The 144,179-nt window shown below is 39.1% G+C and overlaps 7 protein-coding genes and 1 long non-coding RNA gene across 15 annotated transcripts; 3 read left to right on the top strand and 5 right to left on the bottom strand.

Moving 5' to 3' along the window:
* The first annotated feature begins 37,823 nt into the window (after positions 1 to 37,823).
* LOC133528287 (uncharacterized) lies at positions 37,824 to 45,490 on the top strand. 2 transcript variants are annotated; one of them, XR_009800974.1, is made up of 6 exons: positions 37,824 to 38,849; positions 39,271 to 39,386; positions 39,741 to 39,870; positions 40,088 to 40,178; positions 40,651 to 40,853; positions 42,314 to 45,490. It is a non-coding gene; the product is annotated as an uncharacterized LOC133528287 (long non-coding RNA). The 2 variants fall into 2 exon arrangements; XR_009800973.1 differs by having other exon boundaries at positions 37,826 to 39,386.
* A 2,489-nt stretch (positions 45,491 to 47,979) lies between these two features.
* LOC133528137 (JNK1/MAPK8-associated membrane protein) lies at positions 47,980 to 53,077 on the bottom strand. Its single transcript, XM_061865379.1, has 4 exons — positions 52,414 to 53,077; positions 51,531 to 51,740; positions 50,213 to 50,382; positions 47,980 to 49,665 (listed from the first exon to the last, which is right to left on the bottom strand). Exons 1-4 carry the CDS (start codon positions 52,644 to 52,646, stop codon positions 49,385 to 49,387), a joined length of 894 nt encoding a protein of 297 aa, XP_061721363.1. The 5' UTR covers positions 52,647 to 53,077; the 3' UTR covers positions 47,980 to 49,384.
* Positions 53,078 to 53,274: 197 nt separating this feature from the next.
* On the bottom strand, positions 53,275 to 55,810 carry LOC133528135 (UDP-glucosyltransferase 2-like). Its single transcript, XM_061865378.1, has 4 exons — positions 54,691 to 55,810; positions 54,386 to 54,608; positions 53,843 to 54,062; positions 53,275 to 53,706 (listed from the first exon to the last, which is right to left on the bottom strand). The coding sequence occupies exons 1-4, from the start codon at positions 55,516 to 55,518 to the stop codon at positions 53,406 to 53,408; spliced, it is 1,572 nt and encodes a 523-aa protein (XP_061721362.1). The 5' UTR covers positions 55,519 to 55,810; the 3' UTR covers positions 53,275 to 53,405.
* Positions 55,811 to 56,344: 534 nt separating this feature from the next.
* Positions 56,345 to 60,693, bottom strand: LOC133528134 (cyclin-dependent kinase 20-like). 2 transcript variants are annotated; one of them, XM_061865376.1, is made up of 7 exons: positions 60,395 to 60,693; positions 59,622 to 59,810; positions 58,530 to 58,651; positions 57,888 to 58,002; positions 57,583 to 57,645; positions 56,809 to 57,036; positions 56,345 to 56,485 (listed from the first exon to the last, which is right to left on the bottom strand). In XM_061865376.1, exons 1-7 carry the CDS (start codon positions 60,590 to 60,592, stop codon positions 56,390 to 56,392), a joined length of 1,011 nt encoding a protein of 336 aa, XP_061721360.1. In that variant the 5' UTR covers positions 60,593 to 60,693; the 3' UTR covers positions 56,345 to 56,389. The 2 variants fall into 2 exon arrangements, with proteins under 2 accessions (XP_061721360.1, XP_061721361.1); XM_061865377.1 differs by lacking the exon at positions 57,583 to 57,645 and having other exon boundaries at positions 60,395 to 60,689.
* Positions 60,694 to 67,191: 6,498 nt separating this feature from the next.
* Positions 67,192 to 79,083, bottom strand: LOC133528099 (transcriptional adapter 2B). 4 transcript variants are annotated; one of them, XM_061865318.1, is made up of 10 exons: positions 78,742 to 79,083; positions 78,571 to 78,630; positions 78,344 to 78,485; positions 77,852 to 78,069; positions 76,880 to 76,952; positions 74,860 to 75,013; positions 73,694 to 73,967; positions 69,734 to 69,807; positions 69,046 to 69,178; positions 67,192 to 68,624 (listed from the first exon to the last, which is right to left on the bottom strand). In XM_061865318.1, exons 1-10 carry the CDS (start codon positions 78,850 to 78,852, stop codon positions 68,487 to 68,489), a joined length of 1,377 nt encoding a protein of 458 aa, XP_061721302.1. In that variant the 5' UTR covers positions 78,853 to 79,083; the 3' UTR covers positions 67,192 to 68,486. The 4 variants fall into 4 exon arrangements, with proteins under 4 accessions (XP_061721302.1, XP_061721303.1, XP_061721304.1 ...); XM_061865319.1 differs by having other exon boundaries at positions 73,760 to 73,967; positions 78,742 to 79,082; XM_061865320.1 differs by having other exon boundaries at positions 68,494 to 68,624; positions 69,734 to 69,802.
* Positions 79,084 to 79,411: 328 nt separating this feature from the next.
* On the top strand, positions 79,412 to 91,570 carry LOC133528084 (WD repeat-containing protein 37). The gene is made up of 9 exons (XM_061865299.1): positions 79,412 to 79,955; positions 81,596 to 81,712; positions 82,520 to 82,711; positions 83,167 to 83,339; positions 83,883 to 84,114; positions 84,568 to 84,706; positions 84,797 to 84,866; positions 84,997 to 85,173; positions 88,178 to 91,570. Exons 1-9 carry the CDS (start codon positions 79,775 to 79,777, stop codon positions 88,301 to 88,303), a joined length of 1,407 nt encoding a protein of 468 aa, XP_061721283.1. The 5' UTR covers positions 79,412 to 79,774; the 3' UTR covers positions 88,304 to 91,570.
* Positions 91,571 to 91,620: 50 nt separating this feature from the next.
* Positions 91,621 to 94,030, bottom strand: LOC133528083 (uncharacterized). 2 transcript variants are annotated; one of them, XM_061865296.1, is made up of 2 exons: positions 93,434 to 94,030; positions 91,621 to 92,660 (listed from the first exon to the last, which is right to left on the bottom strand). In XM_061865296.1, exon 2 carries the CDS (start codon positions 92,631 to 92,633, stop codon positions 91,860 to 91,862), a length of 774 nt encoding a protein of 257 aa, XP_061721280.1. In that variant the 5' UTR covers positions 92,634 to 92,660; positions 93,434 to 94,030; the 3' UTR covers positions 91,621 to 91,859. The 2 variants fall into 2 exon arrangements, with proteins under 2 accessions (XP_061721280.1, XP_061721281.1); XM_061865297.1 differs by having other exon boundaries at positions 93,659 to 94,030.
* Positions 94,031 to 94,275: 245 nt separating this feature from the next.
* LOC133528537 (probable ATP-dependent RNA helicase spindle-E) lies at positions 94,276 to 142,314 on the top strand. Of its 2 annotated transcripts, XM_061865936.1 has the most exons (27): positions 94,281 to 94,801; positions 94,973 to 95,167; positions 95,383 to 95,604; positions 97,411 to 97,486; positions 98,339 to 98,631; positions 98,902 to 99,119; positions 99,207 to 99,382; positions 99,662 to 99,825; positions 100,097 to 100,264; positions 100,991 to 101,153; positions 101,717 to 101,844; positions 102,544 to 104,268; positions 107,701 to 107,811; positions 115,966 to 116,084; positions 116,753 to 116,825; positions 117,890 to 117,981; positions 119,871 to 119,994; positions 124,219 to 124,422; positions 125,132 to 125,347; positions 127,552 to 127,677; positions 128,128 to 128,300; positions 128,744 to 128,863; positions 137,428 to 137,550; positions 137,945 to 138,092; positions 139,449 to 139,570; positions 139,939 to 140,163; positions 140,901 to 142,314. In XM_061865936.1, exons 1-27 carry the CDS (start codon positions 94,589 to 94,591, stop codon positions 141,037 to 141,039), a joined length of 5,856 nt encoding a protein of 1,951 aa, XP_061721920.1. In that variant the 5' UTR covers positions 94,281 to 94,588; the 3' UTR covers positions 141,040 to 142,314. The 2 variants fall into 2 exon arrangements, with proteins under 2 accessions (XP_061721919.1, XP_061721920.1); XM_061865935.1 differs by lacking the exons at positions 137,945 to 138,092; positions 139,449 to 139,570; positions 139,939 to 140,163; positions 140,901 to 142,314 and having other exon boundaries at positions 94,276 to 94,801; positions 125,132 to 125,879; positions 137,428 to 137,545.
* The last annotated feature ends 1,865 nt before the right edge of the window (positions 142,315 to 144,179 follow it).

The following is a 144,179-nucleotide window of genomic DNA, read 5'->3' as shown; positions in this document are numbered from 1 at the left end:
TGATTCGGACGGTCTAGAATTGGTGAGTCGAATTGTGCGACTGCGTGTACCAGACATCCCCAAGATAACCCTCAGACCGCAGCGACGTGATTTGTTTGTTGGCTTTGCTAGCGGGACGCACCGTATCGCGCCTGAACTCCCCGCTACTCTGTGCCCTCACACAGTTGAATGCTCTCTTGGTGTCAGCACCCGAGTGCGACATGTTTGCGTGGCGATGGGCGGCTGTGAGAAATGAATGCCTGAGATTCTGTGAGATGATGGATGGGAGGCCTACATCTGTGAAAGGGTAATTAATAATAGTAATTTGTAATTGTATTCTTTGTCATTATTTGTTTGTACCTGATTGTTATTTGTAATAATCAGCGATAATAATTTATTTTGTACCTGTTTGTTATATCTTAATTTTAAGATTCATGGCGCATTGGATACGTCTGTCTTTATTTTATTTATTTGAAAATATATTTCTATGACTTTTCATAGAAATATATTTTCAAAAAATAAAATAAAATAAGAATAATATCAAGGTTGTATCCAAATAATAGGTATCTAAACCTTTATAATTTGCTGAATCCGAATCAGCCTCTGGTATACCGAACGGACGGAAATTAACTTAGCTTCCGCTATTAATAATAAAATTATATCAGCTAGACGGCGAAGAACTAACCAATAACGATGGTGCCCTGTTTGTGTGTGCTTGTTGTTGTGTTGTGTAGTTGTACATTTGTGAATTAATCTCATTAATATAGGGTTTTATATTTTTAGTTGAGGCAATACAGTATGTATTTTTGATATAACCGCAAACTTAAACTAGACGTAGGTTTTAGTGCTATAAAACAATTCTGAATGAATTTTCAGTTTAATTAGTCGTAACTACTACAGCATAATTATTATTTTTACCCTCATGGTGCGACTCTGTCCGTCCGTCTGTTCGTCTGTCACATTGCTAAACATTAGTGAAGTACTTAAGCTATCGATTTGAAATATGGAATACTAATGAATAATGAACATCGCTCACCCAGCAGACATATTGGAAGTGTAATATTTTTATTTTGTTTATATTAATTATGGAAAATGCCCAATATAAAGAGGCAAAATTTCAGTCTAGTTACAGTTACAAGTGGGGTATCATTTGAAAGAGCTCAAATTGAACATTACAAAACAATTTTTTTTAATAGAGAAAAAAAATTGACCTATGAAGCAAAATGTGAAAAAAAATACTATTCCCCCCTCCTTATATCCGAAGTTTACGAACGAAATATTATGAAATTGTTACATAATAATAACATTATCATAAAGATTACAGGAAAAATAAAATCAAATAACAATTTTTTTAATTAATTAAAAACATTTCATAATTTAATTTAATTTGATTAATTAAATATATATGAAATTACACTAAAGATACCTTCTTTCAAATAAAACAAAAATTATTGAAATCGATTCACGTGATGAAGAATTATCCCTGAAAAATCAGCATACATACAGATAGCACAAATTAGTTAGCCAATTTGCCCATAGATTATGCTATGCTGCCACAATTATGCTAATAGTATACTTATGGTCAAAAGTCTTTCGTGATTATAGTTACATGAGAAAATTAAAGTTTGTACGGGACTCTCGGTGCGCGAGGTAAACGAACTTGCACTTGACCGGTTTTTATTTTATTTCGAGCGGCAATGTATTTCGTACATCATGGTCATATTTTTCATTTTTCATGGTCACTTGTGCTTGTGACAGTTATCTTCAAAGTCGAAATATTAGTTCTATACGTCTAATTTTTTCAAAATTTCGTCAAACGTTTACTTAACACTTGCACAGGCTGGGCTATCAAAATCACTGCCAACTTATCTTGGTCTGACTCTGAGTTAGTGTTGGTTAAGACTCGAGTCTCTTGAGTCCTCTGCTTTGAAACTTGACTCAGTTTTTCAGACTCTAAGTCTAAACTAGAATTATTTTCAACTTGTTAGAGACTGGAGTCTTTTGTAGAGACTTGAGTCCTTTTCAGAGATCTTTAAATTTTTATGTCTGCAAAATTTCGAAATGCATTGTCTTTAAGTAATATTTGTATCGCATAATTTCTTTACTTTTATTTAGGTAAAGCCTATAAAATTGTTGACGTAGTCTTTATGCGGAAGCGTTTATGTAAAATGACCCTATCAGGTACCTTTCACTTATAAGGGGATGAACCCAAAATTATTTTTATTTCTACGTCTTCGCGCGTATAGTAATAAAGCAAGCAACTGCCGTCGTTCCAAGAAACTAATTGTAAGTAAGACTTCAGACACGAAACTAAGACTTCGTTACATATTTTTAAATTATGGCCATATTGCGACTGTGGTGGGTTTAGCTACTTAGGTACTCTTTGTACCATAAAATTACTAAGCCTATTTTGAACATGTTTGAAGAATAATATAAGCATCAATAAAATGTATCGCCATGTCCTAGATGGATAAATACCATAAAAGCAATAAAAACAAGCGACATAAGAAAAACATGTTTCTGACCCCGAATTAGGGTACCTATCAGATCAGCGATCATAAGTTATGAGGGACGAAATCAAAACATAGACAGAATATTCAACGTATAAAATATAAATGTATAAAGGTCGGAGCATAGAGGACGGAACAAATTAGAGTACAGTCACCTGCAATAATATGATAAATAACGAATAAATATCAAACACGATCTTATTTGTAGCGCAATAAGAACGCGTCACATACGTCCCACTTTGCCGCTTGAAATAAGGACAAGGCTTGCTTGTACTTTTATACGAATAACCTATCAAGGTGTCCTTATGGCAAGCGACAAAGTAGGACGTTTTGCCGGCCGCGGTTATATATTTTTGCGGCCTTCGTTGTGTAACATATTATTGCAGGTGACTGTACCAATAAATTTCAATGCTGTGAAAGCTTACAAAACGAATTTATATGCTCGGCGTGTTTATACCTTATTCGATTTTGTGTTTGGCCGAAAATTTTACTAGGTGAATGAAGCCATCATTTCATTATTTACATCGCTAATCCCTTGATTACAACCAAATATCACCGTATTAGCGGTACCTAGTACATATGTCTTATCCTTAGGCCTAAGATACACTTGTGAGTTTTACTTACCTACGTAGGGACACAGCAGAGCTGATGTATATACTACAGAATGAGAGATAAATATCAATACGACATTGTTACAAATAGTTTTGCGCCTACTTACGTAAGTAAAACTTACAAGTGTATCTTACTACACAATAGGCGCCGAGCATTAGTAATGTTGTACTCTTCCAGCAATCTTGTATGAAAACTGTTACTCTGGTCACTTTTTATCTGTGAGCTGGGTCATGTTTCGTCTTAGCACATACTTATTCTTGGATGTTAAATTGAAAGGACCAAGCTCTCACTTTTAATTTCATTTCAGTTACCTATAGACATCTCATCATTACAATAAACAGGATCAATAGACACCATAAAAAAGTCACCGAGCATTGATGCCATAACGTGTGTATTTTCATATAACCGCAAACTTAAACTAGACGTAGGTTTCAGTCCTAGAAAACGGTTCTGAAAGGTTTTTTTAATTTTGTCTTAACTACCAGAGCATAATTAATTATTGAAATTTTTTCGAGCGGCAATATTTCTTACATCACGGTCACATGCGACGTTTTGAGTTAAAATAAAGTAGTGATACATTGCTTGCTGATTTAATTTATATGGATGGAAAAATAAAAGTCGTTTGTGTTTTATAAAACCTATGAAAGTGTTTTCTTTAAAGCCTAAACTGGTCATGAGGTCGTATCAAAAATACACGCTGTAGAGGTCGATCCTGAACTGAACACGGGCCCAAATCAAAGTGAAATGACATCGACCTGGTATTCCCAGGAGACTAGCAAAAGAAATATTCCATTACCTGCCATTTAAATGAAATGTTGCAAAAGTAAATCAATACAGCTACAGCGGCAGACCGCGTTAGCTACGTATAATAGGTATGTCGGTAAATGAAATGACTTATCGGAAAACTGTTTGCCGAGCTCTTCAAACCAAATCTCACTTCGGTGGGTAAATATAACCTGAAACGGGTTCGAATTAATATTTGTATATACGAGTAAAGCGCGCCTAGTTTTGACATCGTGATGTTTATGCTTATAAATGTGTGTCTCTGTTCGATCTCATCGCTTGCCTTATTTTCAAACGGCACTTTTCATACAACTCGTCGAAAAAAAGGAATGCTTCCGAATATTTTGACGCATCGCCACTCGGCCCGATTCGAAAAATGATTAAGACACGTTTAAGATCTTGGAAACATGTCAAAATTGACGATTAGTTCGATTCCGCTGTGATCCCAATAAGATCTATCTACGATATTTCTAACTTCAGTGACATTGGTTGCCCGAATCGAGCTGTTTCTGCCAATTATACGACATTTAAACGATATCTAAATGAGAACTTATCTAAACCAAAACGTATCGTTATCGTATCTCATTCTTCGAATCGGGCCGACTGCATCATATTCATAATTTAATAAGGGAATAACCGATAATGTTTTCATCATTATACACTACTTCTGGGCACATGCACCTATGCTTCCTCTCCTGCACGATACGAACTAAAACTAAAACTAAGGACCTTCCCCGCTCCGGCTTAAAGGGGGTTGGGGATCTCATAGATACTTTTCAATTTCTACGTCGATGTATACAGGTTCTCTCAAGTTCATGATTTTTTCCTAGCGAATTATAATAGCCGATTATGATTAATGTTTATTTATGTAAGTCTGTAGACTGTAGTGCGACACAACGAGGAAATGCCGCCAGCATCCTTGGTACAATGCCTCAGGGACCTATTTTAGATTTAAGCTAGTTATAGTCATACCTCTGTCTATATTTATTATGTAAATAAGGATTTCATCTCCCAAAAAATAAATATGTCATTATTTATTTTTATGGAAAATTATTCGAGTGTTTTTAGTTTGCCAAAAGTAGTGGTGAAGCCTGTCTAAGCTAACTTTGCACCGACTTGAAGAGAACCAAGTGAGAGAGTGTCATTATAAACGTCATATTGTCATACAAGTTTGTCATTAATGATGACATAAACACACTTTATCATTTCAAATGCAATTAGTTTTTTGGTCTGACCCTAGCTATGAAATCATAGGCGCACTCGTACAAATACCGATTGACATGGGCATCGCCAAGAGGGAGCAGGGGGGGCAGCTGCCCCTAGAGATAATAAAATTTCTAATATACTGACACCCCCCCCCCCCCCATATCACATTAACTAACACATATGAGTGTAAGAATAAGGATCAAAGTCAAATAGCGTTCTAAAAGTTTTACTTATGTGTCGAAAGATGGCAGTAAATTTACTGTGCCTACAAAGTTTTCTTTGGCAATCCACCTCTTTTTCAAATTCTCTTTCTTAACAACTAACTAACCGAATAGACCTACGTATAATAACTAAGCTAACAACATCATTTGATTAGAAGACATTCATTACCGAAACAGCGAACAAAGGGCAAACATTCATGCCCAAGTCAGGCCATGTCCTGGAAACCCAAAAATCATATTGACTCTACGAATATAAACATTCATACGCTCTTTCGGCGTCGGAGACTAGGGCATCCCTGACGCCAGAATGCAGAAAATGTGTTCTGTTTTATTAGAGAGCCCAATAAATTCGGAACGTGAGCGGATCGGGTAGGGTGACCATTATACAGTAGGTACGTTTGCAGTCGTTCCAAAGTGAGGTGTGTTTACCAAATAAAAGTGCAAAATTAAGTAAAAGTACATATTCTTTACTTTTAGCACCATTAAATAAAAATAAATTAATTTCAGAAACGAAAATTTATTTCAGAAAATTTGCATACGTAGGTAATTGGCCACGTGTTTCGTCCTCTTCCTTCAGAACAACAGTAATCGGCACAAGATTCGTCAAGAATAAGTAGATTGTTAACCAAGGGATGAAATGCACCCATTACTGTCGAGGTAGTTTCGTCAATAGTTCGAGACTGAAATTGTGCCTTTCAACCGAGTTAACACTCTACTTTCATTTCAAATACGAGGAAAGTAAAATACATGTGCATTTAAAAAACACGACTAAGTATTAACAATTTAGGAAAAATATCATTATTTATGAAATGGGGAGTTAATTATCAGAATGGAAATTGTACAACAAACTCATACCAACAAACCAAAGTTTTAATTGCTTATAGAAAAAAGAAAAAAACGTACTTATATAAAGTACAGTGCTCTAGAACAGAAACGTATCATTTTCTGCACACTTTTTGGAACAACAACGACTCACTTTAAAAGTATGAGAAATGAAAGATTTACATTATATTTAACTCAACCAAACAATTGAAAACTATGACATATGATTGTCATTTCGAACATAGATCGTCCGAAATAATATTTGCGTTTAGTAGCAAATGTATAGTCATACTAAACACTAAGCAATGTGTTAACAGGCCCTAAGGCATGTGTACACGCTCGTACACGTGAACAAACAATATTTCCATTTCCACTCATCTGTTTGAGCCAGCTCAGCACTGACAAAATAAAATTAACAAATGAAAAGAATTTCCTACCGATGATTTATTACCCAGACACGTGTAAAGAACTTCACGTGTTTCTATAAGAAAAGCGTAAAGGCTTTTGAAGGGCCGGTAAATACACATACGAGTAATAATATGATGCCTCTGAGATTGCGTGGGTACATACGACTACGGAATTATAAATCCTAATTTTTCGACACTCTAGATTTTGTTTATATGCCCTGTATCAGCAAAATTAATATCGCCGCAAACTTGCTTATTTTTGTATCTCTTTTAACAGTATAAAATAAACGTAAATTTTCTCGCATAAGTAAAAACAAATAAATTCAAACCCGAAACAACGTAACTAATGGTGACCCCACTGGCTACAGATCACGTCGCCGTGTTAGCGAAGAATATGTGAAAAAAGAATCTTTTACAGGTTATGCTCATTATTTGGTTTATTCGGAAACAAAGCTTATTTTATCAATAGACTTCATAAAGGAGGGAGATCTGAATTTAAGTCCCTTAAATACGTCATATAAATTTGAAATTTTAAAAATACTAACAATAAAGAAAATTTAGTGTAGAGGCGTATTGTCAAAGTAAATTTTGCAGTCAACTAAATTTACTGCCATCTTTCGACACAGGACTAAAACTCTTAGAACGATATAAGGCTATTTGACCCATGTTTTTCCATTGATATGTGTTAAATATCAAACGCTGTCGCCATTTTAATTTTAAAAAAAATCTTGATTTTTGAGGCACGTTTATATATCTTTGCTAACAATTTCCAACCATTCACAAAAGCTTAGCCTTTAACTTACATAATAAGGTCACTGATGTTGGAAAAGTCACGATACATTTTTACAAAGCCTTTTGAAGTTAAATGGGTTCCCGCCAAACGCCAGGAGAGATGTCATGCTTAGGCAACTGAAATAATTTGTTACAGCCCTATAAGAATAGGCACCAAATGGAAATCATTTTACAAATTAAATTGCTTTGACGGTTAGTTGGAAAAAGGTATCCCATCAAAAACATAAATGTGAAATGAGAGCCAAGTTCAATATTAAATTAAGAATTAAAATAATGCGTCGTTGTTGTCTCCGCCTACAAAAGGATTGAGTTCTATACGGGTGCCAAGTTCTGCGTAGAAAAATTCTTCTTAAATAAATTTATTTATTTATTTATTTAGATATTGCATGAATTTACAAAAAAGAGTACAAATGGCGGATTTAATGCCTTGAGGCATTTTCTACCAGTCAACCATTGGGCTAAACAGAAACAGTTAGTTTGGTCTAGGATTGTAAACAGTTGATATGAAAATAGACACAAGTCGAGACTACTATGCTACTAAACTTACACAAATATATATTTTAAATATACCTTCATATATACAAATTCAATATATATATATGAACATATATATATAATAATTATGTACCTAGTCTGAGATATCACGCAGACATTTAGTCGCGAATGTTTTCAAATACGTGCTGACGCAACTTGCTTTTGAATGTAAGCTTGCTCTGAGCTTGTCTGATAGGCAGAGGGAGAGCATTCCACAGACGAATTGCTTGGCAGATGAATGAGTTGGACAAGAATCCAGTCCGATGATGATGGAGGACAGCTAGCTTTAAATTTATATAACAATTTCTTGTTTCTTTATTCTACCACAATGTTTTGTACTTAATAGGAAATATATATTGAATCTTAAATTTAAACAGATAATTATTTACACAACACATTTATTTAACATATGACGTTATTTAATTTCAAGATTTGACTTGGCTAGTTTTTACCAACAAACCAAATTTTAGAAAAGTTAAATAGATAAATATAATATAGACTGTAGGTACGTAAAACCTAGCCAAATCAAATCTTGAAATTGAATCGTTGGTTTCAAGTTGTGCAGGGATCAAAAGTACCTCGAAATGGTTCGTGTAATATTACACACGGCTGCTGCGTCGCCAGTTCCTATTTCTTTGAACTTGGCTGGACACGCTGCCGCGTGTCTAGATTGGAACCAGCAATTTTTGCGCGACTTTATCCTCAAGGGATATACCTGCGTTCGTACCTGCCTATAGCCGGACTTTTATTTATGAATACATTTTACAACTTACTTGTACCTACTACATAAATAATTGTCACAGCAGTCTTTTAAATTTATTTAATGTATGTATAATAAATTAACATCTGCAAAATTCAGCACCAAAACAACAATCACTATGTTTATATTCTTATGAATCTTCATAATATTTAATTTCATTATTTTTGACGCATCTTCCTTGCAACACAATATAGGTAACACAAACATTTCTTGTTGCACAAATAACACGCAATAATTCTGCAACTTTCTTGTGTATTGTAACTACGTTAACTTTTCATCCACTTGCACAATACTATTAAAAATTCTCGTTGCACATCCTATTCTGATAACAGGTTAGCATCAACTTTGAGAGAATTTTCCAAAGCTCCAAGATTTCGTCCCGTCAAAGAACTAAAACTGTCAACAGCTAACTTGATTTTGCAAGCGCATCGCCTTGTACATCCACTTTAATTCTGACCTCCGACAACTTACAGCTGTCATGTCTCAGTTTCATGATATTCTAGAAAGGAGCTAACAGTCTAGCACAAAATGTTTAACGAATTGCTTAACCTGGAATAGATCTGCTAGAGACATGTTTTCTCGAGACATATTTTGCAATTTCATTTCCCCGAGGACGCCGTCTCGGTTTATGCGACACCTTATTCTTTACGAAGCTTAATATTTCTGCTGTAATCTTGACTCCTGTCCGACATGCAATAGATTAGATTATACTTTAAAATGTTGTTGCAAACTGTGCAGTGAAATATTGGCAAGATTATGTCACAGCTTTGTTGGAGTGGATCTGGATATTTGATAATGCTACGTTGTGTCACCAACGTAGGTACATGAGTTTCGTTTTTGTACAACTACAGATTCAATCCTATTTTATTTTTGCACGGAATATAAAACTACTTTTTAATGCAAATATATACAAGGTAATTAATAAGTAGATTCCTATGGTAGATAATAATAATAACTATGTAGTTTAACCCTTTTATGAGAACGTATTTTTATGATACCTACTCATTTTAGACGCTGTTTCCATTTTTTTTTCTCTTTGAAACGCAAATAAATGAGACTTTGACTCACGGTTTTTCTTGTAAACAAATATGAATGATAGTATGAATATTTTCATACAAAGTATTTTCATTGCTCTTGAATGTTTTGTGAGTTGCGACATTATTGGAAAATATTTTTCGAAGATAAGTAATCATAATCATCACATGTATGAAATAACCATTATAATTAAAATCATCATCTTTGGATAGTATAAAAGATTAATGGTGTAACATCGGTAGATAGTATAAAAGATTAATCGTGTAACAAGATACGGTTTCTTTGTTCGATTGCATAAGCTAAAATGGGCTTTTTTGATATTTGTTGGAATACAGACACGAACAAACACTAGTTAATTTTATTACAGTAAAATGTGACATTTTTATTATTCAAAATTCACTTATTATTCATTCTGTCCTTTTTATATCTGTATCCTTTTTTGTCTGTAGAGATTAATTTCATTTTAATTATTTTATCTGAGAAAATTGTGACATTGTTATTATTCCTAAGTCTATATTTCACTATTGTACATATAATTCATTAATTCAATTCAATTTTATTTATTGCAATTCGTCTTTCCAATTATTGTATCTTTAAAGTGATTAATGCATGTTAGACACTAAGTAATATAATTCCAATTAGCACGTAAGGTTTAGCTGTTAGTGCTGTCTGATTGAAATAAATAAATAAAATGAAAAAGTAGTATATTCCTACGACCGACCACACAGAATCAATACATTTGCAAAAAGACACTTCAAAAAAACCAGTAGCATAATGACGAGACCGTCTATAAACTTCACTGTGGGATTATTCCTCTCCACGTCGAATGCAGCGATATGTGCGCTGCAGCACTCGCTATAGCTTCCGTACGCTAGGCTAGTTCAAAAGAATAATTTTAGGGTGTATTTTTTGCTGCGGCCAGTGGCCGAGCTCGCGTTTTATTGCACACTATTCCGGCGAATAAACGCGCCTGGGGGGTTTAATGGACTGTGGGGGGCGGCCCCCGGACCCAGACCTACGAGTATTCAATATTTTTGCGTGTGAATTGCTTCCAGCGTTGGGTAACCACTAATCAGTGAGGTATACATCGCGATAACATGCCGCGCTGGCGGCTCGGTATCATATATCAGAGCTTCTGTTCAGTGGATATCTAAAGTCCATGCAATGCTATTCACGTATCTCGTAAGAGGTTTCAGGGAGATGAGGCAGTGAACGTAGTTTGGCGTGAATTTATATTTAGAATTAATGTTTTTCTTTGATTCTTATTTTGAATGTGATCGCGTACTGATAAAAAAAGATTTTTCTAAGGGATAGTTTAAGTAGGTATAAGAATATACTTCCTTCAATTATCACAAAAGTAACAAGAGGTACTTAACCAATTTTGTAGCGAAATATGTTTTAGGTATAATTGTAGAAAATACTAAGTAATATGAGACTCGCTAGGGACCTCATACTATTGTCACTGTGACAAGATAAAAAATGGTACTGGTACAGGAAATTCCTAGGCCGTACACCAGTGTTCAAAACAAATATACAGGGTGATTCATGAGACGTGAGCAGGACTAAGCCTACACAATCAGTAAAAATTAATGAATCGTTCACCATCATATTTAAGTAAAACAATCACGCTTTTTATCTGTTATTTAACTTTTTGTTAAGGACAAATTTGATTATCTACAATCATGGACACCCTACAACACTTAATTAACAAAGATAATACCTCTTTAACCGTTATGACAGCACTTTGATTATGAAGAAAATAAAATGTCACACTTGAGTGAGATACGATTTTATAAAAGTAACCACACTCTTCGATGACATTCAATTTGTCACTTATTATGGATAAAACAAAGAGGGAGACCATAAATATCGTAAATAAAATAAAACTCTTTTTTTTTTAACAGTAAAAATTAAATTAACGTTAATCTCACAAATACTGGTACGAAACAGTTGCTGATAATTTACTGAATATGCAGGCTTGATCCTGCTCACGTCTCCTGAATCATCCTGTATAGTAATCTTTACCTTTGTAGCGCAGTAACAATGGATTGTTTATTCCATGCAACTTTATATACAGCTTCTGATTTCCTATTTTTATGTGACTTTCATTACTTTTTGGAACTCTTTTCGCCTATATGAGAGTACGAACCAAAAAGTGTGACCTAAAACCGTGCGCCATATTTCGTGCCAGCGAAGTAAATTCCCGGCAATTTAATTTCGCTTTAAAACAGTTGCGTCAATTTTCGATTGTTTTTTCGGACTAAAATGCTCGCTCGACCGGGTGCGCTGTCACACACACACACTCGGCAACTCGGTTTGCACTCGCTTTTTGGACTACATAAAGGCATTTTCCTATTTCGTTTAGCACTTTTGTGCAATACAAAGTGGCAATAACTTAGCTTCTCTTATTTCAGATGAATTATATTTTAGGAATGTGAAAGGTTCGGCCACACCGCTGCTCAAAAACGGTGACGGTACGGAATCGCAGTGACTCGCCATAAGGGTCACGATGTTATCGCATGTCCTCCACACCGCAGCAGTGGTGTAAATATCACTACTTTACTTGGAGGACATGCGATAAAATCGTGAACTTTACGGCACGTCACTTCGCTTCCGCACCGTCAGCGTATTTTGATCAACGGTGTGGGTGGAATTTAATAAAATCGTAATGCTTACATCACCACACTCCGACTCCGTACCGTCACCGTATTTTGAGCGGCGATGTGACTTATTTGAAATACCTACTTTTATTTAAAATACCTTTTGAAGAAAATTCTGTATTTTATTTGAAATCGTTTTTGCGACCTACTTTATATTTTCAAAATACAAAGTACTATTTACAATTTCTTCCGACGTTACATTCCTTGCAACCCTCTCATTCATTTAACATTGAATTTATCTAGTAACGCCGCAGATGACCACAAGCGTAGCGAGTGGCTAAAAATGTGGAATCTTGAGCGTTGTGAGGGTTTCAAGGCACGAGAGATGAACTAACTTTTCTGCCCCTGGCCGCGTAGCCAACGTGCAAATCTATTACTGTCGTACGAATGTGGAAGAGTGATAGAAAGAGATGACTACGATACGCTAGGGAGCGTTAATGATTTGCACGTTGGCTACGCGGCCTGGTGAAACACAAACGAGACGTATACGGGCTGTAAAATTTTACAAGTCTAAATGAATGCTTTTAAAAATTTAGTGTAAATAACCATCGCTTAAAAGTCAATTCAAATGATTAACATGGGAATTAAGGTTAACTCAAAATTTGTACTTTAGAGGACGGATTGATACACTGTTTTTAAAGAATAAAAAGAGCCTTTCCAACCCGAAAATTCCGAGTGATACTTTTTAATTCAAATTAGGTATTCACTATTCAGAGTACCTATTATCGCGAAGTATTTGTATTTTAAAAAAGTATTTTGAAAATACATATATTATATTTAGTATTTTAAATAATAAAAAATTTAAAAACTATTTTATCATTATTTGAAATATTATATCAAGGAACTATTTGTATTTTGTATTTAAATACTTTTCATAAACTATTTCTCACATCTCTGGCCGAACCTTTATGTTAGGTGTGGTTAAATAATTTACCTGCATCTTCTGAACAAAGTAAACTGATAAAAGAAACTATAGACATTGAGTCTAGATACTTTAAAGTTTCATGGTTTCTTGGAGTGGTATAAAAGCAATTTCAACTTGATAATTATGAAACTTGGGCAAATGAAAATCTTTAAGAGTGAAAAGCTTCCTCGGTGCAGCGTTCTCGGCTCGGCATATAGTAATTATTCTGCTAGTGATTAATTCATCTATCCAGTCCGTGGCTGGGTTTGAACGCAGTAATTTCACGGCGTTACCGAGTCAAATTAAAACAGTGAGAATTTAATTAAATGTGTAAATGGGCCCTTGTAAAAATCGCGGCGGAGTGAGCTTGAAGGTTATTGCAAATGCTCAAAGAAGGAACGCTAGTCTTATTTTAAACTAGTCCAGTGTAAGTGCGGTCTCCGGTTACGCATTAATTGTTACGGGTCTAAAGATTACAGTTACACTGGATCTCCTACAGTTCGGCTCATCTGCGCTTGGCAAGCAATGAGAATAAGCGACTGGGCTCAAGTGTGCACTGCATCCGACTCCATTCGTTATGGCGAATTTCGACCACTTACTTCCACAACGTCATATATTTACCTCCGAGTATGTACCTTGTTTCGTTAACAATTAGGTTACTTTTGCAAAAAATGTATAGAATGAGTTACGATTTTAGGAGAGTAAATAGGCAATATTATATTTAGATTTAGGTGGGAACGAGCCGTATTAAATTCTTTTGTTGGCCGGTAAAAGGATTTATAATCGAGGCAGGATTACATAAGCCTCCTTTTCACACAGCCAAATAAAAAGAGTATAATGTTTTGACGAGAAAATAAATATGTTCTATCCTCCTCCCGCATACATTTTTTTTGTAAGTACGTCCTCATATACCTATTCTGAACTTTTATAGCGTAACTAAGAGTTCTAAAAAAACAACTGCTTCTGGGTCTCACAGGAGGATATTCGTCAGCAATGCCGGACCCTAAATCCTTCACTTTCTAAAGTTATATGATGGTAAGCCACCACAGTAGCCTATTTGCGCTTGGAAATTTATGGATGTCAGATGCGCGTCCAACCCAAGTCGGCAAAGATTGATGTGGAAGCGTCGTGATAAGTTTAAGGGTCACGGGACGATCGGCTTCTCAGAAAGGCTTGTTGCCTTGAGCGGCTGTTGGACAGGGGACAGGGGTTAAAAGAGCTTGAATTGAAGTGCGACTTTGTAACTTGTTGATCACAGCTTGACCTGAGGCGGCGTTGCTACGTCGAAATCCATAGATAAATATGTATATCATTTACATTGACAGTTATCATAATTTGTGAATCTTATTACTACGAGATATTGGGCCTGATTCGATTTTTTTGCTAAAGATACGATTAGGATTAGATATGACTGTTAAATGTAGTAATGTTTAGTCTTTATAATTGCCCAATTTTATAGTTTGTGTCGCTGATCGATCGGCTACCTCACGCTATTAACATTTTTCTACAGTCTCTTATAAGGTACTCGTAATAAATGAGTATCTCATGCCTTGAGCATAAGTATCAAAATGCGTTTATTTTAATTTAATGTACCTCCTAGTTTTAGTGTCGTTTAAAAAAATACTTGCTGTGCCCTAACAGGGTTCATGTGTGAACTTACCCTAATGTAATGACATGATTAAATGCAATAAATGAATTATGTATTGAGTTGTCAAGTGCAGTGGACTAATGAGTGAACAATGTCCGTATCAAACGTGACGTCTCTTCAAACAAAAACGTCATTTTTGACGTATCTTAAAGTTCGAATCGGGCCGAAAGTCAACAGACATTTAACATATTCACTGGCAGCGCGAGCTACACGCTACGAGCGAAGCCGATAATACGGGTTTTCCCATAATTAGCGTAACGCGACTGCAAACAGAGAACCCGCTGCTCCATACAAACGTAGTCCCCATTTTCCTCTCTGGATCATTATGGAAAATATTTTTACATAATTTGTTGTACATTTACCATAGCTATGCCCCTAAGTTTGACTTTTTTCGATTTTTTTATTATTATAAAAATTAGGAGCTAAAAACAGATTTCATACAAAATTTTAAATGCTTCTAACTTTTACAATAATTAAAAAATCGAGAAAGATCAAACATAGCTGTGGAATAATGGAACATGTAAGAGAAAATTTGGAGTGTTTTCGATATTTCACCGACACCTGTATAATTTCTACCGATTTACGCTTTAAAAGTTGAATGTCCAATTCGTCCTTTACGTTTTCTATGTATTTAATGAAAGCTACTGCAATTGGTTTCAATATTATTAACCAATTAAAACTGTGTTCTATACCATTCCATTACTGGTGCATGTTCCATTATAGGGGTGTTTACTATAGATATGCAACAAATTTTGTCAAAATATTTACAAAAATATTAATATCCAGAGAAGAAAATGAGGACTACGTTTGTATGAATAGGTGATTTCGCGCGGGTCCTCAACTTTCGTCTTAATATAACTTTGCGCTTTGCAGCGACATTATTCGTAGACTTCGTAGGCATGAATAGATTCAAGTAAAAATGCCTAGTTTAATACAGTATGTTCAGTATTTCTCGATATTTGCTGGAATTCTTTGCCAACGTTTCATATAAATTATTTAGCAGCCCGAGATACTTAATATCTTAAATATATATTTATTTGTGACGAAAGTTAAACTCCAGTGATCAAATCATTGTCTCAAGTCTTAAACATCACCTGTTACAGGTGTCATACAAAGGACACCTATGATTTTTTATTTATTCGAAAACTGACGAATTAATAAAATGTGAATGATAAGGTTATAAAATTATAATATAAAAGTAAGTTTAAATGATTTTTAATGAATTTTACTGTGATAGATATTGTTCCTACTTCAGTTTTTAAAGTAACTTTTACGCAGCAGCTTACGTGAGTGAATAACTCGCGAACGCGAAGCGGCGCGGTGCGGCGCGGGTGAATCAGTCCTTTGATATCTATGGAAGTGTCCTACGTGGGCGATCTCGTTGCGAATGCGAATACCGTGGGCCGCCGCGCCGCGCCGCGCCGCGCCGCTTCGCGTCCGCGAGTTATTCGCTCAAGTAACCGCTGTGTGTTAGAGTTTAATGCACTCGTAAAAAGCAAAGTTTACCAACAAAAACCGAGAAGTGCCCACCGAAAACCAAACTTATCCTAATCGTATTGTAGAAAACCTGAATATTTTCAAAAAGGGTATACGAGGCGGAGCTAACCGGCACAACCGATTTCCACTTACTACAAATTTGTTAAGATAACGTTTAAAACAAACTTGCCTTTCGGTTGAAAATCTTATCCACTTTCCCTTTGCACTTTCTTTGTTACGATTTCTTTCAACCTTCTTACTCCCATATATTTATACATTTTAGCTATTATACGTCTTATAAATGAGAAAGATCACGCATAGGCAGTTACCCACTCTCGGTATAAAAGCAACAAAAGAATTATAACGATCCTCTGACGCTTTTATAATTCTTATATCACAACTTACTCAGACTAGTATCTCTATAGTATTTTCCCATGCAATAGGCAGGTAAAACGAGATGTAAAAGTGTATATACTTTACGAATGAATTCCATTACATTACATTATATTATTATTACAGAAAATTCCATTACATTATATTATTATTAGGTACAGAAAATCGCAGCCAAATAACACTAGACCCTACTCATAGTGTTGTGTTCCTGCCGGTGAGTAAGGTTGCCAGAGCTCAACGAGGGGGGCGGGTTTAGGGTCGGCAACGCGCATGTAACTCCTCTGGAGTTGCAGGCGTACATAGGCTACGGAGACTGCTTACCGTCAGGCGGGCTGTATGCTTGTTTGCCACTGACGTAGTATAAAAAAAAATCATAGCGTGGGTATGCTGTGTGTACATCTAATACGAGCTGTTTACTGAATCCTCTGAAATACATAACCTCTGAAGTACTTGGATAAATTCTACGTTACGTTGAGAAGAGTCTTTTCGATTCAACTTCACGTTCTAGCCAAGTAACTATACAACATTGCTTTGTTACCTACTGTTAATTAAAATTCATAAAAAATGTAATCGATGATTTGAACTGAAGGTTGACTGGTAGAGAATGCCTTATGGCATTAAAATCACCTTTTGCATAGTGTGTTTTCTATCATTAAAATGCCCGATAGTTTCCAAATTCCCTATAACAACGGCAGTAATGAACTATTATTGCGGGAAAACAGGTCGACCATTTTTGCGAGTAAAATCATCAAAGAGAGGTACAAAATAAAAATCGATGTCCGTCCCGAGCGCACTATCGGCTAACAACTACATCTCCACTACGAGTACTCCAATCGACAAGGCTTTGGGTTGAGTCCAGTGTTTAACTCGAAACAATTTACGGTTCAAGACGGCTGTTGCCTATAGGAAAATATTACTAAACCAATTTTATTGGCCAGATGTTCATCACATTTACGGTTTAGTTATTTATCGAGTAGGTATACAGCATGTAATTTTAATACAAGCGCAAATTGAAACGAGGCGTAGTTTCAGTGCCATGAACCAATTTTAATAGTAAATTGTTAACCAAGGGATGAAAGGTACTCATTTTTGCCAAGGTAGTTCGGCGCTCGAACACAGTGAAATGATGCCTTTTGTCCGAGTTAAACACTCTACTTTTCATTTCGAATACGAGGAAAGTAAAATACATGTTTTGTTTTTAAACATCACTAAGTATAATTTTTTATAAAATTTCATGAGGGTACTTTCAATTATCCATTAAGGTAAAATAGTCTTTATTTATGGATTTATAACTCCCCATGTTAAATGTCAGAATGGAACTTGTATAACAAATCCATTTAAAACCAAATTTCAATAGCTTATCGTCAAAAAAGGGAAATAATCTTACTTTGATAATAAAATACTCTAGTGCAGACACTAGTGCAGAAACGTATCCCTTTCTGCACACTTTTTAGAACGACAATGACACTCTTTAAGAGCGTAAGTAATGAAAAAGCTTTTTTTAATTAAGCCTTATCTAAAAGAGTGCAAAAGTTGTATAGGAGGTATGGTAAAAAATATTTCTAATAAGTTCAAAGCTTGCTTAAAACTTAACTCTTATTGAGCTCGGTTAAATGAATGAATGAATGAATATTTTTATTACATGTAACACATGGACACATATTTTCATTAGTAGAACTTACAAACTAAGGGGTTAGTAGGTACAACAAACACTAATTTAAAATAAAACAACACTGATGGGGGAATGCAATCCCTCACAGTGCGACAAGTAGGGACAGTCGACCCTATCCGCTATCATTCGTAGGATGCTGTTGGGACTGCCACGCACCCGGCGCACCAGGGATGCTGCGCGTGAACGCATGGTAGTATAAAAACAGTCCACGCGCGCCGTCACGAACATCCCTGATGCGCTACAGAAACGGGGCAGCCCCATCAGCACCCGGAACGCATTGTTGTACTGGACCCTAAGGGCCCCGTATGCCCGTTGCGTATACTGTGCCCACAAATTGCAAGTGTAGAGGGAAGTGCAAAATGCCCTAAATAGTGTGACTTTAACCTCTTTTGAGCACCTTGCAAATCTGCAAAACTTCTTATAAATAGGTTTTTATCTTTTTATGGAGTGAGCACTCAATACTTACTTATTTATCTATGCTACCACAGAACATGTGGTCGTATCAAAAAAACACGCTGCATAACTAAAAAATTTTAGCGATGGAGATTATTTAACTTCATTATTTAGATTCAGGAAAATCAATTAGGCAATAAGTACCTAAATAGCTGAAATAGGACTCAAAACATTTGATAGAGTAATAGTTTCTTACGGTAAAAGCAATAAACAACTCCAGGCAATTGAAACCTAACACTGTACGCTGTAGGTACAGAAAGCCATGTCAACAACGACTTTGGCCATGGCGTTTGTACGAATATAAAACCGCAATTATCTTTTTAAACTGTTCTTACCAACTTAAGAAGAATTCTCGAAAAACATATTGCAGCAATTTAAAAAAGATTGGTAAATCAAAACCCTCGGAACGTTTCAGCAGTTACCATAACAGCATTTCAGCGTTTAGCGTTAAACGGATAAACGGTTTCTACCTAGCTATTCTATTACGACCTCGGTTAGTGTTTTGTTATAAATTGACATGAGAGGAGGGGCTGAAAACGTTCGATGATTTTGACACGCATGTCAGCACTCTCGTCGATTGGAGTACACAACCACTACAACACACAGTTTCGTACGTGTGACCCAGTTCAGGTTTTACTCACAAAATTGCATGCATTTTTGACTATCGATTGGAGTTTGACGAACTCCAGGAGGACTGCCAATTGCAAGGTTCCAGTCAAAGCAATTAACAAGCAAAATGGGTTTTTGCAAATCGAAATTAATTGACCAACAAAAGAGAATTCATACTGCGTTTCTTTTATGGAAATAATGAACAAATTGCCTCTTCGCGCACTGGCAAAATGACTGTGCATTAAAACAACTAATTAAAGACCATAGTACTAAGTTAATTTGTTGATTGTTAATCAATAATATTATATTATGTACCCATATATTTAGATAGTCGAGTAAGTACAGATGTAGTGCATAGTTATTTTCCATCATATTTTCGCGGAAACTTACGAACGTGTCTTGCTATTTCAATCAGTCTCGATACAAAAAGTACTGAGGTTGACCGAAGTAGCATGACAAATACGAACGTTTCCAAGAAAACAATTAGGTATGCGCTACATCTGTACACAGATCTATAGTTTTATTTAAATTTAACAGAGGAAGCACTAGTACCTATTCAGTAAAATCATATAATTTTGTAAGTACAATGTGCCTTTTACCCATTTTACTTTCTCAAATCGTTTCCTCAAAAAACAAGTTTTTGAATCAGATATTTTTTGCACGAATATTTCGTTTTAATGTTTAAATACAACACCTTTAACGGAGTGAATTTACGAACTTATTCTTTTTTTAACATCAGTGTTAAAACAATAGTAAGAATCTTTGCTACATTTTACTTTAAACGTCAAAATCACTTTGAAATTCCAAGAATTCGGTAGGAAAACTTGCCGAAGTTGCTCAAAGTTTGCAATTGGCAACTTAACCGGGGCGTAGCGTTTGAGATACAAAGTTCAATCGGGTGAATTTACCCGGTCACCAATACAAGATTTGTATCAGATTAAACCGTAGACAAAGAGAGGCATTGGAGTTTAAAATATATCAACTTGATCTGATTACTCGCAGTGCTCTTGCTCAAACATTTTCTAATGTCACTTACGGTTGTTATACATATGAAGGCGTTAGTTACTGTGGTTGACTACCGTGTGGATGAAGATTTTGAGTTAATGTGCGGACCTTTTTAGAAGCTTTTATTAAACTTACCCTGTTAGTATATATGTTATTTTTAACCGACTTCAAGATTTTATAATTTTTAAGAAAAAAAAACCGACTTCAATGAGGGAGACCGGTGAAAGAAAAAATATTATATTATATTAAAAAATGTCTTGAAAATCTAATTTACTTAACAAACAAAGCGAAGAGGATAAATTGCCAACTATGCGTCGTTGAAGAGTTCTGTTCTGATCATCATCAGCAGTCCCACTTCATCAAATGTCACTTTTTTAAATGTAATGCTTGATTTGTAAAAGAAAATACAAAAATCACTATATGACGCCTTTCACATTTGAGGAGTTATTCCGATTCCTCATAGATTCTACCATCAGATCTCGAGCTTGACAAAAATGTATCTTGAAAACCTTATTTGCCTAACAAACATAAAGAGGATGACAAGTCGCCCCGCGGGAGCTATGCGTCGTTGAAGAGTTCCATTCTGATCAGCATCAGCAGTTCCACTTCATCAAAGTCACTTTTTTAAATGGAAATGTTTGAATTGTTGATGAAAATACAAAAATCACTATATGTATGCCTTTCACATTTGAAGAGTTCCCTCGATTCCTCATAGATTCTACCATCAGATCTCGCTCTTGGCAAAAAATTGTCTACAAAACCTAATTTGCCTAACAAACATAAGGAAGACGACAAATCGCCAAGCGGGAACTATGCGTCGTTGAAGAGTTCCATTCTGATCAGCATCAGCAGTTCCACTTCACCAAATGTCACTTTTTAATGAAAATACAATACCAGCCACACATATACTTACCCTTATTAACCTTACCTAAACTAATTATAGTCTCAAACTAATAAGCAAATTGCAAGAAAACCACCTCGCAACTAACTCGCCAACCGTCGAAGTGCTAAGGTAACAAGGATTTTTTCCGAAGTTTTCTGAAGTTCTCTGAGCTACTTTTTATATAACTTTTCCGGAAAATTACGCTATATTAGAGGTACAAGGCGTGAAAGTATGTTTTTTGTGGGTTAACTCGTTCGCATAACTGCGAAGCGAAATCCACGTGTATAATCTTTGAAGACAGTTATCTTTTCCCCGGCCAGAATACTCTGACTGAATGTCCTTGATGTTTTAATTGATATGAGACATGAATATTGAACATTTTGTATTATAGGATAAGTACGGAAATTTATAGGAGTTTTTGTTAATGATGTCAAAATGCACAACGTATTCAATTTTTTTAAAGAACCGCTTTAACGTCTAATGATCGATGCCTTTGGTTCATGGTCAAAAAATTCAAAAATCAAGTAATGTTTATGTTGCCAGAGTTCAACGAGGATGCGGAGTGTTAGGGTCGGCGCCGCTCATGTAACTCCTCTGGAGGTTGCAGACGTACATAGGCTACGGAGACTGCTTACCATCAGGCGGGTCGTATGCCTGTTTGGCACCGATGTATTAGGAAAAAAGCGGCCAAGTGCGAGTCGGACTCGCCCATGAAGGGTTCCGTACCATTTATGACGTATTAAAAAAACTACTTACTAGATCTGGTTCAAACCAATTTTCGTTGGAAGTTTGCATGGTAATGTATATCATATATTTTTTTTAGATTTTTCATTCCGTTATTTTAAAAGTTACAGGGGGGGGGGGACACACTTTTTTTCACTTTGGAAGTGTCTCTCGCGCAAACTATTCAGTTTAGAAAAAAATGATATTAGAAACCTAAATATCATTTTTGAAGACCTATCCTTAGATACCCCACACGTATGGGTTTGATGAAAAAATAATTTTTTTTTTTTTAATTTTTATGACGTATTAAAAAAAACTACTTACTAGATCTCGTTCGAACCAATTTTCGGTGGAAGTTTGCATGGCAATGTTTATCATATATTTTTTTTAGATTTTTCATTCTGTTATTTTAGAAGTTACGGGGGGGGGACACACTTTTTACCACTTTGGAAGTGTCTCTCGCGCAAACTATTCAGTTTAGAAAAAAATGATATTAGAAACCTCAATATCATTTTTAAAGACCTATCCATAGATACCCCACACGTATGGGTTTGATGAAAAAAGATTTTTTGAGTTTCAGTTCTAAGTATGGGGAACCCCCAAAATTTATTGTTTTTTTTTCTATTTTTGTGTAAACATCATAATGCGGTTCATAGAATACATCTACTTACCAAGTTTGAACAGTATAGCTTTTATAGTTTCGGAAAAAAGTGGCTGTGACAGAATCGGACAGACAGACGGACATGACGAATCTATAAGGGTTCCGTTTTTTGCCATTTGGCTACGGAACCCTAAAAAACAGTCAACGTGCCAGGAGGTGGAGACCGAGGGGGGAAGCTACCATATTACATACAATGCAATATGTCCCTTCGGAAATACAATCCCCATGATCCATCGGCTGGCGACGTTCTTGTTTGTTGTGTTGTTCATTTTTGTATATAAACAACACAACACACATATCACAGATATCTCGATAACTATTGTTTTATTTAGGTCGTATCAAATTTGGAAGAATAAGTAGAGCGCAATTGCACATTGTATTTTATTTTCCCATAGTTTTGGCTGTGAACCAATTTTTCTACATCGCAATATACCGCAGGCAACGCAGCGGTTATTACTTCGAATGAATTTCCTTGCACTCAAAACAAAAACTTTACTAAGACGGGAACAAAAGGAAACCAAATATTTTCGCCACTGACATAAATGTACTACGGTACTAGACACGCTATCGGGAACAAATTATGTCCGCCATTTTCGGCGTTTGACGTCTGTCACTTAGCTAAAGAGTAAGCGAATAAGCCAGAGGTGAAACTGTTATGACAACTGTTCATTTTCTGCCTAAATACGCACTGTATAAAATAATCTAGTATTGATTTTTTTTACATACGTGACACTGACGACATTAAAATTTATAAAAATAGTCATAAAACTCTTTCTATTTGACTCTCGTCCTCATAGTAATTTTGATCAAATCGTGCTTAAAGCATAGTATACTCTTTAAAGGTAAGAAAAACACTACAAAAAAATTACGATATAAAGAGTAATATATCATTATTGTGTATATTTTTTGCAAACAATAAGGCAGGTAATCATTAATACCTACGTCTTACATCTGCGAAATGAAATCTATGCGCCAAAGAAAATGACGTACTACCGATACCGCGAGTGTTTAAAGTGGCGTTCCGAAATTATCAAAATGAGCTTATAACAAGAGTTTTTTCGGAGTGGATTGTTATTATTTATATTGCTTTTATTATGTTTCTTGATACTATTAGAATATATTTTCATAACACACAAAGGCATTTTAATTTTAATTTTATTTTTTTATTTTTGTTACATGCGTGGCATCTCGCCAGTAGTCGGAGACGTACTAATCGCAATGAAGTGCCGGCACTTCATTGAGGTGCGAAATCGTTTTGATAGAGATGCCGACTCTAGTACTATACCTCAATGATTTTCGCATTGACAATGAAAAAGAACTGTGTTAAATGTTTAACAAAGTAAACCTTTTTTTTTCAATTATCAGTATTGACAGCGTGCGAAGTGCATGATGCATGATGGGGGTAAATAAAGCGATCGCAGCGCATAAGTTGGTAAAAAAATGCACTACGTTTTTTATAATTACTTTTCATTTTATAGTTTATTATAGTTTGATATATCGTAATTTTTAATAACGTAATAAAAGGCATAAGTACTACTATATTGGCTAATCAACCACATACATAATGTTATGCCGACAAGGTTTACGATGACAAACCGCACACGATAGACGTGGCATTCAATTCAAAAGGTTATCTGAGGGCCTATGGTCAGAGGGCCTACCGCGAACACCGAAGTTCACAAATCTCTGCCTCTTTTACTTACAGAAAGTGTGTTAGTCTGTGCTTTTACTCCAACTAAGGCGTAATTAGAGTGACAGAGAAAGATGCCCGCAATTTGCGAACTTCGGTGGTAGGCCCTCTGACCATGGGCGAAATAAAGTTTATGAAAAATCAATTCACGCTGTGAACGGCATAAGCACATTAACAAATCCCTGATAGAAAAGCAGACAGGCACTTGTTTTACGGTTTCCAATATTCTCGTATTCCGAATCGTAAAGTTTCGGGACAATATTGCACATATTGCAACTGTTAACAGTAGCAATTTTGTTTACTCTTCGCACATAGAAATATAACAAAGTAGTAAAATCACTTCGCGTGCCAATAAGTATTGTTCTGTAGACGATTCAAATCGCCTTGCAATGCGCTAAAATATACAAATTTAGTCATAACGCACAATGCGGTCGATTGCATGCTCGTAGGGGCCTTATCAGATAAAAAAAATCATCGATTATCTCCAAAGGAGTTCTGGAGTTAATTAAATTCCCGGTTCCTTTAAGAAAGTTACTTAATTTAAGCTTAAGAATACACCCTTAAATTAACAGACTGTTAAAAAAACATAACTTTTTGAGCGCTTTGTTGTTCAAGTAGTGTCGCTTGAGGCTGTACCTGCGAGTTCCATCCAGATATGTCTGTACCTTTCACCCAGCACCTGACGTTTGCGTTGTTTCACCTACATTTTATTTTAAAATTACGTTGCTCCGCCACCATCGCCGCCCTTCGCTGACTATACAGAAATGTTACTACAACCGCTTACCGACACTTGCTTATTCTGCGTCGGAAAGTCTCCATAATGGCGAAATTTTGCACATGAAAAAAATCGGGTATTTCTCATATTGAATGGGAATATGTTTTTCATCACACTTGCTCGAAAAAGAAATTATTTCATGCAGGTATACTGAAGGAAAAAAAGGCATGTATTGTTCCCGGGGGAGTAATGGATGCCTAACTTGGCAAAATATGACAATATGGCTGACGAATGTTTGAAATGTCGCCGTATTTCAGAATTATTTCGCTTAATATTTAATTTTTTCTTCGCAAGTGTGATGAAAAACATTGTGTGTAACTCCGGGGGTACGAATATTGCAAACTCGGGTCTTTTATTCCCTCCAGCCTACGGCTCTCGGGAATGACCTCGTTGCTGTATGATTTAAAAAGCACTGTCTGAAACGAGTAACTAGTAAGCGGTGGGAATGAGTCTACTGTCGGTAGTTTTCCGCTTTGCGATTTTTGCTTTCAATGCAGCCAGCTTTATGCAACGTTTTCAGCAGAGTAGCGAGATATTCCTCGTGATAAATAACTTCGATATTTTACTTGGTAGCTATAATCGTGCTCTGCGGTTTCGAGGGCGATTGCATAGGAAAAGGGTACCTACTTAATTTTATTATTTTAAATATATAAATTATAACTGATACTAATCTATTTGCTGAATATTTAAAGTTATGTTTAAAGTCCGACCTTTGCTATGGGCCTCCACAAAACTCACTAATATCGCACGCGGTATATCATACATTGCGGCATTTGATCGATCTGTCGAATTAGTTGCAAACTCAGTAGGCGGCAATGTATCGCAAATCGCATGCAATTATCACCGAGGTTTGTAGAGGCCCTAACCCTACCTCTACCCAATTCAATATGTACTGATTATACTTATGATCGAAACTACTTGTATTTAATATAGTTAGCTATATTACCCGTACCCCTAGTGTAAATTTAGTCGATAGCGAAACGTGACGTACGCGTTTTTTTAAGTCTCGTTTTGTATGGGTTTTTGAACAGCGCGCCAAGCGGGACGTTTTGGAAAGTCAAAAATCTCATACAAAATGACACTTAACGCAAACGCGTACGTCACGTTTCGCTGTCGAAAATATTTACACTAGGGGTACTGTTTTAAAAAGTTAAAGTAAAACTGATATACTTATAGGTACATTACATTAAATTTTTGACGAAGCCTGTGGCGGATTATCACATATACTTATATATTTTTCGTTATAGCTTAGTTGACATCTGAGTACCTACAACTTGTAACTATCATACACCAAGTTATGGCAAAATTACTCTGAATCGAAGTAAGGAAAAACCTTGTATTTTCCACGTTTACCAAGGGACGCCGTTGCCAGTAAGGCCACATTTAAAAAAATTAATCCCGGAGAAGGAGGGGGCGGAATAAATAGTCCATCCATTGTTCGGCCGCTCCATGTAACAGGCATAGACAACGGTCTGAGGATGCAAAATAAAAAGAAACCCAGCCGTTTATAGGCAGGGTTGCTAGGCATCCGGACTTTGCTGACTTGTCAAGAATTTTTGAACCTTTTTTAGAGATGTAATAGGTAAATAAATATAAAAAAATAGTCCATCCATTGTTCGGCCCTCCATGTAACGGGCGTAGACATCAGTCTGAGGATGCAAAATAAAAATAACCCTAGCCGTTTATAGGCAGGGTTGTCAGGCGTCGGAACTTTACTGGCTTGTCGGGAATTTTGGAACCTTTTTCAGTGATGTAATAGGTAAATGAATATAAATAGTCCATCGATTGTTCGGCCGCTCCATGTAACAGACATAGACAACGGTCTGAGGATGCAAAATAAAAAGAAACCCAGCCGTTTATAGATAGGGTTGTCAGGCGTCGAAACTTTACTGACTTGTCGGAAATTTTCGAACCTTGACAAATTTTTAGAGATTCTCACACTGTTTTGACCTAGTCCTAGTGATTCTTAACTTCTAAGGCTTGTACTTTTTGTATATTTAAAACACTTAAATAAAACATCAATTTATACTTTCAACGTCTGTCATCAAAGTCTGCCTGCCAGTACCTAATAGTTACCTACTTGTTTTACAAGGAGACAAAGTTGAACGCTTTATGTCATAAACACAAACATCATTCAAACGCCAAAATCCCAGGTGCAAGGGAGCTAATGTAAAACTTACTCGAAAGTGTGAAGGTTACTTTGACAGTGGTCTCCACAACACCTATAGTTGTCCTTGGCGCTGTGGGCACGACTCGTTACGACGCCTTTAGGTGTTCTTGGCGTTCAAAAGGTTGACCGCAAGTGCTATTGATACCCGAGTAAGCAAAAGATTCCAAAATTGTTCATAAAGTGGAATCTTGAGCCTTGCGAGGGTTTAAAGGCACGGGAGTTAAACAAAATTCGCCACCAAGTGAAATACAAAATTTTCCCCACACTAAGGCGAGGAAAATACTAACTAAAACATAAAAAAACTCAAAGCAAATCCAAATGAGCGTTTTGAAATATTTATCAATATCATTCAAAACATCATTTAAAAGTCCATTCTACCAGCCAACATAAGGAAACAACTTCAAAATTGCATCAAATTACGTTGCTTAATGTTTTGAATATAGTGTGGTGAAAAATAAATTAGTACCAATGAAAAACCGCAACACGGCGACGATGGCCAAATAAAATATTGTCAAGGTTATAGTTGGTAACCCTGTTTATAGGCGGTCTCATTATTAAGCGCTTTCTCGTCGCCCCGCGAAAATGCCGCTGACGTTTCATACCCATTCTCCGCTTATTTGTTTGCTTATCTTTTAAATGTATCTATTCAATTTAAACCTCAATGGTTTTCATTTCGGTTGGACGCTGTGGCAGCATTTCTTTTACACTCATTAGGTGCCCATTTTGTTTTTATAAGTTATAAGTAAATTTGAATAAGCGCCTACCATGCAATCTTAGTAATACCTAACAGTGCCGCCTCGTTAATAAGAAATAGTACATTACTCTAAAGTCCGGAAAATAGGGTTTTGACGGCCCAGTGTGTGAAAAGCCGAGCGAGAGAGGCTTAGCAACACAAAGCCGGCATTTTACCAGCCAAAGTTATTTCTTTTCTTTATATAAAATAGGTATAGGTGAAGCGCTGGTGGCCTAGCGGTAAGAGCGTGCGACTTGCAATCCGGAGGTCGCGGGTTCAAACCCCGGCTCGTACCAATGAGTTTTTCGGAACTTATGTACGAAATATCATTTGATATTTACCAGTCGCTTTTCGGTGAAGGAAAACATCGTGAGGAAACCGGACTAATCCCAACAAGGCCTAGTTTATCCTCTGGGTTGGAAGGTCTGATGGCAGTCGCTTTCGTAAAAACTAGTGCCTACGCCAAATCTTGGGATTAGTTGTCAAGCGGACCCCAGGCTCCCATGAGCCGTGGCAAATGCCGGGACAACGCGAGGAAGAAGAAGAGAAGAGATATAAAATAGGTATAGTTAACCTATAAAACAAATAACCTGGTTTAATGTACGCCGCGGCCACAATGTACGAAAATCCATTTCGGAGGCATCTTGCTTAACACATTTATAGTGCCAGTGCGAGTTGCGCGCTATGAGCGTAACCGATAACACGTGAATCGTATACATAGGGAAAAACGCCTATGAACAGATAACCCGCCTAGCGGGTCACTAGCAGTGAAATATGTTACGCGTCCTAAGCAGCCTATTTTTACGAACATGTGACAATATTTCTACGGATGCTAAAGAATGTTTTACCTACAACTCATTTTTCGAGGAGAACTATTAACGATACCCGAATAAATAAGAAGTTTAAAATCAAAAGGGACGGGAGGTGATTTTAGCAAATTAGGTCTCATTTAGACGGGGCGCGCGAACTCGTTTGCGATTTTTGTTACATTGCGGACTATTGACGTTACATCCAATTCAGCCGACCAATCATATACCGCAATGTAAATAAACTCGTATTGCGAGTTGCGCCGCCGTCTAAATGAGCCATTAATTCCTACACGAATGAAGTCGCGGGCTAACTACGAAGACTAGTTTTTAAATATTTCGCGAATCCCAAGTAATTTAAATAGCCACATACATTCCGCGAGATGTAATCTACATCTACACGAGCACCAACATTTCTGAACACTGCAATAACGAATGTTTTGTCTGTGGCCAGAGCCATAGACGTCCGGCCTTTGTAGCGCACCTGTTATTAAAAACTTGTGCTAGCCACGCGGCATTCGAACTATCAAAATCTCAACTTGATTTTACATTTATTGCAGTGTCTTTCTGTGTGGTCTTGTACCTATGCATTAACCTTTTGGACGCCAATGACGGATATATCAGCAACGCCAAAGACCGATTAATCGGTCACAGACCACAGAGCAACATAGACCTCCCTACGTGCATTTTTTTTTCCATAAATGGCTTTTACTCCTCGCTAATTTTAGCAAAGTGGATTCTGCCAATGTCGAGGTGTGGACCGAACATTCTCTGCTCATATAAGTCTACGTGCATTTGCATAAAGTTCTAATTCTGTTTTGACACTTCAGTGACGTGGCATCCGAATGACAGCTTTTGTGTTTGACACGGCGTCGAAAAGGTTAACTACGCATCGCTAAATATAACTACATAGCTATTTATATTTTTTGTCGAAATCTAAATACCAATCGTCGTTAGTCTCTTGTAACCTCCCCTACCCAACACCCCAAATCTACCCCATCTATTAAACCCCGGACCTAATAAAATACTGTACCTAATCGTTAACAATCCCACCTTTAAAATTACCCCTAAAATTTACCCCAACAATAATTTTACCTTAACAATTATTTGGCCAAGTGAACGTCTAGTTAAAGGTTAGGACCCCTTGAAGCGAACCGCGGAACCCTAGATTCTTTAATGAGTAACAACTAAATCTTGGACTCTGATTCTACCTGATTAAGTATTACCTAGACGTTAAGACTCGGAAATTTACTATACTAAATAATTTATTATGTTGAGAGGAAATAATCGATAGGATATTATGTTAAAATTCAACCTTCAGCAAAATACCGTAAGATTAAGTTATTCCAAACCATTTCTATATTAAATATGACACCTTATAAGTAGAATGAAAATATATAACAATCGACAAGGTATGAGCAGTGTCGCGATAAAGGATATGGGCTCCGCCCCCACGCGCAAGGTCGTAGACGACGGGTGTAGCCTTAAGTTACAGAAACTATCAATGATTTTTGATGTAATGTAAGATATATTTTTAATAATTAATTAGAAAGATATTTAGTTATTGCAGCATATATGATTATATAAATATAAAAATATTTTTGGTAAAATCCTGCTACTCCTATTAAGTCTTCGGGGTAACATTGAAGCAGCACTCCTGGGATAAGCCCATTTACACACTATTATTTTAAGACTGAATATTATTACCTATTATCTTCTAAACGAGATGTGAATGGATCACACGTGCTGCCTCTAATGCTAGATGCAGGTCTGAAGACTCTTACTCCGATTAGCAATATCAATCGGGCCACCTACTCCTATCTTATTAGCCAGACGGGCTATGACCAACGCTTCGCAACCCTATACAAACCTAGGGGCTGACGAAGAGAAGCGATAAGTATTCGTCAGACACCAATTACTTATCTTTTATATCCAAAAGCTAAGGCTACTAAGCCATTACCCAGTCCCCATAGCTATAAGTAGGCTGAATTTCTAGGCCTTTCAAATGTATAAACGAAGTACAAGCTTAACTCATTACTGTACTTTATGAGATCGAACTATCAAGGTGAGTATTATTCCACTCAAAGATTCCAATGGACTGCGCTCGCCTGCCAAAGGGTCTCTAAAACAAACCATTCTTTAATCCCAGAATAGTCTGTGTTCCTAAACCCAACTTGATATTTAAGGATTGAATATATAAATACCTTAGGACCTGATCGTAATACTCAGTACTTCGCCTCTACACCAAAAACCCAGAAATGAAAATAAATAGATATAAGATGTTACAGATAACCCTCAACTTTCCACTCAGAGTAACAGTCCGGAAGATTTAGGTAATTAAAATCCATTACCAGTATTTCACTAATATTATCATTAGTACACGTTATAAAACCATAGCTTCACATCATTAGAACCTTTTGAAAGATATATATATATACACCAACCAATCGAATTTCTAGATCAAACCTAAGAGAGACCCTATAACAGTGTGTGTGACTCTACCCTATTCCTACCCTTAGACCCTAATCTAGTATGTCCAGAACACAGATCGTACTTACCATTGATCTAGTGATTTGGAACATACACAAATGTATCCCTAAGTCTAAGCTGTAAGCATTCGGCCGACAAAACCGAGGTATAGCAAACCCTAGTGTCTGTGTGATTGGCCCCCTCCTCATCGCCACGTGGGCACGGTGGATGAGAATAGACCGCCCTAGCATGTCTATAGGTAATCAGCACACTAGCACACACACCCGTACCAGCCACATGGGATACCCTGCCATGACTAAAACTTTATCTGTGTTTGTTACCAATCATGACAGAAGCTCTCCCGTGACCAGCACTAGCATGAGCCAGAGCACCGAAATATATAAATATATTTAATACGAGACCTAGCCTCAATTACTGCAGACTTCAGTGAGCAGAGATTACTCTCAATGGCACGCACGTGATGCCCTCACATTCATCTAACAGCTGGACCTTGAGACTAAGGAGAGTATGCTCGCCTCTTATGTTGGTAAAGAAGAGACGCCAAGTCCTCTCAACTTGGAGCAAAAGACTTCTAAACAGCTGCAATTTGACACCGTTAGGGAGCAGCTGATTAGATGGACAAACTGTTAGTCCAAACAGTGATCTGGCTTTATAAAATAACAAACTAACCTCATAGAAAGGTAATAAAATAACAAAATTAGTTTTTACTAACAAAAAAAACTGACAATATAGTAACACAGATAAGGAAGCAAAGAATCTCCACCATAGCCTAAGCTTAGCTTTACGACAACATTGTCCCCGCAATGCCAAACATAGACACAATTTACAAGTTTAAATTTACCAGGATAATTCCCAGCAAACACAAACAAATAGAAGGAATAGTAGAGAAACTTTACTTACTCAAAGCCAGAGATACCGCCAGTCCGATTGTTAAAGAATGAATAATCCTCCCTCCGTACTTTCCGGCCCTTTTATATACTTTAGTAGCGACATAACAGCGACATAACGGCGACATAACGGCGACTAGCGACATAATAGCGACATAACAGCGACATATTGGCGACTAGCGACATAATAGCGACATATTGGCGACATAATAGCGACATAACGGCGACATAATAGCGACATAATAGCGACATATCGGCGACATAATAGCGACATAACGGCGACATAGTAGCGACATAGTAGCGACATAACGGCGACATAGTAGCGACATAACGGCGACATAGTAGCGACATAACGGCGACATAGTAGCGACATAACGGCGACATAGTAGCGACATAGTAGCGACATAACGGCGACATAGTAGCGACATAACGGCGACATAGTAGCGACATAACGGCGACATAGTAGCGACATAACGGCGACATAGTAGCGACATAACGGCGACATAGTAGCGACATAACGGCGACATAGTAGCGACATAACGGCGACATAGTAGCGACATAACGGCGACATAGTAGCGACATAATAGCGACATAACGGCGACATAGTAGCGACACAACGGCGACATAATGGCGACATAACGGCGACATAGTAGCGACACAACGGCGACATAATGGCGACATAGTAGCGACACAACGGCGACATAATGGCGACATAATGGCGACATAGTAGCGACATAATAGCGACATAACGGCGACATAGTAGTGACATAACGGCGACATAGTAGCGACATAACGGCGACATAATGGCGACATAATAGCGACATAATAGTGACATAACGGCGACATAATAGCGACATAACGGCTTTTACGCACACAACGACAGTATTCGCTTAGTAGTCAGTTTAAGTAGACCAAAAAAATGATAAAATGAAACGTTTCAAAACCTATCAAGCATGAATATGCCAACATTATTATTTAACTTCAGGTATTATAGTTTTGTTTTCTGAAAATAACGTCTGTATTGTAATATTTTACGTTTATTATTAAGTTAGTAACTCAATGTTCTTTATTACACCAATAATTATGCATTTATTCTAGGTTAACTTCAATTGATTATTATCATTCTTCGCAGCATTTTAAAATAAATAAAAAAAATGAAAATTCACTGAGTGTTATGTATTTAATGCGTGAAATCACAAGTGGTCAAATACGGAAACGTGTTCTTCAAGTTGTAATTGTTAGAATACGGAGCGAAATCATGACTGAAAGATGCAAACGAAGAGTACTGTAGTTTTTCATTATTTTCTATGTGTTTTAATATAAAACCAAGGCCAATATTACGAAATAGGCATATGGCTAGTCACATCCGCCCCCAAATTTAAGGTTTTTATGAATTACCACAGGAATTTATAAAAAACTTCAATTTCCTCTAGATTTAGTCGGAAAATTTCCCCCCCTTTTTTAAACGTGTAGTGTGTATTCCAATACTAAGTGACTGTTAACGACTTGGCGTTGAAATCAGTTCATCAGAACTCCGTCAATGATCCAAGACAACTTTTTCCCCAGAAACCTCGCTCCGCCAGAGATACCAGATTGTGAGTCCGATAGGTCCTATTAACCCGTTCTTGCCAGCTCACCCCGGTCTCGGCGAGATCTTTTTCTCTGTGGACCGTACACTTCCGTAGAAGAGCATCTAATGAGACAGCAAAAACTCCCCATGCAAAACGAAGAAACCTTTAATTTTTATAAGTACGAAGCTTTCAAGTTCCATTGCCAAAATTCGAACCAAATTTCACTGCCTTATCACTGTCAGCCACGTGTTCTTGGCGCGTGTCTCATACTTAAATAAGATACACCGACCTTTAAGTTTGTTTGGGTGTTTTTTTTTTTTTTTTTTTTTGTTTTTAAACAAACTTAAAATTGACATTAGTTGACACTAGAGAGTACCTCAACATGGTACAGTAAAAATATTTTTGTCTAAACTAAAGAATCAATTTTTTTTTTCTAATTATTAAACCTTAGACCTTATACCAACAAAACAACCTTATATATTATGTTTAATTAATTCTTGAGAAGAGCCTCGTCTGTTCTAGACGCTCACGGCCCATAAAATATGTCGAATGTCGGATATATCCCATCCAAGATGAGTGTGTGGATTTCGTAAGTGTCTTCATACCTTGTAGAGTACTAACTAGAAAAATCTACCCTTTTAAATGGGTCTAATCCAAAGGATTTTAACCTACTGATAAAACTTTTCCAGTTAGTTGTGTTTCCCCTTCCCCCCCTTTTTGTTCCCCTGCAAACACCGACTAATCTAGTTTGATTACACTCCAGCCTTTGTCTATCTGTATCAATCCATTTTTTCCAATAAAGGTACATCCGTCTACTATACGTCCATCATCTGATATTCATACATCTCATTCATAAAACCTCACATATTCATAACTATAAGCACTCATCGCACATATACATTCCTCCTCAGTTACGCATTCGTACGATTTTTACAGACAGCCAAGACTCTTGAGATGCAATCAAAAATAAAAAATCAAACAAAATTTACTATTGTACTTTCAATTGAAAGAAATAAAAAAATCTCATTATGTCCTAGCCCCATACTAGCCCAATACCCCTTTTTATTTATTTAATATTTACTACTTGAATACATATCTATATTTTTAATAAATATTTAATTCAACTGACACGCGGAGAGAAACCCCAAAAAAAAAATTTTATGATAACGCTCAGCAACTAATCTCCATGTCCTTTACTCACTAATACCGTTCAACAATGCAGTGTTGTCTACCCATTATACAGTAGACCATCGCACCGTGGATATATACAATCAGCTGACAAAAAAAAAAAAAGTATCCCACCCTGTATAGAAGTTTGCATGTTAGAATCCTAAGCAAATATGGCAGAATTGAGAATAGAAATCAACATATTTGCCTACTTCCATGAGAGCATTTGAAAAGAATAGAAAGCTTGAGTGTGCGAAATAACGACCTCATGTAGCCTCGACCCTCAGCCGAAGAGTCGAGAAGGAAAACAAGTGAATAGTACTGCTTACAAATAATGAAAAAGTAATCCCGAAATGCGCCTAATTGTAATGTCTAACTATTGCCCTACCAAGAGCCTAAAACCACGCTCTATTATGCAACATTTATATATCAGCTAAATGTCATACAATTTTGTTTTCATTAACTTGATACTGGGAAAATTGTCACATTGGGCAAAAGCCACTCATCTACAAAACTTGGCCTAAATTAGAATGCTATTGCAATAAAAACTTTAAATTGACTCTAGATGTACTCTACCTTTATGTGGTTAGGCCATTTCCCAAGCAGAACATTTCAAAATATGCTCAAGAGTGAACCACTAAAAAAAAATTAAAACCAACATGTACAATCCGTGTCATAAAATGTATCAGAAATTAGTTTTTTTTTTTTTTTTTTTTTTTTCTGTATAACTCCGAACATTTCTCAAATAGCATTTTAGATGATGATGATGATAAATAATAAATTTTAATTAATTGATCATATATTCTGCAACGAACATTTAAATAATGACTTGAATTTAAAACATTTTACCGCACAATGCTTTTTACAAAAGTTATTGACATATCACATTTTCATCACACCAAATATCCCTATACATATGTAATTATTACATCCAAATTTATAACCAAATTACAGCAATTACATTAAACAAGATTTGAAACAACAATGTACTTTACTCAAAAATATCCGCTTAATTCTTCCTCTTACTTTAGGTATTTCTTGGTAAAATTCAAAATAAATAAATAATGGCAAGAATACAAAAGTTCCATGTATAAATTGTTTAATAGCAAAGAAAAAGAATTTTATAACAATATATATATTTTTTTAAGACTCACAGTATCTCTTCTGGACTAACGCAAGTTGCTTACGATTTCATGCATTAATTTTCTTCATCTACCATGATGCTCAGTAGACCTCAGGACAGTTGCAACAGGAAGGCCTGTGTTCGTTGCTACTTGATCATACTAGCAGCTTGTAAACTGATGATGGTGTCTTATCTCCTCTTCTGACTTGTCCAGCATAAATAACTTGTAGAGTTTCTCCGGTATTACGATTTCACAAAGCACTTGAAATCACTTTAACACTATTAAATATTACACATTTTGACACAAACACACGTTAACTCACTCAATTAGAATTCAGTTTTTACTTCATTTGAAATGATTTTACACTTTTACTCACACTAAAACACACACTCCGTTTGACTCAATAAAACAAAATCTAATTCATAATATTAAATACATAGGGTTCCTAATCTACTAAGCATAATTTTATTCATGGCTCCAGTTTGTTATTCACTTATTCACTCATCGGGATTCAATCTTTGATCTGAAACGTTTATGCTCTATACTTTAGTCTATCTTCGAGACCGCTATGCTATGAGAGCGTTATGAACCCGGGCAAATTTAACAATGAGTTTGTGGGAACATACATACATAGAGATGTGTACAACAAATGGCATGTTTTGTCGAGAAACAATGACGTTGTTCTGATAAGAACAGTTTATTGATTGATCAACGGATACTGCGATTAAGTAGGGAAACAGTGACATTTGCAGATTTGTGTTTGCTACTGGAAGGAGCAGTTTATGCATTACCCTGAGAAATGCAGTTACACATAATGGCTAACTATAAGGTTATTATTTATTATGTAAATACCAAAACAATGTTAATAAGCTATTTTTCATCACTATCACACCTCACTAATGTACACTATAATAACTGTTTCAATATAAATTTACTGCATGAACTAATTTTCTTTTCGTGAACGAAACCACAGCAAGCATATTTGTACTTTGTTTATTCATCCGCCTTACGTTTCTTGTGATTTCAAAATAGAAATGATGATTATTAGTGTTCATAAACTTATTTTCCATATAATTTTGACCAAATATCACTTTACTTTCTTTCAAAAACGATAATTAATCCGTAAGATCGCTCTTTATTTATTTCGAAAACGTCAAACTAAATTGTCAAAACAAAGCTAAAAGTGAAGAATATTGATCTATGATCTATTTCAAAACTATTTAGGACATTCGTAGTCTGTTAACCCTTTCTGTCAGTAGAAAAGGTGGTAAATTCAAAAAATGTACGTGAAAGGGAACTTCGCGCGTTCTTCCCTTGACATAGCGAACCGCCAGCGTATGTTTCATAAACTAGAACTTTATCTTAACTCCATCTAGTGCCAAGCAGCGACACCATGGCTGTCAGTGCTACTATTTACCGTTAGATGGCGTCGTAATGATAATTTAGAAAATTCCATTTTACGACCCGAAACACTACGACTATATGTTTATAATTGTATATTACATAATAAGACGAGTGAAATTTATTAAAGATAGAAATCTATTGCCTATAATCCCTAAATTACTTTGCTTTTCGGAAATTTATAGATCGTCTAGTACCCCTACTCGTCCCTAGATGATTCCACTAGCGCTAGTTTGGCATATTATTTTATTTTCTGTCCAATATTTTATCCGCATTTATTTATGCTTAAAAATATATAATTTGCAATATACTTATTAATTATTTTTAATGCTGAATGAAATCGATCGTGTAAACATGCCTTTTTGTCATAGACAATATCTTTTCTAAGGTTGATCTATGTGCGTGCGCTCGTATAATGCAACAAAATTGAAAATACGTCCTACGAACCCTAACAACATGCATAACGCAGCCTACGCGATTTAGTCGGCTTGTGGCTAACTTTGTTAAGGTTCCCCATAGATGGCATGACTAACTAGAATCAAATTAATTTAATAGAAAGCAAAAAATTTAGTTTTGAGGTCTTAAATATATATATTTTATATTAATTTGAATAATAAAGACACATTAACCAATTAGTAAATTAAAATAATCGATTCTATCACGTCACACCGTACCATTCTAGACTGTGTCAAATCTTACAAAGAAATTTTGCCCCTGGCAGCTCTAGGCTCTGTCACTTTATTTACTTCCGTTCATTTAGTTTCGTATTAGTAGTTTTTTATACATCATTCATTTTCCTTGCCTACAATTTGTTATTAAATCCGAAAATTATTAATTAAAGTCAACAATACCAAAGTTACCTCAACTACCAGTGTCACAGTGATTTAACACCTTAATAAGTAGACAAGTGACAAACATCCAACCACCATATTGTAATTCATCAAGTTGCATAGAGAAAGTTGACAAATAATAATTACCAGAAGTTAAAACTGAACTGGAAAAATCGTCCTCGAGTCGAGTGCGCTTTTTATGATTCTCTTAATATCCTACCCATTGCATATCGCAAGAACTGTACAAGACAAACGACATAGAATTTCGGATTCAAACACGATCATGTTCTACACTTTCGTCAAAAATTTATAAATCTTCAATGAATCTAGTGCCGTAGGGTGACCTATTACTTAATGTTTAAACTATCTAGAACCAGGGATATTTAATTAATGTGCCTAGCTACTGACAGTGCGAGTGAAATAAACTTAAAATATGGAAACTGTTCCTACAAGCAAAGTAAGATTATGTTCGTTTTCCTGCTTTAGAAAAGTCAAGGCTATTGAGATCTTGTTAAATATACTTAAACGTTAGCAATCAGAAAATAATTAGCCACAAATTGACCTATCTAGCATTAAATCTACTTTTCTAATTGATCCTGTCCATCATAACCTAACAAAGATTTCCCAAATTTTTTATTATCCTACTTAAAAAGCTTACGTCTAATGTAGTGTCAGGCCTAGTGTATTGTACTGCCTTATTTTTATGGCTCAGTTCAGCAACATAAAACATTTATTTTTAAATAAAATTGAATGCAATCAAAGTGCTGACAAGATGACATTTCTAACTTTGTTTTATACTGCCTATTTAATGTTATTTTGAACCTTCACTACTCATTTCTTATTGCAATAAGACTTACAAGCGATGTGTATCTTTTCAGCAGGCTGACAACTATTGAATGTGGTGTGGACAAGTCATTACTGAAGAAAAATAAGTTGAAATTACACTGTGAGACTCCGTTTACTGATTTTGATGAATCTTTCCTGAGCTTTAAGAGTAAGTATAACACCTCTGTTACTGGGCAGTTATTTTTATGCTTGTCCATACTATACTTGAAATTTGAAAACTGTTATCGTTCTATATGATGACATGAGTGATATTTTTTTTTAAATACGAGCTTTTCGAACTTGGTAATGCAATATGTTATGAAAATCAAAATTATGTGATCACGCCAGCTAAATATAAACAGGATTTCTTGCGCTACTGAAGATCTGTTAGTGAATTGGTATTTTCCTTTCTAAGAGAACCCGGCAGTTGTCCGATCATTCGTAAAAGTGAACCTAAACTTGAACCTGCCATAAATATTCCTTTTCTTGCAATTAACCTTACAATATATGTTTAATCTTTCAGCAAACAGAGTCAACTCTGATGGCTGCCTATATATACCTATACCTAGCGATCTTGTGATATTTATGCGGAGTGGAGCAAACTTCCATTTGCTGTTTTCATGGGCTTTTCCGAGTCTCTCGATAATCTCCAAGTAAGTATAACAACTATGTCACTAGAAAGCATAAGTTTTAGTCTTAATCCTACTTAGAACCATAAATCATAGGAAAACCTTTCTCGCTTTCAAAAATGTTTTTGAATCCTTTTATTTATTTTATTTATTTATTTATTAAATGTTAGGACCTTTCTAGTTTAAAATAAACTCTTATAACAATTTCAAGCTAATTTTAACTAAATAATTCCTATTACAGTGCTATTTGGGACATTGTCCGAGCCACACAGCGAGTCTATCATCCACCTGACCTCAATCTTTCTCCTGCTGACTGCTTCTATTTATGAAAGGTACTTTATTTTATTGTAGTTAATTGTATTAAATATGAACTCATGTCATAAATGACACCTTTATTTGAAAAACTAAAAAATAGTTAAATCGTTCCCGGAGGAATGAACCAAAGATGAAAAATGTTCTTAGCCTATCTTATTCTAATCCTGTTGGCTCATTTAATTTACTCTGGCATATTTATGACCTAACTGATGGAAATATGTCCTGCAAGGCAAAGGTTCTCAAACTTTTCTGTATTATTATTTTCAAACATTTTAGTACCACCATTTTTACCTTATGAATACTAATATTTCCATAGGATGTGTTTATATATTCTTTCATTATGAATTGAAAATAATAACACGCCCCCGCGAATGGATGTCTTAAGAAAATTGTTGATATATTGCCCAACTAAATTTGACCTTTAAGAAAAGAACATCAAAAGCTACCTATTTAACTGAATTCTTCTAATGTTTGCCTATTTCATTTCAGATTATGAAGAACCAGACCATTCCATACTCCTGTTCAATGACTTTATTTCACGACTTTTGCTGCAACAATGGCTGCTGTCTTCTGACACTTGAAAGCTCCCATTCAACGGCTCTATTACAAGAAACATGCTCCTACATCAGCAGTGGTCTACATTGAATATTACTGATAGGGAAAATTTCACTCAAGATCTTCCTTTATATTAGGTACTTAGTCTGCTACCTTAACCAATTATGTACTATTATTCAACCGTAATCGGAATACGATGAAAAGTACCGTCAGTAGATCAGTACTGTAATCCTAAGTCAACCTATGTCTAGTACTACAAATAAGTATGCTTTTGTATGTGCGCCGTTAGTCAGGGCATCAACGCGTTACAAATTTCAGTCGATTTTTGAAAGATAAAGCACTCGTAGAGACCCTAGTACATAATAACAATGACTGTAGATAGTAACTATGCACATATTTCAGTGCTATTTTTAATAAATACAGCGGGAGTTCTGAAGAATACCTATGTAGCTAAATTCTCATACATATGTGTATGTTCTACTAATCCACTAATAATGCCTTTATGACGTACTATGACTGTTTACTTTCCTAGACTAAATGTCCTAACATGTGTGTTAAATATCTCTGTTTGTCAGATGAACTCAAGCAGATCCTAGTTCATACATACATACATGATTATCCTACAATAACAAATGTATGATTTTTATATACAACAATCAAACCAAACATAGTCCAAACATATGTAGTTGTCATTTAGATCTACGCTTAGGCGATTAATTGTACCTAACAGAATAATCTGTCTGTTGCTACTACTCTATGAATGACGAATCTGTGCTTAACCGTCAGATAACGCATGGACTTTATTATCCATTCCATAGTCTATTGAGAGATATTTTATCTGTAACATAGATTGAACTCTTATACTATCACACACGAGTAGCTATTTATATGATATAGAAAGCAAAAAGGCAAACGAGTCGCCCGATGGTGAGGGGTTGTAAATGCGTTCCGGCATTTAAAATAGAAAAGTAAGAAAGATGCGGAATACGCCCCCTGTTCCTTAGTATTACAAGAAAATCTACGTGAAATGGAACTATTTCACGCCCCCATGATTTTTCGACTAAAGCATAACTTCTAACACACCTGTGTCTTATCTAGGCTATACCTAACCACATCCTAGGTTGACTTAGGTAATATTATCTTATCTTATATCTAGACTATTGGCAACAGCCTCCTAGCTCACTATGTAGTGACCCTGCCTATGAATGCTGTCTGTCAAAAGCATCCACTTGCGCGTCTACCACGCATAAGTGCTGCGGGTCTATCAAGAATATGCGTTCCCTAAGTCATGGATATTATCTATTTATCTAGGTTCTAAGTATATACTTATCCGTAGAAGTATGCACTACGCTGCCTAGTACCTATAGCACAAACTTTGCCCACTCTGAGACTAGGTAGATACGAGTATATGAAAGACTGACTTGAAAATATTTATTTATTTATTTAATTATTGTTATTGGTCCCTGCTATAAATATAATTTCTTAACAAATTTATGACGCGAGAGAAACAAATATAATTATTTTCGCTTAAGATAATCGTTTTTTGGGCTAAAATTATACTACATGGGTTTTAAATTTGTTACTATTTTTTTTTCAGGTATCAAGGCGCAAGAAGGTGAATTTATAATTGATTATTATGTGATGACAATTCTTAGCTGAGGAATATGAAAAGAATCCCTAACAACGGCGAGAAGAGAACGAGTATCGAAGATTGATAAACTTATTAAGTAGACAATAACTCTAAGGTTTTTTCTAAGTAGATAATAACTATGGATTTTTTTTGTACATAGTAATAGTTTCAGAAATAAACGTTAAGTTTCATGAGTTTTATTCAAAACACAATAAAAAAAAACAGAGTCCAAAACTCAGTGCACCCACTCCATCTCACGGCAACAAAATGTAGCCTGAACGGCTACTTTTACTTTCTATCCTAGGTGTCGGTTCCATCAAAATGTGACCATTAAGGTTACGTTCTATACTGGCCACTGCCTACCAAAATGTAGCCTGAATGGCTACTTTTACTATTCTTAATTTTAGAACCCTTGGTATCCAAAATGTGCCCCAAAAGTGGTACACTTTAGATCCCTCGGTCACGGCACCAAAATGTAACCTCCCCTACCCAACACCCCAAATCTACCCCATCTATTAAACCCCGGACCTAATAAAATACTGTACCTAATCGTTAACAATCCCACCTTTAAAATTACCCCTAAAATTTACCCCAACAATAATTTTACCTTAACAATTATTTGGCCAAGTGAACGTCTAGTTAAAGGTTAGGACCCCTTGAAGCGAACCGCGGAACCCTAGATTCTTTAATGAGTAACAACTAAATCTTGGACTCTGATTCTACCTGATTAAGTATTACCTAGACGTTAAGACTCGGAAATTTACTATACTAAATAATTTATTATGTTGAGAGGAAATAATCGATAGGATATTATGTTAAAATTCAACCTTCAGCAAAATACCGTAAGATTAAGTTATTCCAAACCATTTCTATATTAAATATGACACCTTATAAGTAGAATGAAAATATATAACAATCGACAAGGTATGAGCAGTGTCGCGATAAAGGATATGGGCTCCGCCCCCACGCGCAAGGTCGTAGACGACGGGTGTAGCCTTAAGTTACAGAAACTATCAATGATTTTTGATGTAATGTAAGATATATTTTTAATAATTAATTAGAAAGATATTTAGTTATTGCAGCATATATGATTATATAAATATAAAAATATTTTTGGTAAAATCCTGCTACTCCTATTAAGTCTTCGGGGTAACATTGAAGCAGCACTCCTGGGATAAGCCCATTTACACACTATTATTTTAAGACTGAATATTATTACCTATTATCTTCTAAACGAGATGTGAATGGATCACACGTGCTGCCTCTAATGCTAGATGCAGGTCTGAAGACTCTTACTCCGATTAGCAATATCAATCGGGCCACCTACTCCTATCTTATTAGCCAGACGGGCTATGACCAACGCTTCGCAACCCTATACAAACCTAGGGGCTGACGAAGAGAAGCGATAAGTATTCGTCAGACACCAATTACTTATCTTTTATATCCAAAAGCTAAGGCTACTAAGCCATTACCCAGTCCCCATAGCTATAAGTAGGCTGAATTTCTAGGCCTTTCAAATGTATAAACGAAGTACAAGCTTAACTCATTACTGTACTTTATGAGATCGAACTATCAAGGTGAGTATTATTCCACTCAAAGATTCCAATGGACTGCGCTCGCCTGCCAAAGGGTCTCTAAAACAAACCATTCTTTAATCCCAGAATAGTCTGTGTTCCTAAACCCAACTTGATATTTAAGGATTGAATATATAAATACCTTAGGACCTGATCGTAATACTCAGTACTTCGCCTCTACACCAAAAACCCAGAAATGAAAATAAATAGATATAAGATGTTACAGATAACCCTCAACTTTCCACTCAGAGTAACAGTCCGGAAGATTTAGGTAATTAAAATCCATTACCAGTATTTCACTAATATTATCATTAGTACACGTTATAAAACCATAGCTTCACATCATTAGAACCTTTTGAAAGATATATATATATACACCAACCAATCGAATTTCTAGATCAAACCTAAGAGAGACCCTATAACAGTGTGTGTGACTCTACCCTATTCCTACCCTTAGACCCTAATCTAGTATGTCCAGAACACAGATCGTACTTACCATTGATCTAGTGATTTGGAACATACACAAATGTATCCCTAAGTCTAAGCTGTAAGCATTCGGCCGACAAAACCGAGGTATAGCAAACCCTAGTGTCTGTGTGATTGGCCCCCTCCTCATCGCCACGTGGGCACGGTGGATGAGAATAGACCGCCCTAGCATGTCTATAGGTAATCAGCACACTAGCACACACACCCGTACCAGCCACATGGGATACCCTGCCATGACTAAAACTTTATCTGTGTTTGTTACCAATCATGACAGAAGCTCTCCCGTGACCAGCACTAGCATGAGCCAGAGCACCGAAATATATAAATATATTTAATACGAGACCTAGCCTCAATTACTGCAGACTTCAGTGAGCAGAGATTACTCTCAATGGCACGCACGTGATGCCCTCACATTCATCTAACAGCTGGACCTTGAGACTAAGGAGAGTATGCTCGCCTCTTATGTTGGTAAAGAAGAGACGCCAAGTCCTCTCAACTTGGAGCAAAAGACTTCTAAACAGCTGCAATTTGACACCGTTAGGGAGCAGCTGATTAGATGGACAAACTGTTAGTCCAAACAGTGATCTGGCTTTATAAAATAACAAACTAACCTCATAGAAAGGTAATAAAATAACAAAATTAGTTTTTACTAACAAAAAAAACTGACAATATAGTAACACAGATAAGGAAGCAAAGAATCTCCACCATAGCCTAAGCTTAGCTTTACGACAACATTGTCCCCGCAATGCCAAACATAGACACAATTTACAAGTTTAAATTTACCAGGATAATTCCCAGCAAACACAAACAAATAGAAGGAATAGTAGAGAAACTTTACTTACTCAAAGCCAGAGATACCGCCAGTCCGATTGTTAAAGAATGAATAATCCTCCCTCCGTACTTTCCGGCCCTTTTATATACTTTAGTAGCGACATAACAGCGACATAACGGCGACTAGCGACATAATAGCGACATAACAGCGACATATTGGCGACTAGCGACATAATAGCGACATATTGGCGACATAACGGCGACATAATAGCGACATATCGGCGACATAATAGCGACATAACGGCGACATAGTAGCGACATAGTAGCGACATAACGGCGACATAGTAGCGACATAACGGCGACATAGTAGCGACATAACGGCGACATAGTAGCGACATAACGGCGACATAGTAGCGACATAACGGCGACATAGTAGCGACATAACGGCGACATAGTAGCGACATAACGGCGACATAGTAGCGACATAACGGCGACATAGTAGCGACATCGGCGACATAGTAGCGACATAATAGCGACATAGTAGCGACACAACAGCGACATAATGGCGACATAACGGCGACATAGTAGCGACACAACGGCGACATAATGGCGACATAGTAGCGACACAACGGCGACATAATGGCGACATAATGGCGACATAGTAGCGACATAATAGCGACATAACGGCGACATAGTAGTGACATAACGGCGACATAGTAGCGACATAACGGCGACATAATGGCGACATAATAGCGACATAATAGTGACATAACGGCGACATAATAGCGACATAACGGCTTTTACGCACACAACGACAGTATTCGCTTAGTAGTCAGTTTAAGTAGACCAAAAAAATGATAAAATGAAACGTTTCAAAACCTATCAAGCATGAATATGCCAACATTATTATTTAACTTCAGGTATTATAGTTTTGTTTTCTGAAAATAACGTCTGTATTGTAATATTTTACGTTTATTATTAAGTTAGTAACTCAATGTTCTTTATTACACCAATAATTATGCATTTATTCTAGGTTAACTTCAATTGATTATTATCATTCTTCGCAGCATTTTAAAATAAATAAAAAAAATGAAAATTCACTGAGTGTTATGTATTTAATGCGTGAAATCACAAGTGGTCAAATACGGAAACGTGTTCTTCAAGTTGTAATTGTTAGAATACGGAGCGAAATCATGACTGAAAGATGCAAACGAAGAGTACTGTAGTTTTTCATTATTTTCTATGTGTTTTAATATAAAACCAAGGCCAATATTACGAAATAGGCATATGGCTAGTCACACTCTTAAGAAGGGTTTTCTAGGATCAATGCGCGCGTAGTGCACTGCGAGTAATTTTACAAGAATATCAAATCAAATTATTTTTTTTAAAAGTTCAGTCTCTCTTGGCTCGGAATATTTCTTTTTCGTTATTCAAACTCGTATTTATGTTGTAGCTGCTCCGTATATTTTGTCGCTTTTTGGTGGCCGGTCTGGTTCGCTTTTCTGATTTTGATGGATGGTTGTGTTTATGGTTGAATATGCAGTTTCTCATTTGTTTTTTTTTTAGTCAGCGGCACCGCGTGTCGCTGCATTCGTAAATAAATTTTGCAGGCTGGTGACGCCTGTATTTATTTAGTATCTTTCGGCTGCATTTATTGTTTGTTATTTCTTTTATTTTGTTTTCTCTCACATTTCGTAGTTATACACACGCACATATTCATACATACATACTCACATATATACACACATACCCTCACATAAACACTTTCACTTACATACAACTTACTGAGACCTTTTTAACTGTTTTTGTGCTTAGTTTGATAGTTAGTCATATAATTAAAAAAAATTTATTTAATTTAGCTTTAACAATAATGTATTCTGTTAAAATGAGAACCGCACCATTTCGATACTTCTCTGAGATTCCCACGTGACAGGCTGAGCCTAGTGTGGGGATCAATGTACTGCTGGTCTTGTAATGCCAAATTCTTGAAATAAATATTATTCTTATTCTTATTCTTTCCTATTAAAAGGAACTGTAAAAGAAAGGGGGTCTATTTGTCACGGGAATTTCCGCTCGTCAGAATGACTGTCCTGTCTGTGTGAATGAAGTGTAAATTCATGGGAAAAAAATATTACAGGTACACACATACATACATGCTCACACACATGCATACCCTTGATAAGGCATAAGGGCGTCAGAAATTATGCAAAACTGAACCCTATCACTTTGAATTAATTCTCACAGCCACATAGACATTCACATAGCATTCTTCATTTTAATTCTCTTTCAATTGTTGACTCGAAGTTCGCGCAGATACGCCTACGCCTCCACTATTTCGCTGCAGCCATACCTGGGGCGTCCGGTAAACCAATAATTAGGTACTAATATTCACGTGCCTAACGGCCGAACGTAATAAGGTTTTGTATCTTTATTGTAACATCCCATGATAATTGAATTGAAATAAATTTCAAAATCAGGTAAGAAATATATTCCCTCCGCCTTATAAAGGCTTCAGAATACGAAAGAGTGAAGCGTATTACTTAAGCTGAACCCTTTTGTTACCTACATCTTATTAATATTTTATTTTAGTGTTGCTTTTTTTGTGTATTGTGACAAACGAATACATGGTTTATTTATCTATGTAAAGCGCAGATACAGTACATACCTTTAGTTCAGCACAAGTTTCTCGAAGAGGCAAGTATGTACAACGGTTTTCAACTCATTTGTTTAAACATCTTCATGCATTATTTTTTGATTTAGGGTATATAGTTCTGTGAAATGTACAGGAGTTATTAAAAAGACTTTTATAAACAATAAAGTTTTATTTACAAGATTTGGTTTTAATATTTGTTAGTTCCCGATTCGGCGGATTCTTGTTTCGCTGGATTCTTTCGTCGGATTCTCGTGTAGGTATTCGGATTGTGACGTACTTAAGTAAATACGGAGAATTGGGAACTAACCTTAACATCTTATGACACATATTGTGTTACTGGCTAGTAAGCACATCAAATGTTTAAATGTACTATTAAATGTTGAAATATTTATTTGAACCTAAATAATTAACTAGCGTGGTAATATACATAACTATATCATCAGCTAATTTTACCATAAATCAGAGTCGAATACATATTAGACTGCTAGAATTATACTTAAAATAAACAATGAATAAAACTAAATACCTAAATATTGCTAAAGACTGCTAATTCTTAATAACTCGCATTCTTCCCGACGGTATCTGCGACTCATGCGCTTTCCTCTTTACACTGTTACAATCTTGTACAGGCGCCATCAGATATATCGGACCATCCAAACTGCTAAGAAATATCTGAACATGCACTTTAACGTTTTAAGCCGCCCCGACATATCTGATGATTCTGACGCTAGAACTTCGTTTGTTATAACGCCATCTAGCGAAACTCTATGCACTTATATCGTCAGTTGACATTGTTGACAATCGAAACTATATAACTTCAGTCTTTTCCAGAATGATCAGAAGCAGCAGTTTGAAAAATAAAATGTATTTAAGGCGAAATTAGACGACCGCCTCTCCATACAAACGTAGTCCCCATTTTCCTCTCTGAATATTAATATTATTGAAAATATTTTAGCATAACTTGATGAATATCAATCACAGCTATGCCCCTTCGTTTGATTGATGAGATTTTTTGATTATTATAAGAGTCAGGAGCATTAATAAAAAATATGGAATTAGTTTTTGTCTTATAATAATCAAAACATCGAAAAAGTCAAACAAAGGGGCATAGCTATACTCAATAGACATCAAATTGTGTCTTTGTATAAATGTTAATATCCAGAGAGGAAAATAGGAACCACAATTTTATGGAGAAGCGCTCGTCCCTTTTCCTTTTAATATTGAAAAAAATGAGTAAAGAACCTTGAAACTAAAAATGAGGATTCAAACCAAAACGCCGCAATTTAATTAAATACATGCTCGCAAACCATTGCCAATCTAATTATTTAAGCAAATCTTCTACTCTTAGAAATAATGTATCCCAGTACTAAAACGATACTGATGGTTTACTTTCCCTTTGACCGTCAAAGATGTCAACTGACGCACACGGCTACAATCCAATATCAACCTTGTTGCCTTCCGACAAAGTTCACAATTAGTTTCGATTGTCAAATGATTGAACTGAAGTCCATTGAGCACTAACCCACATTACTTCCAGACAGTTTTCCAATACCGTCAATCATTATGTATCTTCATTGGATCAGTAAACTGCGCCGTAAGTATATAAAACAGCGCCGGCGCAGGCACTAGGTTCAGATACCACAGATCCTTCAACCCAGTGAGAGATATGATGCCGTACGCATGAACCAACCAATGGCCGATCAGGATTACTAGGTTCCTGGGATTGGCTATGGAAGACAGCAGTAAGGCTGACGCTGATTGGTCGAGCTTGATGGAGAAGTGGGAAGCTGAGGTCATCATTGATATTATTATGATTATGTAGGGGAATGAACAATCTGTAACAATGGAAATGTTTTTAATTTAATTTTAATTTATTTATTTGGGAAACATACAGCACATAATAATACAATAAGGTACAAGATAAAGTTAGAGTGTTAGAATGTTATTATTATAAAATATCATAATTTTAACACCATTTGGTAGCTGAGTTAAGGAGTGCAGCTTAGAACCAGGATGGGCGTTCAAGCCTTGGCATACCAATAAGTTTTTTTCGGTGAAGGAAACGTAATTTTCTTCATTCAATTCACATCAATCGGCTATTGCAGGAAATGTAGTCAGGCCCTGACACGAAAAACAAAAATCGAAATTTCTTTACCTGCCTCTTGATCACTCCAAAATGCAAGAGTCATAGAGAGGCAGATAACGAAAGTTTTGATGGTAGGCCCTCTGTACTCAGCAGTGAGCTATTTACATATTATTTTAATTGTAAATTCTGTAAATTCATTTTTTCTTGAAAATAACCACATAGCCCATTTGCAATAGTTTCCGCATTTGTATCCCAGCCTTTAATTGATAAAATATAATACATTTAATATTACTTACAGATCAGTCCAGCTGCGACAGTATGAATAAGGACCAATATAGGATAGAAGTAGAGCGCACAGTATATGGCCTTCTTCCCAGGGTTCGGCGGATGATATGTCATCAACCATGGCCTTATAGTGATCGTCATCAGTAAGCTGAATGCGTAGATCAGCAATATTATTGTGTACCTGAAAGTTAAACATGCATGATATAAAACTTTGGAAACCTAGCAAAAGTTAAATTCAAATTATAACAGGGGTGTTTATAGGTCAATACATGGTCAAAGGAGTCTTGGCCAAGATGGGGCACTCTGATAACCGATTGTCAAATGTGTAGCAAAGATAAAGAGACAGTAATACACCTAATGTGGGAATGTCACACCGTTGTCAGACAGCGAACAAAGGACTTTGGAGAAGGCCATCTGGAAGGAATTCAAAGCACTGCCCTTGCGTTCCATCATCCGATACATGGAGATGGTTGAAAAAGCCCTTGTGTAGGCACAAGGTACACATACATCATTAGATCAAGGCTCTTTTTATGAAAGCTTATAGTTTGATTACAAGCAGAAGTTATATATCATATTATATCATACTCGTAGCAATTATATTTTATTATGCAAGCTTTCCTTTGACCCGGGTATGTCCTTAAACTATGTCCAAAAGAGAGGTATGTGAATGCCATCTCACTTTGTGTGGTAGGTAGGACACAGCACAGCATGTCATTTCAGATCTAGAGCAAAACCCAACTGGGGAAGTACCACCTTACAGAAAACCATGACTCAGAAACAAATATCCGTGTTCATCACACAAATATATGCTCTTTCCAGGATTTGAACCCGGGACCATCAGCTTCATAGGCAGGGTCACTACCCACTAGGCCAGACTGGTCATCAAAACATATTACAAAAAAGCTTTTTAACACATTTGCTGCAAGCGACTGAAGCGGGTTCTCACTGTGCTGGCGCTTTTCACTACAAAGGGGAAAACACACCACATCAGCTAAACATGTAGCGCGTAGGTCGCGCTGACAGTGAATACGTTAAGACATGACATGGACAATGGGAGGAAATACCTATGATTTTTTTTTTGAGAATTTTCAATCTCAATTTATTGATTACATTAATTGGTTAAGTTTGTAAGTTTCAACACTGTAAAAGAAATGGAATGATAAGCTGATAAATATACTCAAAAAATATGTCTACAGTCAAATAGCCATGACTGACGAGACTACATATTGAATTAACAAAAAAAGGTGACAGTAATTAAACATACAACCACAGATATATTTTCTGTGAATAGCTGAACCATTACGGCATTTATATAAAAATATTCCTTACAAAGGATAAACAGCTTCCTGCGTACAATGCAATGTCTCCTTATAGTCTGGCTGTGGGTTATGCAGCAATGTGTACCAGTCCGACAGTGCTGTCGGGGTACACACATGTAATTCCAAGCTGCCTGTTGGCGGCAGGACAAGCAAGGCCGCTAGCGTGCCAGACACTACCTCGAAGAATGCTGAGAAGTGTTGAGCCAGTATGCCTTGCTTCCTGAAAATTAAACAGTGAACTAACTTAATAAATATGATTCATTTCAACAGCATATAAAAATATTTATTTTTCAGTATGGGATTTTTATTTACTGTGTATCTTTAATGTGGATAAGTTGGTCCCTGCTAGAAGTATAGGGAGCCAATTGCTCTCAGTCCTGAGTGGATAGTGATTTTAGAGTATTTAAATTTAAATTATTAAGTTCAGTAGTAGTTAAGTTCAAAATATTTGGTATTTTTAAAGCTTTTATTTATACAATATATAAAGTTATTTACTTGATATATTGTATAAATATTAATCTTTCGAGTGCCAACACTTTGAAATATCAAGAACCTCAGTCGGAGGACTTATTAATTATTCGTACATTTTGTATGAATTTTACTGATACTCAATATGGAGTAGTTCTTGTTAGAGAGAGACTAAGCAGAGAGCAGTAGCATGAATGGAGCACAACGGATGAATCTTCAATGAATATATTTCATAAAGTAGTTAATACAATTAATCTAAATATATTATAAGTAACATAATAACAACACAGACTGTTTTTATCAAGTGACAATTGATTGACTTAACAGTTCAAATCTATATTCTAAATTTGAAATATAAATTGTGGCGTGTAGCTTACAACCTTATTTCAACAGTTCTAGTACTCTTTTTTAATAATAATACTTACCCTTTGCCTATTGACACCATATCAATAAAGAACCAGTGCAACACCAGCGGCAACAGCACCATAAACCCCAAATACTGCCAATCATACAACGTCGGTACATCTGTACACGGCTCGCAGTAACTAGACGCGTTCGTCCGAAAACCTCGAGGACAAGCCCCGCAGTCGCTCCAGGAGCCATTGTCCAACTGTGTACGGCCACAGTACAGCCCTGGGCATGATCTCACAGCAGACATCTTCGTTTGAAATTCAGAATCGAAACAGCTATGTAGTAAAATTATTTTAACTTGCAGCTACTGACGTCTAAATGTAATAGATTTAATCATGTGTTTACAATTCCTATCTCTGATATCGGGGTTATTACTTAAAAAACACTACTTAAATTTGCATTTTCAGAGATAATAAATACAATCTTCATGAAAATGGAAAATATTTACTGTATCTGTCACTGTCATAATTCGAATGTCATTCTGATTGAATTTGATTGAATGTTGTATTTAGTCGTTTTAATGAATACCTTGAATAGTTTTTACATCACCACAGAAAATAACTGTCCAAAGTGGGTAAAAAAAATTTGTTAACAGCCCTTAAATGTACTTTAAAAATAATTATTTTATTTTTCTTTGAAAACACCTAATGGCATCATTTGTGCCAGTTTCCTGAATTATTAAATAATATATATTATATACTTATGTAACCTCCAAAGTGAAACTTTAGTGTATGTCTGTTCGGAATCCGTACAGAGAAGAGTTGTGGAATATATTGGGCTCCATACATTCCACGACTGTGTCTCTTTCTCTTTCCGCACATATTTTTAATGAAACTAAAACGTAGTGATTATATGCTCTTTGAATGAAACAAACGTTTTTGGGAATATGCTTTTTTAATATTAAAATTATTTTTAAAGACAATAATAAAAAGGAAAAGATATTGAACCTATTTTTATTCCTAAATACTTTACGTGTAAAGCGGTTTCAGTAAATTTGAATTTTGTATTACAAGGACTTAAATTTCCCGCCAAGTTCGCGCCTTGCCAGGAATCGCAAGCGCAGACGCCTCACGGTGAATTTCAGCATCACGAAGGAAAGGTAGAGCAAGAGCGCCGCCACAGCTAGAAGGAAAGCTATGACATCCAACATGTAATATCGGATGAACGAGACGCCAACAGCCGGAGAGCGAAGATGTTTGGCTCCATTGTGACGCAAAACGTACTCCGTCCACCATACAGCGTTTTCGGGCCCAGAAATCACAGGGTCTTCAGTTACCTCCTTGATGTCAGCGATAGCCTTTTTGTACCTAATAAAAAAAGATCAAGTTACAATGGGCAATAAAGAAGGAATGGCACACAGACAATATGTAGATTGTTAGTTCGCAATATTTTCCGGTGTAAGTAATGTAAAATGTTCGTTCCTACCCCTTAACTTATACTAACTTTTGATCGGTCGCTACAACAGAGACAGTAGCCTTGACAGATTCCTTGTCCAAATAGTAAGGGGCAAGGATTTCGCCAGCGCCAAACTTGGTGAGTTGTCTGATGAAAACTTTTCTGCCCCTGATGGTTGGGAATCCGACAACAGGCACTTTATAGTAGATGGCTTCTTCTAATGACCGTGGACCTCCATGAGTGATGAACGCTTTCACGTTTGGATGAGCTGAAAAAAAAAAATCCACATACTTAACAAAAAAAACGTATAACAAAGTATCCACTGCAAGAATTTAGCAATCATTTACCAATCCGCAGCGATGTCATTACGTCTAACGCACTTGAATTTCTTCATGAATTCACGGATGTACAGTCGCCATCAGATATATCGCAGCAGCCAGGGCGCTCACAAATATCTGAACACGCCTCTATTGTCAAGGCTTTAGAAAGTTCAGATATTATGAGCACCTCGGCCGCTCTGATATATCTTGATGGCGACTGTACTTAGGTTTTCTTTATAAGTGAGTTTTAACTGACTTCTAAATTTCTTACCCAAGATTTCCTGCTGAGGGAACCAGGATTCAGCAATCACATTTTCAGGTTTATTAAAAGAGGTGGTATTGCCGATTTTCCAAAGGACAGTGAATGGAAGCTCGCGAAAGGCATCAGCTAATGTCTGCAGCGTAGCTTTTGGCAGACTTTCTGCTTCTTCAATTGCACCCAAGCTGAAGTAGACCACTCCTTTTGTAGCAGCGTCTAAGAGAGTCTGTAGGTTCTGAAACAGGTATTCAACTTATTAAGAAAAATCATCGTTTTCTGAATAAAATATTAATTTTCTTTGATTTAGGTACACATACTTTAGGCAAGGCATGTCCTGGTTTAATATGCATTCGATCACCATATATGACTGCAGGTACGGTTGGTCTGTTTCCAGCAACTATCGGATTAGCTGCAACCAGCAAAAGATCTATATCATACTCCACTTCTTGAAGATCACGCTTGAGATCGAGAACCTTTTCAGCGGCCACATGAGACAGCGGAAGGTAATAGTTGTAAAATTCGTGTTTTGTTTTAACGTGTCTGTAGAGTTCGGAGAATTTCTGCCAAATGCTGAGGTTCCCATTGTTAAGGGTGTTGACATCGAGGTACAGCATAGGGTGGATAGGATTTCCCTTAGCTTCATGCTGATGTAATTTTCCGCTCGATGTTGTAATGGAGATATGAAGAGCTTTGTACTTTTCAGCGACAGCGTACAAGAAAGGAACATCTGCTTCAGTAATAACTAAATCGAATTTGATGTTCGGGTTGATTAGAAGCGCTTGCATTTGCTTGGATTTGATTTGAGTGATGGCCAATTTGAGAGAGAGTTCATTGAATTGTCTCAACTTGGAAAAATAATCATCAGTGCTGGTGATGAGGTGTCTGAACTCCTGCCAATGAACTGCGGACTCCCCTCCAACGTCTAATTCTACGATCCTCTCAGAGTCTGGATACGTGAACTGTCCTGGATATGGCGTCATCAATACGATCGAGTGTCCTTTCTGAGCGAGCAAAGAAACATATCCGCGGAAGACTAGATGATCAGAAAAAGATAAGGAAGAAAATAATGCGAGGATATTTGCACTTAGCACTGCATGGCTCATGCATAGGAGCAGCAACACTGCACTTAGGCTCTTTAAAGCCATGGTAGTTTCGAATGTGCACCTTATACGTGACCGCTCTGGACCGATGCTCAGACCGAAAAGAAAGACTACACATTACACCTTGGTGGCAACAATAGAATATATCACCTGTGTAAACAATGCTTGACAATGGGCGTAAATAATACTTTTCTGACTAACCAACGTACGTTTATTTGAACATGTGCTTAATTTAATACATGTTTCAGATATCGATATTTACACTTGTTGGTGCTATCATTAACGCTGAATTATTCATAGGTCCATAATTTTGTATTTATGTTATAAATGTCCACCACGATATATTACTAGCTTATGCCCGTGGCTTCGTTTGCTTGAACTGATGGTGATTGATAAAAAGTATCCTATGCCCTTCCCCGGGCCTCAAACTATCTCCATACCAAATATCATCTAAATCGGTTTAACGGTCTAAGCGGGAAGAGGTAATAGAAAAACAGACGGACAGACAGAATTACTTACACATTTATAATACCTAGTAGTTGAAATGAATTATGTAAGAAATCAGTCCATGTACCTCTATAAGTCTATAGCATTCAACACAACCTTGGATTAATATGATTCGTGAAATAGGTCACAGGGGCTAGAGCCACCTGTCGAGAGGAATGCCATAAAGTGCGGGGTTGCGTAATAATGCATCGCAACCATAATGTGATTTGTACCGTTTAGTTTTAAGATACATTGTTATAATATGTATGTTAGTTTTAAGGTATTTATTTATGGACCACTAGTTGGCTGAAATTAAGATTTTCATTTTAATTTCATATCATAAAGTCGGCCTAAAAATAACAGAAGGATTGACCAAACCAAATAGTTAAATAACCAGATAAATTTATTGAGATGTTTTATTTTTATACGCTTAGGGGTATTTTATTTTAGCAGAACTTGTTGGTTTCGGCATGTCTGCTAGAGACGCTGGCAGGGGCCGTGTCTGGAACCATTGATGCAATAGAGCCTACAAAAAAAAAATTGACAAGTTATCATGTAAGTTAGTTCTACAAAATATAAAAGGACTGGAGATAAGCCGCAGCAAATAAGAATTCATTGTACAGCATTTGTGAGCCTTTTTAATAAAACCATCGGTAACCAAAAAGCTAACATTCCGCCCGACGGTAAGCAAAAGAGATACCACGAATATTTAGCAACAATTCGGTATTCGACGCTTCAGACGAGATCGTGGTTGAATACTCGGCCAAAACCACAATTTAGAAATTCCAGTGGTGTAAAAATGCTCGATATATTTTTAGGTATTTTTAAAACTCCATATAGTCTACCAACCTGCTTAGCGGATATCCTTTTATCAGCATCATAGTACAAACAGCACTTAATCAGGTGCACCGCGTCAGCTTCCACCGTTGGGATCAACTCAGACCAAGGTGTGGGCGAGGACTCTGGGAACGTGATCTTGTGGAAGTCCGGTAGCTGGGCGTGACCTGGCCACGTTTCCTCTGTCGGAGTACCGAGGTGCTGGAGGACTATGGCTAGTTGTTCGATGTCGGATTCACCCTGTGAAGTTGAACGGGAAGATATTTTTCTTGTGAATCGTGTGTCATTTCTAAAGTCTTGCTTAACCCTTTGACCGCCAAAGACGTCAACATCGCGCGCGGCCGCGGCTACGTACCAATACCAACCTTCGTGCATTGTGACAAGGTCCACGATACCAGCCGCGCTGCTGCGCGCCGAATAGGTACGATGGCTCTCACTCTCACTAACACATTATGTCTCCTTTTTGTTCGCTAGACTACCTAAATAATTTTTCGGAACCGTCACAAGACTCGTATCGTAAGCCAAACGCTCCCGAAAAAATGAGTCATATTGCATTGACGTGTTTCGTTTCAATACTTCTATAAATGCTCGATTTTGGTCTAATGACATTCCATAATTCTGTGGCCCTAGTGAAAAAGGGTACAAGTCTCTGGCAGTTTAGGTGTATAAGGGCATAAGTGTTACGTGGAACTTACACCCCTTTACACCTGCGCTGCCAGAGACTTGTACCCTTTTTCACTAGGGCCACAGAATTAAGCTTATAATTTCAGAAGTGAATTTCTTCACCAATATTCGGTTCGTAAGTGACTCTCTGCCGAAATGCTCCACCAGAAAGTTTGCACCAACAACCTAGAAGAAAAACAGCCTTGCCATAAGTCACAGTACCTATTCGGGGAATATTTTAGTTACTTAGGCTGCCCCTCCACTAAGGCTGAGAAAAGCAGAGATGAGTGGAGACGTGCGGGAATCAACGAATAGCATTCGAATTCACATTCCTTCTCCGCTACGCTGGAGTACAAGCAATGCTCAATTTCAGCGCGTCTCCTTTCATCTCCGCCTCAGTGCAGAGGCAGCCTTATCTACGAGCTTACAGCAAAAAGCGGCTTCTTAAGTATCATCTCTGCGATGATGCAGCCCACGGCCCACATGTCTACCTTCTCGTTGTAAAATCTTGCCCCGTAGAGTAGTTCCGGGGCACGATACCACCTGCAACCCGTTTATGTATATATACGAGTACATATATACCATAGACATTTTAAAAAAATGTGTTGTAAAAGCCGTAAAATATACCAGTACATGTATGTACAACCTAAGATTAACCAAGTCCGCCAAAACATATTAAGCACGATACCAAATAACATTTTCGCAGTGCTTCGCAGCGCATATACTGCCTCAAAATACTAGACTATCTAATACCAGAGTTGAAAGTCACTAGAGTCCCGAAATGCCAGACTCGTAGAACACCAGAGTCGCAATATATCAGATTAGGATTACCCATTGGCAGGTACTTATTCTATGGGTTATCTGACCTGGGATCAGAGGTACACTACACCTCCCTATTAGCTATGTAGATACCTATAGACAGCATCAAAGGGGGCAAACATGTCGGTAAACATCCTTATTTCTGTAGTAACTAAGGAGTGTTACGATATATTTAGTCACTATACTTATAGTTGATGCTGCTTGCACCACTGTTTTATAAACCTATCTCATTAATTCAACAAAATTCGTACCTCGTAGCCACTTGGTGCGAGTAGGGCCGGCCGCCGTCAGGCCAGTAAAGGCGCGCTAGACCGAGGTCTGCGATCTTCAGTATACCCTCGTGGTTTATTAGTAAATTTGCTGGTTTAAGATCCTGGAAAAAATTGAACATAATAAAAAGAGAAATAAAGAATTCAGTATGCTAATAAATATCACATAAATCGCTTAGCCAATTTGGCGGTAATACATCGTATCATTCACGAAGACGTGTGCCTTGCCTCGTATTGTCTAAATTAAAGGCTAGATTTGACCAATCTGCACGTCATCGTGGATGACACGAACTATATCTACTTACTAACTTAATTTTTATTGGAGTGTGCATTAAGCTCACTGAGAGACCTAGCTCGAAGGATCGAACTCATCATAATAATATGGAGAAAAGTGGCATAAAGGAGACAGGTTTTGCATGGGCTACTTACAATAATTTGGTAGTTTCAGAAATGATTTTTCACCTCAGCAGCTCGAACAAGCCTACTTTCGTCACTCGAGAGAGTGAGACAAAGCAGCTTTTTAATTTAGTAAAGGCCATGAATACAGGAATAAAAACTTTACTTGATGTTGAAATTTTTAAACCTTTAATATGTTCTCACTACTGAGGTGAAAAGTTATATGTGTCACACGAGAGCAAAGTTATTTTACATCTCGTGTTTTTGAGTCCCTCAATACGCTCAAGATTCTAACTTAGAATCAACACTAGCAAGAAAAACTAACTTTCCTCTTTTGATGCACAAATAACTATTCTACGAGCTTTTTTGTGAGAATGAGAACGCTAAATTCCACATACAAACATTTCGCTTATACAAAAATCGCTCCGAAATTACCGAAATAATGTAAGTGGTTCCTTCATGCCTCTTTCCCCCTACCTGCCAATGGCAATGAGTAAACTAATTTTGCTCACAGATTTTTTTACCCTGTGCATGACGTAGTGAGCGTGCATGTACCGCGTACCCTTGAGCTGCATCTGCGCGTAACTCTTGACGACTGGCGTCGTCAGCGTGGCCTGGTTGTGGTGCAGCATATTCCAGAGCCCGGAACGCATTTACTCCAGTACTAATGTAACTCACCCTGTGCATGACGTAGTGAGCGTGCATGTACCGCGTGCCCTTGAGCAACATCTGCGCGTAACTCTTGACGACTGGCGTCGTAAGCGCGGCCTGGTTGTGGTGCAGCATATCCCATAACCCGGAGCGCATGTATTCCAGTACTAATACCAGGCTCATGCCGCGCGGAAACATTTCATAGAGTTTTATTACCTGTGGATAGTGGTTTTAAGTTTTAAACGTAAGTATCAGGTCTACAGACGACCCCTGTAGACCTGATACTTACCCAAACAGCGGTTCTTTGGATGTATGATTGCAGCTCTTTAAGTAACCCAAAATAGTTATTTGTTTTATAACGGGGCAAAGTTGCTGTTTAACCTCTCGTGCTAATATTGACACTCGAGCAAGCGAAAGATTCCAAAATTGAACCTTGAGCGTTGCGAGTAAAGTATAAATAAATAAATAAATAAATAATAATAAATAATAAAAATGAATACTGAATACAGTCAACACGAAGAAACAACAGCATCAAATTGCTTTGTAACTCTTGTAGATAAAATGAAACTTTCTGCCCGCGGGCCGCGTAGCCAACGTGCCAATCATTAAATCTCCGTAGCGAACGAAACGCAAATGCCACTGTCGCACTAATATGAAAGAGTGAGAGAGAGCTGACTACGATACGCTACGGAGCGTTAACGATTGGCTACGTGGCCAGATCAGTTTTCGAAGAATAAAGAGAGCCTTTGCGAGCTGATGAGGTAAATGTCTAGAATTGGGGCCTAATATAATATACTTACATATTTACACCGAAGCAGCTGTAACGCTTTAATCTCTCTCATCACATTAACCGGTATTCCATCCTCCAGGTTTTTAATCAGGATCTTCTTCAGTGCCACCTCCCGCCCCGTAGGCAAGTGCTTCGCCTTAAACACGAGACCGTGGGCGCCTTCGCCTATTCGACCGATAACGGAGTAGTTTGATACATCTTTATCCATATTTGCAATGTCTTCATATAAATTTAAAGTAATTTAGAAACGAGAATGATGATAGTGATTGACGTATTTGTGTTTTGGTGTGGATGTGTTTGTGTTGCTATGGTAACAATAAGGGGTAGTTTACAAGTTCAGTTTGTTTTGCCATAGTTAAATATTAAAATAAGATGTTGTATAGGGAGCGTGCATGAACTATAGGAGGCAGCACAGGAGCCGTCAGATTTTTGGCGCGAGGCGTAATTGTGATGTTTTTTGTTCCGATGTAGCCCACAAGATGGCAGAACCTACTATGCACAAGAAAACACTTGACGTGTAAATGTGCCTGTTTATGGTTCCGATTCAGACCACAAGATGGCAGACCCTCCAACGCGCACGGTCCCTATAGGTCCTTACTTAAAATAAAATAAGTCCTCTTTAATTCAGATTCCCCTTCGTAGGGGCGCGAGCACCAAAGAGTAAAACGAGCACTTTTTATGAAAGTTCGAAAAAATGCTGAATATTAGAAGGTACTTAAAGCCCGACCAGAAATATATGATCATTGTCATGAGGGCGCTGTTATTCTCATGTATAGGGTGTTAGTTCAGTTTAGTATGAAAAATTTAGTTCCAATAAAATTCCGCAATAAGGCGCGTGATCATATATTACTGGTCAGACTTTACCTGTTATTGTTTGATGTGTTTAGTGTACGTTTAGTGCTACCTAAGTACCTACCAAGTTTGTTTAAATATCATAGAACTTTATTGTTAGACCAAATGTTAGACTAAGCAATAACAGAGATGTCAGAGATCCATTAGATAACTCATTGAAAACATTTATTCCTTACGTTATGGGCCCAGGCTGCTATAAGTATATACGCAAGTGTCCTTTTCAAGACTAACCTATCATTAAAGACGTGTTTGTTATTTCTTTATAACAAACACGTCCTTTACCATTCCATTACCTTGTACATAAGAAAATGTTGTCATATAATGACCTTGAGTATATCTGTATTGGAAGTATCTAAACCTAATATTGTCTAGTCTAGGTCGACGATGCTCTTAGTGCCTCCGCTCTCTTGCGCGGGTACCATCGCAAGTAAAATCCGTCGCACACGTCCGCGCCAGTTCGCGTTGCTCATATTATTTTTAAATAGGCGTTTAGCCATTTACCCGCTCCGTGTACTCGCGCAAGATAATGAACTAAAATAAGGCTATGCAATGCACGAGCTCTGAGAATTTTCTGGCTGAGGAAGCCGGTGACCGCTATCTACCGAGGTGGTGGGCACGAAATTTCTTCAAGCTCATGCGCAATCAGTACTTGTATAACAGTTACGAAAAAAAATAAAACATGTTTTACTGTTATTAGATTTTTTATTACTAGAATAACTTACACATAGCTAACTACTCACAATAAAAGATTGTACAAGTAATAATAATTAACAATGCAGTTGTACTTTCAATGATCTATATACAATTCATTTGAGCCTGGACAAAATAATAAGCACAATATAAACAGACTATTACAATACTTTTTTAACTTAACAGGTCCTAATATCAAGCTATTATAATGGAATAAATTCATTTAGACGCCTAATGTTAACGTAGGTAAAATGGTAAGCCTAAGGCTAAGGGGCTACGGTGGTAGACAGATTTTTCATTTAGTCTGCACGGGTATTATGGATGGTTTTATTCACGTGATAAAATAACCGTCACTTTTTAACACCGCGGGATAGAAAGTGACGGATACCGTTTTATCACGCTGTCACGTAGACAAGAACGACCAACATATCCATACTGATAAAAAAACTTGATTGGTCATTTCATAAATAAGACAGTTAACGCGCGGCCATTTCATAAAATGGCCAAACTTAGTGGTCACCTTGTAATTCGCCATTGGAATTTAACTTCAATATTTGGCATTCCAATTATCCATAATAAGGGCTAGACAGAGAATACTCGTAGATAAAGACATACTAATAGATTAGCGATTTACATAAGACAGTTCAGTGTTATATGGAAACTTAGCCAATTAAGTACTATGATTTTCGTATCTGCGTATGCTCGTTTTGCGTGGACACAACCAATATGGCGCGCGAGCGGCGCATTTACCAAATCGACACCTTGAAGTTGACAGAAAATAAAAAGCGTCACCCCATAAACAACAGCATGTTTCCAAATAAACTATCGTCCACTAACTGTGACAAACTACTGTCAGAGATGACTTTTACGAAAAAGAATTTGAAAAAGAGGTGGATTCGCAAAGAAAATTGTGTAGCAACAGTAAATTTACTGCCATCTTTCGACACATAATTAAAACTTTTAGAACACCATTTGACTTTGGTCCTTATTCTTTCACAGATATATGTTAAATTTGTTAAATATTAATAAGTGGCGACATCTAATAGATCAAAGGCTAAAGGTATGGTGGCATCGTTTCGAGCGATGGCGCCACAACCTTTAGCTGATGCCCGATAAGATGGAGAAAGAATAAGGACCAAAGTCAAATGGCGTTCTAAAAATTTTAATCGTGTCGAAAGATGGCAGTAAATTTACTGTTGCTACATAATTATCTTTGACAATCCACCTCTATTTCAAATTCTCTTTGCTTTTACCCCGGACTTCTCCCATTTATTTGTAAATAAACTTGACCTACAGTTATTATGATGAATGACATTGAAAATGAGTATAATAATCATTAAGTATAATTTAATAAATACTTTTTTTAATAACACCCAATCCTTTTGAATGGAAATACGCAGACACCACACAAACACGAATTAGCAATATTATTTTACGCAAAATTCGTATCAGATTCATTCCTCTCAAAATATTCAGAAATATAACCGACCGGTTTGGCCTAGTGGGTAGTGACCCTGCCTACGAAGCTGATGGTCCCGGGTTCAAATCCTGGTATGGGCATTTATTCGTGTGATGAGCATGAATATTTGTTCCTGAGTCATGGGTGTTTTCTATGTATTTAAGTATTTATAAATATTTATATATTATATATATCGTTGTCTAAGTACCCTCAACACAAGCCTTATTGAGCTTACTGTGGGACTTAGTCAATTTGTGTAATAATGTCCTATAATATTTATTTATTTTTATTTATTTATATTTTCAATATTAAGTATATATCTGCACTAGAGTTGAGACCACGCACACTAATGACTTTTTTAATAGCAATAAATAATTATTTTTGGGGCATTCTTACACAAATTAACAAAGTCTCACGGTAAGCTCAAGGTGTTGTAGGTACTCAGACGATATATATATAATATACAAATACTTAAATGCATAGAAAACATACATGACTCGAGCAAATTTCTGTGCTCATCACACACCTTACCGGGATTCGAACCCAGGACCATTGGCTTCATAGGCAGGGTCACTACTCACTAGGCAAGACCGGTCGTCAAATAACCGGTAGCAAGTTCAAGATTGATAGCAAACTGCAAGATTGGCCAAAACCTTTCATTCGTATAAATTAAGTTTTTGTATTTAGCTTTAATGCCATATATTTAATTAATTCACTAGTTTTTCCACTACCTTTTTCCAATTAGTACACTATGTAGCCGTGTGTGTATTGCGACTATTGTGTAATCATCGCCTCAACTCTCCTGCCGATACTTATATGTGGAGTATAGAAACGCACATGTTTGTGCTCTTATTTATCAAAGCACAACATGTTATATCGTTTTAAGGTCTTCGCAGACTATACCAATTCCACACCAACTCAACTCACTTTTGGTTCACCTTAGTGGACGACGCGTAGACCACCCGACAGTTACCTAAATTTTAAACATTGTACTATAGGACATACAAGATAAGGCTTTAATTTCAATATTTAATTTTGAGTCGAGTGGCTGTTGAGTTGTAACAATGTGCTAAGACCTTTATGTGTATCAACACTAGCGTACACACACTTACGCCAAAAACCAAATGAACTAGGGCCCCATTTTAAGAGTTCAGAACCTATTAAAAACTATTAAACGTAAGAATTGCCTCCACCTATGTCTAGTACCCAACCATTTATTCGTCAAACTTTTTGGAAAGAAAATAATCTTGCATACAAACAAACAAAATCTGTCTCTTCTGTTCGCGAAAGTTAAACCTTTACAAGGCAGAGGGAATATATTTCCCAGATGATTTTGAACTTCGCTTCAAAGAGATACGGTTCAATTTTGCATAATTTCTCATAGTCCTTTGCCTGATGGAACCTAGATTAAATCAACGGCTAACCTAAACCCAAAGAGAATTTGAAATAGAGGTGGATTGTCAAAGCAAACTTTGTAGCCACAGTAAATTATCGCCCGAAAAGATGCCGCCATACCTTTGGCCTATGCTCTAGTAGATGGCGCCACTTTTTGATATTTAACAAATTTAGCACATATCAGCGAAAGAAAAAGGATCAAAGTCAAATGGCGTTCTAAAAGTTTTAATCATGTATCGAAAAATGGCAGTAAATTTACTGTGGCTACAAAATTTACTGATAATCCACCTCCATTTCAAATTCTCTTTGTCTAACCTAACCTAGGTTAAACCAACGGCAATTCTTAAGTTTTTATAATTATACCTAACCTCTGCCTTACGGCAATCTTACTAAAGAATACCTACCACAGCCAGTTATAATAATAAACCAAGACTGCTAGAAAAACAATTCAAAATTAATTTTGAAAATCCGACTCGTTAGTGTTAAACGCTCTGTCTATTCTGATAATCTGTCAAGACGTCGAAAGTATAGAAAACATGCCGAAACACAGACAGATAGGAAAACCTATGACTTGAATAACATTACCCTCCCAATATGGCATCTAGATTAATAATAATCATAATGAACAATTTATTGGAAAACCATTTCACTTCACTATGATTTTTTTAATAATTCAATAAATATATACATGCAGAACATCTATTCGCAACATACTCCACAATGTTGTGCAAAAATTGTAGCTAAAATCATGACCTTCCTGACAAATAGTCAGTTGGGTAAAATTAATTAAAATGTTACACACATTTATCTATACATTCACACTTACATCGATCTTTGCTTCTACACAATTCGTTTCAAGGACTGTCATAATCAAATGCACCATCTAAACTAAATATATTCATTTTCTAGCTTGTTGGATCGTACACAGACAGAGAAACGGAAATTCTATTCTCTCGCGAAAATTAAGGATTTTTCATTGAAATGTCTTACTTACATCGCTCAATATGTATCGTCAATATTTTTAACTTTGGGGAACAGAAATAACAATATACACACACGGTTGTTTTATGCGACAAACGCAGCGTTGAACGCATGCGATCAACGGAATGTAGGAAAAACGACAATGCGCTTACCGCTGCGTTTACCGCGTTAAACAATGTATGGTCAATAGATTATTTGATGTAAAATGGTGTGCGGCAAACGCATCACGTTTGACGCTGCGTTTATCGCACATAAAACCGCGCACTTCTGTGCACGACCCTGTTACACTCAAAAGAAAATGTCTCCCATGCAAGTAACGAATATACAAAGTGGCCAAAAAATATGTGCATTCCCGTTGCCAGGGAGGTTTTGGGATTATACTGAGCAACTTTCACTATTGAACCAACCCCGAAATCGCGAAAAAAAAATTACCCTCCCATAGAAAATGGACCAGCTAAAATGTATGAAACAGCCAAGATTTTTTTTCACAATTTCGGGGTTGGTCCCATAGTAAAAGTTGCTCAGTATAAGCCCAAAACCTCCCTGGCAATGGGAATGCACATATTTTTGGCCACTTGTATAACTTTAATAAAATTACTACTTCATTTAATGGTCAAAGCGACAGGTCTCTAGATATTGGAAACGCTTCAATACTATAATTTAAATATTCTACAAACTATTTTAAATAATATAACGCCGAGGCAGTGTTAAGCTGTAGTCTAGGGACAAATCCACGGATTACAATATAACTATACATTGCAAAAATGTCGGTACGTCATAGAGTACAAGGTGCCAAACAATACCACATAAATACCAAATTCTCACAGGTACAATGTAAAAATTTGCTCCCATTTTGGCGATGTATGGTTATAAGTAGTAAATAATTATAAGAATATATAAAACAGACTTATACTGATTAGATATGGATGTAATTATATCCGAAAGTAAGGAAAAAATGTTACACAGAAGCATTAGGTACCTTTAAGGAGGAAGCAATCCCATTATAATACCTAATTTATGTTTGAGTTTAGAGAAAGATACAATCCAATAATAAAATTTATACAAAAATATTTACAAAATAGATTTGTCCCCAACCCAAAATTCATGATTTATTTAAATACTATTTACAAGTTATATACATCACTAAAATTTAATGTGAGGCCATTGCTGCTTGACTCGTCTGACACAATATTGCGTTTCTGGTCTAGCTTATAATTTTATTTGGTGTTCTTTTTTACATGCTATGAACGAACAGTGAAGGACTATTATATTTTTTTACACTCGTTTTTTTTTATTTTATTTTTAGGTTATATTTTGCGTAAACTGGGGGCCTAGCCAAGATGCCAATCTTTTGTGCCGTAGCGAGTGAAACGTTAACGTCTCTCTGTCGCACTAATATGGAAGAAGGATAGAGAGACATTACCGTTTCTTTCGCTACCGCGCAAACGTTTGGCATCTTGGCTAGACCCTCTGAATATTTCAGTTACTAACAAGGTTACTATATTTCGTATACTAAATACACAGCAAGAAGAATTAGGCTAAAATAGAAGTCACAATAAGGTGCAAAAACTTTTGCCTTACTTAGTTACTGGAAATTATTTGGATATCGACTTTAACGTCATAAAAATAGATATTTATTAATATTTTAAACTTTAATATGGTATCTTTTTTTTAAAAAGAAAGAAAAAATTATAGCTATAAATACTTTATGTATTGCCATTGGTAAAGCGTTAAACATACCCAAGTAAACCAAAGCAATGGTTCCTTCATAAATAAGCCGGTGGGAATCGGGTTCTAAGGACGCTTTACCACTAGTAATGTGTGCTAGTTACGTATCTCACCTGCACATAATGGCCTATGATTAAGTCAACTACGGCGCACGACTAAGTGTAAGGGCTGAGTGGACGCTCGTTGTGCGTGCAGCGGGACGGGGACGGGGCGGGGTGTGCATGTTGACCAAATGCTAGCGTATAGCAGCGGCTTTAGTGCGCGCTGCTCACAGCACTCGTGAGCCCCACGCCACGCCGTGCCGAACGAGCGTCCACTCAGGGCTATAACCGCGAAAATCGAAGTTCGTCAATTGCGGGCATTTTTCTCTGTTACTCTAATTATGTTTTAGTGAGAGTAAAAGAGAAATATCCCCGCAACTTGCGAATTTCGGTTTTCCCAGTAGGCCTCAGACAAAGCTATGTATGTTTTCAACCGTTTGAACGCCGCGCCTAGCGTGCGCGGCGCGCTATCGTCAACCTTATTGAAAAGCACGAAGGTTGATATTGCGCTGTAGCCGCGCGCGTCAAATGACATGTTTGAGGGTCAAAAGGTTAATATATAATATAGTTTGGCACGCCTTTTCCGTCAGTAGAAAAAAGCGGCAATTAAAAAAAATAGGCGCGAAGGATCGTCCTTTCATAGAAAATTTGAATTTCGTACCTTTTTCTACTGACAAAGTACCCACCCACGCAAGTAACCAGCGCGGTCTAAGCGACTGATGCAAGTTAACGCGCAGGCCAGCACACCTTGCGCAAGTAGCTCCAGTTATTATCACCAAGTGCAAGCACACATAACATTTGCACATCGGCACTCGCGAAATCAGCCTGTACATTACTTATTTCAGTCTGTAATTTTACTCAAGTGTTTACTATTCCATGCTCCAGCATAACGCGTAAAAACTGTAAGAAATGAAGTGCCCTAGTGTCGTATATGAGTATGTGTGTACGTGTGTATGTCAGTGCACCCAGCCGGCGCGCTGCAGGTAGAGGCGCACGGCGGCGTCCAGCTCGGCGTCCAGCGCGGCCGGGCGCCGCAGCAGCACGCCCTTCATGGTCACGTACTGCGTGGGCGCCAGGTTCAGCGCGGCGCACAGCTGCAACATTATACTACTATTACAAACACTACTATTTTACGAAGGAGGTAACTAGTATTTTATACAAACGTGATATAGTAGAGAACTTTTCATTCGAGTACATTGTTTAGGAAAGGAAGCTTGCTGAGTTGCCTTAGTAAAATGAGAGATTGAAAAGCTTGATTATGTCACTATTGCTTACAATACAGCCGCCTCGAGCAGCCGCCGCTGCATGAGCTCTTTCTGCAGCATCCACATGCGGTACTTCCGTCCCTGGCCGACACGCACAACAACAACGGGAAGGCGGGAGATAGAGATACCTGTATCTCGTTAGTTGTCACCAGCCGCCGCTGCAAGAGCTCTTTCTGCAGCATCCACAAGCAGTACTTCCCTCCCTGTCCGACACTCACAACAACGACGGGATGGAGGGAGACAGACATACCTGTATCTCGTTAGTTGTCAGCAGCCGCTTCGAGCAGCCGCCGCTGCATGAGCTCTTTCTGCAGCATCCACATGCGGTACTTCCGTCCCGTGTGCACTTTGGGCTGGTGGAACTTGAGCCGCTTTCTCCGTCTCTGTTTAACCAATGTCAGTTTAGATAAGATGACAAGAGAAGAATAGAGGAAATGTTTGCTTGAAGTAAACGTTGCTTGGCAGTTCAATTCGCACCCAGTCGAAGGAGAAAGAAAGCCATCACTTGATGATTTCTTTCTATATATTTTCAAGTAAAAAGTAGCTGCGTGCCTATTTTGGGAAGTACTATTGGCATTCCTGTATAAGGTACCTTTTACAGGTTACCTTTTTTTTGACGTCCGGTAATGCCTAGTCGGTAGTGACTTAGTGACGTTGCCTATGAAGCCGATGGTAATTGGTTCAAATCGACAACACAGTATTCAAGGCGTTCAAGTGAACAAAAAAGGCGGGTAGTTCTAAAAACCAAAAAATGGAAAATACTGATGTCAACTTAAACTAGTCTTCCTCCAGAACCACGAGTAAAATTAGCAAGTTGAGTTTCAATTATTTTGCGCTCCATAAATTGAATGTCCAATAATTAAAAGATTAAGCGAGATGTATGCCGATCATTTTCCTTATAACATTCAAAAGTATCTACGTATTTTATAATAGAGTACCTTTTTCTTTGCAGCAGCGTGCTGGTCGGCGTTGACTCTTTTGTCTGGCTGCTGTCCGGGCACCCACTGCTGCCCTGGCGAAGACAACCGTTATACGAGATCAAACCCAACCACACGACGACACCAATATAACACCAGGGCCGTGTAGAACCATCCACATATTAATCTAGCATAATACGAGGCTCACAATATCATAAGGTACCTTAAACATAATTTTTCCGATGAAGCCATAAGAATGCGAGCGGCAGGTGTTCCGACGGTCATATAATTTTGACGTACTGTTGGTTTCATTTGTGACGATAGGAAAACTTAGACCGCGAGCCAGGAACAATTTCCATGACCAATCAATCGCCTCTCGGCTGAAAACTCGTGTAGCGTTAACGGCTAGGTATGATGAACCCACGTGGACGTCAGCTGCCGCTCCGTTGGTGGGTTGAGGAATGGCAGCCACCAAAACACGTAAAACAAAAAAAAATTACATTTCCTCCCGTTTGATACTTTGTCAAATGATAGTTCAGATGCTGTTGTTAGTTTAAAAAATCATCAGCCGGTTATATCGCGGTGGTAAGAACATCAGCTGGTCGCATGGACATGTAAAAAATAATCGCTATACCTTTTATGATAGCAATAACAAATCATGAAACTTTGCATGTAGCATTTCATCAGGCGTAAACGCCTGAAACGCCATTAACGCCAACGGATTACGCAATTTACACATTACGCATACTTTACCGCACCCATTTTTAGGGTTCCGTAGTCAACTAGGAACCCTTATAGTTTCGCCATGTCCGTCTGTCTGTCTGTCTGTCCGAGGCTTTGCTCCGTGGTCGTTAGTGCTAGAAAGCTGAAATTTGGCATGAATATATAAATCAATAAAGCCGACAAAGTCGTACAATAAAATCTAAAAATTTAATTTTTTTTAGGTTACCTCCCCTACACGTAAAGTGGGAGTGAAAATTTTTTTTCGCTTCAACCCTAGAGTGTGGGGTATCGTAGGAAAGGTCTTTAAGAAACATTTTTTGATAAAGTGAACATATTCGGAGATAATCGCTTCGAAAGAAAAAAATAATGTCCCCCCCCCCTCTAACTTTTGAACCATAGGACCAAAAAATATGAAAAAAATCGTGGAAGTAGAGCTTAAGAAAGACATTAAATGAAAACTATAGCGGGCATGATCAGTTTAGCTGTTTTTGAGTTATCGCAAAAAGTTTTCCCTTCATAGTAAAAAGACTTACTTTAATTAGGTACTGATTATGCAAATTTGCCTATTTGTTTAACTCGGGTGAAAGGTACCGTTTCATCCCTTGGTTAACAATTTACTATACTTTAAGCGCCAGTTTAGCTTATTGTGACGGAAGAGTAACTACGGAACCCTACACTGAGCGTGGCCCGACATGCTCTTGGCCGGTTTTATTTAGTTTAAAACAGCACCTAAACTATCATCTGACAAAGTAGCCGGGAAGCGATGACTGACGAAATATGCTCCTGGCCCGCGGTCTAACTATGCTGTGCTGGGATCAGTGAGAAATTTTCTGACACGAGTATTACACATCGACGCAAGATTCGATGCAGTTTTAGAGCAGTATTGGAACAACCCCAATCGACGGACTAGTTGGAATGTGCTGCCTTAGATGGAATTGGATCTTAGTAGGTACGTAAACAATTTTCGCGACACCGCAACTTAAATATAGAACGATTCGGTACGTTATTATTTCGATACGTCGATCGAGCAAGTAAAATAAGGACTTTCTTTTCTCACGGGTTTGATTTGATTTTGACATAGCCCGCAAAGTAGGTAAGAAATTAACTATGTACATTAAAAGGTGGAAAAGATCACCACCAGGCCACCATCCACCAGACCAGGCGTAGTATAAAAAATGGGCATTGCTATTGCACTTTTATAAAGTTATGTCGTTTAGTGTGGTATGCCTGTTGATACTGAGGCGAAATTAACAGGATCCGACGAAGAGAGAGTTCTTTCGTCTGTTAATGCTATACACGGCCCTGACACTCGACATAAACCACTTTTGTTCATCACTTTTTTTAGCACATAAACACGTATCATTAGATAACAGTATCATTAAATTTGTTAATAAGCCTATAAAATAACACAAATTAGTATTATCGCGTTAATAATATAAAGCTTAATATGAACAGAAGTGGTTTACCTCACACATAACATAAATTTGTAAAACTCTTTAATTAGGTCATGCAAGTTTACTCATAATAACATGCAATATTCATCTGCTAACTTACTACACATGATTATAGAATTTAAGTAACTATACTTTATTAAAAAAGTACTATTGATTATTAGATATATTTAGCTATAAAGATATTGATGTAAATCCTCATCGATCTGACTGGTAAGATGCGTAACATAAATCTAGCTGATATGTGTTCGATCTTACAGCAAAGTTTGCTCTATCGCAAAATATAATATTACAACGCAATCAGTTGTGTTATTTCTTATTTAACAAAAACTGTCACCGTATGATATTTTGGCCTGTTAAACATTGTTTCGCTCTGGATGTCAAGAGTGGTACAAAAACATAAGAATAATATCCGCCACTACCATAGTCTAGGCTGCAAAGCGAAAGCTTATGATAATGATTTCATGACGCATGCGGATTGTTATCTAATACTAAAATGTAAATGTAATTTATGAATGATTGTTGGATTCGTTGGCAGAGTCATATCAAAGAGAATTTGAAATAGGAGTGGATTCTCAAAGAAAACTTTGTAGCCACAGTAAATTTACTGCCATCTTTCAACACATGATTAAAACTTTTAGAACGCCATTTAACTTCGATCCTTATTCTTTCACTGATATGTGTTTAATTTGTTAAATATCAAAAAGTGGCGCCATCTAATAGATCAAAGGCCAAAAGTATTGCGGCATCGTTTCGAGCGATGGCGCCACAACCTTTAGCCGATGCCCGGTAACATGACGCCACTTTTTTTATTTAACAACACATCAGTGAAAGAATAATGATCAAAGTCAAATGGCGTTCTAAAAGTTTAATCATGTGTCGAAAGATGGCAGTAAATTTAATGTGGCTAAAAAAAAACTTTGACAACCCATCTCTATTTCAAATTCTCTTTGGTCATATGTAATAAATCTTAATTTAATTGAAAGATAAAACTGGACATGTATAGTTTACAACATGATTAATTTGTAGTGAGGGAGGAACGACTTGAGTTAACAATATGTGTAAAAATAGTCCATCAAGTCAAAACTAGTACTTTCGAGGTTTATCCTTCTGTAGAATTGATCTCTTATCATTTTAAATAAACACACATACACATTACATGATATAAAGTATATCAGGAGAAGGAAATTGATTTTAAGTAGGTATATTTAATACATTTTTCGCTAAAAGAATCGAAGTATAACTGAATGTGCATGTAGGATTAACACGCGCGGCATGCCAGCGCTCGCTCGAGGCTTATCAACTCTCGAGAAGGTCATAAAAAGTTCCACATTTATCAGTCGTAGCAGGTATGTGTAATACAAAATAAAGTTAAAAATTCTTAAAATATATTTTTGTTCGTGCAATTTTACTATATTTAATGGGTATTGTATCAAAATTACTTGGGTCCACGCAAATGGTAACAAAATTTGATTTACATGACAGATAAATGTCAAATCAGCGTGCCAAATTTTTAGGATATAGGTAATATTTATAGTTATGGTTGCGTTACCGACACGTAATAATTTTGCCTATATTTCATCATACTCTACTTCGATTGATAAACTTTCGAGGCTCATCTAGCCATAGACGAAAACCGCAAAAAACTGATAAGAGATCAACGTAAGTTTAGACCTCGGTCTCCGGTGTCACCGTACGCCACATACGATATCACAATTTACAGAAAAGTTCTTTCCCATAAACCATGACACGCAGCGTACGACGTCCGAGACCGAGACCTTAATAAAAAAAAGTCTCCAAAACGAACCCAAAAGTGAATGAGTGTAGAGCTGGGGCTGGGGCTGGGGCATAAAGCATAGAGTCGTGTTCTCACGTCGTGGTGCGCGTGGGGCTTGCGCTGCGCGGCGTGCTGCTCGTAGTGCGCGCACTCCTCGAGGCGCGTGACGCCGGCCAGGCGGTAGCGGTGCAGCTCGGCCAGCCGCACGCGCAGCTCGCGCTCGCGCCACAGCCCGCCCACCACGCCCGAGTGCTCCGCGCGCCCGTAGAACTGCGCCGTCCAGCGCAGGCGCTCCGTGAACTCTCTGCCACGTTAGAGGGATTTCCATTTAAACGCCGTAACTGAACTAAAGAGATACTCTAAACAATCCCTCAATAAAAATAACCTTGATAGACCGATTTCAGTATGTCGTACGCGTTAAATGTATAGAATAATGCACAGATAATTTTTATCAGATTCTTACAAACAGCCTCAGTTGAGTTGATACGAGTCTAACATACATAAATAATGTAATGACATAATATTTTTTGACGTGACAACGTCTTATAATTCGATGGAACCGGCTGCACGCACGAAAAAACATGACTCATGCGGCGTTACCTCGCTCTGAGGCGTTCCATTTAAGGCTTGAAGTGCAAACGAGAGCGCGCAACGAGCGACAAAGAGGCACAATCGGTCTCCGCGTTCGGCAGCGTTCGACATCTGTCTCTCTCCTACTTGAGTGAGCGATGCGTCCGCGTGGACAGCTGCTATACAATAATACATTTACACGTTTTTGTCAAGTATGAAGTGCAGTGAAAAGTGAATGTGGTGTCAATTGTTTATAGCGTTTCTTATGACGTTGTCACGTTCAACTATCGTCAGTAAACCGATTTTACAGACAACCGATTTTTTTAAAGCACGTGAGCTAGCTACCGGTAAAATTGTCTCCCGTGAACTTAAACAGCATCAAAGGAGGAACTTACGCGTTGCTGACCTTCGAAAATTCAGAATACTTTCTTCTTGAAAACCCCCATAAAAATAAAAAAAGCTAAGCGCCTTTTAAAATGTCTACTTATTCCTTGTAATAAATTGAAGCTTGCCTTACTTAGGTCTAAATTGCGGATTTTTGAGCCATATCCAATTCAGCCACTCGATTCAATACCGCAATATAATGAAACACGCATGCGAGTTCTCGCACCGTAAATGATACTCACTTCTTCTCTTTGGCTAGTTTGGAGAGCAGCTTCTGCTTGTTTCTTTGGTTGTTGAAGAATACTGAGACCAGCTGGTAGTCGCGCACCAGCCGCTTCCGCCGCGTGCGCTCGCGCAGGCGCCGCGTGTATAGGTCCACTTGGGAGAGTTTCAACGCTGGAAATGTATGGAATCATGTAAATAAAGTCTGCATATAATCCGCTGCCTGCAGTGACTCGATCCATAGAACTCGATGCCCATTTGTGTAATGTTCAGAAAGTTCAGAATTTTTCCTATGTCTTATGAAAGTCACGAAGAAAAGAGAAGCCAAATTAGCTTTGGCTTACCTACGTATTTTTTGGCGGACCTATACCAGAGGGTAGAAAATGCAGCGTTCGGGCGTTCTCGGCTCCGTTCGGCTCAGCGTTGCTACGAGCAATTATTAGGGTGGGCAAAACATGACATTCCTTTGCGTGCACAACCACGGATAAGATAATGACTTAAATTTTGTATGTATCAACTTATCTCATTAAGTGAAATGTAATATTTCTTTTGAGATAAATAAAAAATATCTTTAACCCGAATTTTGACAACCCTAAATAGCCGAAAGGGATAGTGCCATACATTAGAAAGGGACAACATGATTCGTCCCTGAATGGCTGTCAAACTTCGGTTTTGTAGGAAGTTTCCTTTCTGTACGGATACAAAATTCCTATATCTACCATGAGGACAAAGTGCGCAAAGTAATTATTGCATACCAAAAATATCAACTTCCGCTTGACAATGACAATAAATGTATATTAACCCACTTTGACACGAAGCTATGACGCACACACAAACGTTCCTGATATCGGCACTTTAATGATGCAATTATACAGAATTATTAAATTAGGTTTATTGTAAACCAGTGAACTTTGTACAATTTATTTTTAGCAATTGGACTTCGATGCTGAGTCATAGATAGAAAAACAATGTTTACATTTATAACGAGTTTCTTGAACTGTGTGTATGTTTCAGATATAAGGAAAAATCTATAAAAAATGGTTTCAAATGTAGCCTCTATCACCTGGGCCATAAAAATTAGTGAATTGACGTCTGAATCATTAAATCGGCTCAGCTATTTCGACGCTAAGATGGAACCCAAATACATAATACATACTTGGACTGCCAAACTGCCATAGCCTTCTAAGGCCTTGCCGTACAACAAAAATTTAATATTTGCCAGCGAAATTTGAACCCATAATGTAAGAAACTAAGTTGATTTTATTTTGTTAAAACAAATGCAACTCTGTTTGAAATAAAACAAATGTAACTCTATTCCAATTACACCATATGTGGACTTCTGGGTCTAAACTAAAGATATATTTAATCTTTATTTTATTACAAATAATTTAAATTTCATCGAACTTAGTAAGTCCTATGGGTAGGAGCTTGGGCCTTAGGAGGATGTGGGATTTTTTTATAATACGTCAGTGGCAAACAAGCATACAGCCCGCCTGATGGTAAGCAGTCTCCGTAGCCTATGTACGCCTGCAACTCCAGAGGAGTTACATACGCCTTGCCGACCCTAACACTCCGCACCCTTGTTGAGGTCGTTGTTGAATTGAGTAAAAACCGATTTCCGAAAAATGGATTTGCAACATTATTAGCATCAACATCCACACATTCAATGCCAAGAACCCGCTCAGCCAGTGGCAGATTTGCCCTAAGGCCTAGTTTACATATTAGGGGCGGCTGTCGTTTTCTATGTATTTATGTATTTGAATATTATATATATCGTTGTCTAAGTACCCATAACACAAGCCTTCTTGGCTTACCGTGGGACTTAGTCAATTTGTGTAATAATGTCCCTATAATATTTATTTATTTATTTATTATATGGTCCACTCGTGGTCAGTTTACTTCACGTGCGCGGAGATATTTTTTTTCTAAATTTCCTCATACGGATCCGCATTCTGGCATTCAAGGGCTTGGCCGTGGAGGGAGTTGCCGTGGGTAGTAGGTTAAAAAGTAGATATTAAATTAAATACCACATGCACTTACCAACATCCAACTCATCATCTTCGGGGCTGATGGATAGAGTTGATATCAACTGTTCGGCCTCGTGATCATGTTCCTACAAAATATTTATAATATTACACTGTGTTTCCTCCAATTCTTTAATATGGACAGTTGGCTGAGACCAGAACCTCATTTAGATGGTGTGAGAGCTCACAAGCGAGTTTCGTTACATTGCGGTATTTCATTTATTCGTTAAGTTCATTAGACCTCAATAGACTGCAGTGTGGGCTACCGTTTTTGTGCTCACCAGTTGGCGCCACTGTAAATGGTGGTCCAGAAAAACAGATCTCAAAATTCTGCTATACTTGTTTAATAAAAAATACGTTCTAATATACACAAAAGTATTTTAACGCCTAAAATTATCGTTTTTTAAACCTGTTTAATTTTGCAAATATTTTTGTAAGCACTTTTTTAAACCACTAATATTGAACTATATCTAATGTTTACCATGAATAATCAAAAATAGAAAAAAGATTTACCGCAATTATGAACAACGAGACAAAAATCGCGATAAAAAGCTGGTGGCCCCCAAAAATACTATGTATTTAACATTTTGAAAGACATCCCGTTAGCCCTCATTGAAATCGCATACAAGTTCTCGCACAGTTTAAATGGGGATTTAGGCCATCAATCTGGGTTTCCTTTTCTATAAACAGATTTATTTGTTTGATTGTTTATGATTTGTCCTAGATTTAAACGTCCAAGTTGATAAAACAATTTTTCTCATGAAAATATGGGTTAAAAATATGCTATTTTCCTCAAACATTTGGAAAGTTGGATCTTTTCCACTGCTTTCACATTTGTTGCTGAAACTGAACTCCAGTATCAGAAACAAATGTTTATGGTTGCCCTGGGAAACATGCCACTCTGGTTTCAGCACCAGCCACCATAATTATCCTCAAATCCCTATGGATTACAAAATATATGTACATGTTTATCTGCCAATACACTCACCCTTTCAAAGTCATCTCTATTGGGCATATAACTAAGCTGTGTTGCCTCCTCAGCAGACACTGCCAAAGGCGGCAATCTAGATACTGCACTAGGCCCAAGTGGGCCCTCATCTCTGTCTGCGCAGAGCAGTGTGGGCCGGCTAGTGCTCTCCACATTGCCCCAGGTTGCCCGTCCAATACTGCCTTCTAAGTACCTAGTTATATACTCGTCTTTGGCCTCTGAAATACATTTTAAGAAAATGAGCATTCCACTAGTACTAGACTCTAATAGAATTTTTTTCACTTTGCACTGACATGCTGTAATAATGTACACATATCGCATACTTAACATAGTATGTAGCAGGAAAACTTACCATGGTCTGACTCTAAATTACAAAGGATTATATATTCAAAAAATCCTTGCTAGAGTCTACTTTATACTACCATGTCACAATCGGTTTGAGAGACCTTATTTTTCTATACAAAATAAAATAAATATAGTAACAATATTTACCTTCTGGTGTTCTTGATTCTATATGTTTGGCAATATCTTCCCAGTTACCAAATCCAAATTGCTCTATTGCATCTAACAGTCTTACTTCCTCATTTGCAGACCAACTACTTCGGCCTAAGAATATTCCAAATGCTCCAGAGTCCTGTTAGAAGTAAAAATAATTTAAAACTGTTCAGTATGTCAGTCATATATTATGAAGAAAGTGTTCATAAATTTACTGTACTTGCCATAAACTGATATGCGTGGTCATTTTTATGAGATCCTATTTCAGCACCCAAAGAAAAACACTGAAAATAAAATAGTTTTATGCAGAATTTCAAAATTTGCGCCAAAACTATAAACAAATATGGCTGAAACGTTACTTCGTTGGATAAACGTAAGTTTAGAGTGAAGCTTACCTGCAGGCAAATATCAAAATCTGTGCATTCTGTACATCTTACTCTAATACCATTTATTTCTTCCTGACAATAAGTACAATTATATTTGGCGTACAAATCCGAAAATGACATGGTCAATCACAAAATAAAATAAATTCAATCGTTGGCAATCCTTCGGCACCTACTCACTCAAAAGTCATTTTGCGCTTGTGCCATAGACACGAAATGTTACCAGATTAAAATATTTTAGTTTCTTTTGCACGACCTGACAAACCACAAAAAAGATATTAGGAGTATTTACTTTTAAATTCTACATATGTAAATATATTTCTCGCTCTCAGTTATAGTTGCGTCCTTAATGGGCGTTGGGTCAATCACCTTCCAATCACCTTCCACTTGATCGAACATGCCTCGGATCAGACTAAGGTCACGGTCTGGTACGCCCGCCTATGTCCAGGCAGCTATAACCACGAACACCAAAGTTCGCAAATTGCAGGCATTGTTCTCTGTCACTCTAATTACGCAATAATTGGAGTATAAGAGAAAGATGTCCATGACTCAGACGGCACAAGTTTTCTGCTGGTATTTTTTTCATAATTTGATTAGATTGCCAGCAACATTGTGTTATGGAAGGAAAATTTTGTTTTGTTTGCGACTTAGCGGCAACTTAGCGGTTTGTTTTTAATGCCAACGGGTAACGCTGTCACTTTCGTTTGACCTATTTGGAAAAAAGATACAAAGAGCACCTCATACTGATACCAAATACGTACATCTTGAAACTCCTTTAAGATTAAATAAATGTCTAATTCAAAACTTGCAACACAGTTTATGAACTGTCAGTAAATCAATTGTGAAACGAACGAAATCGTCGTATTTTGATTTGACTGATTACCAATTTTATTTTGTTCAGCAAAGAATCAATTTTCACCCCAGTTTTAATACTATCGGATAAATTTTTCCATGAAGTTATTGGTGTGCAAACTTATGGCATCAAACATCATGTTCGTAATGTGATATTGGAAGGCAACCTGCTGTGTACTCTTCAATTTTGACCATGAAATCTAGTAAACGAAGACTGCAAGCACTAACCGAAGGAACAGATGGAAACCTACCTAGTTATCTTAAAATGGAAGACTCTGAAACATCTATCCCGCCCGTATTTAGGTCTCGACTACATGAGCTATTTTCTCAGATAGAGAAAGAGTTCGATCTTTTGTACACGGAAAACTTAAATCGTAAGTATATCTACGTCTACCTAATAGTTGCAACATATCATGTGATTTCAGGAACTTTGCATGCTATAACCAGTGTTATTTGGTTTTGGCTGACCTCATTTCAGCCATTCAAGACCTAGTTCACGGAGTACATATTGACACAATTCAATTTGAAATTAACCTTGATACTCTTTTAATGTTTTCTAACTGCAAATTCTTTTGGCGCCTAGTTGCTAATTACATGAATTTGAGTCTTGAATGAATACAAAGGTTCGCTCAAAAATTGTTATGTAAACAGAAGGATTATAAACATTTTCAAAATGTACCTTGCACTTTAAATAATTGGTATCAAACAAATAGAGACATAAGAAACGAAAGTTACTATTATTTTATTAGATGTATAATGATTCCATATTTTTTTTCCTATGATGTGAATGCTGATTTACTGAAGGTCATATTAGCTAATAAACCAGTTCTTATATTTTATTCATGCCATTTCAACATTTCCCGCCACAAACACGTGTACGCTTTTAACATCTATAATGTTTTCAAGTGGTTTGCCCTTGCCATGCTGAAGTACTTAAGTTTTAAGTCTTATCTAACCATACCCATCTTTAGACAAAATGGATTGTTTATTTACTTTTAAGACATGTAAAAGTTATACAGTAAAACCAGAGTATTTATTGCACTTGGCTGTTTATCATTATCTTGCTCCAATATATTGTCAGGTGACAACTAATTACTACCATTTGTTCTGAGCCATATTAGTACCAAAACATTGTAGATATTTGTATATATTTTTTGGTCGGAAATCATCCTACTGTCTCATTTTCGGGTGTGTGCCACCTCACCAAAGTGGATAAAAACCGAATGGAACAGAGAAGACTGGAAAGCTTTCAAGGAGGCCTTTGTGGGAAACCCCAACAAACTGACTAGTGACAACTAAACACGGTGACAAAGTAACATAACAGAATGATAAACGAATTGGCGAATAAAGGCTAATTGGATTGGAACCTGACAATATTGTTCCTTGTATTTCACAGAAACAGATTGCCGAGTACTGTTACTTTTGTTTCACTGTAAAAACATTTAATCATTCAAATAATTTTTTTTAATGAAAAATTAAGAAACGGTAAGAAGGCTGAAGTCTCCTACCCCTTGACTGCCAAAGATGGGCACAGACATAGACATGCATGTTTACAATGTATTAAATTCCAAGAAGGTTTATAATAGAGAGATATGTAAAATAAGCGTAGCATTCAGAGGTTTGAAAAAAACACAGACCAAAATATTTAATGAAATAATGTGTTTCATTCCTTTTAGTGAGGTGTGCTATGAACAATCATGAAATTGTACTAACACTAAACTTTATCTTTACCAGACCAGTTCATACCATCAACACAGTTAATTGACTGTTTGTGAGCTTTATTTCATGGAAATAAGGTCTACCAATAATTATTTTAAAATATTGCAGTTAATACAACTGTATGAAGTTACATTGTACTGAGTAACTGATGCATACTACTTTCAGTTACTTGCTAAGCAGATTTCAACTTGCACCAAAGGAAAAATACACAAATTGCAAAGTTTTCTTAATACCTTATTTGTCTTTATTATTAAAGATATCAAATATAAACAAAAGATGTCTAATTTGTTTCCAGTACAAGAGAAGATAGACATATTAAGTGAAAAACTGGAGAGGGAGAGTTATCTGGGCGACAAGCAGAATCCAGATTATATTGAATTTGAAGCCACTGGGAAAAGTTCAAAGTCCAAATGTAAGTGAAACTATTTTGATCCAACATTCATTATGATAATTGTATAAGATGTGTTAAGACTATGACAATTTCGGACTTCAAATTTGTAAGCTATCCGAGATTGCCAATCAAAACAGATTTTAATTAACCACTCAATTCAATGAAGTTTCAGTTTGGCAGCTAAAAAAAAAATCTTTGAATTGAATTCTGATATCATGAGGAATGTGCGGGGTTAAGAGCGTTGATAGGAGTTAAGGGCGTTGCTAGCTGGTCCGTAAGGGTACTAGCTATGTACCTAGTCATGTTGGTTTCAAGATAAGAATCTTTTCTAATGGTTAAAAAATTACTGCACTTGGAACACCTGTTCTAAGAGGAGAGATAAGAAGTCTATTTATATATCTATTCCCCTAGCATAAAGTGATCATAAGTGTAAGCTGTGTGTCCATAATTATGTCAGTATGACTATTAGTTGTTATTAGTTATTAGTAAACTGCTTGTAGGTTTAACATAACATTCAGTTTTAAAACTCCCTACTGGTCTCTGAATAATCCTACTTTTGTCTGTAGGTTTTTTTTACCCAAAATATTCTCAAAAAATATGTAGAATATATATTTGTTAAAATGTTGTTTAATATTTATTTGCAAATTACTGCCCTCAGCAACTTACACACATTGATGCGTATGCAGACATTTTGTGCACACATAGACTTAGACACTACAGTTATTTCCGTACTATGGCATACCTGCCCTGTGGCACAGACAGTGCAGTCTAGGTAGTTTGCTTAAGTAGTTACCTTTTTACCTACTGTAATTATTAATTTTTCTTTAGTATCCCAAAGCAACTCCCAGAAAGTGAAAGCGAGCCACAAGCTCCGAGTGCAGACCAGCAAGATTGTGTCCAGCTTCAAAGCCCCAACATACAACTGTCAGCTGGTTCGGGAGTTCACCGGACACAAGGATGGCATCTGGGACGTGTCCTCGGCTAGGCCAGGACAAGCGCTAATTGGGACAGCTTCAGCTGGTGAGGTTTAATTATTGGCATATTTGTGCAACCATGGGTTGTTAGTGGTATAACTCTAAATAATTGCCTTGCTTTCACAATACATCTTTGATATTCTATAATCGTTATTTGGGAAGGATAATGAATTAATAATGTATTAGATGAGACATTAAAATTAAATACCGTTATGTCATATATGTCAGGGATCTTTAACTGTAATAAGTAACTTGCAGGTAACAGGTAGCTGTACCAGATAAATAGAGTGACACAAAAAAAAATATACAAGAGTTTAAAAGTAGTATCAAATGAAACTGATATTGTAATGAATATATATTCCCTGAAATTTTTTAAGTATGTCGAAATCGAAAAATTCATATATTTTTTTAGACTATTTTTGACGCAAGTGTAAAAAACTTTTATTTATTATCTGTCACCAGAGTCCACACTTTCAAATAATCTACATTTTATTCGACCAGATCACACGGCATGCGTGTGGAGCGTAGAGTGGGGCAAGTGCCTGCTCCAGTACACGGGGCACGCGGGCTCCGTGAACTCCCTGCGGTTCCACCCCAGCCGCGACATCGCGCTCACCAGCAGCGGCGACAACACCGCGCACGTGTGGCAGGCGGCCGTCAACTGGGACCTGCCGGTATTGACCCTTACGAGTTATTATAGTAGTCTCCGACCGAAACCGAATTATTTGCCTATTTTTGTGTTCGTTTAGCTCTAGAATATTCGATTGATTTTTATGTTGAAACCTGCCGAAACGGGAACCGATAATTCGGTCGGAAGCAACCAAAACAACAGTTTTGGCGCGATCGTAAGGCAGTTTTTGCCAAAGCCGAACCTTCGGCCGAAATATGATTTTTATGCCGAAACCGAAACTCCGATCAGACATTAATTATTGGTCCGTTGCCATACCAGTCACCGGATACTTAACAATTAATACCAGGGGAAGGGGACCTAGCTAAGATGAAAATCGTTGATAGAAAACGCCAATCGAAACTTAAATAATCTATTAAAATAGTCACGTGACTTTTCGTAGCATCTTGTCATCCCGATACATTTTTTCTTTTGGCTTGGTGATGACTTGCTTTACAATCGTCATACGAAAAAACCAAACAATGATAATGATAAAAGCTTAAACGTTGACCGCATGATTTGGATTCACTAACAGCTATTTCCCTTCCAGCGCGGCCAATCCTCCGAGGAAGAACTTGAAGGTGGAGGCGAAGAAAGCCTCGGGGAAGGCAGCGACCGGCCCGAAGTACTCCGCACGCCGCTGACGGAGCTGGGCGGGCACTCCGGGGTCGTGGTGGCCGCTGATTGGCTGACGGGCGGCGACCACGTGATCACGGCCTCGTGGGACCGCACCGCCAACCTGTACGACGTCGAGACGGGGGACTGTCTGCAGATACTTATGGGTGATTGTGATCAAAATTAACATTCTCACAGTCTGGGTCCTAAATTGTCACGCACTGCGATTTCAGAGGAACTATGGTCCACGAGCGCTCCGGCTGTGGAGTGAACTCCCTGCCTGAATGTTTTCTCGTGGATAACAGTATGAGATACTTCAAAATAGGTTAAAACCGGTGTGCAGGTTCAGATCGGCTAAGTGCAAGTGACACCTCTGGAGGCCGGCATAGGGCCCGCCTAATGGAAGCCTATGTTGGCCACCAACGTCGTATAAAGGTAAAAAGTCATGCGAGAGAGTATCTTACGTTTATCTCGCCCATCGCACTATTAAGAAGAGATGGTAATAATAGGTGCACTAGACTACCACGGTATAATGGTTTGAAGACCTGTCAAAGAAACATTCTCCTCTTAGCGCATTGTAGAAAGAAATGAGTAGTTTGTAACTCTATTTTTATTTTCAGGGCACGACCACGAGCTTACACACGCGTCGGCCCACCACAGCGCACGGCTCGTAGTAACGGCCTCTCGGGACACCACGTTCCGGCTGTGGGACTTCCGCGAGCCCATACACTCCGTGTCCGTCTTCCAGGGGCACACCGAGTAAGTGATATATTGCGAAATGGGAAGGGAGCTGGGAAAAAAAATTAAATAATATTTTTTATAAAATAAACATATCTTATTTTTTTATAGGAGCGTTACCTCTGCAGTTTTTACCCGTGAAGATAAAGTGGTGTCCGGATCTGATGATCGCTCAGTAAAGGTATGTGTGTTGTTACTTGTTAACTTGTTACGTAGGCTCTTAATCACTAGCTCTTTCAACAAGCTTGCCTATCTCTTCTAGAAATATTAGGTATAGTTATTGAAGCGTAACCACATAATTCTTTTGACAGGTGTGGGACGTCCGCAACATGCGTAGCGCCTTAGCCACGATACGTTCCGACTCATCCGTGAACCGGGTCGGCGTCAGCAGCACCGGTATCATCGCCATCCCGCACGACAACCGGCAAGTGCGGCTGTTCGACCTGCAGGGGCAGCGGCTAGCTCGCCTGCCGCGCTCTAGCCGACAGGTGTGTTACTGAGATACAGGTCGGGTGTGAGAGCAGCACCGGTATCATCGCCATCCCGCACGACAACCGGCAAGTGCGGCTGTTCGACCTGCAGGGGCAGCGGCTAGCTCGCCTGCCGCGCTCTAGCCGACAGGTGTGTTACTGAGATACAGGTCGGGTGTGAGAGCAGCACCGGTATCATCGCCATCCCGCACGACAACCGGCAAGTGCGGCTGTTCGACCTGCAGGGGCAGCGGCTAGCTCGCCTGCCGCGCTCTAGCCGACAGGTGTGTTACTGAGATACAGGTCGGGTGTGAGAGCAGCACCGGTATCATCGCCATCCCGCACGACAACCGGCAAGTGCGGCTGTTCGACCTGCAGGGGCAGCGGCTAGCTCGCCTGCCGCGCTCTAGCCGACAGGTGTGTTACTGAGATACAGGTCGGGTGTGAGAGCAGCACCGGTATCATCGCCATCCCGCACGACAACCGGCAAGTGCGGCTGTTCGACCTGCAGGGGCAGCGGCTAGCTCGCCTGCCGCGCTCTAGCTGACAGGTGTGTTACTGAGATACAGGTCGGGTGTGAGAGCAGCACCGGTATCATCGCCATCCCGCACGACAACCGGCAAGTGCGGCTGTTCGACCTGCAGGGGCAGCGGCTAGCTCGCCTGCCGCGCTCTAGCCGACAGGTGTGTTACTGAGATACAGGTCGGGTGTGAGAGCAGCACCGGTATCATCGCCATCCCGCACGACAACCGGCAAGTGCGGCTGTTCGACCTGCAGGGGCAGCGGCTAGCTCGCCTGCCGCGCTCTAGCCGACAGGTGTGTTACTGAGATACAGGTCGGGTGTGAGAGCAGCACCGGTATCATCGCCATCCCGCACGACAACCGGCAAGTGCGCCTGCCGCGCTCTAGCCGACAGGTGTGTTACTGAGATACAGGTCGGGTGTGAGAGCAGCACCGGTATCATCGCCATCCCGCACGACAACCGGCAAGTGCGGCTGTTCGACCTGCAGGGGCAGCGGCTAGCTCGCCTGCCGCGCTCTAGCCGACAGGTGTGTTACTGAGATACAGGTCGGGTGTGAGAGCAGCACCGGTATCATCGCCATCCCGCACGACAACCGGCAAGTGCGGCTGTTCGACCTGCAGGGGCAGCGGCTAGCTCGCCTGCCGCGCTCTAGCCGACAGGTGTGTTACTGAGATACAGGTCGGGTGTGAGAGCAGCACCGGTATCATCGCCATCCCGCACGACAACCGGCAAGTGCGGCTGTTCGACCTGCAGGGGCACCGGCTAGCTCGCCTGCCGCGCTCTAGCCGACAGGTGTGTTACTGAGATACAGGTCGGGTGTGAGAGCAGCACCGGTATCATCGCCATCCCGCACGACAACCGGCAAGTGCGGCTGTTCGACCTGCAGGGGCAGCGGCTAGCTCGCCTGCCGCGCTCTAGCCGACAGGTGTGTTACTGAGATACAGGTCGGGTGTGAGAGCAGCACCGGTATCATCGCCATCCCGCACGACAACCGGCAAGTGCGGCTGTTCGACCTGCAGGGGCAGCGGCTAGCTCGCCTGCCGCGCTCTAGCTGACAGGTGTGTTACTGAGATACAGGTCGGGTGTGAGAGCAGCACCGGTATCATCGCCATCCCGCACGACAACCGGCAAGTGCGGCTGTTCGACCTGCAGGGGCAGCGGCTAGCTCGCCTGCCGCGCTCTAGCCGACAGGTGTGTTACTGAGATACAGGTCGGGTGTGAGAGCAGCACCGGTATCATCGCCATCCCGCACGACAACCGGCAAGTGCGGCTGTTCGACCTGCAGGGGCAGCGGCTAGCTCGCCTGCCGCGCTCTAGCCGACAGGTGTGTTACTGAGATACAGGTCGGGTGTGAGAGCAGCACCGGTATCATCGCCATCCCGCACGACAACCGGCAAGTGCGCCTGCCGCGCTCTAGCCGACAGGTGTGTTACTGAGATACAGGTCGGGTGTGAGAGCAGCACCGGTATCATCGCCATCCCGCACGACAACCGGCAAGTGCGGCTGTTCGACCTGCAGGGGCAGCGGCTAGCTCGCCTGCCGCGCTCTAGCCGACAGATGTGTTACTGAGATACAGGTCGGGTGTGAGAGCAGCACCGGTATCATCGCCATCCCGCACGACAACCGGCAAGTGCGGCTGTTCGACCTGCAGGGGCACCGGCTAGCTCGCCTGCCGCGCTCTAGCCGACAGGTGTGTTACTGAGATACAGGTCGGGTGTGAGAGCAGCACCGGTATCATCGCCATCCCGCACGACAACCGGCAAGTGCGGCTGTTCGACCTGCAGGGGCAGCGGCTAGCTCGCCTGCCGCGCTCTAGCCGACAGGTGTGTTACTGAGATACAGGTCGGGTGTGAGAGCAGCACCGGTATCATCGCCATCCCGCACGACAACCGGCAAGTGCGGCTGTTCGACCTGCAGGGGCACCGGCTAGCTCGCCTGCCGCGCTCTAGCCGACAGGTGTGTTACTGAGATACAGGTCGGGTGTGAGAGCAGCACCGGTATCATCGCCATCCCGCACGACAACCGGCAAGTGCGGCTGTTCGACCTGCAGGGGCAGCGGCTAGCTCGCCTGCCGCGCTCTAGCCGACAGGTGTGTTACTGAGATACAGGTCGGGTGTGAGAGCAGCACCGGTATCATCGCCATCCCGCACGACATCCGGCAAGTGCGGCTGTTCGACCTGCAGGGGCACCGGCTAGCTCGCCTGCCGCGCTCTAGCCGACAGGTGTGTTACTAGATATAGAGCGTGTGAATATACTCAAGCTGGCTAGCTTAAAAAGTATTTTTATACATTTCAGTAATTGATATTATGGTATTGTTATATTGTCCTGAAAAATGAATATAACAAGAGCATTACAAAAATGTAAAAACCTACCATTATTTCGTTGTAGGTATGCATATTTTGCATACATTTATTATCACATAGTGGTACGTCATTTTATCGACTTTGACATGACAAATCGTGGGACAAGTTTGTACAAAAAACTATTCTTTATCCACAGGGCCACCGCCGCATGGTGACGTCAGTAGCGTGGGCAGAAGACATATCGCCGAACATCAACTTCTTCAGCTGCGGCTTCGACCGCCGCATCCTCGGCTGGTCTATTCAACCCTCCAAAGATAATTAGTTTACTCTTAACACTGTTTTACTAACGTTTAACTACACGCACACCGCTATGAACACGTATATGTACTTTACAGCGAAAAATTGGAAACAACTTATTGGAAGCTTATTTTGATACTTAATACCTCGATAATCTGGCAAACCTGTTTTGTCAGTACAAAATACGGGAAAGTAGAAAAATATAAGCGTGAAGAATGGATCCCTCATACAACATTTATATTCTGCTTTTTCTTAGTGACAAAATGGTTTGCCAGAATAAATAAACGTTGCGATTTGTCGGCGCACAACAGATCATTTGTGCAATTATTACATCATTATAATATTTTCCAAATTCCATAAAAGAGCTGTTTATAACGTATGTAAGTCATAATGTACAATGAAAGAATGTACATATCGATTCCAATGGAATTTATATCGCATAAGGTGAGCGTTTCGAAAGTAATCGTTTGTCGTAATCTAGTCTTGTCTTTTTATAAGGTATTGATACGCTCAGCAGTACTATTATGTGTGGGATAATATTCGACCCTGTCTTGTTTACTTTAATGAGTTTTTGGAATGGTTCCAGTTTCCTATATAAAACTAAGGTTACTCTAACTGATCAAATACACTTATTTTACATGGAAGTTTATGAGGTTTACCGGAGTTTAAAGCTTTGGTAAGGAGTTGGGACATTTTTTAGACTCTGACTGAAATTGTTCTTCAAATGATAATAATTGGAGTTAGCGCTGTAAGTAAAAGTAAATCAATATGTAAAAATCGGCTCATGAAATACCTATATAGGAATTATCATTCCAAGTATCAGTGGCAAATATAACCTTCAATTTTGAAATAAATTAGTAATGATAGTAATTTTGCTTCCAAATTATTGTAAGTTGAAAGTATAATACTAGGTTAAGTTGAATATGCAAAACAGCGCATTATTATAAAAAACAAAAATATTGAATTAGAGTTACAAGAAAAAAACTGTACTCTCGATACCAATGTCAAAAATATTACAAGTAGTTCTTAGAAATGTTTGAGGTACCGAGACAATAGGAAAGTGATGCAAGAAATCCAACGATTATCTGAAATATTACGAACTCTAAAATGTTTTTCTCATTTTTTTCTTGTCAAATATGTCAAAGTCTTTTTCATAGTTTACTTATACCAGTAAAGATAGTTTTTATAGAATTAAAAGATGGATATCTAAATCAACACTAATTTGATTGGTAAATTGGTACTAACAGTAACAGCACAAAATACTAATCAATTGTTATAGATAGAATACTTTAAATATGTTGTTGGCTTTTAGTAGTCTATTAAGTGTTTTGATTAATTTGTTTGTCCATTAATTGTAATTGCTATTTAATATTTAAATTAAGTTGGTTGTTGGCGATTGTATTCTTATATTCGTATGTTAGGCCAAATGGATTTGAGGGAAATTTTAACCTTCGTATTAGATGTGATTTAAAATATTCGTCTGCTAGATATAGACATAATATTATGCCTACTTAAGATGGAATTAGTCATTGTAGTCAAAAGATTTAATTTGAGACCCATTTCGTACCTTGTCACAGTGACAATAGTATGAGGTCTGTAGCGACTTTCATCTTGCTTGTCAATGTGACAAGGTACGAAATGGGTCACAAATTAAATCTTTTGACTGTACCTAACCTTTAGGTAAAGGATTGTGGGCTTTTTATTTTATTAGATATGCCTGTATTATTTGAACTTTGTATTATTTGTAACAAATGCAAGCAAAATTCTTCAATTTTTGTGTAATAATGATAATATCCGCCGAAAGGTAGTCACCTTCAAATAGATAATGTCAGAACACATCCTTATTACTATGGTAACAATGTATAATAGTTATTGGTTTTACAAGGGAGTAAAGTTGTTGTTTAACTGGTCGTGCTAATATTGATACCCGAGCAAGCGAAAAATTCAAAAATTAAACCAGGAGCATGGCGGGTGGTTCGAGAAGTGGAATCTTAATCGTTACGAGTGTTTCAAGGCACGAAGGTTAAACAGACAGCCTCTGAGTGAAACACAATATTCCACTTCTTGGGAATCTTTCGCTTGCTCGGGTATCAATATTAGCACGAGCGGTTAAACAATAACTTTGCCCCCCTGTATAACAAATAACTAAGTATTCAAGGTCTGCTACTTAAAGCTATTATAAAAGTAACAGAGCCTCTATCCTTGAGAGCTCAATTTTTCATCTGCTAAATTTGCCTTCGGTCATATAGAAACGTAATTAGAGTGACAGAGAAAAATGCCCGTAATTGACGAACTTCGATTTTCACGGTTATAACCCTGGACAATGTGGTGTTATGGTATTAAAATACCTTGCATAAATAGTGAATTAACAACATATCTTTAGGCGCTACCACGCTACCAGTGACAATGTATCAGTAAAACATCTCTACCAGCCTAGTCAACTGTTATGTACGACGGTAATATACCTATATGCCAAAGATGAATTCGGAAATACTTTATTCATTTTTGAAAGTTATTACAGCATTATACGTTGTCTCATAACCCCAAAATATAGTCTCCTGTGAGTGAAACCGTAACCCAAGTAATCATACTAAAATCTGATACATACTGGACTCCGTATGGAAATGATAACTAAGTACCTAATTATTTTACCATAAGACCGTGCAATAAATAGTTGATTATGAAAAAATTTCCTAACCGATTCGATTCGATATTGTACATAGGTCGCTAGATAAGCTTTGCAATATATAATATATATAATGTTGTATAATATATTCGAAAATCGACTCCGACATTTTTAAAGTTTAAATCAATTTTTTAATGAGTGAAGTTAAAAATAAAGTAAATGTTTTCCCACATACATTGTCTATGAAATACAGCGATCTATGTATACGGATCCCAATGCGGCTCCTGCGTGTGAGCGAGACAGCGCTATGAACGTGTGTCCCACTTGCAAAAGGTGTCGGCGGGCGAATTCGTATCAATGTGATAACCACGTAAAGTCGGTTTCACAGAAAGTCTTATAGATTTGTTCTGTTGCAACAGTTAACGCAATTAATATATTTTCATACAATAAAATGTTTTCTGGCATATGAATAATTATAGATACACCCACGTTATGTTTGTGCTTCACACTTTGTACCCTGCACTTACATTGTGTCGCTTAAAATGAAATCATAAATAATGTGTTAAAATGTACCGTCGTTATTGGACGTTGAATAACTTCTATATAAAATGATCTGAATATTTTTGTTACGTGGAAAATAGTATGAAATAAAATTATAAATAATAATGATTTGGTTTTATTTTAAATATTTTTATTTGTGATGTTTATGTGTGTACTTGTGTGTAAGTATATAATAGTGGCTGGTAGTACTTTCTATTGTGTTGCAATTAGCCTCTCGATCTTTTTTACTTACTACTTGTTACACCACACCGTGTGGGTTTATCTTCCTAATTCTATACGATAATACGATTTGCCAAGTTAAAGTTTTGATGAACTTAATAACAGATAATTGATAATTACGAATAACTTTAACGATTGCAATCAGGGCTTTCAGTATTCTGAAAAGGCGTTAGCGCTAATTCCTTTTGAACACTAGACTTAGCCTGCTTTTTTTGCCTTCTAGCTTCTTTGCCACTACTTTTATCCCTTCCAGCAGACCAAAATCTCGGCTTAGCAGCCAGTCCCTAGCTTCTTCAGTTGCAGGTGTTACTAAGAAGAAACCTGCTGGAATCAGTCCTGACTTGTGAAATTTGATTACTCTTCCGCTACTCTTGGTTTTTATGATGCGTTGAACTTCTTCGCCTATAAGATCTGTAAGCCTTTTACGTATGAGCCTTGCTAATTCCTTATCTATCGGGACTCGGTCGTCCCGCCGTATGGCCACGGCAAGATGTCGACATTTTCGTATAGAGTTACGACGACCATCTGTGCTTTGGTTCGGCTTCTTTGGAGCCTGATCTATAGCAACTTCCGCGCTCTTGCTTTCAATATCTTTTTTCTCCTCCAGTACTGTCACTTTTTTACCATGCTTGAAACAATACGCAGCCTTATTCGCTTTCCTTCTTGCTACCCGAGCTTTCTTCTTATCTTCTTTGGATTTGTATTTGCTAGTCATTTGTCCTTTTTTCACTACACTTTTATCTTTTACTGGACCAGCGGGCTGTGCATCTTGCGGCATTGAATTCTGGGTAAGTAACTGACCCTCAATTTGGGTAAGATCGTGGATATCATCATCAAGTGGTGGACTTGAGCTTGGGATTTCGATAACTACCCCGTCAAGACTTTTGGTCGGGGATTTGCCGTTTGCCTGCCCAGCCTCACCCTCTAGCTGTTGTTTGTACTCTTTCATGATCGTTGTAATTTACAGACTCCTTATCTGCAAATTGAGAAACGGCTGATGTAATATTAGTATATTAGTTTAGTTAAGTCGTCTTGTTGTTACACGACATTATTTTGGCACCACAATGTTGGTGGTAAAATAATGTCGACCACTATTGACTTATAACTTTAAGTATCCTCACTTGGACGAGGGACCGTTAGCACGATCGTGTTTATTTATAACATATTAAGCTTCTACCCGCGACCTGGTCTGCGGGAAATGATGATGATGAATGATAAATACTATCCTATGTCCTTCCCTGGGCTTCCAAAACGATTCAGTGGTTTAAGAACTACTTGCGATTTGGAATGAGGGAGAGGTACCTAATATGTGTATATCCTACATTTGAACCCCACGCTGAATCTAAAATAATTCGTAGGCCTCATGATTACTTTACGGATACTTTAAGTTACATATTCACCTTCATATACTAGCCTGACGAATTTTGAATTGTACATTTTTTGGTAGACCTAAAGTTACAGTCTTTAAAAGCGGGGTAACTTTGTATATTCCTTGTTAAATGTTAAGTAGAACAATACATTTAAGTGTTAGACAACAGGGTAGATATTTTATTAATTCAACGACAAGTAGTAGTAAAGACCTTGTTACACATTTCTGAATTTGACTGTCTCATTTCAAACATAGACGGAGAGAATCATACGTACTGTATTTATCTTACGCATTGATGTAAGTATAAAATAGGTCAATGATCTTACGTTAGTACTAGCACCCAAAAGAAAGGGAAAAGTATTGGTTTTCTTTGTTCTTACTTAGTGACAACTTGTGTTTAGCCCAAGGAGCTTACGAGCTGTGGCCAAGACACGAGACGAGCTGCAAGCCTAGCCACGATTTGAAATGTAAATCCGTGGTAAGAGATTTTTGTGTAAATATTTTTGAGGGTAGTTAGTACTTATTCTATCATTACCGTTCTGTTTATCATAACAACCAACAGGGATATAACCATAGTGAAAATAAAACAATAATAAATATTATACCTTACATTCTAACAGATAGCTACATCCTTTTATTGCTCACATTATAGAAGTCTGTGCAGAAAGAGAAGAGTCGTGGAATGTATTGGGCCCAATACATTCCACAACTCTTCTCTTTCCGAACAGACTATATCGAGAAAAGATATGCACTGCCTTTTGCCCTTTGTCTCGTCTTGGCGGGGGCACGGCCGTGCCCCCAGATCATTTTATTTTTTGTTGTTATTTATCTTCAAATGTTTTACACATTAGGAACGCACCCATAAAACAAAAAACCGCGTTGTATGACATTTTGCCCTCATTGTCATTGCATTACAGTGTTGCCAGGCGTACGATAATTGTTGTACACGTACGATAATTTGGGTTTCGGCCGTACGCAAAAGTTAGACGATGCCACCAAAAAAAACTTGTTTTTGAAGCAAAGTATGACACTTTGCTTGCGAAATAGGCTACAATTAGCACCTTTTGGGTGTTCTGCTCCTTGGTTTACGTCAAAAATATCGGAATTTCCTGTAAACCGTTTGGATCTATCATAACAATACACAAATATAAAACGGTTTTTTGCGCAATTTAGATGAAAATTGCGTTTTTATTTGATTATACATTGGAAATGTAAGCTTGTTTTGCAAGAAATTTTGGGAGTAGTGCCTTTTTGATAGTTGTTCGATAATTTTTTAATCGGTACGATAATTTTGATACTCAAATACGATAATTCTCTTCCGCTCACCTGGCAACACTGTTGCATTATCTGTTTTACTTCGCCTTACTTTTTTGCATTCAAAACAACGATCGCATGCGATCCACAACTTTTTCACTGTCGGCAACAAGATAAACCTTGTTCAGCATAGTGTCAAATTCTTGTGAAACATACATTTAATTTGATCTTGCTTACTAAAGTAGGTACAGTAACCAGATTGTTACTATACAACAGAAAAAATGGACGAATTACGGTCGTTTTTCAACGACCCTCGTCCATCGCAGTCCAATGTGGTAAAACTTAAAGGACCCTTAACTGCCGGTTTTCGTATCACGAAAGAAGATACCCTAAATGAGCTGAACAGACGAGAAGATCATCGGCATTCAGTTATTTTGAGCGGCACTGATTACGCCCGTGAAGTTAAGGAACGGGAGATTGCAGCTTATTTGAAGGTATGTTTTTGTAGCTTTTGTTTTAAAAATATTTTGTTAGCTTTGTTGTTAACACAACTTTATACTTGGTCGACCTAGAGTAAGTTGTTTAGAAGTATTAGTACAGTTTACACAATGTTCTTTATAAGATTAGGTCCTACCATAAGATTGTATTTAAATATTATTCAACAGAATGAAACAGAACGAGATCGCTGGGACAGCATGTCCGACCGACTGGAGTCTTTGGAGCATCTGTCCTCACTGGGAACTTCTCTGCCAAATATTGGAGAGCTGACGGAGGAAGCCATGACTGAAGTGTACAGCAAGTACTCATTTCAAATGAAAGAAGACACCAACAATTTATCCATCAACAGCTCTAAAACTGATGTAAAGATATTTGTATTAAGAAACTCCTTAACAATCATTTTCAAGCTTTAAATTTGTACCACTAATATGCTTATCTAAAAGCATAAGATTTATAAGTTATGGAATCTTGTTTTTTATACATTTGAGCTTACGTAAAGGCTGCTGAAGTGTATAAAGGTTGGGGTTAGAGGTCATTTTTATCTACAGAAATGATTCTAGCACATTTTTACTTACAGATTTTAGATCGTATCAGAGGGTTCCCAGTTGTCATCATAGAAGGGCCCACAGGCTGCGGTAAGACCACACAAGTGCCGCAGTGGATCCTGGATGACTGCCACAAGCATCGCAGGGCTTGTAAGATTATAGTCACGCAACCTAGAAGGATCGCTGCCATATCCATAGCTAAAAGAGTTGCGCAGGAGCGGGGTTGGGATGTTGGTGGGCTTGTTGGTTATCAGGTAAGATCACTCTTTAATTTTTACAATATTACAATTTTTGAACATTTTGTAACATACCTTTAAGGGGTGTACCAAAAAAAAACTCAAATGAATAAAACTGATATGATTGAGAATAAAGTAAGGTTTTTAGAATAAGTACAATAAAAAGCTAGTTTTAATTAAGATAATTAACAGTGTTTTTAATTTAAAAAAAATGTGTAGGTGTGAGGAGAGGCAGCTTCTTCCTAGCGCATTCAGTGGCAGCTTTTTACAGACCCGTTTTTCATATTTGCCTGCACCAACGCATCACCCGCTGGAGTTAGTTAGTGTTAGAGCTTCTGGGCATTTTCTGCAAATTGACAACCATTGTGCCTATTTTGCGTGAAACAAGGTAGCGTTACTCTAACCACCCCAGCTCCTCCATGAAGCCTAGCAAAGTTTTCAGTTTGCTAACTGCCTCTCCTAGTGTGCACGGAGTCCCTAGGTATTTGTTCCTGTATACTTCTACCTGTTTGCAGTTTAGGAGAATATGTTTTGTTGTTTCATCTTCTTCCATGCACGCTCTGCACATGGGGATGTCTGTTTTACCCATATTGTGTAGGTGTATGTTAAGTGTGTTATGTCCTGTAATTAATCCTACTATTTTACGTAGTTGGTGTCTAGGTGTTTTCAGTAGTATTTTGGTGAGCTTGTGGTTCAGTTCCGGTAAAATATCCTTGGCCTGCCTGCATGTGTCCATTTCATTCCAGTATTTATTGTGCAGTTGTCTGTGATGTAGGTCTAGCTGGTTGTGTATATAGGATATTGGTAGGGGTATGATGGGCTCGGGTCCATACGCCGGCGTTTCTGAACCTTTCCTGGCCAGTTCGTCTGCATTGTTTCCTCTTAATCCACTATGCCCCTTTATCCATTGAATTGTTACTTTGTTGCCTTCTTTGCTCACTTCCGTGAGGCTTCGATGACATTCGAGTATGAGCTGTGAATTAAGTTTGTTGCTGCATAGTGCTTGTAGTACTGATGTACTGTCTGACAGTATTAGTATATTTTCGTGTTTCACTTGTCGTCTTGTTATAGCATTGCAAGCTTCTATTATTCCCACACATTCAGCTTGGAATACCGTGTTATGTTCTCCCAGGGGTTTTGAGATGTGTATGATCAGGTCCTCCGAGAAGACACCACAACCTGTCCCTTCATATGTTTTTGAGCCATCTGTGAATATTCTTAGGTTTGTTTGGTCTAGTTCTTCTTTCGGATCTTCTGTTAATGATACGGCGTATTCTTTCCAGAAGATCATAGTTTTTGGTGTTTTGTCGATGGGAGCCTCGAGCATGGGTAGTTTTGAGATCATATTTTCAGATGAGCTGAAGGATATCCATAGGTTTAGCTTTTTCAACCGAAGAGCCGTGGCAGCCGCTTCTTTCTGTATGTACAGTTGTGTGCAATATAATAGCAGTACATAAGAAAATGTAAATTAAGGGAAAACTATAACTTAAGATCAATAATATTGTATCTTTTTATATAATTATTCTGCATTACTTGATATTGTTGCAAAATTAACTGTAACCTTTACTTAAATGATATTGGAAGTAAAAAAAAAATATATGAAAATCGGCTGTTTTTACTAAGTTGCGAAACAAAAAACGTTTTTACAAAATTACAGCCGTTTGAAATTTACAGTTTTTTTTCACAATAACAACAGTTTTTTTTACATTGTAAACGGCATGAGATGTTAATTGGAGACAAAAGCCTTAGAAAAGACAAGATAATATGCATCATCACACATTTTAGTTGTCCTATGTAATAACAAATAATTATAATGTTTCACAGGTTGGACTAGAAAACAGGACTTCTAATGACACTAGGATTCATTACGTGACAACAGGAGTATTGTTGCAGAAATTAGGTATGATTACACTTCAATTAGAACACTGTTACTACAAATAATGTATCATATTTTTCAGGTATTAATTTCGATGAAATTTACAATATAGGGATGTAGACAATTCAATCAGACTAGGGTACATTTAGTGGGTATTAAATTGTAAAGTAATGATTCAATTTAATTTTCAAACCAGAGGCTAACGAGGGTGAAACGTCGATCCATCTAGGTTTAAGATTCGCTTTTGAGTGTTTTCAAATAAGAAATTCAACATAACATATAGGTATTAATTGGGGTGTGTGAAGTCCCCAATCCGCATTGTACTAACGTGGCTGCCTGTTGCCACGTGCAATGGGACGTAAGTATATACATCAATGGTAGCGATGATGATACAATCATTGTTTATATGATATAAAGTCGCATTTTCTAATGAATGCCTGCAAAAAAATAGCAATATGATAGATTTTTTGCCGCTGCTGTATATGTTGACTTAGTCTACCAAAGTGGTCTTAAACTTGTAAGACCCAATATGTGTTACAATATATATATATATATATATACTCCATTACAATCTAATTAGAACCTTTCATATACCAAATAAAGTAGCATTACTTGTTTCCTTGCTTTCTCAATCAAATGAAGTTCATACCACTTTAACCAGGTTCAAATTAAGATTAGGAAAATTTTACTAGATTACAAGCCTTAACCAACCTTAAAAGATTAAAATACAACGGTAAACATAAATTATTTTGTATTTATCAGTAGGCAAGCTAAATGTTCATATACGCAGATAAATACCGGCACTCATATTACCATCTTACCAAAGAAATGTGAAAATGCTGATACTTCACTACATCTTATAAACTAAAATTTCAGTAAATGCCAAAACAATGAATGAATACACACATATAATACTCGACGAGGTCCACGAGCGTGGTCAAGACATGGACTTCCTTTTACTGGTCGTCAAGAAGTTGCTATACACTGTATCACCAACAGTGAAAGTGATACTGATGTCAGCCACGTTCCAAACACAGAAGTTTGCGGATTACTTCATGATCCCCACGCCGAGGGGGCAGCACATGGCTTCTTGTATACAAGTGAATAAGAAGGACCCAATGTTCTCTGTGAAGACCTTTTACTTGGAACAGCTGAGTAAATTTGGCTCGGTGAGTAATTTGCATTAACAAGGGTTTCTTCGAGAGTTGTTTGTAAGTTTCAAAGTTAAAGTACCTAGTTATATGAATATTGGTGTGGTGGGCAACAATCTGTTATCAAACTAAATATAAATGTATGACTGTGGCAACGTAAAGTGCCAAATGTTGTTTAATATCATGTTTCTTGAAAAGTAAATGTACAATAACTTTAATTGAAATGTAATATCTTACCCTGCCTAGTTCAATCTTTGCAAAATCTGCTAAACATCTTCACAATTTTAGCTTGTCGAAGCCTGCACGCCCAAAGCTCACGAACCAACCGTAATCAGCGAGATGTACCACCTTGTAGTGAAGCTGGTGAATGCTTTTGAGCAGATTGACATGACAGAGGACAAAATTGCCAACCGGTCAGAAGCTGATCTGCCTTCTGTGTTGATATTCCTACCGGGAATAAATGAGATTGAGGACCAGTATAATGCCTTAACTGACATGCAATTGAGGTAAGTCAATGTCAAATTCTGATTTTGATTGATGATCAATTTGTAAAAGAGTATTTAATAACGGTTCTTATGTTATGTGTGTTGCAGAAAGAAAATATCCCCGGAATGTCCCCGCTACAACTGGTGGGTGCTGCCCCTCCACTCCACCATCACGGCGGACGAGCAGGTCCGCGTGTTCCAGCGCGCGCCGCCCGGCCACCGCAAGCTCATCCTCGCCACCAACATCGCCGAGAGCTCCATCACCGTGCCCGACATCAAATATGGTACAGTGCTCAACTCAATACTCCATGTACAGTCAGCTGTCAAATTACATGGAGAAATTATGAATGAATTCATAGATAAAGTCACCATGTACTTTTTTCTTAAAGTGTGTATGTACTTTTGCAGCTCGCTGTACATGTTATCTTTCAGCGACACAAGGCTTGAGCCTGATCAATCAGTCCGGATATTAAACATTAATAATTTATCTAGTGCTTTATCTTTAGAATACATTATCTATTGAATCATCATTCATCATTATAATAATGTATATATTTTTGCAGTGATCGACTTCTGCCTGATGAAAATCTTAGTAGCGGACTCTGCGACCAACTTCTCAACCCTGAGCCTGACCTGGGCTTCCAAGAGCAACTGCGAGCAACGCGCTGGTCGCGCGGGTCGTGTCCGGGACGGCCGCGTGTACCGCCTAGTGCCTGCCAAGTATTATGTGAGTATACTGTGTGTGTGAGCCTAATTACTTAATTAGTTATGAATTTCGTGGCTGGTGAATTTCCCATATTGTTTTGTTGCAACTTTTCATACACCACACTCTATTGCGTACTACTAACTAAAGTTCATATTACAAACAAAGACAGGACTTAAATGAGTAGGTAACAACAGACGGACTTATCGCTATAAAGCGATCTCTTCCAGACAACCTTCTACTGATTTATGGTTTTATGATTTTACTGGTTCTAATAAACATTGTTTGTACACAGGACAAGTTCCAACAAGACAGCCCGCCGGAGATCGTCCGCTGCCCGCTGGAGCGCCTGGTGCTGCTGGCCAAGATGCTGGACATGGGCCCGCCCAGCGACGTGCTCGCGCTCGCCATGGACCCGCCCGAGATGGCCAACATACAGCGCACCATGCTCGTGCTCAAGGAGGTACGACCATGTATCCTAAAACCCACCACGACCGACAGAAGAAGGGATAAAAAATAATTTGGGGACAAACTTACACAGATCGACCTAGCCCCAACTAAGCATTGCTTGTACTTCGGGTACTAGGCGACGATATACATACATACGTATATATCGATAAATATATACCTATATATATAGAAAACATCTATCACTCAGGAACAAACTCGAAACCATCGGCTGCATAGGCAGGGTCACAACCGACTAGGCCATACCGGTCATCAATAATAATTGATTCTGTTTGGGCAAAAATAATTTCTAACGCGTGGTTATTTTCTGGAACAGGACACATTACTCAACCGATTTTTTGTGAAATTTTGTGAGCAGGTTTGATAATGGAAATGAAATATCCAGTTTTATTTTTATTTTTCATAATATTGATTCATAATGGCGGATTTGGGCTCGCGAGGTTTACGACTCACAGAACCACAAGTGTTGGATAGACTACATTTTTTATTAATTATTTATTATGTTAAAACTGCGAGTATTTCTAGAAATTTAGCTTAAATTAAAGATGCGTTCATCAGTCTTGTCCATTGAGGAATTCCTAAATAGTGGGTTGCGGACCCCAAATACTAAATAAAATTGATTTGATTGTGAATTCTTTACCAATGGAAACCCTGTGTTTGGGACTCGATTTTTGAATTTAGAATCATTCATATTTTGAACACTGTTTCGTTTAACATGTAGATCGGAGCTCTAAAGAAGACAGTGGACGGCGAGTGGTCCTCATCAGACGGCGAGCTCACGTACATGGGCCGCATCATGGCGCGCCTGCCGCTCGACGTCAAGGTCTCCAAGATCATCATACTGGGGCATATCTTCGGCTGCTTGGAAGACAGCATCATTATGGGTGAATTAACTTTTTTTTCTTAGTTTATGAAATCTCAGGTAACATTTTACCATTACCACTATGGAACTTTATTCTCTTTAAGCCGTACTAGAAACGAATCCATAATTTTCCGGTGACATTTGAACCTGTAGTGTAAGCAAATACAGTTGATTTTGGTTTGAGTTATCACTGAATGAAACGAAACAAATGCTATTCCGATTGAAAATGATTTAAATTTCGTTGAACTTAATAAGTACTAGAGGTAGGACCATGAGCATGAGCAAGCATATAGACTCCAAAGGGCCTGTATTTCATTTCATTTCATTTATTCAACATTAAAAGTCATGTGCATTACAGAAGATGTTAGTTGGATGTAGTCAGTACATAACACCCGGGTAGGGCGCATAATGTTAGTACTTATGAGGTATCTAATTACCTACTTATATACTATAGTACTTATAAATTCATGCATATTCGCTTATCAACGTTACTTTTAATATTATACAAACGCATATCTACCTATTCATTGTTAATCAGTAAATTGATGGTTTTTTACGATGTTTAAAATAATTTGTCCATTTCAGCCGCTGCGTTGTCAGTGAAGAACGTATGTAGCAGCCCGTTCCGCGAGCGCCTGAACGCCTACAACGCGAAGCTGACTTGGGCTGATGGCTCCACCAGTGACTGCGTTGCCTTCCTACACATATACAAAGTTCGTATACCACATGTAAAAACTTAATTTAATAAAACGTAAAGATCGACACAGACCAACCCCTCTAGACCGAGCTTATAGAACGACTCGCGGTCACCACCCGTCTGGTGTATAGGTCTTGTATAATATTGCCCGCATGCTGTTAGCAGTGTGCACGTGTCTAAGAAAATAAGTACCAAATTTGTGTTACAATTAGGAATTTTCCACTCTGGACTAAAATAACGTCCCCAATTTTTTTGGCCCATTTGAATAGGTTTTTAATATATCTCTGACCGTAACGAAACGGACAAATTAAAATTGTATAAAATGTAGGGGACACTTTTTTCTCGTATTAGGATCGAAAGAGATCGCGACTCTGAGTGGAAACAATATAAATATTCTAACATTTAAAACACAAGTTGCGGTTAAAACTTTAAATAGAAATGCCCTTATACTCGTATGTTAAGTACAACTTTCAGATACATTTTTAAATTAATTAATGAAATATTATTAATAAATAAGTTTATTGCAAGTATAAATTGGTAAGAATATTACCATAATAAATTACGGTGCAGCGGCTACCAGCGGGTAGCACTACTATTGCCTGTAATGATGTCCCATCCCTACGCTTACGCGTGACTGCGCGCCACATTTGGAACGACCAATCGCAACGCCGTTAGCACCCGTCCCGCCCCTCATATCATATTTATTTTTCTGTAGGTGTGGGACAGATTCCGGCAACAGCAGTTCTTTAAGCAGAAGGGCAACAGCGAAGCGGCGTGGGCGCGGCGCTTCTACGTGCAGCTGCGCGCGCTGCGGGAGCTCGGCGACATGGTGCGCGAGCTGCGCCACCGGCTCAGTCGCGAGGGCGTCGAGGCGCCCAAGGGCTCGCCCTGGGCGCCCAACCATCTCGCCTTCGTGCACAAGGTAACTGTTGTCTTCTACGTGCAGCTGCGGGAGCTCGGCGACATGGTGCGCGAGCTGCGCCACCGGCTCAGTCGCGAGGGCGTCGAGGCGCCCAAGGGCTCGCCCTGGGCGCCCAACCATCTCGCCTTCGTGCACAAGGTAACTGTTGTCTTCTACGTGCAGCTGCGGGAGCTCGGCGACATGGTGCGCGAGCTGCGCCACCGGCTCAGTCGCGAGGGCGTCGAGGCGCCCAAGGGCTCGCCCTGGGCGCCCAACCATCTCGCCTTCGTGCACAAGGTAACTGTTGTCTTCTACGTGCAGCTGCGGGAGCTCGGCGACATGGTGCGCGAGCTGCGCCACCGGCTCAGTCGCGAGGGCGTCGAGGCGCCCAAGGGCTCGCCCTGGGCGCCCAACCATCTCGCCTTCGTGCACAAGGTAACTGTTGTCTTCTACGTGCAGCTGCGGGAGCTCGGCGACATGGTGCGCGAGCTGCGCCACCGGCTCAGTCGCGAGGGCGTCGAGGCGCCCAAGGGCTCGCCCTGGGCGCCCAACCATCTCGCCTTCGTGCACAAGGTAACTGTTGTCTTCTACGTGCAGCTGCGGGAGCTCGGCGACATGGTGCGCGAGCTGCGCCACCGGCTCAGTCGCGAGGGCGTCGAGGCGCCCAAGGGCTCGCCCTGGGCGCCCAACCATCTCGCCTTCGTGCACAAGGTAACTGTTGTCTTCTACGTGCAGCTGCGGGAGCTCGGCGACATGGTGCGCGAGCTGCGCCACCGGCTCAGTCGCGAGGGCGTCGAGGCGCCCAAGGGCTCGCCCTGGGCGCCCAACCATCTCGCCTTCGTGCACAAGGTAACTGTTGTCTTCTACGTGCAGCTGCGGGAGCTCGGCGACATGGTGCGCGAGCTGCGCCACCGGCTCAGTCGCGAGGGCGTCGAGGCGCCCAAGGGCTCGCCCTGGGCGCCCAACCATCTCGCCTTCGTGCACAAGGTAACTGTTGTCTTCTACGTGCAGCTGCGGGAGCTCGGCGACATGGTGCGCGAGCTGCGCCACCGGCTCAGTCGCGAGGGCGTCGAGGCGCCCAAGGGCTCGCCCTGGGCGCCCAACCATCTCGCCTTCGTGCACAAGGTAACTGTTGTCTTCTACGTGCAGCTGCGGGAGCTCGGCGACATGGTGCGCGAGCTGCGCCACCGGCTCAGTCGCGAGGGCGTCGAGGCGCCCAAGGGCTCGCCCTGGGCGCCCAACCATCTCGCCTTCGTGCACAAGGTAACTGTTGTCTTCTACGTGCAGCTGCGGGAGCTCGGCGACATGGTGCGCGAGCTGCGCCACCGGCTCAGTCGCGAGGGCGTCGAGGCGCCCAAGGGCTCGCCCTGGGCGCCCAACCATCTCGCCTTCGTGCACAAGGTAACTGTTGTCTTCTACGTGCAGCTGCGGGAGCTCGGCGACATGGTGCGCGAGCTGCGCCACCGGCTCAGTTGCGAGGGCGTCGAGGCGCCCAAGGGCTCGCCCTGGGCGCCCAACCATCTCGCCTTCGTGCACAAGGTAACTGTTGTCTTCTACGTGCAGCCAACTAGTATTTTTATTTCCTGAAAATAATATCGCCATATTAGGAGATTTCAATTTACCTAATATATATTGGCATTTACTCCCCGATGGCCTTATCGAACCACGTGGGCTGGCCGGAGAAACTCAAGTATTTTTCTTTGATACCCTTAATCAACACAATTTGGACCAGTTCAACTCAGTACATAATGTTAATAACAGAATCTTAGACTTAGCGTTCTCGAACGAACCGCTTCTAATAGATCCCTGTCTCTGTCCCCTTGCTGAACCTGAGGACGCTCACCACAAGTCTTTGACATTACAACTGTGCTTAATTACCTCGACACCCCTTGCGTCTAATACAAGACAAGTATATAATTACAAAATAGGCAATTACGAAAAGATACGCGCCGAGCTAAATATTTTAAACTGGGATACAATTCTTAATGATGGGTCTTTGGATGACGCCTTATCGGTTTTTAATTCAACTATTTACAATTTAAGAGATAAATTTATACCTCATAAAATTGTTTTCCCAAATAAGTATCCTCAGTGGTTTAGTCCGGCTTTAAAAAAAAGTGTTGAAAGAAAAACATAAGTACTTTCAGAAATATAAAAAGTATGGCTGCCTTTCTGATTTACAAACTTTTTCATTACTTAGACGGAGAGCTAAAATGTTAGAGGAGACTTGTTACAAAAACTATATCAGCAGAGTCGAAAACGCGGTTGTAGATAACCCAAAATATTTTTGGTCATACACTAAATCGCTCAGTAAAGGATCTCAGAGTCTCCCAGCTGTTATGAAATATGATTCTACTCAAGCCGATACTGGTGAATCTGTTTGCAATTTATTTGCCGATTATTTCAAAACTACCTTTCTCTGCAGTAGCTCAAGTGGCGTTCAACCTATGATTGAACCTACCGCTACTAGCACTAGCATATGCGACATTGAAATTAACTCTAACGAAGTCCTTAAACTGTTAAAGTCTGTTGATCTTAACAAAGGGGCAGGTCCCGACTTTATACCGCCTATCTTAATTTCAAATTGTGCTGAAAGTCTCGTTAATCCCCTCTGTGTTATTTTCCGTCGATCCCTGGCTGAAGGCACTGTCCCTAGAATCTGGAAATCTGCCTTTGTTACTCCTGTGCATAAGTCTGGTGACCGTTCTAACATAAAAAATTATAGACCTATATCGAAGTTATGTATTTTTGCTAAAATACTAGAAAAAATCGTCCATAGCCAAGTTTATTCATCTCTTAAAATATCTTTTATCACCGAACAACATGGGTTTGTTCAAAATAAGTCTACAGAGTCCAATTTATTAATATTTTGTGATTATACTTCACGTAACATGGAGTCTGGTGGCCAAGTAGACACCATATATACTGATTTCAGTAAAGCGTTCGACAGAATAGACCATCATATACTAATTCAGAAGCTAACAAATTGCGGCATCCACGGAAATCTTTTTAGATGGTTCACTTCTTATGTGCAAAATAGATCTCAATCGGTTGCAATAAACGGTTTTACTTCATCCTGGGTTGGCATTCCTTCCGGTGTGCCGCAAGGTTCTTTGTTAGGTCCTTTACTGTTTGTCATTTTCATCAACGATATCCACTGTATTTTTAAACACTCTCATTTTCTTCTTTATGCTGATGACACTAAAATATATAGAGCTGTTAAGAATGTTAACGACTGTTTGTTATTACAGGATGACCTAAATAGATTTTCTAAATACTGTATCGAAAACAGATTAGACCTTAATGTTGCAAAGTGTCATACCATGTCGTTTACTCGCAAACCCAACCCAATCTTGTTCAACTACACACTTAACTCGACTAGCATCGCCAATTCACATTCAACCAGAGATTTAGGTATTTATCAAGACCCCAAGCTTCTATTTGATAACCATATAAACAAAATAGTACAGAAAGCCTCCAGGTCTCTAGGCTTTATCATGAGATCAACATCAAAATTTAAAAAAGTAAAGCCTATAAAAGTATTATACTGCTCGTTTGTGCGATCTATCCTCGAATATGTATCCGTTGTGTGGAATCCTTGTTACGACATCTACATTAAACGAATTGAGTCCATTCAAAGAAAGTTTTTAAAATTCCTTCAATTCAAAACTAAAACTACAGACTTGTGTTATCGTGATAGGTGCGTAAGACACCATTTTCTTCCCCTAGATTTGAGAAGAAAAATCACTGACTTAGTCTACTTAACTAAAATCTTAAACGGATCTGTCGATAGCCCGGAACTGGTTATGAATATTAGTTTTCGTATCCCCAGAGCTTCTTCTAGACACTACCGACCTTTGTCACTTCCATCGACCAAAACCAACTATCGTCAAAATTCATACTTTGTCCGAGCTCCGAGGTCAATGAATGAACTGTGTCATAGCAACGATCAACTGGATTTACATCTAATGAAACCTGCTACAATTAAAAACCTCATGGCATCTAGTTTCTTTGCTCCCCTGCCTGCAGAAGATTAGCATAGGTTTAATTTTAATTTATTGATTTAAATAAGAAACAAATTACTTCTTTCTTTTCTCATAGCATGTTTTGGCGTTTGTAAAGTCTTTAATTTTGTTATCTACAACACGTGCTAACCTGTAATATGACTACCTTTGTATCCTATCTGTGGAAACCTGTAATTGGCTTCCCTGATACATATTTATGTTAACCTAGTTTTAGTTTATTAAGCTGTTGGTTTTCCGAATAAAATAAAATAAAATATGCAAAGAAAAATGTTTAAAATTTAAACGATAAATAAATGTTAGCGCCAAAAAGGCAGCTTCTTTCTTGTGACGTCATAATAGCAGTGCAGTCAATAAAGTGCAGTACAAACTTCGCAATGTGCAAAATTTGAAACAAAATTTAACACTTGTTTCTGATGTAGTGGTGTCACTCACGAAAAAAATTGTGGTCGGCGTTTACGGTCGCGTGACATACAGATATTAAAACTACGATTTTAATTATGAAATTAACAATAAATCTCATCTTTTTATAACAAAATAGTAGTAATATCGTATTCCTTATGGTGAATAGTTTTTTTAGTCTCCAGATACTAAATTTGATCATCATTGAATTTACCAATTTTCTAATGCGTTACATTATAAGCTTTCAGTTACCTAAATTTTCAGATTCGGGTATACAATTACAAAGATATTGGGTGCGGACGAAAAAATGCAAAGTGATGCAAGACTTATTTAGCGAAGCGAGATTACGTGTTTACGCTATGCGCTAGCGAGTAGGCGTCACTCGAAGCGAAGTCGAGTTGAACTACAACGTATTCGTTGCTGCTTCTTTGAGGAACTTATACTACATCTGTCTAGCTAGAAGCTCTGATGCGGAGGCGGTCGCTCTAATTCCCTGTGAACCTATTTGACCTGTTGGACTGTCTAATAACGCTGCTTATGTCCTCAGGTGATCCTCGCGGGCGCGTTTTACCCGCAGTACTTCGTGCACGGTTCGCAGAACGAGACGCGCGAGCGAGATGCACTGCGTGAACTAAACGGGCTTGATCCGCGCACCACAGTAAGTACTAACTATTGTTTAATGAAAAAATATTCAAATCTGGTTCCATTCATTCAACTAGCAACATTTACTGACTTACCCGTTTTTATTAATAAAACTCAAATGAGGGTGGATGAGAAAAAATCAGATTTGACGTTAGTGATTAAGCAAAATTGTTCTCTCGCTGTTTCTTTTAATAAATTTTTGGGTTTTAAAGTGTAGTTTTAACATGTTTGGTCCTTCGAACCGGATTGTGAAAGTGTAATAAGTGCTAAAAACAATAGTGTAAAAGGCTAAGTGTTAATTACTGCGAGTTGGTAAGATTAGACTGTAAAATATTAACTTTGATTTCGTGCACCAGTGAGGTTAGAAACCTTTATGAACTATTTCACTAATTTGGACATTTAAACAGTGCTAAACTAATTTTGGACTGCTGATACTTGAACAATATTAATTCATAATAATAATAAGAAAGTGTTTCAAACTAATGCAATTTCGTTACGTGAACTTTTGTGATTAGAAACTTTGATTATTTTAAACTGCATATTTATAGACTATTTCGCCAGATATAACTTCACGTAAATTGAACTCGAGTATATACGGGAAAGTGGACTTTGAACTTATTTTGTTGTGAATTCTTGTTATAAACGTATACAATGGCTCAACTTTGTGAATCACAAAAAACGTTATCGGAACGTATTTCTAAGTTACAAAGTAATACTAAAAAGACGTCTAAATCAAGATATACACTTGGCTACTTACAAACACGTTTAGAAACATTGGAAAGTTATTGGTCTAAGTATCAAAATCAATATGAGATGATTCAATCAACAGTTACGAAAACTGAACTGGAGCAATTACATTTTAATGCTGAAAGTCTGTACGAGGAAACTGAAGACATATACCTGGAATTTAAGGGATTATTAAAGGATTATTTGTTGGAATTTTCGAAAGGTCAAGGTCAACCACAATCAAATAATAGTGCGCATAGTTTTTTATCAATAAATGATGGCGAGACCACCCCTATTAGAACTAAATTACCTCCTTTATCTATTCCAAAGTTCGCCGGTAATTATAACGACTGGACAAGTTTTAAAGATTTATTTAAGGCTCTCGTGCATGACAACGTACATCTAACAACTATTGAAAAACATCATTATTTGAAAACTAGTTTATCGGGAGAGGCTGAACAACTTCTAAAACATTTTGCACTCACGGAGGCTAATTACGATAAGGCTTGGAGCACACTTGAGAGTAGATACAATAACAAACGTATGATTGTCACTACAATAATTAGCCGCCTTTTAAATCAAAAGAAGATGAACACAGAATGTTTTAAAAGCTTAAAGGAAATTTTAGATACTACGAAGGAATGTTTGAATTCTCTCGATAATCTCGGCGTGGATACCTCCACATGGGACGCAATTATCGTACATTTAGTTGTATCCAAGTTGGACTTAGAGACACACAAACAATGGGAACAGTCACTTGGATCATCTCAAGATATACCCACATTTACCATTCTGTCATCATTTTTAGAAAATCGTTTCCGGTCTATGGAAATGGTAAATGTCACTCACAAAAAAGACCAACCGCAGAAAAAGGACTTAGTTAAATATTCCACAACCCAGAAACCCACAAATATGAAGTCATTTGTCACAGAAGTAAACAGCGAATGCACTTATTGCTCACAAAACCACTATATTTGTCATTGTAAAGAGTTCGCCGCATTAGATGTTCCTCAACGTCAGGATTTTATTAAGAAGAATGGCATTTGTTTTAATTGCCTTGTAAAGGGTCACTCCGTTAATGCGTGTAGGCAGAGCACCACCTGTAGAAAATGTAGTCGACGACATCACACTCTGTTGCACTTCACAAACCCTAACAAGACCACATCAGTGCCTGAAAACAATACAGCAACACCCAGTACACCTGAAACAAGCCAAATCACATCAACCGTAGTTTACAAGGCTGAGGTTGACAGCGACAGTGAAGAAGTTATTTTGGCAACCGCGCGAATTGCAGTTAAGGCAAGGAACGGCGACACGATAGTCTTGAGAGCACTGATTGATCCGTGCTCGCAGTCCAACTTTGTTACTGAAGCGACAGCTCAACTGCTTAATCTCGAGCGCACTTCAGTCAACGGAAAAATCACTGGCATATCTCCTGTACCAATGACAACCAAATCACAAGTTGAGTTGAACTTTCATGCCATTAGAAATCCATCACACATAATTACAGCTAAGGCGTACGTCCTTAGACGAATAAATTCGAGATTACCATCACAAGAGCTCCCATCTGATACCTGGCCTTCTTCTGAGATTTCAGACCTTGCGGATCCACACTTTCACAAGCCAGGATCTGTCGACGTGCTCTTAGGTGCCGTTGTATACGCACATATTATTCTTGGTGGAGTAGTAAAACATAATGAGTCTCTGGTCGCTTTGAACTCACGATTGGGCTGGCTGGTATGCGGCGAGGTTGCGCCGTCGGGCCATCAGTCACACAACGTTATTGTTATGCATACACAAGTCGAAGTTGATCAGTTACTACGTCAGTTTTGGGAGATCGATGAATATTCACCAAACGCGAAGCCTCTGTCACAGCCTGAGATGCAGTGTGAAGAGCATTTTAAGAAAACTCACACTCGAAACACTGACGGTCGATACGAGGTTCGCCTACCCTTCAAGGACGAAGACGCTCCAAATTTAGGCAACTCCAGACAACTTGCTTTAAAGCGCTTACATCAGATGGAAAATAAGTTTAAGCGCCGACCCGAGTTTCACGAAGAATACTGCAAGTTCATGAACCAATATGAGTCACTCGGTCACATGGAGGTCGTCCCTGAGACAGAAAAGAAGAATAAAGCTTATTACCTACCACATCATGCTGTTCTTCGTGCCTCGAGCCTCACCACAAAACTGCGCGTAGTTTTTGACGGAAGTGCTAAACCTGCAGATGGAAACTCACTTAACGATGAGCTACTCATCGGCCCACCGCTGCAACAAGATATACGAGATTTAGTAACACGGTGGAGACAACATAAGTACTGTCTAGTAGCCGATATACAACAAATGTACCGACAGATACTTATCTCAAAACAAGACACTGATTACCAGAGAATCTTGTGGCGTGAGTCATCGGAAGAGCCGATTAGAGAATATCGGTTACTTACCGTTACATATGGCAGTTCTTGTGCTCCATATCTTGCCATAAGGACACTTCATCAACTTGCAGAGGATGAACGTGGAGATTTTCCTGAAGCTGAACTTCTCAAAACTGATCTCTATATGGACGATTTAATGACGGGCTCATCTACCGAAGAAGACACTCAACGGCTTCAATGTCGCTTAACTGAACTATTTAAACGTGGTGGTTTTCTTCTACATAAGTGGTCGTCTAATAGTGAAAAAGTTTTAAGCGAGATTCCCGATTCGCAAAAGGCATTACAAAGTTCAGTGAATATTAAAATGGATGATTCGGTGAAAGCTCTAGGCATAGCTTGGAAACCACAAAGTGACATATTTGAACTGGTAGTTAACTTACCTCATGACAACGACGTTGTCACAAAACGAAGTGTGCTATCTGCGATAGCAAAAACGTTTGACCCTCTGGGTTGGCTAGCACCTTGCGTGGTTGTATTAAAAATGTTTATGCAGAAGTTGTGGCTGGCCGGCCTAGACTGGGACTCTGAACTTCCCGAAGACCTGAAAACTGAATGGCAGACTTACCTGACTAACTTCGAACACATGCAGGCCATTCAGCTTCCACGTTGGTTAGGGATTACAAATAATGTAAAAATTGAATTGCACGGCTTTTGTGACGCCTCTTGCGCCGCCTACGCTGCGGTTATTTACATCAGAGTCATCACGGACAATGAGATAAAAGTAAGCCTGGTCGCAGCCAAAACAAAGGTCGCTCCCGTGAAACAGGTCTCATTGCCACGTCTTGAACTTTGTGGGGCAGTCCTATTGTCTAAATTGATACCAAATGTGAAATCTAGTCTAAATATTGATGATAATCGTGTGTTTGTTTGGACAGATTCCACAATAGTTTTGGCTTGGTTGCGTAAAACTCCAAATACTTGGAAGCCATTCGTTGGTAATCGCACTACCGAAATCTTAAATGTTACGAATAGTAGTCAATGGCATCATATTAAGTCTGCGGACAACCCCGCGGACTGTGCCTCACGCGGTATCAGCCCTGACGAGCTGATGCAGTCACAACTATGGTGGGAAGGTCCAGCCTTCCTTCGCGAGTCCGTTGAGATTTGTTACCCTAATTTCACTATACCTGAAACCACACTCGAATCAAAACCGAAAGCAAAAGTTAGTTACTTATGTACCTCTGAAGGCAATGAATGTGCCACGTACCTCAATAGATACTCTAGTCTACTTAAACTCATACGTGTAACAGCCTATTGCTTTCGATTTCTTCGACTATGTAAAGAAAAGGTTCTAAAAAGGAACGATAACCCAAAACCAACATACCTCACTACTGCTGAAATAAAAAATGCATTAAAAACCTGTATTCGAATGTCACAGTCTTTTTACTTTGAAAGTGAAATAGGATTGCTATTACAGAACAAACCTATCCCAAAAAATAGTAACATTCACTCTTTAAATCCGATCCTAGACAATGAGAAAATTATTCGAGTCGGTGGACGTCTTGTAAATGCTCAAATACCACATGATATGAAGTCTCCTATAATTTTACATTACAAATGTAACTTAGCAAAGTTGATTGTAATTGACGCTCATTTGAGAACATTGCATGGTAGAAATTCACTAACATTAAATCTTGTTCACCAAAAATATTGGATTCTAAGAGCGAAAACCTTGGTAAAAAAGATTTTAAGATTATGTAAACCTTGTTTTACCCAAGCTGCACAACCAATGACTCCGTTGATGGGCAATTTACCACAGTGCAGAGTCAACCCATCACGTCCGTTTTTGACCAGCGGCGTTGACTTTTGTGGTCCATTCACGCTGAAACTGTACTCTGGTAGATGCACCAAAACTTGTAAAGCGTACATAAGTGTATTTTTGTGTATGGTTACAAAGGCTATTCACCTTGAGCTGGTCAGTTCACTATCCAGTGCTGCGTTTTTAGCAGCCTTCAAACGTTTTACTGCTCGACGTGGGCATTGTAAAGAAATCTGGAGTGATTGTGGGACTAATTTCGTAGGCGCGTCCAAAGAATTAGACCTCGCGTTCAAAAACAGCAAATCAACTGTTATTGAAGAAATTGCCCAACTGTTGGCTAATGACAGCACAACATGGCATTTTATTCCCCCTGGCGCTCCTCATTTTGGAGGATTGTGGGAGGCAGGAGTTAAGTCCGTAAAAGGACATTTGAAACGCGTCGTAGGTGAGTCCGGCTTAACATTCGAAGAGTTTTGCACTCTGACCACACAAGTCGAGGCTTGTGTCAACTCTAGGCCTCTAACGTTGATTAGTTCTACTGTTGATGAACTTCCTTTGACTCCTGGTCATTTTTTGATAGGCGAGGCACCGCTTACTATCCCTGAAGAAAGTTTCGTGGATACTCGACCTGACTATTTAAACCGATGGCAAAAGGTGCAACGTATGGTACAAAGTCTATGGCGACGTTGGCAATCTGAGTACCTTACTATGTTACAACATCGATACAAATGGTCCCAGAATCACCCCGACATAAATGTTGGTACGGTTGTCTTAGTGAAAGACGATCGTTTACCTCCAGGTAAATGGCTTTTGGGACGAATTGTGGCGAAGCACCCGGGAGCAGACGGCGTAACGCGTGTAGTCTCCCTACAATTTAAGGATCGTGTGTTTAAGAGACCAGTTACTAAACTGTGCCCTCTGCCTCTAGCTGCTTCAGAGCCTTAGTTAAGTGATAGTTTATAGGCTTGTTTATGTACATTCTCACTCTATTTAAGTTAAAGTTCAGATGTTTATGTTTTCCACGGTTTAAAGGACCCATATAGTCCTTGGGCCGCGGCATGTTTAATGAAAAAATATTCAAATCTGGTTCCATTCATTCAACTAGCAACATTTACTGACTTACCCGTTTTTATTAATAAAACTCAAATGAGGGTGGATGAGAAAAAATCAGATTTGACGTTAGTGATTAAGCAAAATTGTTCTCTCGCTGTTTCTTTTAATAAATTTTTGGGTTTTAAAGTGTAGTTTTAACAACTATAAAAAAAAAAATTAAAGACATTTATTCGTGACGATCACATAACATGTTCAAACGTGTACAAACAACAATAGTAGAAAGAAACAGTACTTAAAGTATGCACGAAGAGAAATGATTGTAAAAAAGCGGCCAAGTGCGAGTCGGACTCGCGCATGAAGGGTTCCGTACCATTTAAGACGTATTAAAAAAATCTACTTACTAGATCTTGTTCAACATTTTACCACTTTGGACACACATTTTACCACTTTGGAAGTGTCTCTCGCGCAAACTATTCAGTTTAGAAAAAAATGATATTAGGAACCTAAATATAATTTTTGAAGACCTATCCATAGATACCCCACACGTATGGGTTTGATGAAAAAATTTTTTTTTTAATTTTATGACGTATTAAAAAAAAAACTACTCACTAGATCTCGTTCAAACCAATTTTCGGTGGAAGTTTGCATGGGAATGTATATCATATATTTTTTTTAGATTTTTCATTCTGTTATTTTAGAAGTTACGGGGGGGGGGGGGGGGGGGGGCCCACATTTTTTCACTTTGGAAGTGTCTCTCGCGCAAACTATTCAGTTTAGTTAAAAAATGATATTAGAAACCTAAATATCATTTTTGAAGACCTATCCCTAGATACCCCACACGTATGGGTTTGATGAAAAAAAATATTTTTTTTTAATTTTTATGACGTATTAAAAAAAAAATACTTACTAGATCTCGTTCGAACCAATTTTCGGTGGAAGTTTGCATGGCAATGTATATCATATATATTTTTTAGATTTTTCATTCTGTTATTTTAGAAGTTACGGGTTGGGGGGGGGGGGACACACTTTTTACCACTTTGGAAGTGTCTCTCGCGCAAACTCTTCAGTTTAGAAAAAAATGATATTAGAAACCTCAATATCATTTTTAAAGACCTATCCATAGATACCCCACACGTATGGGTTTGATGAAAAAAGATTTTTTGAGTTTCAGTTCTAAGTATGGGGAACCCCCAAAATTTATTGTTTTTTTCTATTTTTGGGTAAACATCATAATGCGGTTCATAGAATACATCTACTTACCAAGTTTGAACAGTATAGCTTTTATAGTTTCGGAAAAAAGTGGCTGTGACAGAATCGGACAGACAGACGGACATGACGAATCTATAAGGGTTCCGTTTTTTGCCATTTGGCTACGGAACCCTAAAAACGTGCCCCTTAGTTTGACATCTATAACAGATGGCACTGTACTGCGCCATATGTTTTGCGGTCACTGAATTGTCAAACGTCAACTTTTGACAATCGAGAGTTACCGCAAAATGTATGGAGCTGTTCAGCGCCATCTCGTTTACCTGTCCAAGTCGAAGCACGAAATTGTCTTCGATTTTACGCATCTTACTCAATCAATGTATCTTTGGTATACATTACGAAATGGAGTCACTCAGCATGCAGAAACAACAAAAGTTATTACTTTCCTACCGTACTCTGACAGAACTTACTCTATCACTCTAGTTAAATATAATTACCATACAATACCTTTTCCATCACAATACCAGTAGCAAATTTTGTTAGAAGAAATAGTGTAACTCGTTCTACAACGTAGAACACCCGTTAGGGAAAGGGCTGAAGGGTTCAAAGAGTGACCCAGAAGAATATGACCATGACAACGAATAACAAGAAAAAGCAGATCCACCCAGTACTATCTTCGCTTGAGGCCGGTTAGACGGCTACTACAGAATACACTGACACTGCTTTATAAAGCGTTTTAAAGAGCTTAAGGTCACGCTTGGCGAAATGCTACGATTCGAGCAGGACATATCAGTTACAACCCAGGTACACCGATCAAGATTAATTTTTGTAAATAAATGTGGTTGCGCTCCCATACTAAATTTGTAGCCCATAGCGCTTATATCACCGCATACTTTGATGGTCTGATGTGCTTAGTCCAGTATTTGAGGTGGTCTGTGAGGGCCACTCATGCTACGAATCGACGGAAGCTTCAGTAGATTGTTTTCTGCAGGTGTACTTGAAGAATTTCCCCGACCACCAGCCCGGCAACATCTACGCTGCGGCCATCAAGAACAAGGTGCACGAACTCATCAAAGAAGAGCCGCGCGTCACCTTTGACAAGAACAGCAGGTAAGAAACAACTATCACGCCGGCTACATCTGTGACTTCTACAGTCATAGAGTTGACAGATAGAGGTAGGGTCTTCTTCCTAGCCTCGTCGTCTTACGCCGGCTCTACTTATACGTCGACGCGAGGAGCGTTTGTCCTGGATCGTCTCTGCTCTGGTGATCTTCTTCCTTCATCAAGGATAATTTACATAACCCATCCATGTTGTCTTGGCCTCCCTCGTCCCTGAGACTTGTTACTCATTTCTAGCACGTTTCTGGTCATGTGACCAGGTGGGCGCCTCATGACGTAGCCCTGGCCATACCACGGAGTCTATTGGCTTTACAAAGAAGAAGAGAGGCGTAGAAGCCTTAAGAAGAAAATATAGAGGTAGGGTCGTTAAAATGAAACTGACTTTATGATAAGCTGATTTCAGATTATCGGGTTTGAGTTTGAGCCAATTACTGCTTGCTTTCGAGTCGTGAATATGTAAGTGTTGCGCGTAAACACTAGAAAATCAATAAAATTCTCTTTGCTAATACCTAAACATGGTATGCTAACTTTCAGTGCAAAATGTGTTTTAAATTATTATTCCCTAGATATAAATAGAAATGCATTTACGTTTAAACGATACATTTTAATTATGTTATTCGAAATCCCGATTGTGTTCTTTACCCATTTCCTCCTTCTAGGAAAGTTTTCCTGACCTTCCCAACTAGTGAAGAAACCTGCAGGGGCGGAACGCACCGCAATAATGCAGATAGAGTAAGTCTATATTAAACTATTTATTTTATTACCGTCGAGCGCCCCACGGTCCTACTCCCGCGGTAATACTCAGATAAGAAAAGATTAAGATAGTTTATTTTCATCACACTTGCTCGAAAAAGTTCTTATTTCATGCAGGTGTACTGAAGGACAAAGGCCTATTTTGTTCCCGCGGGAGTTATGGATTGTGAAAAAAAAGCTATAATTTATGTTTAAAATTAAATAATTAGATTAATTTTACAGCCGTTTAAAATATTTTTACACAGTTATTAATTGTAGCTGAATGCCGGATAGGTCTGTGCCCTCTATGCTAACCTGTCAAGAAATTCCAAAATGGCGGACGAATGTTTGATATGTCACCGTATTTAAGAATTATTTCGTTTAAATTTTAGTTTTTTCTTCGCAAGTGTGATGAAAAACATTGTGTGTAACTCCGGGGGTAAGAATATTGCAATCTCGGGTCTTTAATTCCCTCCAGCCTGCGGCTGTCGGGAATAATCACCCTCGTGTCCAAAATTTCACTTACCTACTTGTTTTTATCACAGTTTTTGGTTTGTACTAGTACAAATTACCTCCAATCAAATTAAAATCATTTTTAAATGAAAAACAGTTGTTTTCGTTGTGTGTTGTTCGATTTTATAATCAAACTAATTCAATTTTCGAATACCATTGATTCAAATGTGACTGCCAATTTTTCTTGTACGGAGGGAAAGAGAATTTGAAATGGAGGTTTTTTGAGAATTTACTGCCATGTTTAGACACATGATTTAAACTTTTAGAACGCCATTTGACTTTGATCCTTAGTCTTTCACTGATATATGTGAGATTTGTTAAATATGGAATAGTGACGCCACTTTACCGAGCATAACCCAAAGGTTGTGGCGCCATCGCTTGAAACGTTGCAGCGTAAAAGTTTTAATCATGTGTCAAAAGATGGCAGTAAATTTACTGGCTACAAAGTATTATTTGACAATCCACCTCTATTTCAAATTATCTTTGATGAATATATGTTAAAGAAATGTCAGTTTTCTCTATTAAAATAAAAACTGATGTGTATTTATCAGGACCCAACGATCCCAGGCCAAATATTACTGGCAGTGTACAAGGCTATCAAAGCGAGACAACAGAAGATGGAAATCAGAATACCTCTGTTACCGTAAGATCCTTTGTATTTAACCGTTCAAAGTTTTAGTTAGTGTTGCTTTATCATCATGGTGCAGTGGCGTCAGCCGGCAGAGTTTTTGAAAAACCGTGCTACATTTTTAGATCTTATTACGGTTGCAAAACAATGATATACGCGATCCCGGGCACGCACTGTGTCCGCCCAGAGGGCGTACGACGAACCACGTTCGACGTGTTGCCTCTTTGTCGCACTTGTAGATTCGTACGTAAGTGTGACAGGGGGCAACACGTCCAACGTGGTTCGCGGTAGGCCCTCAGTTCTCAGGAAGCTCCGTTCGGAGAAGAACTTGAATTTACTGCACATTAAGCTAAGTCAAGCAGCCGATTCCCTATCAGTTACTATATCGGACAAGTGCGAGTCAGATTCACTCTCCGAGGGTTCCGTACTTTTTAGTATTTGTTGTTATAGCGGCAACAGAAATACGTCATCTGTGCAAAATTTTAAGAGCCAACAGGAGTGGTAATTTCTCTATACAAACGTACTCGACTGTTTCCTCCGTGGTTTTTAAAGCTAGAGCAATGTTTTTTTTTCAAAACAGATTAATATTATCAATATCTGTGTCAGACTGTTTGAAAAGTGACAACCCTAACACTTGTAAATGCTGTACGCGACTTGTATGGTAAAGTGCAAAAACGGCTAGGTAACATTGTCCATCTATTTTAACACTATACGTATTAAATCGTAAGGAAACGCTAGGATTACCCTTTATCATTAAGTGGTTCTTTGTTTCAACGTCTTACGAGCTGTATTTCCATATCAAATCGACGTGGGCAATGTTGGCGAAAACCTCAGATAGCTTTACCCGCCCTCAAAATCGCTAAAAAAGTAGGTTTAATGATGATGTAATAAATGATGTGTATGATCACAATGGATGTGGTAAGTCAGTATAAACATCAGCCTTTTATAGTTTTTTTCTTTCAAAAACTGTGTTTTTTAGAAGAAACAGGCAAAGTTGGCTATTTTGGTGACGTTTTTTTTTGTAAAATTTGTCGAAATGTTTATTGGATTGCAGGTGTAATAGAAGGATATTGTATTCAGTTAGGAGTCCGCAGCAAGCTCGGCCGAATTTCACCTTCCCATACAAACGGACTTTCGTTCTCGTTTTAAAACTACGTGTTGGATTGTAATAAAACTCTGCACATACAATGACATCAAGTATATCTATGCCTGTCATTAGTTTAATATAGCTCCAGCTTATACAACAAACGAAATAGAGCAAATACAAATTTGTATGAAAAACTTAAATTCGCTGTATTTTTTTTTTACATGGTACCGTGAAACTAGCCAACTTTGCCTTCAGGGGTATCTTTGGTCAAAAACACAATTTTAAGCAAATTCGTTAATGTAGATAAATGTATAACAGTTATAGTAACACTACTAATTTTAATAGAAAATAGGTTATTGTTGTGACAAAACTCTATAATACATATGTATTCGACACGATAGGGTTCCTCTTTACCTTTTTGGTCCGGAACCCTAAAAAAGATTGTTAAACAGTTTTCACCAAACCTAGGCCCAACCTACTAACATTCAAAAGAGCATAGAGTTATTTAAATACCTTTCCTGCTGACATTTTTTTTTGTTTAAAACTCATTTAATGAATTCTTTATATCTCATGTGTTTTGCTCAATATTACCTATTCGTGTCAAACTAAAACGTTTAGCAAAGTAGAATTTTCAAACAATTAGGCGGGTTCGAACACTTATAATAGTATATTGCAAATTTGTTAACAGGCTTTGTTTATAAAGTTTAGTCCTTTTTTTTACCTGGTGTGCGATATGAGGAACTCATCGACAGCAGTCAGTGCCTGAGTTTCCGGTTTGATGTCACATCAGAAATGTTTTCATATGTTCTTCTCGTAGGTTGGAGGAAGCGAAAGCTCTCGCCGAGGAGATGTCTCAGAGCCGATCCGCCATGCCCACGGAGCTGCAAGTGCCGAGGCTGCCCAGCATCGACCAGACATATTTTCCCCTTAAAGTGACCCAGGTAACGAAAACACTACCCCTCGTGGTGTTTGTTGTCAAACCTATAGGGCCACCCCACACTAGCGTCTCCCGAGCGTCTAGTAAACTCTATGGCTGCTGCTTGACGCAACGTTGGCGCCACTGCGCAGCGACGCCCTTTTCCATAACGCTGACTAGACGCCGACGCTCAAAAGACTCTAGTGCAGGGTGGCTCATAGAGTGTTCTTGCGCGGCGGGAGGAAGCGTATTCAATTATACTCTTAATAAGCCTAGACGATAGTAAATAAACAAACGCCTGCCGGATCGTGGCCGATATCTATGGTCCATTGCTATCCCAATGATTCACTATACTTTTATATGAGGATTCACTGTTTTGACAGATAAGGGACAATTGCAAGTCCCACGCCGGCATTGATGTAAGTATAATTACCTGGTTTCACAATCAGCCGAAAAAATGGGAACAAAAGTAACGCCCGAACGGCTTGGGCATGAGTTTTGCTCTCAGTCTAGTTTCAGCCGTCGACAACGACAACTGTCAAAAATGATGAAATGTTCTGTGAAAAAAGGCGCTTATAGTACAAATCAACAAGAAAAAAGGATGGTATATATTTTTTTCAGTGAGTTCTATTGATATTTTAACAGAACTAATGTGAATTCTTGTCACGGAACAAAAATCTGTGGAGTCTACAATATTGGTGGCAAACAGGCATACGGCTCACCTGTCCTATTAATACCAGGGGTACATACGCGTTGCTGACATGTTTTTGTTGTTGTGGATAAAATTATTTTAAATAAAAATCGTAATTAATATTATGTTCCAATTTAGGATTTCCAAGAAATCCTCAGCGGCGTTTACATATTATTCATATTCATATTCCTTTATTGATAAAATTACAAAATTTAAGTACAATTAAGATAATAATAATCAAATTCAATTAAAGTAAAATAAAACAATATAAAAATAATCAAAACAATTCAAATATCCAATAAATTAAATTAAATCATTATTGTAATATTCTGACATTCTGGCATTATCAATAATAAAATAGTAATAATCAACACAATTCATACATCCAATAAATTAAATTAAATTAAAATACGTTGGGGAACGAAGAATGAGGAGGAGGGATCCTCTGGGGATCCCCAGAGGAGGGGATCGTCATTCCTCGACGCATTAGGATATTGCTCTGAATATCACAAACAAGTTGTGGGGTATATTGCTGGTTACGTTGTACGCAAATTAATGAAATCGGTTCAATGTGATGTGACATATGCACAAGGAAAGATACGATTTCCACAGGTTAATAGACATAAAAAAAATTTGGGTGGGCTTTTTTATGTATCTGAAGATGTATTTACTGTATGCAAAACAACTGAAACTTTTAACATAACATGCGAAGGGGAATAAACCATAACAAATCAATAATAACATGTAATGTATAGAAAAAATGAAGTCAGGGAGAAGAAAGATAAAGATAGTTTATTATTCAAGTAGGCATATTACAATGCGCTTATGAACGTCAAATAAAGCTACACCGGCTCTAAAACAATCATATAATTGATATAATAAAGTCTATAACCAACCGGTATCTAACTGTACGCTTATATTACGAAAAAAGAAAGCTCCAAAAGTAAATGTAGATCAAAAAGATTTCAAGCCATTTCAAGGAAACTAGGTGTTTTATAAGCCGTTTTATTTTATCATATGTACGTAGTAAAATGTTCTTCTAAAGTAGTATAATCCTGCATGGTAGTCGCAGACTGGATGTTGTCATTCAAAACAAGGACCATTTATACAACTATCTCACTCTAGTTATTAAATAAAATGTATATTCTATTTCCGGTTTTCGTATTTTTATTTAAAGACAATGATTCAAATAATTGGTATACATAAAGCGACTCCATTCACTCGCTATTCATTTTGACGTTTATACAATGATAAATATGGAAGGAAGGAAGGAATGAGGCAAGGAACAAACTCCTTAGGCAGAATTGTTGCAAAAGTGTCCAGCTGTCAGCTATAAATAATAGTTCCCAATCTCGCCAGAGTAGCGCTAGAGTAGCTAAGAACCTAGGCGTTATTGACGGAGTGAAGTGCGCTGTCTATGATTAGATTTTTTTCTCAAGTATTCTAGGTATTATAGCGCCATCTATTTATGGTTTTCTGTCGGACACTTTTTGGTATATGGACATTATGTTCCTTGCCTCTACTTTCCATAATAATAAACTTAAGATAACGTCATATAACCATAAAAATATGAACAAACGTTATTAGCATCTTCTAGACCGCATTACCTAATGTCAGTTTGCTCCATATATTTTGACATATTTCTTTGGCATTGGGCGTCTGCTTCTTTTAATACGTCAATGCACGCCGGCAACTTTCATCGTAACGTAAGAAATGAATTATTGTTGGTGTTAAGGTGACAAAAATTGAGAAAGGTATGTTGAGATGATTTGGACACGTGGAAAGAATGAGTGAAAGAAGGTTAACAAAGAGAGTGTATAAGGGAGAAGTAGAAGAGGGAGCTGGAAGGGGTAGACCTCGGCGGACTTTCTCTGATCAAATCGGAGAAATCCTGAAGAAAGGCCAGGTCAAGAGCACCCTAAACCGACGAGCGTGTATGAGGAATGTCATGAAAGTAAAGGAAGCGAAAGAGGTATGTCAGGATCGTAGCAAGTGCATGGAAATCCGTGGTCTCTGCCTACCCCTTCGGAAAATAGGCGTGATTATATGTATGTATGTATGTATGTTAAGGGTGGTGGTAATTGATTAGATGTAGGCACTTCACTATTTTGGTTGCTCCAATAAGGAACCTGCAGTACTTTTAAGTATGCTTTCATTTTAAATTACCCGGCCTAAAATAGTCCACATATTATCATTTAAAAATTTACTGGGAAAAAATGCGGTTCATAAGTAATTTATATTTTGAACGCTAAAAGGGCCTGCACCATCAATGACGTCATCTCTGTTCAGTGTTAATACTACAACAAAATTATCTGTACTGATTACTGATACTGTACCGCCAAAGCGACCTTCAAAATTTCTCTCGAATATCCAAGAGCGATCTTATAGAGAGACAGAAAACGAAATGTCTATTTTTGTTTTTCATGGCAAGCCCTCTTTATATTAATATCAAAGAATTCCTTTAACTTGGCTCAAGATTTTTTGATTCAGCACATGGCAACACTGAATGAACGGACATATATTTTCTTCAAATTATATTTATTCAGTCGCCATAGGCGCCACAACACGCGTCTCTCGGGTGTCGAAAACGGGTATGTAATGTTTAATATATTTATAATAAAACTATCATACACTTGCTATAATGCCATTTCGTATATTATTACTTGTTATTGTGTTGTTGTGTTTTGTTGTTATGTTATTGTTATAATGACCGTAATTGATATAATGACCATTTTTATATAATTTGTAACTAGTATAATATTATATATAACATTAAATGATCAAATAATGTAGGTTAGTCAGGTTGTTGAGTGACAGAGCCAGGCGGTTTTGTATTTGGTTGGTTAGCCAATAAATATTGTAACTACCCGAAAATGTACAAATTGTTTGTTTAATTTAGATGTATAGGTGCAAGATATTTTTTAAGGGTATTTTTTATTTATTTAGTTTTTTTGTTTATGTACAAAAAAATAGAAAAAGGTGCGGAGTGTTAGGATCGGCAAAGCGCATGTATCTCCTCTGGAGTTTCAGGCGGGCCGTTTGCTTGCTTGCCACCGACGTAGTATAGAAAAATAAATCACCACTTTGATCGAGCTTCGAGCGATCTTTTGTAACACCTGTTTAATTTCTAAGCAACTAGCTTCCCCTTATCTACCCAGCACACAGACCAACCAGTATTATTCAGTTTTTTTATTTTATTAAATTAAATGGCTTCAGTCCAGTGTCAAGGTATTAACAGCTTTAAATACGACGAATATTGTACGATTAGTACAAGACAGTGTGCAGTTATTTTATTAGCTCTTGTGATGCGATGGCAGAACTTACAAGTAGCACGTGGACTACCGGCAGTTGACTCCAGAGTGGTGGTTAAACGCATTCCAATAATAATTCTTTAATAACTTCACACTTCCACATTAGTTTACTGCATAATAAAGTATCGATATTACACTTTAAAACTATTAATGAACAAAATACAAAGGAATTATTCACTAGGCGTGACTACCAAGGTGGTAATCTTCTTTAGTTTTGATTTGTATAAAATTACTTTTACCTGCGCAGTTTACAAGCGTGGGCAAGTTCTGGGTGCAATACGACGAAGAGACCGCATTGAGCGAGTACAACGAGATCCAAGCAATACTCAACTGCAGCAAGCTCCTGAGCTACACCGACTCCGTGTCTCCAGGGGACCTGGTAGCCGCCCCGTATACTGACCAGTACGTGTATAGAGCACGGGTGCAGAAGGTGGTCAAAGACATGGTTGAGGTGAGTTATTTTTGTTATAATATCACCTCAGGTCACAAGCTTCGGCAAGTTCTGACGAAGAGACCGCAGAGAGCAAGCTGAACCAGATCCAAGCAACACTCAACCGCGGCAAGCTGCTGAGTTACACTGAATCCCTGTCTCTAGACAGGGAACCTCATCGACCAGCTCATCTACAGGGCTAGGGTGCAGAAGGTTCACAGACATGGTCGAGGTCGGTCAACTTTATTATTATGAATATAAAAACAATATTGTCTTCGGTTACCGTGATAGTTATTCATGAACAAAAGCTATGGAAACGGATTAAATCGTGTATAAATAATTTAAAACACGAAGACGACGTTTGGTCAACGGGAGACTCACTCGTCACCCATACGCAGTGCCACCCGTAGTTTTATTTATGAATATAAACAATAAAAGTGCTTAGTGCTTTGTACTTTTCCCGATTTCTCGCAGCCTTGATTGTATATATGTGTATATTTTAAAGTTCGTCACATTGTCATAGAACATGAATCTGTTGAAGAATTCTTATACTGTAATAGGCACAACTATAGACATGGTGATTTGAATATTTGTATAGTAACTCCAACATTTTCTCACGCAAAAGACATTTTGCTAATGTGGAACTGCTGATGAAGACCATAAAATAAAATTATGGCATACTATTTTGTGCTGCCGGTTGTTTTTTATTTAATACGAATTTATCTATCAGATCGCATACATCGACTTCGGCACCTTCGGCCGCATCGCCATATCGAGCCTGCGCGTGCTGCCACCAGGATTATGTATAACCACCCCGCCGCTGGCCATGCCGTGCCGGCTGGCCGAGCTGGCGCCGGCCCCACTCCTAGACTCGCACGCGCAGTGGTCCCAACGTGCCGAGACCATGTTCAAGCGCTTCGTGAGCCAGCCGCGCCTCATGGGCAAGGTGAGGTGTCCCCCCAGGTGTTCCACCAGGCCTGTGTCTAGCACCCCGCCGCTGGCCATGCCGTGCCGGCTGGCCGAGCTGGCGCCGGCCCCACTCCTAGACTCGCACGCGCAGTGGTCCCAACGTGCCGAGACCATGTTCAAACGCTTCGTGGGCCAGCCGCGCCTCATGGGCAAGGTGAGGTGTCCCCCCAGGTGTTCCACCAGGCCTGTGTCTAGCACCCCGCCGCTGGCCATGCCGTGCCGGCTGGCCGAGCTGGCGCCGGCCCCACTCCTAGACTCGCACGCGCAGTGGTCCCAACGTGCCGAGACCATGTTCAAGCGCTTCGTGAGCCAGCCGCGCCTCATGGGCAAGGTGAGGTGTCTCCCAAGGTGTTCCACCAGGCCTGTGTCTGAGCACCCCGCCGCTGGCCATGCCGTGCCGGCTGGCCGAGCTGGCTCCGGCCCCACTCCTAGACTCGCACGCGCAGTGGTCCCAACGTGCCGAGACCATGTTCAAACGCTTCGTGAGCCAGCCGCGCCTCATGGGCAAGGTGAGGTGTCTCCCCAGGTGTTCCACCAGGCCTGTGTCTAGCACCCCGCCGCTGGCCATGCCGTGCCGGCTGGCGGAGCTGGCGCCGGCCCCACTCCTAGACTCGCATGCGCAGTGGTCTCAACGTGCCGAGACCATGTTCAAACGCTTCGTGAGCCAGCCGCGCCTCATGGGCAAGGTGAGGTGTCCCCCCAGGTGTTCCACCAGGCCTGTGTCTAGCACCCCGCCGCTGGCCATGCCGTGCCGGCTGGCGGAGCTGGCGCCGGCCCCACTCCTAGACTCGCATGGGCAGTGGTCTCAACGCGCCGAGACCATGTTCAAGCGCTTCGTGAGCCAGCCGCGCCTCATGGGCAAGGTGAGGTGTCCCCCCAGGTGTTCCACCAGGCCTGTGTCTAGCACCCCGCCGCTGGCCATGCCGTGCCGGCTAGCGGAGCTGGCGCCGGCCCCACTCCTAGACTCGCATGCGCAGTGGTCTCAACGCGCCGAGACCATGTTCAAGCGCTTCGTGAGCCAGCCGCGCCTCATGGGCAAGGTGAGGTGTCCCCCCAGGTGTTCCACCAGGCCTGTGTCTAGCACCCCGCCGCTGGCCATGCCGTGCCGGCTGGCGGAGCTGGCGCCGGCCCCACTCCTAGACTCGCATGCGCAGTGGTCTCAACGCGCCGAGACCATGTTCAAGCGCTTCGTGAGCCAGCCGCGCCTCATGGGCAAGGTGAGGTGTCCCCCCAGGTGTTCCACCAGGCCTGTGTCTAGCACCCCGCCGCTGGCCATGCCGTGCTGGCTGGTGGAGCTGGCGCCGGCCCTACTCCTAGACTCGCATGCGCAGTGGTCTCAACGCGCCGAGACCATGTTCAAGCGCTTCGTGAGCCAGCCGCGCCTCATGGGCAAGGTGAGATGGCTGTACGAGTATGCTCCCACTGGGCAAAATTGCTCTTGCGAATCAGATATAATTCTACATTTTTTAAACCCGATTATTAAAATCCCGAAATTTTCATTTGACCGAATGCTTGTTTTTTAAACCATTGAATTTTTTGTGGGTTCACTAATCTAACCTAACCTAAACCAAGTTTCCGCAGGATGCTTATTTCAAAAGTTGGGAATACTTAACTATTTTTGAAAAAAACAAAATGCGTTCGTTTAAATGAAAATTCGGCAAATGAGACATTGAGCAAACATACATATAAACGTTGAGATATGTGACCTGTCTTTTTTGGATCTCAAAAGTTAAGAAGATTGGTTAAACCATAATTATAATGCAAGCCAAAACTTCATTAGCGGTGGTTTTGATCGAGGTAAGTCACGACCAGATATTAGGCTTCATTTATTTATTTAAACTTCATTGCAAAAGAAAAACTTCATGTACGAAAATCGAACTTAATGTCATGAGGCATTCTCTTCCAGTCAACCTTAGGGCAAAGCAGAAAAGATTGTAGGCGGGCCATTTAAAACTAAAAGGAAAGTCCATTCACATTAATAGGCGGTTATCACACTGCTGCTACGTTCGAAAGCCGCATTAGTGCAAACACTGCTTTAAAATTTAGGAATAGAACAGACTTAGTTTGTTTTGTTACTGTAGTATGTCGAACTTTCTTTTGACAATTTTCATTTTTCTTGTTTTCAATTTTAAATTATTTAAAGTTATCACGTATCGGAACTTACACAACGTTTCTCGACAGATATACTCGGTGGCGCACGGAGTGGTGTCGATCGAGCTGCTGGCCAAAGGCGGCAACGAGAGTCTCAACAAGGAGCTCGTCAACGCCAAGCTCGCCATCCTCTGCGAGGAGAGCTACGAGTCCAAGGTCAGTTGAGGAACAACTACAAAAGGGTACAACTTTTTCGACAGATATACTCAGTGACGCACGGAGTGATGTCGATCTAGCTGCTGGCCAAAGGCGGCAACGAGAGCCTCAACAAGGAGCTCGTCCACGCCAAGCTCGCCATCCCCTGCGAGGAGAGCTACAAATTCAAAGTCAGTTGAGGAACGAAGACAAAACTGAACCGTCGAATTCGGACCGACATTTTCAAAAGTAAAAAAAATCTAAAACAAGGCTGCAGTGCGATGACGCCTTCGCACTGTAGCTTTGGTTTAGATTTTATAGCCCGCCTTTCTAGGAATAACCGAAATAAATTTCCAATGTGATGTTAAATTGGGCCACATGAACTTACCTAATTCTGCACATTTCAAATGTTATTGTAGATTATCTATGTAACTGTTAGAACTAGTATAAAAATGGTGTCGTTGTATACAGCTGAACCACGACCTGCGGCAGTCGGCGTGCGCGCTGACCTCGGACCTGAACCTGGCGCAGGTGCGCGCCTACAACCGCGAGCAGGCCGAGCACGCCTTCCGCGAGCTGCGCGAGCCCGCCGCGCCCGACGCGCGCCGCTGCTACGCCGACTGCTGCCTCAAGGGGCCCTTCAGGTTTATACTCCAGATACTAGTTTGATTGGTCTCAAATTACCAGTTCGATTGAAAACTCGATACATTTCATAGTCAAAAACAAAAAATGTTTCGAGCGAGCATGAACTGTAGGGGGCAGCACCTACTTTAATGTGAAGTGTCAATGTCAGGTCTAAGTTTCCGATGTAGACCACAAGACGGATTTTCCGACACACATGGTCCCTATACACCATTTACTAAAAAACGAGGTCGGCGACGATCTTATCCTATCCAGCGATGGCAGCATGGTTGCATTTTTATCGCTTGTCATTATGCTTGTCCCTTTCGCACTTTCATACTTATTAGAACGTTACAGGCATGATGACAGGTGATAAAAATGCGACCGTGCTACACCCGCCTGTCTTATTGTGTGAAAGAATGAAACGATATGTATTGAGTAAACTGATGATAATTTATTATTTCAGCCCTCTGGAGGGAACAGTCCACAGCCTGATGTACGGCAGCCGCGAGACGCAAGTGAACATCGAGTGGAGCTCTATCAACTCCGTGCTGCTCGATACTGAGCCCCAGCGCGCTTACGAAAGGTAACCTGTACATGTACAGATATGTATATCAATATTTTGGGTCGACATCATCACTTGTGCTAAGAGAGTTGTCGCATATTGCACGGAGCCTTACAGCGTCATTTACGTTAGCTTTCGATTTGTACACTACACTTCTAATACAATCTTTGATTATTGCTATACTATGGGAGGAGGTTATAGTAAAGGGTCTAGCAGGCTAAGCGAACAAGAAGTGCCCCCAACGACGGATTTTGTCGATATTTCTGGTAGTGTACTGTTAGGTCCTAAGGACCCTCCATGCTTAACATCAGACCTCGATTCTCTTTTGTTTGCGAGTTATTCAGGATAACGTAGAATAATTAGGGTATCATTGAAAGTGTCATATTTTATAAACGATTCAAGTTACGTGAACCAAACAAAATTATATTTGATAACAATAAAAAAAACTACAGAATGCATATTTTTTACCAACATCCTGTCCTTAAACTTCATTGCAAAAAATAAAAATAAAAATTTCCTTCCAATTTTTTTTTTTACTTTTCGCAGAGGTACACCTCCAAAAAAAATATGCATGAGTAGCCACTAATTCCCACTACATACACATATAAAAATATTTGCACAAATGTTCGTGCTTCATGTCAAAAAAAAAAAACGATTCTCCAATAAGTAGTCACTGGCATTATATGTACAGATAGAAGTACCAGTGCAGTTTGAACATTAGTGAGTAGGTATACAAACTCTTCTAATATAGTACATTACGATACAAGTGCGAAAAATAGGAAATTCGAAACGAGTGGCGATAAATTAAAACACGACCGAAGGGAGTGTTTTAAATCGACACGAGTTGCGAATTACCTATTCGCACATGTATCGTACAACGTTTTACAGTACATATGGCCCTTTAAATGTTCGACACAGTAACGTAATATGCTACTTCTCGCACTAGTGCTATAAAGTAGCCCCATATGTACTGTAAAATCTATTTGGAGTGCATCAACGATGACGTGTCAGCTTTGATAACATCTGACACATAATATTATCTGCATTTGTTTTTTGCATTTTGTAGTGGAAAATGGAAAACATTAAGTGCAAGTCTTGTAAAAAAACATTAAAAAATATCCGTGGGAAACAAAAATGCATAGAAACAGAGCAAGAGGCTGATTTATATAGCAAATGCACTAATATGTTAATTTGCATAAATGATTTATTGTGTGGTAAGTGTCGGCTTTTAGTGTATAAACATAAAGCAGTAGCATCAACTTCTGCGAGTACATGCACAACAATTGGCGATGCTGGCTCTTCGTCTGCAACCTACTGCTTTATGTTTATACACTATAAGTCGACACTTACCACACAATAAATCATTTATGCAAATTAACATATTACTGCATTTGCTATATAAATCAGCCTCTTGCTCTGTTTCTATGCATTTTTGTTTCCCACGGATATTTTTTAATGTTTTTTTACAAGACTTGCATTTAATGTTTTCCATTTTCCACTACAAAATGTGTCCAACCTCTGTATGTATTTCCTAGTTTTATTTGCAAGAAGTTAATTTTAGTTGTCAAATTGCCTGCTAGATGTCGCTATACCATGTGTTGAAAATCCTAGATCGCGGTGTTAAGATTTTCCCGAGAAACATGACGTCTGGCCGGTACTAATTATTGTCAAGCTTTTATAACAGTTGTACCTCTATTGAATTTATTACATTATTGTATAGTCAACAAGAGTGCTTTTCTTTTTGGGCCTTTTTACATGGTCCTTCGAGCCGGATGAGTTCGGCTAGTGGATTCGGTAAACTTCGGGCCAACGGACGCCGGGAAAGGTAGTGGTTTGCTGCCAGCGGTGTTAAGGCGAGAAGAGCCTATGTTTCCCGGAGCAGCGTGTGACGTAAGCAAATGCATCGTGACGTCAGCGGTGAGAAGCAGCAGTATGACGTAAGCGGATTATATGTGTGACGTAGTGAAGTGGCAACCGTGAGTACATTAAATTATTAAGTAGTGCAACTGTCAAAAACTTAGTGAAATTTCAACAAATTTGGACTTTGAATAAATTTCATCAAGTTTGGACATAGAAAAATTCGTAGCAAGTTTGGACTTAGAATAGTTTCGAAGAAAGTGGAACGACGGGGAATCCACGCCCAATTTTGCCTAGATATTGCTAAGTTCCAAACACTTAGAAAATTTCACCATGGAGGCTCTTATAAAAGTGCAACAGGACTTGTATTTGAGAATAGATAAGGCTAACACTAACTTTAAAAAATCGCCTAAGGAACGGCTTAACTCTGTAGATTATCTTAGCACAAGATTAGAAACCTTAGAATCTTTATGGGAAAAGTTTGTGTCAACTCATACTAAAATCATTCAAGAGTCTACTACACTTGAGTTCAGCGAGTATATTACTGAAGACATATATTCTAATGCGGAAGAGTTATTCATGGATTATAAGTCGGATCTTAAGATTGCCTTAAACAAACTAAATGTTTCGATTCCTGGAAAGAGCACTGAGTCTACCACAATTGAGAATAAGTCTGATGTTAATCAAGGCAAATCGGTGATGGTAAAGCTACCAAAGATTTCAATTCCTACGTTTTCAGGAAATTATTCTGAGTGGACTAGCTTTAGAGATCTATTCACGTCGCTCATCCATAAGAATAGAGATTTAGACGACGTCCAAAAATTGCACTACCTGAAAGGTTATTTAGTCGGTGAAGCTGAACAGCTTTTCCGTCACGTACAGATCACGCAGGATAATTACAGCGCATGTTGGGAGAAATTGGAAAAGCGCTATAATAATAAGAAGTATCTTTCTAACTGCATTCTCAAACGCTTCATGAGTCAGAAGAATATTACGACAGAGTCCGCGAATGCACTCAAAGAATTGCTGGACACTACAAATGAGTGTTTAAATGGATTGAACAACTTAGGCATCGACACAAATACATGGGACATAATTGTGATTCATATAATTTGTCTTAAATTAGACAACGAGTCTAGGAAACAGTGGGAACTTAAGGTTAGCGAGTCTTCTGAAGATTTGCCCACACTCAACCAACTTCGAGAATTTTTAGAAACCCGATTTAGGGCACTCGAATGTTTTGATGGGAAATCTTCGAAGACTAGCTTTGTTTCAAAGAAACCCAATGCACAATGTAGTAACAACTTTAAAGTGCATCATGTCACTGAAATTTCTTGTGGCTATTGTTCAGAGAATCACAAATTGTTTAATTGTAAAGGTTTTGCAAAAATCGATGTTGATGCTCGACGTGATTTCATCCAGTCCGGTAATTTTTGCTTCAATTGCTTAGGTTCAGGTCACAACGTATATTCCTGTCGCCAATCTACTAGATGCCGAATTTGCAAGCGCAAACATCATTCTTTACTGCACCCAAAAACTAGCACTCAAGCAACCGATTCTCAAGTCAAACCTACTCAATCGGTTGAAGGCAGTATTGTTGCACATGCAACAACAGCTCCATCATTATCGTGTGATGAGCCCAATAATGTAACAACTTGTTTTTCGACCAGTCGTGGGCAAGTTTTCTTGCCAACGGCTTTGGTTCAAGCTCAGTCGAAAACAGGTTCAGGTATAACCCTCAGATGTTTAATCGACCAATGCTCGGAAGCCTCTTTTATAACGGAGTCTGCAGCACAACTGCTGGGACTAAACAAGGTTTCCCACAAGAGCACAGTCACGGGTCTAGGCGGTGAAGAGAGTTCACCTGTGAACTCTAAGGCGGTGGTAAAGGTAAAAATTTCATCACTCCTAGAACCTGACTTTGAAGTGAACGTGCATGCTCATGTTTTGGGCAAGGTAACATCGAATCGGCCGAGAAAACGTATTGTCATTGATTCGTGGTCTGAACTGTCTAAATTAAATTTAGCAGATTCCACATTCAACATTCCCGGCAAAATCGACTTGCTCCTAGGAGGAGAGGTGTACGGTCAAATACTTTTAAACGAAATGATCAAAGCTCCACAGGGAGCACTCATCGCTCAGCGAACGTCTTTAGGCTGGATCGTTTCAGGGCCAACTCACTTAGGTGAGTCGGAAATTCGTAACAGCGTTAGCGTTAACCACATTCATTTAGATGAAAATGAGTTACTCAAAAAATTTTGGGAGCTCGAGGCTGACCACAATACGACAGATCCCAAGCAACATTACACTGAAGACGAGAAGAAATGTGAAGAATTTTTTACTGCTACCACTGAACGTGATAGCACAGGTAGGTATATTGTGAAACTACCATTTCGTGATCAAGATCCCAGTTGCAAACACGGAAACTTTGTGCCTATTGCAACTAGGCGTCTCAACCAATTAGAAAAGAGGTTCGCAAAAGATCCTGAAATGAAGAAACGCTACTCAGATGTCATCAATGAATATCTTGAGCTAGAACACATGGAAGAAGTTCCCCCAGAACAGGAGAACAACCCAGATGCAGTTTACTTGCCACATCATGCTGTCATCCGAGATGACAGATCCACGTCAAAGCTTCGGGTAGTTTATGACGCGTCTTGTCCTGGCTCTAATGGCGTTTCCTTAAATCAAGACCTATTAGTAGGTCCAACTCTGCAACCTGTTTTGCGTCATACCATCCTTCGTTGGCGTTGCCATCCTATATGTCTGGTAGCAGACATTGTTAAAATGTACAGGCAGGTGAAAGTGCACGAAGACGATGTAGATTTTCAACGCATCCTATGGCGTGAAAACTCGGGGGAGAAGATAAAGCACTTGAGACTGCTCCGAGTCACTTTTGGTACGGCATCAGCACCCCATCTCGCAGTGCGTGCTCTTCAGCAAGTAGCCCACGATGAAGGATCACAGTATCCAAATGCTGCTGATAGGGTCCTCAAGCATTTTTATGTAGATGATTTGTTAACAGGGTGTGAATCTGTAGAAGAGGGTAAAGTAGTGTACCAAGAGATGAATGAACTTTTGAAAAAAGGTGGATTCGAATTACAGAAATGGAGCAGTAATAATGAAGAATTAATGCGTTACATGAAAGAATCTGATGTCAAAGAGGAAGGAAGTCTCCAGTTGAAGATAGACGTTGTCATGAAAATTCTGGGACTGGTCTGGAATCGCAGAAATGACGAATTTGAATATTCGGTACAGCTTCCTCCACTCAAAGTTCCTGTAACAAAAAGAAGTGTCATATCTGACATATCAAGGCTGTTTGATCCACTTGGTTGGTTAGCTCCAGTGATCATAGTGGCTAAGATTTTCATCCAGAAATTGTGGCTTTCGGGAATCGAATGGGATGATGAAGTTCCACCACAATTACTGAAGAATTGGCTAAACTACAGAGAAAGTCTAAACCAACTTACCGAATTCAAGCTGCCTAGGTGGAACAACGCTAGATCCAATGTGACTGCGGAACTTCAGGGATTCTGCGACGCTTCTAATGAAGCGTTTGCTGCTGTTGTGTACTTGAGGACTGTAGATGAAGAAGGAAAGGTGCACGTGTCACTGATCACGTCCAAAACTAAAGTGGCTCCTATCAAACAAATTTCTATTCCACGTCTGGAATTGTGTGGGGCTGTGTTACTCACCAAATTGCTGGTTGAAGTAGCCGATGTTATGAGTATCAGCAAGGCAAACATTCATGCATGGACTGACTCCACAGTGGTCATTTCTTGGCTAAATAGTCGTCCAAATCGATGGAAAACTTTTGTTGCCAACCGTGTATCTGAAATAATAACATCAGTTGAGCCGCACCAATGGTCCCATGTCTCTTCGAAAGATAATCCTGCAGACTGCGCGTCTAGAGGTACACAGCACCTGAGTAAAGAAGAGCTCTGGATAGAAGGTCCGTCGTGGCTAAAAAATAAAGAAATTAGCTACAAAAAACCAAACATAAAAGACACGAAGTTAGAAGAAAAAAGCACTAAAGCATGCTTCGTGAATACTTGTGGTAATGATGTCACAGCAGATGCCGAAGAAACACTTATTTCAAGGTTTTCTAAATTGTGGAAACTGCTACGCATTCTGGCTTTCTGTAAACGTTTCTTGAAATGTGCTAGAAAAGAAAAAGTAAGTTTATGGTTAACAAGCACTGAAATACAAGAGATTTTGAAAATGTGTATTAAGATTGTTCAAGCGAATCATTTCAAAGAAGAATTGAAAAATCTGAACGAAAATAAAACAATTAATAAGAAGAGTCAACTTACCTCACTAAACCCTATAATTGATGAAGATGGTATCCTGAGAGTTGGTGGAAGATTAGAGCATGCTGGAATCAGTGAACAAATGAAACACCCAGTTATAATTCCACATAAGTCGCACTTCACAACTTTGGTCTTAGACAACGCGCACGAAAAAACTCTGCATGGCAACCCACAACTGATGCTCAATTACTTAAGATCTAAATATTTTGTCATCATTCCGTTAAGTTATTCGTTCGCAAAAATGTGACTTGCGCTCGCTATGCTGCTGCATCGCGACATCCACTGATGGGACAGCTGCCGTCAGTTCGAGGAACTGTCAATCGCCCCTTTTTTCAGAGTGGTGTGGACTATGCTGGTCCAATAAACATGCGCACCTCAAAGGGAAGAGGCCACCGCTCTTACAAAGGCTACATCTGCGTTTTCATTTGTATGGCTACAAGAGCAATACATCTTGAAGCAGTCAGTGATTTGACAGCTCAAGGATTTATTGCGGCCTTTAAACGCTTTACAGCACGCCGTGGTCATTGCGCTGATTTGTGGAGCGACAATGGAACAAACTTCGTAGGAGCTGCTCGTGAGCTGAAGCAGTTATACGCGGAAGAACGATCAAGCATAGCTGTGGAAATTGCCGACCAGCTTGCTACAAATTCCACTAATTGGCATTGGATTCCTCCACATTCTCCAAACTTTGGAGGCCTCTGGGAGGCGGGAGTCAAATCCACAAAACATCATCTTAGACGAGTAATTGGAAATTCCACCTTGACATTTGAGGAAATGGCAACAGTTTTAGCTCAAATCGAAGCTTGCCTCAACTCAAGGCCTATGTCAAGAATTAATAGTAACAACATTGATGATCCTATACCACTCACTCCTGGGCATTTTCTGGTTGGAGAGTCCCTAGTACTTGTCCCGGACTCTAACTATGAGTGTACCATTGTAGGTAGTTTAAGAAGATGGCAGCTAACACAGAAAATGGTCCAAGATTTCTGGCGCCGATGGTCGCGTGAATATCTGACTCAGTTTTACCACCGTTATAAGTGGGCTCATCAAACTCCCGAGCCAGTGGTAGGTAGTGTGGTGTTAGTAAAGGAAGATAACTTGCCTCCAGCAAGATGGTTATATGGTGTAGTCACTGATAAACACCCAGGTCTGGATGGAATCACTAGAGTAGTTAGTTTACGTTGCAAAGGGAATATTATCAAACGACCTGTTGGCAAACTATGTTTTTTGCCAATAGAAACTTTAGGTTGTTAGTTAAGTTTTTTTTGTGTTTTGTTTCTTGCCAAATATAAGTTGAGGTTTTTTTTTAATTTGGTATCACTGGTTCAATTTATATGCAAACTTATTGCAGTGTAATAATTCTGAGTTTGTATTTATACATTTTGAATATCACATGTTACAATTTCTTTCCACTGTGCCATGTTACATGACATTCTGTTTTTTTGTTAGAGTTAGATGTCTCATGGTGGGCGGAAATAAGGACACTTGTGTTATTATTGTCCTTGGTGGGCGGAATGTCCAACCTCTGTATGTATTTCCTAGTTTTATTTGCAAGAAGTTAATTTTAGTTGTCAAATTGCCTGCTAGATGTCGCTATACCATGTGTTGAAAATCCTAGATCGCGGTGTTAAGATTTTCCCGAGAAACATGACGTCTGGCCGGTACTAATTATTGTCAAGCTTTTATAACAGTTGTACCTCTATTGAATTTATTACATTATTGTATAGTCAACAAGAGTGCTTTTCTTTTTGGGCCTTTTTACAAAATGCAAAAAACAAATGCAGATAATATTATGTGTCAGATGTTATCAAAGCTGACACGTCATCGTTGATGCACTCCAAATAGGTTTATTAGAAGAGTTTGTATACCTACACACTAATCTTCAAACTGCACTGGTACTTCTATCTGTACATATAATGCCAGTGACTACTTATTGGAGAATCGTTTTTTTTTGACATGAAGCACGTACATTTGTGCAAATATTTTTATATGTGTATGTAGTGGGAATTAGTGGCTACTCATGCATATTTTTTTTTGAGGTGTACCTCCGCGAAAAGTAAAAAAAAAATTGGAAGGAAAAAAATATTTTTATTTTTTGCAATGAAGTTTAAGGACAGGATGTTGGTAAAAAATATGCATTTTGTAGTTTTTTTTATTGTTATCAAATATAATTTTGTTTGATTCACGTAACTTGAATCGTTTATAAAATATGACACTTTCAATGATACCCTAATTATTTTACGTTATCCTGAATAACTCGCAAACAAAAGAGAATCGAGGTCTGATGTTAAGCATGGAGGGTCCTTAGGACCTAACAGTACACTACCAGAAATATCGACAAAATCCGTCGTTGGGGGCACTTCTTGTTCGCTTAGCCTGCTAGACCCTTTGATTGACATCTAATGGTTTTGTTGTCAGGTTGCTGATAGCAGCTGATGTGGGTCAGAGCGAACACAGCAACAAGCTGACTCTGCGGCATACGACCTTAATGCCCAACGTGCCGGGCCTGCCCGCCATCATCGCGCTCCTGTTCTGTCCCACGTGAGCATCATATCTTCTTCTCCCTTTATCAATAGGTCAACGACCCTAAGTTGAGGGCCACGGAACGTACGCTCCAAGCGCCAATAATTTTTCTATGCTCGTATTAAATTGTGCTGAAATAATTAATGTAATCAGGCGTGACTTCATATTAATTGAAACAAAAATATTGCTTTTCTAATAAGTTTAAACCCCCCGTTATACTTACTTGCGTATATTCGTATTGAAATGCTCGGTGTTACAAAACTACGTCCAAAGCCAAAGTGTCCCAACTGAGCTTAGAAAACATCCCGTCTAAGCCGAGCAGCAGAGTTGTACAGATGTGATATCTCCGACGACAATAGTCCCCGCCGCTACGTTTTCCCGTACCTGTTTGAACGTGTTTGTTCCCCGGCAGGGCGGAGCTGCGGCGCGGGCGGTGCGGCGCGCGGTACTGCGCGGCGCTGTGCGGGCTGGGCGCGGCGCCGGCGGGCGCGCCGCTGTTCCCCGAGCACGACCTGCTCGTCAGCGTCGACGCCGACCTCGACACCGAGGACGTCAGCAACGTACGTTACGCTATACGGGATCCGACCCGGAGGCCCCTGCCTACCTATACGGTACTGCGCGGCGCTGTGCGGGCTGGGCGCGGCGCCGGCGGGCGCGCCGCTGTTCCCCGAGCACGACCTGCTCGTCAGCGTCGACGCCGACCTCGACACCGAGGACGTCAGCAACGTACGTTACGCTATACGGGATCCGACCCGGAGGCCCCTGCCTACCTATACGGTACTGCGCGGCGCTGTGCGGGCTGGGCGCGGCGCCGGCGGGCGCGCCGCTGTTCCCCGAGCACGACCTGCTCGTCAGCGTCGACGCCGACCTCGACACCGAGGACGTCAGCAACGTACGTTACGCTATACGGGATCCGACCCGGAGGCCCCTGCCTACCTATACGGTACTGCGCGGCGCTGTGCGGGCTGGGCGCGGCGCCGGCGGGCGCGCCGCTGTTCCCCGAGCACGACCTGCTCGTCAGCGTCGACGCCGACCTCGACACCGAGGACGTCAGCAACGTACGTTACGCTATACGGGATCCGACCCGGAGGCCCCTGCCTACCTATACGGTACTGCGCGGCGCTGTGCGGGCTGGGCGCGGCGCCGGCGGGCGCGCCGCTGTTCCCCGAGCACGACCTGCTCGTCAGCGTCGACGCCGACCTCGACACCGAGGACGTCAGCAACGTACGTTACGCTATACGGGATCCGACCCGGAGGCCCCTGCCTACCTATACGGTACTGCGCGGCGCTGTGCGGGCTGGGCGCGGCGCCGGCGGGCGCGCCGCTGTTCCCCGAGCACGACCTGCTCGTCAGCGTCGACGCCGACCTCGACACCGAGGACGTCAGCAACGTACGTTACGCTATACGGGATCCGACCCGGAGGCCCCTGCCTACCTATACGGTACTGCGCGGCGCTGTGCGGGCTGGGCGCGGCGCCGGCGGGCGCGCCGCTGTTCCCCGAGCACGACCTGCTCGTCAGCGTCGACGCCGACCTCGACACCGAGGACGTCAGCAACGTACGTTACGCTATACGGGATCCGACCCGGAGGCCCCTGCCTACCTATACGGTACTGCGCGGCGCTGTGCGGGCTGGGCGCGGCGCCGGCGGGCGCGCCGCTGTTCCCCGAGCACGACCTGCTCGTCAGCGTCGACGCCGACCTCGACACCGAGGACGTCAGCAACGTACGTTACGCTATACGGGATCCGACCCAGGCCCCTGCCTCAGGTTTCAAATTGAAAACTAAAATTGTTTCATGATGATCATCATCATCATCATCTCCGCCGAAATACGTCCACTGCTGGACAAAGGGAATTGTTTATTAAACGTTAACAATTGGCAATGTAGTTCCTCAGAGCGAAAATAAATAATGTTGCAGATTAACCACATCCGCTACCTGATGGACTACTCGATCTACTGCCGCGAGGGGCAGGACACGCCCGCCATCGACGACGAGGCGCGCCAGAAGGTCCCCGGCACCATCCGAGACATTCTGTTCAAGTGAGTACCTTATTGAGCTCCTTGAATTCCAACGATCACACGTGGTCTCGGTAGTTCCTCCCTTCGCTCGGATTTATAAACATTATTTACAGTACATATGGGGCTACTTTATAGCACTAGTGCGAGAAGTAGCATATTATGTTACTGTGTCGAACATTTAAAGGGCCATATGTACTGTAAAACGTTGTACGATACATGTGCGAATAGGTAATTCGCAACTCATGTCGATTTAAAACACTCCCTTCGGTCGTGTTTTAATTTATCGCCACTCGTTTCGAATTTCCTATTTTTCGCACTTGTATCGTAATGTACTATTGTAGAATACTACTACTGTAACAACACAACTAAAAGGAAATTCTTTCTACCAGACTAATGGAGAAGCGGCGTAAACACCGCGAACCGGAAACCATCCCCAACTCCTGGGAGTGGAACTCCGTACCCGAAGACGAGCTGCTCGAGATCGACGCGCCCGAGCTAACAGCCTGCGCTACGGTCTACCCGCTCCACTCGCCGCAGGAGCTGCGCCCTATACCCCGCGAACAACTCGACCAGCTCAAGCGGGAGGTCGACAAGCTGCGCCTGCTGGTCGACAGGTATTCCAACATTAAACACCGAACACTATTTAACCTCCGACCACCCATACAGATCCCGCGCGCCAGATCTCCGCGTTGCAGATTCGCAAAAACTCAAACGTCGCTCGGTGTCATGGGTGCAAAAGTATATAACTCACTACCAGTCGAGTTAAAACTAGAACAAAGCGATATCGCGTTTGCAATTAGTCTAAAAACGTTATTAACAAATCTTGCTTGCTATACTATTGACGAATTTTTCGAGACGTGTGTTTCAGACGTGAAATTTTAAACTAAACCTGTTTTTCTTGTACCTACTTAGAAAATAATACTTGCAGACATTAAAAAAATACTATGTATATACTTGTTTAACGCCTAAGGCGCGGCGGTTAAGGCCTGTTAGGTGCCTAATTTTCTGTAAATGAATTGTTACATGTACCAACCTAATTTTGACATGTAAAATACTATGTTTTATGAATAAAATATTTGAATTTGAATACCGCGGCTGTCACCCTGACAAAGTGAGAGGACGAGGAATCTCCGAATTACAAGTTTCATTATTTTTAGTAGTACATTTTAAACGAGAGCTTGTAAAAGTTACTGTTCAAAATAATGTGATATGTGTAAATCATATATGTATCACGTTATAATGACAAGACAACCTGAATCTTTCCAACAAGTATTGTTTTAGAATTAGACTTAAATCGCATCATTACCACGCGTAGATATAGAACAAGACATTATTTGTGTCGTTTCTTCAGATCATCGATCTCATCGAGCGCGGAGCTGTCATGTCCGCTGTGCATGACGCCGCCCATGCCCACGCACGCCATGCGCATACATCTGTACTCCAACTCACACAAGGAAAAGGAGGAGGACTTTGCTATCTTCAACGCCTAAAGGGTCTTATCGCGTCTACGAGAAATGGTACCATAGTCTTGTACTTGTTTTTACAGTTAATTCATCATAATCAATTATTGTTTACCTAGTTGACGTCGCCCAATCGTCTTTGCACCATGGACGTATAAAGCAAGAAGACTGTCTGTACAAAATATTGGAGGTACGCGATTTTGTCTAAACATTGTCGGTCTTCTTGCTTTAATTATACATGTCTGCACCAAACAGTTGCAGCGTCACCAATGGTTATTTTAAGTATATTCATGATCAAAAGCCAAAGTGCAGGTAGAATCCATCGTTGATCACCGAATTGACTTCTTCCTTGTGTATAGTAAGGCTGGCTAACAAAACCAAACGCTACAAGCTACTAACCATATGGTTTTTGCAGTAAGTTTATCTGTAAAAACTCCGTGAAGAGACGAGACTGGTTTTCTTCCAGTACCTACTAAAGAAGAGGCTGGTCCTAAATTAAGTGGATATAATCCTGGATATAATAGTAAAATATTTGCTATTTATAGGACCCGTTATCTTAAATATAGATTTAAGTCTAACTTTTGTTTTCTATTTTTGTTGTTAGAGTTTAATTTTATTTTCATATTTGCCGATACGTGAATAATTGAGGCGTGGGCAAATAAACTATGGTTGTCTATGATCTGATTATTAAGTGATAACTAAATTTATAACTAACAGCTTATGGACAAGAAGGGAATTCGTTTCATAGTTTATGACAGTAAATATAATAATACATGTTTACATATATATTTTTGGCTAGTCACAAATGTTATAAATAACCAGTGCCATTTTATTACGCCTCGCTGTTTTAAAGTAAGATGAGATGAGGTAAGAAGAACCTTTTATCCTAGCGTTCGACGTGCCCCGAACAAATAAACTATGGTCTTCCTACCCCATCTTACTATATCATTCCAAAATAATCTTTAAAAGTTTGCTGATCCATAGTGTTCAGTACTTGTTATATCGTCCATAATTTCAGTTGATTACTTGTTTATTCTTAGGACTAACATTTGTTTTGTTTGTTGTTATTACTATCATATTAGTTTTATGTCTGCATAAATGTGTAGTTTAATTACTTTTGTATGAAGCTTATTGTGATAATTAAGGAGCTGAATTGAGAATTTACACCAAACCTATAAGTAGTAAGTTAAATTACGATTATACTAGTTACTAGTATCATTTGGTGTGACATGTATGTGAACATACGATATTTCTTCATGTTGATGTTATAAGACCAAAACTATATAATAAATGAGTATTAAAATATATTTATTGTTATCAATTGCCCGCAAACCTCCTGAAACTAGTTAGTGTCATGGATACCATCGTTGACACAGTTGACCGGCCTAACGTAAACCTTATTGCAACGACGTAAAGTCTAGCAATGGCCAATTCTGTTCCTGTTATTACCCACCTTGATAGAGAGGTTTCACTTACGATTGAACTATGTGGACATGCTCTGTGGGATTTACGAGATTTGGGACTGGGTCGTTTTGATTGTGACATTCTTTTAAAGAAGTAATACTTAAAAAATCGGACCTGTTGTTAAAGTTACGGCATTGAATTAGGCACATTTTCCAATTTAGCTTGTGTATTGTCCGATTAGCAAATTTGTAAATAATTAAACAGTAGCACTCGATCGCATAGTAGTAAACTTAATGCCTGCATGGAATAAGATGTTGAATTTTTCCTTAAATTACTTTTTTATTGCATAAATAACTTTTAACCGCTTATTTTTCATCGAGCGTTTTCGTGCCGCCCCGGACACGAAACAACGGTACGGCGAAATGAGCTGGACATTGTATGTCTTATATATCAGACTACGGCGGTTAAAAGGTTAAAACCAATCGAATGAACTCCATGCGCTGTACCTTACCCCATCTACTACTAAACTAATTAACTAAAATTCAACCAGGATTAAATAAAAATAGGAAAATAAATAAATTTGGCCATGTGATCGTCTAGTGTATTTACGTTGTGAACCTTAGTACCCTTCGTCTTTTATGTGAAAACTGATACGATTTGGATTTTTCAAAACTATCCCTAAATATCCTATGAATTTGTAAATATTCCTACTGTATATTTTTATTAACACTAGTTAGACAAATAAAAAAATAGTAAATAATATATATTTTTTAGAATTTATCTCCTACCGGGCCCTACCGTGACCAGTTACCGTGAACAGTAGTAAGCCCTTTTTGTTTGTAATTTAAAAACTTATATTTTCCTTTTAATATATCTCTTCGCTAACCTAGCTAGCTAAAGGAAAATATGTATATGTAACCATTGTAACCATAAGTAAATATTGCAAAGAATAGTACGTACAAACATACTTTATCTACTGTCACGCCCGGATGAAGACGGGTCTCTAAGCTAATTAATACCCATTTTATTTTATTTTATTTTTAATAGGTATTCCTAAGCACTATGTAATATTACTCTACCAACGTTTCGTAACCTAATTTCAGACGAGAAGAAACGCCAAGAAACTCATCTGAATGTACTATTAATGTATGGAATACTGAAAACAATCGTCTATTAAATATGACTTTATTTACCCTTTAATTCCCCAGTTATAGAAAAGCTCAATTGTCACTAGTGAACTGCTCCGCCGGTCACTAGCTCCCTATAACAAAATTATTTAGTATGTCCTCAAATAACTTTGTTCCCCTATCTCACCCAATGTAAAAATATATAAACCTTCAATCATATTTAATGTACGAGCCTCAGTAACCCATCCATATGCTACTGAAGATAGATTTTAATTTATTTTGTAATTAAAAACAGTTAAAACTAATGATTTTAGTTTTGTATACAATCAAACTAAATGTGAAAGAAAATAAATAAACCTAACACCCAAATAATGACTCTACCCTAACTCTACCCCAAATTCACCTATTCTAATGTGTGTAAAACTAGAGGCGAACCTCTATTTTTACAGGGAGGAGTGTGTGTGTGAGGGACCCTAATTTAAGCTCTAAACGTTCGGCCGACAAAACCGAGGTATAGCAAACCCTAGTGTCTGTGTGATTGCCTCCCTCCATCTGTGTTAGCCGAAGCCTGGGTACAGATGAATAAGGCGCCCTAACCATGTATATAATGTGTATAAATAAATATATTTAACAAGACAA

Source organism: Cydia pomonella, chromosome 19, assembly GCF_033807575.1.
Source record: "Cydia pomonella isolate Wapato2018A chromosome 19, ilCydPomo1, whole genome shotgun sequence".
NCBI classification, from domain to species: domain Eukaryota; kingdom Metazoa; phylum Arthropoda; class Insecta; order Lepidoptera; family Tortricidae; genus Cydia; species Cydia pomonella.
Note: the sequence above shows the minus strand (reverse complement) of the source record. Positions and strands in the feature narration are given on the sequence as shown.

Bases quoted from the DNA above. Each gene is read 5' to 3' on its own strand.
- LOC133528537 (XM_061865936.1), top strand. From the start codon at position 94,589: ATGGACGAATTACGGTCGTTTTTCAACGACCCTCGTCCATCGCAGTCC. The intron at 125,348-127,551 runs GTGAGGTGTCCC...GTTTCTCGACAG, and splicing joins AGCCGCGCCTCATGGGCAAG to ATATACTCGGTGGCGCACGG. The intron at 128,301-128,743 runs GTTTATACTCCA...TTATTATTTCAG, and splicing joins TGCCTCAAGGGGCCCTTCAG to CCCTCTGGAGGGAACAGTCC.
- LOC133528099 (XM_061865318.1), bottom strand. From the start codon at position 78,852: ATGTCATTTTCGGATTTGTACGCCAAATATAATTGTACTTATTGTCAG. The intron at 78,631-78,741 runs GTAAGCTTCACT...TTTTATTTTCAG, and splicing joins ATTTTGATATTTGCCTGCAG to TGTTTTTCTTTGGGTGCTGA. The intron at 68,625-69,045 runs GTATGTCTGTCT...ATAATGTTGCAG, and splicing joins TGACAACTAACGAGATACAG to CTGTGCGCCGCGCTGAACCT.
- LOC133528084 (XM_061865299.1), top strand. From the start codon at position 79,775: ATGAAATCTAGTAAACGAAGACTGCAAGCACTAACCGAAGGAACAGAT. The intron at 84,707-84,796 runs GTAAGTGATATA...ATTTTTTTATAG, and splicing joins GTCTTCCAGGGGCACACCGA to GAGCGTTACCTCTGCAGTTT. The intron at 85,174-88,177 runs GTGTGTTACTGA...CTTTATCCACAG, and splicing joins TGCCGCGCTCTAGCCGACAG to GGCCACCGCCGCATGGTGAC.
- LOC133528083 (XM_061865296.1), bottom strand. From the start codon at position 92,633: ATGAAAGAGTACAAACAACAGCTAGAGGGTGAGGCTGGGCAGGCAAAC.
- LOC133528134 (XM_061865376.1), bottom strand. From the start codon at position 60,592: ATGGATAAAGATGTATCAAACTACTCCGTTATCGGTCGAATAGGCGAA. The intron at 57,037-57,582 runs GTGAAGAAATTC...TCAACTTCACAG, and splicing joins CACTTACGAACCGAATATTG to GGTGAATCCGACATCGAACA. The intron at 56,486-56,808 runs GTTGGTAGACTA...TTTTTTTTGTAG, and splicing joins AAAGGATATCCGCTAAGCAG to GCTCTATTGCATCAATGGTT.
- LOC133528137 (XM_061865379.1), bottom strand. From the start codon at position 52,646: ATGTCTGCTGTGAGATCATGCCCAGGGCTGTACTGTGGCCGTACACAG. The intron at 50,383-51,530 runs GTAAGGAATATT...TTTAACTTTCAG, and splicing joins CAGGAAGCTGTTTATCCTTT to GTACACAATAATATTGCTGA. The intron at 49,666-50,212 runs GTAAGTAATATT...CCATTGTTACAG, and splicing joins TGTCGCAGCTGGACTGATCT to ATTGTTCATTCCCCTACATA.
- LOC133528135 (XM_061865378.1), bottom strand. From the start codon at position 55,518: ATGGCTTTAAAGAGCCTAAGTGCAGTGTTGCTGCTCCTATGCATGAGC. The intron at 54,609-54,690 runs GTATGTGTACCT...TACCTGTTTCAG, and splicing joins CAGGACATGCCTTGCCTAAA to AACCTACAGACTCTCTTAGA. The intron at 54,063-54,385 runs GTAAGAAATTTA...TTTTTTTTTCAG, and splicing joins CCCTCAGCAGGAAATCTTGG to CTCATCCAAACGTGAAAGCG.